This window comes from Oncorhynchus mykiss, chromosome 27, assembly GCF_057628025.1.
Source record: "Oncorhynchus mykiss isolate SJ-2025 chromosome 27, ASM5762802v1, whole genome shotgun sequence".
In the NCBI taxonomy this organism is placed as follows: domain Eukaryota; kingdom Metazoa; phylum Chordata; class Actinopteri; order Salmoniformes; family Salmonidae; genus Oncorhynchus; species Oncorhynchus mykiss.
This window is the reverse complement of record NC_143048.1, coordinates 29,576,091-29,720,269: the sequence shown is the minus strand read 5'-3', so window position 1 is coordinate 29,720,269 and position 144,179 is coordinate 29,576,091. Positions and strand designations below refer to the sequence as shown.

General features: G+C 43.4%; 4 protein-coding genes and 1 pseudogene across 8 annotated transcripts in view; 2 read left to right on the top strand and 3 right to left on the bottom strand.

Moving 5' to 3' along the window:
- The window catches only part of LOC110507906 (sialate:O-sulfotransferase 1), a 9,669-nt gene extending 7,270 nt beyond the window's left edge, over nt 1-2,399 (bottom strand). The window contains exon 1 of one of the 2 annotated variants that reach the window (XM_021588324.3): nt 1,723-2,399. The gene's annotated coding sequence lies outside the window, so the exon portion shown is untranslated. The remainder of the gene's footprint in view (nt 1-1,722) is intronic. The other variant, XM_021588325.3, reaches the window with a different exon arrangement.
- Nucleotides 2,400-14,664: 12,265 nt separating this feature from the next.
- On the bottom strand, nt 14,665-16,170 carry LOC149971293 (class A basic helix-loop-helix protein 9-like; annotated as a pseudogene).
- A 7,657-nt stretch (nt 16,171-23,827) lies between these two features.
- Nucleotides 23,828-27,247, top strand: LOC110507905 (E3 ubiquitin-protein ligase TRIM35). 4 transcript variants are annotated; one of them, XM_021588321.3, is made up of 6 exons: nt 23,828-24,675; nt 24,903-24,998; nt 25,173-25,403; nt 25,830-25,852; nt 25,936-26,054; nt 26,279-27,247. In XM_021588321.3, the coding sequence occupies exons 1-6, from the start codon at nt 24,271-24,273 to the stop codon at nt 26,815-26,817; spliced, it is 1,413 nt and encodes a 470-aa protein (XP_021443996.2). In that variant the 5' UTR covers nt 23,828-24,270; the 3' UTR covers nt 26,818-27,247. The 4 variants fall into 4 exon arrangements, 2 of the variants coding, with proteins under 2 accessions (XP_021443996.2, XP_021443997.1); XM_021588322.3 differs by having other exon boundaries at nt 26,260-27,247; XR_005039953.2 differs by lacking the exon at nt 25,830-25,852 and having other exon boundaries at nt 25,893-26,054.
- Nucleotides 27,248-27,778: 531 nt separating this feature from the next.
- Nucleotides 27,779-33,481, bottom strand: LOC110507904 (nuclear FMR1 interacting protein 2). The gene is given in 6 exon segments (XM_021588316.3): nt 27,779-29,890; nt 30,009-30,041; nt 30,193-31,763; nt 31,765-31,809; nt 31,811-31,847; nt 33,215-33,481. Coding segments are annotated over 6 exon segments (1,878 nt in total). The 5' UTR covers nt 33,351-33,481; the 3' UTR covers nt 27,779-29,834.
- A 17,510-nt stretch (nt 33,482-50,991) lies between these two features.
- LOC110507903 (serine/threonine-protein kinase NLK) lies at nt 50,992-142,292 on the top strand. Its single transcript, XM_036964616.2, has 11 exons — nt 50,992-52,657; nt 88,594-88,723; nt 88,926-88,981; nt 111,361-111,467; nt 111,645-111,730; nt 114,872-115,081; nt 115,737-115,838; nt 132,786-132,872; nt 135,626-135,824; nt 138,720-138,813; nt 139,389-142,292. Exons 1-11 carry the CDS (start codon nt 52,203-52,205, stop codon nt 139,441-139,443), a joined length of 1,581 nt encoding a protein of 526 aa, XP_036820511.1. The 5' UTR covers nt 50,992-52,202; the 3' UTR covers nt 139,444-142,292.
- Nucleotides 142,293-144,179: the final 1,887 nt, after the last annotated feature.

Below are 144,179 nucleotides of genomic sequence, written 5' to 3'. Positions count from 1 at the left end.
AGTTTGAATTTATTTTTTTCCAATAAATAAACCTTACTGTGGCATTTCTGCAAATTATTTTATTTTTGTGACCAAATGTATATAAATGTATTTGTTTTTATAAGACAGGAGCATCAGTCCAAGAGAATCAGTTATTTGTATGTATATATTTCTGTAAATTCTGACCCAGATTTTAGGGTATGAGCCGAGACTATGCTAAGCCAAGGACAGCCTCTGCATTCGTGACCTGTGTGGAATACACTCAGCCACTCCTGAGAGTGGTCCAGGGTCGGCACTTACCAATCCTTTAAAAGCTAGCCAGCAAGGGATATATATGTAGTGCTGCATTAATATTTTGTTAGTAAATGGAACATCTTGGGTTATTTACACTTTGTTTTTTATTTCCATTTGCAGATTGATGGGCCAAGCCATAACCAAGCCACAGTCACTAAAAACCACTCAATAAATGGCTGCAAAAATTATTGCAAATGCCACATCCTGAACACTTTTTTATTGACTACTGAAATAAAATGGATCCATGTGTAAAGAATGAGTATCTGCACCAAGCTCTGCTGCAACGAGACTTGTAGTGTATTTATTGAAGAACACATGGTTATACCTGCAAGTGTGTTTAGCAGAAAGCTTTAACTGCAGTTACAGAATGTTCTGTTGTAATATTTTGCTTCATCTGTCTATAGCTGATGTTGGAAATGGTATGAATCCCCTACTGGGTCTTCTATTGAATTTGTATTGAAGATGAGTATTTTTGTAAATCTATGATCCAACATAGCACAAAGTTGTTGTTTTTTCCTTCATCCTTTATATAGCCAGTTATGGCTTTGAGGAGGACATGTTTGTCTTCTGTCTACTCCACATGTGACTGTGATCAGGTAATATGCTGGCATAATACCTGATCCTCTGACACATTCATTTCCACCTCCATTTTCCCAACCCTGACAACTAGTCTCCAACCATTCTCCCTTGCAACCTTCCACCATTCCCCTTTTCCTACCATGGCCCCAGCTGCTGAACCCAAATGCCCAGGAGGCTGTAGCTTGTGATCCACCCTGGAACACAAATCAGCTCACACAAACAGCCCACTGAATACCCCATTCAATACTAGATTGGATGGAGAGGGGTGGTGTGTGTGTGTGTGTGTGTGTGTGTGTGTGTGTGTGTGTGTGTGTGTGTGTGTGTACAAGAGGGGGGGGGGGGGTCTTTCTCTTGGTCTTTGTGGAAAGAAAACAGAGGGAGACATTCTCCACTGAGGGCTATGTAATGATCTGCTGTGTCTTGGGCATCAACCTAGCACCAATAAGGACTCACACTTCGATGTTGTATCATATTTAAATTGGTTTTGAATTGAGACTATGTGGTAGAGCCCTTTCTAAATGCCATTATAAGTTGGGGAAAAGTGGGAAAGATTTGCCAAAAAATCATAGGTTAAATTTCAACTGATCAAAAACAATCTACTATCTATAATTCCACTTGTTTGCATCATGTAGATTTTCGCATGGCCTCGATGCATTATTTATGCATCACATCAATTTACAATAACCTACAACTACCCTTTTAAATCCCCAAAGTCACATTTGAGGCTATGTTTTCAATTGCCGTTCGGTAGTCTAAAAAGTTCACGGGTTAGACCATGCACAAATGACTTATTAACACGTTAGAACATCAACATATAATAATTCCTAAATCAATACAGCTCCACAATTACAAACATACTATAGGTCTTACCATAACGCCAGTATCTCGATAGTAGGCTAGGCTAAAACAAACGAACGAAAAACGAATCATTAACAAAAGCTACATATGTTAAACAAATTCTGCACATCCTTCATAAATGGCATCCGAGTGTTCAGTCCTTCAGTGTTTCTGAGTCGAATTGGCGCTCATCATTGTATGTGGCGATGTTTATGTCTCTTCGTCGGCCTCATCTCATTCTTTTTATTTTCACATGTAATGCCTTCTAACGCGAAGTCATTATAAAAACATTAATCCCAATATGTTAATCCTCGCCATGTCGCCTCGGTCACACACACAGCAGAGCAGCATCACGTTTGTCTCTATTCGCGCACAGACCCAACTGTTTAACCGGACAGAGATAGGGATACAGCGCGCATGCTCTTCAAGGATACTCCTCACAGCTCACTGCGGGTTCGATGTGCACTGTGCACGTTTTCCACATTGTCTGCCTAATACAGCGTAATCCTTCATTCTATTACATTGGATAATATTTACATTATTTGTAAGAATCATATAAAATATAAAAAAAACAAGTATATTTACTTTCTGTCATCACATTCATTGTGATATCAATTAGGCTCCATCATGGAACATTGTCATTCATTTGTTTAAATACTGTGATTCTAGATAGGTGCCCCTGGTTTTACAGACACCTATTATTAATGTCTGTGAAATATCGGTGAAAATAGAGATTGTCTTCTGATCTTTTTTTGCTGTAGGCTGGAAGCTTCCGATGGCAAGGGAATATGTGTGGCTTGAATTTGAAATATGAGACTCCAACAGCTGCATCGGTGTTATGACATCGATGGATCAATGAGATCAGCGCTAGCCTAAAATTACAAACGGAGTGGAAGGGGTGCAGCTGTGGATGCTACATTGTCAGTTTGTAGTGCTAGTCTATTAGGCTAGGTTCAGGCCAATTCTGATATTTTTTCTCACTAATTGGTCTATTGGCCAATCAGATCAGCTCTGAAAAAGATTGGATGTGATTGGTCAAAATACCAATTAGTGGGAAACATATCAGAATTGGGCTGCCTGTGTAAATACAGCCTGACTGACCTGTTAATGAGAATGGTTAGGACATAGGAGACGGAAGACTTTCTGCTGGCTTCGCTTGTTTACCTGAAAAACAGAGGAGAAAAAAATACAATTATTTTTCTCTCTCTCTACACACACACACACACACACACACACACACACACACACACACACACACACACACACACACACACACACACACACACACACACACACACACACACACACACACACACACACACCAGATGATTGTTTAACTGAATTCTACAGTGGGCTTGGTGCTAATCAATAGGCTTGGTTTTACTGTTGATGGAGAATATAGTGACTGGAGAAGGAACAGGTCTTAGCGCAATTAGAAATGGATAGTCATAGTACTGATCAGATAGAGCATCACACTGCAGCTCTGGCCATTGCTCCGTCTCCCCTGCTAGATGGAACTAGTTCATCCCTGTGTGGTTGGGTCGTAATGAACACACTGATTACTTTTCCTAATTAGAAACAGACACACGGAAAGGGTCTCTGTATAGAACAGCAGGTGAAGTCTTACTGTAAAACATCTCATCCGTCACAGATCGTCACTGCAGTGCAAACTCCCACACACCTCTCCCATGGGTATATGAGCTTCATGCTGTATGACCTTCATGCTATCTTGAGCCTTTGGAGAAGCTCTCGTATTTACACTTACATTTCACACTGTACAGTCATTCTGCTCATATCGACAAAAAAAGCTCATTTATTACCCAGAGTGCCTTGTGTCAATGTGCACAACACCATGCAAACTACAAGTACTGTAATTACAGCTGACGCTGCCTGGCACCGACCACAGCCTTGACAGAGGTATGCAGTCATTTAAAACCTAATTAATATCAGATGCTAATGGATGCCTCTGCTTTGCCCTTGATGCAGATGAGAAACCCCTATAACTGTCGCAGGGACAGAGAATTAGCATAGCTCCTGATGTACCCCAGGCTGGAATGAACTCTCCAGAACTCTAAGGGTTCTAATTAAATCAAGAGGCAGAGATCTGTTCCCAGGTTTTCTAAAGTTATCTAACTGGATTTTGCCTATCGAATAGGATTAAATGCATAGAAATAGAACAAATAGAATGGGAGTCCCCATTCAATTCCATGATTCATCTGTTCTATTCATTCTATTTCTATGCATTCAATCCTTTCCGATGGGTGAAATTCAGATAGATACATTTAGAAAAACTGAAAGAGGATTAATGTTAGGAGTCCTCTGTAAAGTAGACTATACCTCACCCTAGGTCTGGATTAACACCTTCTATACACTACAGGTTACCATCCATGCATGCAGGCTGCATATATAACACGGATATAAGACACAAAGGCTTATAGCATGACATCCCTGTGTCCTTTCCGTGGCTTTATATTACCGTCTATAAGCAAATAGAGTACAATGCATCTGACTCTAGTCTGTACACGGACTGCCTGCCAGTGACAGATATATTCATCAGTTTGCCGTGCAGTAATGTCCAAGATAATGTGTTTGTCATCTGGTCCGGACATACAAATCAGCTTATCCCCAGGGGCTAAACTGAACGAAGCAATGCATATTAGTAATGAATGAATCCAGGGCTGACTCAGTTCAACATTGACCTCCTTTACTATATGAAATGTCAGGAGTTGACATATCGTGGCAGTTCGGAGTTACAGGATGTGTTTTTATTCTGTTTGTTTTTAGCCTCCCCCCCCCCCCCCCACCCTTCTCACTCAACCTCCATGTTTGTTAGCATCCATCGGCTATTTCTCTCTGCCCTTTCCCCTTTCTTTGTTTGCATTCAGTCAGAGTACATTCACACGCCAGGAATGAAAGGGAGGGAGAGTTTTTGCCCTCTAGTTACCTGCAGGGATGGACTGAAACAGTGCCGCTTGAGTTGGCCTTTTATCATTCAATGAGCCAAGAGCGATATGTCTGTCTATTGGTGCCAAGGGCGAAGGGGGAACTGAACTTTAAAGTCAGCTTTCCACACTCACTTGACCATAGAGCAGTCACTTGGACGGAGCTGAGTGATTGGATGCTTGAAAAATGCAGCCTCAGTCCATGCTCTAATTTTGCCATTTAGACTCTTTCCTTCTCAGACTCCGTTTCATCACTGCCTGCCTGGCCTGCACTCTTAGTGTAATGTTTTGTTTAGCATAATCTAAAATGTAAAAGGGATGGGTGCATTGCAAATAATGTTTTTGTTGTTGCTTGATGACTATCATTTGTAAACTCTGGCATGCGGGCCAGAGATGCAATTTGTTTTATGGTGCCTTGTTACTTAGTTTTACATTTTTTGCTGGTAAACACATTAGTTGCAATGAGATGAAATGACATTGCTAAAATTGCTATTACAGGTACCTCTCAGTAGTGGGGGAGATGAATGCTGCTTTTAGTGGAGCTGGCTTAGTCTGATAGATGTGTCCATGTTGTTGATCCAGCATTAATGAAGTTATTAGTATGGACACTGGTAATGCAGGCTAATGTCTATTTCTACTGTGACATAATGGATTTGTGGCTCTGGATCAAGAAACTATAACGAATCTGATTGTGTCACAATTATTTTGATGAAGATATGCTGAGATAATGAAGACATCATTCAGCTCCCTGAAATCACTCAGAGCTTAGTTCAAATACTCATCCCCCTTTCAACCCCAAAATTGCTTTGATTCTAGATTATACAGAGATTTATGGTTATAGAGACATTCAGATGGAGCCCTTTCATAGACCGGCTGACTCATAGAGACAGAGAGAGGAAAGAGAGCTGTGGGACTCCGTCGGGATGTGAGGGTTGTGCTTGGTTAGGGAAAAGCCTGAGCTGTCACCTCCTCCACTGACATGGTCTCAGGGCAGCAGGGCAGGACTCAGAGCTGGCTGACTGGCTCGAAGTTGGCTGACTGGCTCAGAGCTCAGAGGGTGCGGGGGGGTGGAACCAACAGACCCCGATCTGAACGTCCGCGGGCAGCCAGCAGGTTATCCAGCCGGATCGACAGGTCCACTAGCTGGTCGAACGTGAGGGTGGTGTCTCTGCAGGCCAACTCCTGTCGGACGTCCTCGCGCAGACTGCAGCGATAATGGTCGATCAGGGCCCTGTCGTTTCATCCCGCGCCGGCAGCCAGTGTCCGAAACTCCAGGGCGAACTCCTGGGCGCTCCTCGTCCCCTGCCTCAGATGGAATAGGCGTTCCTCAAACTCCTCAAACTGGTCCAACGCCCCATCTCCCTCTCTTCACATGGCGTTGGCCCACTCCAGGGCTTTCCCAGTGAGGCACGAGACGAGGGCGGACACCCTCTCACGGTCCGAAGGAGCCGGGTGGACGGTTGCCAGGTACAAGTCCAGCTGCAAGAGGAACCCCTGGTAGTTCGCAGCCGTCCCATCGTATTCCTGGGGAAGGGAGAGACAAATCCCACTGGGACCAGGAGAAGGAGGGGCGCGTAGTGGAGACCCCAGCTGTGCTGATGGAGGCGCTGGGAGAACTCCCTGTCTCTCCCAGCGGTCCATTGTCTGGACAACGCGGTCCATGGCGGTGCCAAGATGGTGGAGCATTGCTGCGTGCTCCCGGACGCACTCCTCCACCCCTATACCCGGGGTACCTGCTCCTGCTGACTCCATAAGTTGGGTCCGGTATTCTGTAAGGGGTGCGTACTGTCGGCAGAGGTGTCAGACGCAGGAGAGCAAAAACTGTATTTCCAGTTCCAGAACAATCAATAAATGGGTACATAACCCAACGTACACCAGACATAACGTGCACAAGCACTTACAATAAACAATACCAGACAATAACATGGGGGGAACAGAGGGTTAAATACACAACATGTAATTGATGGATTTGAAACCTGGTGTGTGGGAAGACAAGACAAAACAAATGGAAAATGAAAAGTGGATCGGCGATGGCTAGAAGACTGGTGACGTCGACCGCAGAACGTCGCCCGAACAAGGAGAGGGACCGACTTCGGAGGAAGTCGTGACAGGCTCAGAGCTAGCTGACTGGCTCAGAGCTCCACACTCGCTGACAACTGACACTCTCACTTCACTGGCTCACTCAAGCAGTGAGACATGGCAGGGAGACATGGCAGAGAGAGAGAGAGAGAGAGAGAGAGAAGGCTGTGGGGGGATACCCTGAGAGACTATGATGGAAAAGGTCCAGGAGTCATCACATGACCAGGGTTGCTTTCTTCCTGTCATGAAAGGTAGCTGCTACCTCTGGAAAAAGAGAAAAAACTTGAAATGCGTATATATCTTGTGGATTGTCATGAATAAAATAAATGTCCACCTTGCCCTAGCTGTTTCCAACACTACTGTGTCCATCCTGCCAGCTCTACTTTGGTTCTCTTTGCTGAGTTGGACACCGTCATGGGAATTGTTCTGCTTGTTAGATCCACTTAAGAAAAAGCCTGGGGATTCATTTATCAATATTGTGTAGAAACTATTCAAAAATACTACTGACCAATGGAATTTAGAATGTTCGCAAGCATAGAAAAAGTGTGATTTATCAATCCTATGAGTGTCATGCGTACAGCGATAGGAGATAATTGTTGATAAATACCAATTGTTCTCAGCCTCAGTGCTCATGCACAACCGTGGCTATTTGTATTTGAAATGTCTGTAATTAACCACATGTCACGCCCTGACCTTAGAGAGACTTTTTATTTCTCTATTTGGTTAGGTCGAGGTGTAATTTGGGTGGGCATTCTAGTTTTTCTATTACTTTGTTGGCCGGGTATGGTTCCCAATCAGAGGCAGCTGTCTATCGTTGTCTCTGATTGGGGATCATACTTAGGCAGCCCTTTTTCCCACCTTAGATTGTGGGATCTTGATTTTGTACAGGTGCTGTGTAGCCTGCGGAACTTTACGTTTGTTTTGTATTCTGTTGTTGTTTTTCGGTGTTCATTTTAAATAACGTAAGATGTTCGCCTACCACGCTGCACCTTGGTCTAATGATCGTAACACCATATATGATCAAAATCATCCCTTTAAACCTGTGGAGAACATACAACGCCGTATCATGAAATACCCTACAACGGTGCAACCCCCAAAAAAGTTGAAAAATAAACATTTTCCGAGATTGAAATAGAGGTGCTAGTGTCAGAGATTGAATACAACCAAAAGACTGAAATAGACTGAAATAGAGGTGCTAGTGTCAAATCACATTATATTTACAGTAGCTTTGATTGGACTGATCATGTCAACATCATACATTCAAAATCTTAGCTAGCAGTCATTCTCATTAATCAAGTCGACGATCTACTGGCAAATCCTTTTTAATCCTTGTCACATGATGAAATTATAGATAAAACGTATCGGTGCTCATCGGCCATTGGACATAAACATTACACAAGTTGGAATTCACAAATTCAACAATGAGTGGTTTGGAAGGAATCAGTGTGGCTAACTGCAAGTATTGCAAAGCAATCATTAGCCTGCTATTCAGTGGAGTGGCTGTGTGGTCCCAAGTCTAAGATTAGGGGTCTCTTATCCTAGTTTAAAATTATAAACATAAAAAATTGGCCATGCTGTCAATAAAGCATGATTTGTGCCGCGCTCAAAACAACTGTTAACTCGGAACTGCAAAATCGGACTTTAGTGAGTTCAAGACAACTGGGACCTCAGGAAAAACGAGCTACAACTGGGAAAATACGTTTTGAGCTTTCATCCAACTAGGAATTGTAAATGTGGAACTCGGGCCTCTTTCTAGAGCTACAACCTGAAGATCACTGACGTCAACATGATTCAACCTTTTTTTCCCCCCGAGTTCCCGGTTCAAATCAAATCAAATCAAATGTATTTATATAGCCCTTCGTACATCAGCTGATATCTAAAAGTGTTGTACAGAAACCCAGCCTAAAACCCCAAACAGCAAGCAATGCAGGTGTATAAGCACGGTGGCTAGGAAAAACTCCCTAGAAAGGCCAAAACCTAGGAAGAAACGTGGAGATTATAACAGAACATGGCCAAGATGTTCAAATGTTCATAAATGACCAGCATGGTCGAATAATAATAAGGCAGAACAGTTGAAACTGGAGCAGCAGCACGGCCAGGTGGACTGGGGACAGCAAGGAGTCATCATGTCAGGTAGTCCTGGGGCATGATCCTAGGGCTCAGGTCCTCTGAGAGAGAGAAAGAAAGAGAGAAAGAGAGAATTAGAGAGAGCACACTTAAATTCACACAGGACACCGAATAGGACAGGAGAAGTACTCCAGATATAACAAACTGACCCTAGCCCCCAGACACATAAACTACTGCAGCATAAATACTGGAGGCTGAGACAGGAGGGGTCAGGAGACACTGTGGCCCCATCCGAGGACACCCCCGGACAGGGCCAAACAGGAAGGATATAACCCCACCCACTTTGCCAAAGCACAGCCCCCACACCACTAGAGGGATATCTTCAACCACCAACTTACCATCCAGAGACAAGGCTGAGTATAGCCCACAAAGATCTCCGCCACGGCACAACCCAAGGGGGGGGTGCCAACCCAGACAGGATGACCACATCAGTGAATCAACCCACTCAGGTGACGCACCCCTTCCAGGGACGGTATGAGAGAGCCCCAGTAAGCCAGTGACTCAGCCCCTGTAATAGGGTTAGAGGCAGAGAATCCCAGTGGAAAGAGAGGAACCGGCCAGGCAGAGACAGCAAGTGTGGTTCGTTGCTCCAGAGCCTTTCCGTTCACCTTCCCACTCCTGGGCCAGACTACACTCAATCATATGACCCACTGAAGAGATGAGTCTTCAGTAAAGACTTAAACGTTGAGACCGAGTTTCCGTCTCTGACATGGGTAGGCAGACCGTTCCATAAAAATGGAGCTCTATAGGAGAAAGCCCTGCCTCCAGCTGTTTGCTTATAAATTCTAGGGACAATTAGGAGGCCTGCGTCTTGTGACCGTAACGTACGTGTAGGTATGTACGGCAGGACCAAATCAGAGAGATAGGTAGGAGCAAGCCCATTTAATGCTTTGTAGGTTAGCAGTAAAACCTTGAAATCAGCCCTTGCTTTGACGGTTGTTTTGAAAGCACCCTAAATCCAGAGAATGCCAGACTTTGATGACAAAGTTTGATGACAACATTTCCCCATGAAGGACCAAGGCGCCACCTTCCTGTTCAAGTGAGCACAGTACAACAAGGTGAGTCCAAAAATGTATTGTATGTTGCCGCATAAATGATGTCATGTGAGAAAGGGGTGAATACCTAGTCAGTTGTACAACTGAAATGGGTCTTCAACATTTAACACAACCCCTCTGAATCAGAGAAGTGCGGGGGGCTGCCATAATCAACATCCACGTTTTCGGCACATGGGTAGAACAACAGATTTTTACCTTGTCAGCTCAGGGATTCGATCCAGCAACCTTCAGTTACTGGCCCAACACTCTAACCACTAAGCTACCTGCTATCTGTCATTCATCATTTGTTCAGATATACTTCGATGTTTAGTGTCAGCAGTTGTTGCTGGCATCTCATGCCTAAACTTGCTAATCTTGCCAATTAAACAATTATTAAAGTAGTTGACAATATCAGTCGGTTTTGTAGTGAATGAGCCACCTGATTCAATGAATGATGGAGCTGAGTTTGCCTTTTTTTCCAACATTTCATTGAAGGTGATCCATAGCTTTTTACTATTATTCTTTATGTAATTTATCTTTGTTTAATAGTGTATTTTATTCTTCTTTTTATTAATTTTAGTCACGTGATTTCTCAATTTGCAGTACTTTTGCCAATCGGTTGTGCAGCCAGACTTATTTGCCATTGCTTTTGCCTCATCCCTATCAACCATACAATTTTTTCAATTCTTCATCAATCCACTGGGATTTAACAGTTTTTACAGTTGTTTTCTTAATGGGTGCGTGCTTATTGGTAACTGGGATAAGCAATTTCATAAATGCGTCAAGTGCAGCGTCTGTTTGCTCCTCATTACACATCACAGACCAGCAAATATTCTTCACATCAACAACATATGAATCACTACAAAACTTATTGTATGACCTCTTATACACTATATTAGGCCCAACCTTTGAAACGTTGGTTTTCCTAGATATGGCTACTATATTGTGATCACTACATCCGATGGATCTTGATACTACTTTCAAGCACATTTCTGCAGCATGAGTAAAGATGTGATCAATACATGTTGATTTCATTCCTGTGCTGTTTGTAACTAGTTTGACTGATAACCTGAACCAGGTTGCAGGCACTGGTTACAGTTTGCAGCTTTTTCTTGAGTGGGCAGCTTATTAATAGCCAGTCAATATTTAAATCACCCAGAAAATATACCTCTCTGTTAATATCACATACATTATCAAGCATTTCACACGTTTTCCAGAAACTGACTGTTAGCACTTGGTGGTCTATAGCAGCTTCCCATAAGAATGGCAGAAGAACCTGTAGCCATATTACTTTTACAGTATTTAACATGATATCCTCTCTAATCTTTACAGGAATGTGGTTCTGAATATTTCTGTCTTTTCTGTAACTGTTATAACATTGTATTGCTACCACTGTATCATCAAAGGTATTGTATAAGTGAGTTTCAGAGAGTCAGAATATGAATGTCATCTGTTACTAAAAAGTTGTTAATTTATTCAAAAGTTATTCATTTCATTAACCTTGTAATTTAAACTAGAGGTGTTTTGTTTCGAAAAGGTATCGAAATTGTCTGTCACGACTTCCGCTGAAGTCGGTACCTCTCCTTGTTCGGGCGGCGGTCGGAGTCACCGGCCATCTAGCCATCGTCGATCCACCTTTCATTTTCCATTTGTTTTATCTTGTCTTCCCACACACCTGGTTCCAATTCGATAATTACATGTTTGTGTATTTAACCTCTGTTTCCCCCATGTCCTTGTCCGGAAATGTTTATTGTAAGTGTATGTGCACATTATTGCTGGCGTGCGAAGGGGTTTTGTCCCACTGTATCTATTGTTTTTGTTCACAGTGATTTTTTATTATTAAACTGAGCCGTTGTAACACAGTCTTTACTCTCCTGCGCCTGACTTCTCTGCCGCGAGTACGCACTCCTTACAGTTACACTCAATGCCACGATTCAGAGAGGGCGCAGGGCCAGATATGATGGGTCTTTTGTTACTGTCTAGCAGAGAGTCAATCAGCTCTTTGAAATGCAGTTTCAGCTGTTCAGAGCTGCCCTTCATGATGTCATTAAAACCCACATGGACTACAATAGAATCGATGTCCATGTTCTGGCATAGTACATTCGGGAGCAGCTTAGTTATGTTTTTTACTCGAGCTCCGGGATCAGAAATTGTTTTTGCCCCAGGAACACTTACATTTCTTACCATGATGCTGCCCAAGGACGAAAACATCCACCCACTTCCACGTTTCATAACATGGTGCAGGCCTCCGACAGACAGAGAAACCCGCTCGATCCAGAGCAGGGACAGAAGGTTGCTGACGTTGTAGGGGAAGGAGTAGGCTCAATGGCCGCAGACACAGGTATCCAGAGCCACGAAGGTGCAGGAAGGCTCCAGGGCATTGTTATTCACAATACCAGGATATGTATATTTATATTAGGTTCAGTATGAGCTGACAGCACTACTAAAGCTGTGTGAGGTGAGGCTCTGAGAGGGGGCATGGCATTATGGCTGTGTCTGAGGGCCACGGGCCGATGGGTTCGTTGGGCGGCCTCAACTTTATGCTGTAATTTTATCACAGGTGAAGGATTCAGAACGGGAGAGAGGGAGTGAGTGGCCGTCCGGCAGGCAGACAGGTAGGAGCTGGAAGGCACAGTGAAAAACCGCTTCCCGTCTCCCACTTGTCAGGACTGGACTAGCGAGCCAGTGGAGAGCTGGCAGCGGAGAGGAGAGAATGAGACAATCGTCTAGGACGGGTGTTTTTTCTGCACTCCTTTTCCCAAGTGTAACTGCCACACTCCACAGCATTAATCAGGATTGGGGTGACAGTGACAGGGAGCCAGCCAGCACAACTGCTGATCTGTCACTGCGGAGAGGCAAATGACAGTGGTGACTTTGAGCATCCTGCAGGAAGGACAGACACAGACACTCTACACACCATTCTAGTGTTAAAAAGGACATTCCCTCCCCTCTGAAGGCTCTCACTCTGACTGCATAACAGAAGAGATGGGAAGTACCATGGACATTGTGTCTCTCAACCTGGAATTCACATTAAGCAACATTCACATTTGACCAAAATGACTCCATATGAAGGAGTACTTCAAATGTAGTTATTTTGGTTTGTCAATATTTCAGTTTTAAATCTGAAATGAAATACCCCCCCCCCCCCCCATTCAACACAAGGCCTGTTTTTTCCCTGTGGCACTGTTGTGTCTGCTTTCTTACCTGAGGTGTGTTCAACAAGGGAAATAGTTTGCGAACGTTGGGCAACGTTAGCTTACATATTCCATTTGTTTTGTGTTAGCCACGATCGTTCGAGAAGATAGTGTGTTTCTGATCTAAGCTGCCGCTAAAAATGATCAAGTGGCCATGTAGACTTTATACTATATTTAGTTGGAATAGCTAAGTCGTTTTCAGTTTTAATACTGTTGCTAAAAAGCCACAGTAATCCTTACAAAAAGTAGATGTTTGATGTTTCACTGTAACATTTTGGAACGTTGATTCAAATTGTTACTCTGGTAACATGTTCGCTGCAAACAGGTTTGTTGCAAAATATCTGTAGGTATGAGTGTTCATAGCCTTACAGGTATGGGGTTGCTTGGGCAACAGTCATTTTGCAGGGTCACCCTTCCAAAACGTGTGTTGTTGATATGAGTGAAGCCTTGGTGGGTGGCCGAGGAAAGGGCAACACCAATGTAGATCTGTAAAAGTAAACCAACTGATCAGATTACTCAAAATCACCATCGTAATAGTAACAGTGAAACCGCATCCTCCATATCTGTATCTATAACGCTACACAACATTTTCAGGATTCAGACTTATACGAACTGTACAGTAGTAGGTATGAATGATGTGACTGCCCTCTGGGAGGCACTAACAGTAAAAACTAAATGGTTGATCAGGTTTTTGTACTAGAGATGATGTAAGTGTCCATGCTTGTCAAGTCATGTTATGGAGACATACTAAATTACAGCTCATATATAAAAGGGCACACAAGTTCACAGTTTAGGTCTGCCTGTCTGTTTGGGTAATACAGTGTTTCACATCCCTAGGAAACGGGAGGGTGAGAAGGGGGGAGAGGAGGGAACTAGGAAGGGAGTACGGCCCTTGGCCCTAGTAGACTAAAGCCCTTTGCCTCTGTTCCTCTTCCTACTCGATTTGCTTCCTGATTTGTCTTGCTTTTACTGGAATCAGTTTGCTATGATCCTGACCACAACCTACTGTATACCTGCCCCTGATCACTTCTCTCCTGCAGCCCGTTTCCTCTGTTTGCACACCTCAGGCATTCATTCACCAGTGAGTTTCCTTGCTTTGTGACAAGAGAAGGCATGCTGCCAATTGCTCATCCACTCATAAACACTTAGAGGTCAGAGACTTTACGGCACAGGCCTTCCTGAATCAGGGATGTAAAGGACCTGTATAGCTGTACCATAAACACCTCAAATCAAATGGGGGCATTTGATTTGCTCAAAACAGCTTAGTTCATGGTAAATTACATTGCAAGGATGTCTACATCCATAATTACTTCATTCATATCATTTCAAGTTGAATGACAGTCCTTGACCGAAAAGGAATGTGGTTGGCAATGCTAATTATAGGATGAGAGACAGAGTGTGACATTCAATGTCTCGGAGAAGAGCCAACGAGGTGTATTGTAACCTACTCATTTCAAAGGAGAGAAGCAGGGGTAAAAAACAACCATGCAAATAATTATCAAGAAGTTCCAACTGCATAAGTAATCATGGAAAATAACTATCTTATGTTAGAAATATTGATTGCAATGCCTCTATTCATTTTCAAAGAAGTATGGGGGATTCATAATGTTCCGAACATGATTTATTCCCTTTAATATTACATAATTATCTTTCAACTCTTACAAAAATACAAATTGCATAGGCACAATTCTGACACTTGAGAACACAGTCATCTTTCTCATGCTCTGTTTTAAGACTAAACTCATACAGCTCATTCAGTAGCTATTTTTATTACATTATATTGTGAATTACAAACACATGTTGAAATGTTAAACACATTCCTTTCACTTTTAGAGACTATTGGATGTAAAACGTATACTGTATTCTACAAAGCTCTGCTGTAACATTTCATTTCAACAACACTTTTGTCAATCTGTTTAAACAAGTGTAAGACATTACTAAGAAATCCACTTGCAAAGCCAAATAGCCTAAGCCATCATTGCAATCCCATACATACAGTACATATATAGACATATACACACATCAGCTTCACTCTGTTTGACATCATTGTAGACATTAACGTTGGTGCCCTCCAGTAGAGCTCATGTCTTGGGTTCACCCAGAGTCAGTACATTGTAAGGAACTGTTGGTAGCCAGCTGAGCCTTGCAGGTAACCCGGCTGCCACTTGAAGGGCACGGCAGGATAGGAGTCTGAGAAGCTGTCAGTGTGGTACGGATGACAGGTGGCCCTCATTCCAAATGGGTACCCTGACCCCCATCTCCACTCACAGCTGCTGAAGTACAGGGGGCTGCTCAAGTCCTCTTGAGGGTGTGAGGGTGTGTAGAGCTGGGTCCCAGTGGAGGAGAAGTGGGCATAGGATGGGGAGGGCAAGCACGATGGGCTGGGGTGTCCCCCTCCTGAGGTGTCTGTATAGAGCTGGAGCTCTGGAAGCAGAGTGATGGGAGACTTGTGGGCACCGTGATCCAGCCGGGACTGCTGGTGGTGTTGAGGCTTACACTGCAGACAGTAGGTCTCCACCGGGGTCTGGAGGCCCCTGTCTCTCTCCCTGTCCTTCCCCAGGTCCAGCATGGCCTCTCCAATCCGAGCCGAGGGCTGCTCTCTGAGGCATTCTGTGTGGGTGCAGGGTGTCTGTCCTCCTGGCAGGGTGCTAGGGCTGGGGTGGGAGAGCAGGAAGCCTGTCAGCGAAGAGATGTGATTGATGGCATGCCTCAGTGGCAATCTTGGACAGCCGTTTGCCATTGAGGTCATGTTTGAGCACAATGAGCAGCGCATTGAATGACTGGTTGTGGTCCAGGATGCAGTTATGCTCACGAACATTGGCGTCCACAAGGCGGGACGGGACTTGGAGCGACTGGGTCTCTTCTCATCCTGGCAGCTGCCGGCCGTGCCCCCCTCGCTCTCTGGAGAAGACTTCTTTGAAACAGTCTCACTGTCCTCGCTGCCACTGTCCTCCTCTTCCTCCTCCAAACCCAGCAGACTCCCCTCTTGCTTCCTCCTCAGAGGACTGTGACTGTAAGAATGGCGTGGCTGCTCATGGCTGGCCTGGTGCCCCCACTCCCCCTGTGTACTGTACTCTGAGAAGACAGGCTCAGGTCTGTCACTGGTGCCTCCAAGCTGAAGTAAAACTAGTGAAGTTCCAAGTTCCTGTCCTATTCTACGTGACTCCAATGCTCGGCAGACTTTCTACTGTCTCTTAGCTCCTTTCAGTGACTCAGTCCATACCTCTGGCTGGCTCTGACAGGCAAGAGGAGCTTTTAAAGACTTGTCTTTTTGTATGTGTCACATTGTAGGAAGGTCTGCCTAAAAGCAAAGTTGTATTCTGTTTACAAGGGCCCTGGAGGCAAACAGGAGAAAGATTAGTCAACTGCTCCCCCCCCCCTCCCCACATCCCCTCCCCTCTCCAGTCATGCAGGATCTCCTCCGCTTCTAAGGTGCATTATTAGCATGATCAGTGTCATAATGGAACATGAACATGTGATGATAAGTGGCAGTATTACAACATTGTGAAAAAAACATGGTATGTTGGTGGATGGAAGCCATTTGTGACATTTCTGGAATATTTCAGTAGAAATACTTTCTTAAATGTTATCTTAAAAATAATGAGTACCCCAAAAATAATGTTGCGTAGAAGACATTTGTGAAATTTCTGTAGGCTAATGTTTGAGTTTGAAGGTCTTGACAGATAGGAATGCTATCTTAAAAACAACGAGTCATGTTTTAGGTCTCAGGAATATTATTTTTTTAGGACTGAGAATGCATTGCAGAAGTAGCCATTGTGATTCATTAAGTCTCGCCTGCCAGGAATCTCAAACACACAGTTGTTGAAAGAGATTAACATACAATTCCTCTTTACACCTTATAGCTGAAAAAAGAGAGTAAAAACACTTATCATCACGTTTAAGCTATATCTACGGCAACAATTAGCCTATTATTAACATTATTATTATAATTAGTTCTAATGAGTGATTCTTACCTTGCCATGGCTGGACTAAGGTACAGTGTAATTTGGATGCCTAGGTTGGGTGTTGGGTCATTGTTCTGTTGAAAAACAAAAGACAGTCCCACTAAGCGCAAACCAGATGGGATGGCGTATCGCTGCAGAATGCTGTGGTAGCTATGCTGGTTACGTGTGCCTTCAATTCTAAACAAATCACAGTCAGCTCCGGTTAAACTGACATGGTGAGAGCAATGTGTTTTCCCCGTTGCAACTCAATAGTAAAAGGCTGATAGTTATTGTTGGTGGAAAAAAAAGTTGTTTAGGTGAGAATTATAACATCACCCTTCCTTTTCTTGTTCTGCAATTAATGCATAATGTATAGGTTTCTTAAACACAGGGTCTGCACACTCTTGCATGGTGTGCTCTCTATAATTTGAAATTAGTTGTAAAAGCAATAACTTTCCATGCTAATCATAGGTTGGGTTTTGAAAATGTGGGAGGGTCACAACTTCACAATTCCAGTCAGAGTTTTCCCTAAAGACTGTTATGCCCATGTCTTCATATCTTATCAATGTTTACCCATAACAATATGACCTTCTCAGTCACAATGACGTCAGTGTTAGACTTTACCCTCTCTTTTCCCTGATTCCTATTACTCACATTTCTTTCTTTGGCCCCTTGGTTTGATTGCAGATGAGGATCCTCGCAAAATGGTCCTCGTCTGAGATCTGAAGGGGGGGGGGGGGGGGGGGGGGGGGAATAAAAAACATATGAAACATTCCACAATCATCTTTGTAAATAAAACTTTCCATCTGCTGCCATAATTATCTTTTTTATCAACGTTATTTTAATCCATCATTCTCCCTCACTTTTTACGTCATCAGCTCTATTCTTAGTGTATGAGACAACAACTATTTTAAATAATAAACTGTGAGGCTAGTGTAGGCATAGTGGCCTAGGCTTTGACCAAAATCTACCTTTGGTCAAGAGGTACCTTTGAGCAAGACACTTCACCTTAATTGTTCCACCTTAAATCATAGCATTATTTACGCCCTCTAAACCAACTGAGATTGCCAGTTCAAGTGGACTCAAATCAAATTATGATCAATCGATTGTTTCATTTTTCACAAGGGGTTAGAAAGAGTAATGTCAGCAGAGTTACTGGAGCTGCTGTCCCAAGCCGTCTTAAATTATGAGGACAGACTCTGGGAGATGAGAAGCAAGTACAGGGAGTGAATATTTAATAAATAATGGACAGGAACAAAACAAGGACAGCGTCTGGACAGCGGAAACAAAACATAATTAATGCAGAAACGTGGAAGAAACTGAGGAAGTGACAGATATAGGGGAGGCAATCAATAAAGTAATAGAGTCCAGGTGAGTCCCATGAAGCACTGATGCGCGTAACGATGGTGACAGGTGTGCATAATGATGGGCTGCCTGGCGCCCTTGACTGCCAGAGAGGGGGAGCAGGAGCAGGCGTGACAGTATCCTCCCCATCTAGGGGCGCCACCCGGCGTCCCACCTGGGTGAGCCGGACGAGTCAGCTGAGGCGTGGAAGCTCGATGAGCCGGCTGAAGCGTGGAAGCCCGATGTCATGACTGTCCTGATCAAGTCAGGTTACAGGAGACCACAACCCTACAGATTATTTCTCAAACCCAACAGAGGAGTAGAGATCTAGGAGTCTGAAGATGTGAGGGTTTTATGACCCCTAACGCCACTGGTAAATCTTAGGCCACAGACAAATTCCTATTGTCCTGTTACTATGGAGAACCAGCCTCAGAACATTAAACATGAAATAAAGGGACTTTGGAACAATGGTTTCCGTCAGCCACAATGGTGGTCATGACGATAGATGGATTATGAAAATGTATGTCATGTTTGTTTTGTTATTAAAGGTTAATAGATGACGTTATTAAGAAAACATTGTAACGTCAACAGTTTACCTAGTATATGTTTGATGTTTATACATTGTACGTTGTATGGAAAATGTCCAAAAATGTTTTGGTAAAGATGAAATGTGAAGTTAGTTGTCTAAAATTGAATTTGAATAAAATTTAGACCTTGCCTCTTAACGAGGTATGCCCAGAGAATTGCCCTAAATGCGGTTAAGCCCACTTCTGACACGAGGGTATAAAACCTGTGAGTAAAGAATTTACAGATGAGACTAAGTGACCCAAGCTGCAGCCACTGTTTCATTCCTACGCTGTGAGCTCTGAGCTACAGAGCTGTCTGTCCTCAGAAGAGCCCTTCCAGAACAAGGGCGAGGGAACAGACTCCTAAGCCAAAAGGACACTGACATCGTGAGGATGACCAGAGAGGTGCGCTGGAGAAGTGTGTCATTGAGCAGCCTGAACGGTCCACGCGGAGAATCCACAGACACCTTCCCCACGTAATTACATCATTATATTCTGACCCATAAGAGCGGCAGTTTGGGGCAAGGCTAGGGTTAGAACAAGCATAGCTGACAAATTCACTCAAATGTATATTTCTCTCGTGTACTTTCTCTTTTTCTCTCTCTTTTAAATCCCCATTTTGGGTAACACGTGCCATAGTGTGTTGGCCCGTTATACTAATTCTAATCAATAGCCTATAATGTGTTTTTGTGTATGTGTATCTTTTATCATCATTTCAGCTTTCTAGTAAATAAATACTCAACTAAGGTTGGTGTGGTACGAACTCATTGGTGGGAAACAGGGTCCGTGCAGATTCCCGGATTATGCGACATTCAGAACGAGACTGTAGAGGTAACTGGTTAATTAGCGGCTGTTGTAAAATCAATATTCTGATATTCTTTGAGTTAATTTGGGAAATAGAAACTTAATAAAACAAATTTTCCCATGGTGCCCCAGGTTAATGAGTTAATCATTGTTTGATTCAGTTAATCACGCAATTAGAAACCTTTAATCATTCAATGAGCAACAGTCGTCACATTAACTAATACAACGTCACGACACCGACGAGCCGGCTGAAGCGTAGAAGCCTGACGAGCCGGGATGGGAGCCTGATGAGCTGGCTGAGGTGTGGGAGCCCCACGATCCGGCTGAGACAAATGTCAGCAGACTTACTGGAGCTGTTGCCCCAAGCGATCTTAAATGTCAGCAGATTTACTGGAGCTGCTGCCCCAAGCCATCTTAAATGTTAGCGGGTTACTGGAGCTGCTGCCCCAAGCCATCTTAAATGTTAGCGGAGTTACTGGAGCAGCTGCCCCAAGCCATCTTAAATGTCAGCAGATTTACTGGAGCTGCTGCCCCAAGCCATCTTAAATGTTAGCGGGTTACTGGAGCTGCTGCCCCAAGCCATCTTAAATGTTAGCGGAGTTACTGGAGCTGCTGCCCCAAGCCATCTTAAATGTTAGCGGGGTTACTGGAGCTGCTGCCCCAAGCCATCTTAAATGTCAGCGGGGTTACTGGAGCTGCTGCCCCAAGCCATCTTAAATGTCAGCGGGGTTACTGGAGCTGCTGCCCCAAGCCATCTTAAATGTCAGCGGGGTTACTGGAGCTGCTGCCCCAAGCCATCTTAAATGTTAGCGGGGTTACTGGAGCTGCTGCCACAAGCCATCTTAAATGTTAGCAGATTTACTGGAGCTGCTGCCCCAAGCCATCTTAAATGTCAACAGAGTTACTGGAGCTGCTGCCCCAAGCCGTCTTAAATGTCAGTGGGGTTACTGGAGCTGCTGCCCCAAGCCATCTTAAATGTCAGTGGGGTTACTGGAGCTGCTGCCCCAAGCCATCTTAAATGTCAGCGGGGTTACTGGAGTTGCTGCCACAAGCCATCTTAAATGTCAGCAGATTTACTGGAGCTGCTGCCCCAAGCCATCTTAAATGTCAAGAGAGTTACTGGAGCAGCTGCCCCAAGCCATCTTAAATGTCAACAGAGTTACTGGAGCAGCTGCCCCAAGCCATCTTAAATGTCAGCAGAGTTACTGGAGCTGCTGCCCCAATCCATCTTAAATGTCAACAGAGTTACTGGAGCTGCTGCCCCAAGCCATCTTATTTGTAAGGAAACTGACATACAGAGCCAGTGGATTATGGTCTGCACTAATAGCTCCGTTCTCTCCTCCACTTGTGGGGTGGTAATTTACTCCGTGAGAAATCTGAAGCGTCTGATCCCCTCTGTCAGCGTGTCACACTTTGTGTTTGTAATTACAGCACCAGGTAGTCCGGCACTGTCTTTGATTAATTTGTAACGGAAAGGATTTGGGGCTAGCACAGCACAGTGTGCTGAGTCATGTAGCCTATAGTCCTACATATGTATGATCTTAATTTGAGCCAGTTTGCTACAGCAGGAGAATAATCCTGCAGCAACAGGAAGTGTGAATTAATATGTGGATTTTAATTCATGGACATTTTTGTAGGGGTTAATACAATTTTCGTAAGGGAAAATCAAGTCGAACATTTCTATGTGGAAATAAACCTTTTTAAAAGCCTTTTTAAACCTCAAATACACTACATGTTTTAAGATCCTACATCCGTATAGTGCACAAATAGGCTTCCTCAGAGGCCTGGGATTTATGGCAGAGCTTGACAGATTTATGGTCCGAACACAAAAAGCTTTGACTGTAGTTTGAAACAACCCTTGGCCCAGTGTTTCTGACAGATGACAAGACACAACCAGCAATTATCTCTCGCCATAAATAACATATATTTCTTTACCAATACATATTTACACAGAGGTAATTTGAGATAATAAGAAAGGAGGAAGACTTGTGTTCCAGTATATTGACTGAATGGTGACGGAATTTTCATAAGAACAGATTTTTTATAATCTATTTGTAATCTAGCAAAGGAAGAAAAACAGTTTCCAGTGAAGAGGTGCATTATTGATAGTATTGTTTTAATTCATGTGTCAAACCAATGAAAACATGATTGTGCTTGTCACGTCCTGACCTTAGTTCCTTTTTTATGTCTCTGTTTTAGTTTGGTCAGGGCGTGAGTTGGGGTGGGCATTCTATGTTTTGTATTCTAGGTTTTGTATTTCTGTGTTTGGCTGGGTATGGTTCCCAATCAGAGGCAGCTGTCATTAGTTGTCTCTGGTTGAGAACCATACTTAGGCAACCTGTTTTCCCACTATGGGTTGTGGGTAGTTGTTTTCTGTGTCTGTGTTTTACCATACAGAACTGTTTCTGTTTTCATTTATTTATCTTGTTCTTTTGTATTCAGAGTGTTCAGTTAAATTTCATTAAAATATGGACACTTACCACGCTGCGCATTGGTCCGATCTTTCCTACTCCTCCTCAGAAGAGGAGGAAAACCGTTACAGTGTTCTTCAACAACAACAGAAAAATGGAGGTAGACAGCGTAATGGGCATAATGTATCTGGGAAGTGAGATGTTATTTTACACTTTGTAATTCAATGCGCTTCACAAGATCTCATTAAATAGAGGGAGTCTGTCTGGGTGTGATAAAGTCAGTATAGCAGCCAGGTATTATTTTTCCCTGCAGCTGTAAACGTGTAAAGGTGGAGGACACTGCTGGTCCAAGCTCTCCCCATCCAGCTCCAACCCTCTGCCTTCATACACTGGCAGAGCTGCTTGACCTTTAGGAGGACAGTGATGTCATATTTCAACAGGATCTTTACCCTGTGGAGGGAGCAGGTGGAGGTGGATCCCCTCTTCTAACGCCCCTCCCTCCCTGTCCCGCCTCTTCAACCAGACTGACACACCCACAAGGGTCTGTCTGCATGCAGGGCTCTACCTGTGGAAAGAGAGAGTGACCCAATGGCACATGGCTGAGTCACAAACACACACACACAGCTTTTCACTCAAGGACAATATTAGAACCCTGGTAAGTGATAAGTTATGCTTTCACTGACACCATGGCAAAAGCTTCTTTGTCGGGACTACAGTAAGATGTTCTGATCTGATCACAAGACAAGTCCTGTAGTTTATCCCTGTAGTGGTGCAGGAATCTTACCCTCTCTGCCCCTATCCATGTGTAAAGGCACTGGCCACCAAACAGCACCTTGAGCATAGAGGCTCTGAGGAAGTCAGAAACCAAGTTATATTTTATCAGAAGTTGAGGCAATTAAGGCTCACAAATATTCATGTTCACAATTAATATAATCAACCATTTAGTGACAGTTCTGTGTTCAGAGCTTAATCTACTGTATGATAAATATTCAAAATGTATAAATATTATTGTTATGACAATGGTTTGAGGTACGACAATGGTATGATATTTTATTGTTTTATTGTTTCTTCAAATGAAAGATGTACACCTTAACACTGCTTCTACATGCATTACAGACCTGCCTATTTGGGAAAAAGGATAACACAAATAAATATGAAATAGATATTTTCACAAATCCTCCACCCTCAACATGACAAGAGTAGGGAGATGCTTTGGAAGTCCCATGCCAGCCTGCCTCACACCATAATTACACACAGTAGTCATTATGGCCTCAAACACTTACACGGTGGTCAAGGTTAAAGGGCCAGGACCTTGTCCTCTTCCCACACAGAAACATGGTAAAGACCCTCTGTCCATCTGACGGTGGTAATAGGGAGACAATGGGTCAACCCTGAGACAATAGATGTAGTTGACATCCTGCAATTAAAACAATAAAAACAATTGACCTCTGAACAACCTAACCTCCAATCAAATTGCTAGAATTACATGATGCAAAAATAAAAATCTGCTCTAGAGAAAAAAAGTTGTATTTTCATTCATAGATTCCTTTCCAGATGATTTGAATGAATTAAGTTATTGTACACAAAAAGCGCTATAAGGTAAATTATTCATTGTAAAGTCTTCAAAGCTCTGTGAAACCTTGACTGCCCTCCAGCGGTTAACTTGGAAATAAACAAGGAACTTGAGGCCTTCACACACAAACCCTCAACATCTACCACTAACATAATTTAGGGGGTAGTCAGCCCCTCTTCACAATAACTTGAAGCAAGAAACATTAACAAATTAGTTTCTTTGCTATGATATATTATGTACAGACTTTTGCGTATGTGTGTGTAGCTGCGAAGCTCCTCCCCTCATACACATGTATGATTGTATCAATACACAGATTGCAGGAAGTATTTTTTACAGGAAGTAAACACAGCACTCTTTGACAGAACTTTATTTATTTGCCTGTTTTGTACAACAAAGGGCAATGTACATGATACAGGACCTTTCAGATCACTTACTGGAGGAGATGAGGACATCCTTTAGTTTATAGTCTTATAGTATATGCCTGCTACCAAACAACGGTGAGTCTTTAAAAGTGAAAGTTAACTTATTCCTAACAGTGGGGCATTACGAGTGTGACTGAGAAAATGGCCTCCCGACGGTCTCTCCCAGAAGACGATCTCTCCTGTCCTGTGTGCTTAAACATCTTCAGTGATCCTGTCCTCCTATCATGTAGCCACAGCTTCTGTAAAGCCTGTCTACAGGAGTACTGGAGCCTGAGAGGATTTCAGGAATGTCCCGTTTGTAGGGAAGTAATTTCAATGGGTAATCCACTCTGTAACCGGGCTCTAAAGAACCTGTGTGAGGCTGTCTTAAAGGAAAGGAGTCAGAACGTTTCAGACGGGTCTGAGGTGCTCTGCAGTCTGCATGGTGAGAAACTCAAGCTCTTCTGTATGGAGGATCAAGAGCCCATTTGTGTGGTGTGTCGTGATTCAAGGAAACATAAAAAGCATGACTGCATCCCCATACAGGAAGCTGTACAGGAACATAAGGTAGGATTATTTGGTAGTGGGAAAAAAATACCTTGCAGTAGTTTGTAGTAGTTGTTTCTATTTTGATTATTTTTTAACATGTAGCACTATTTTGTGGTACTTTACAATAGTTGGTGCTAAGATACAGCTTGTGAAATCTGTTTGTTTTTTACTCTTAACCAAATGTCTTTCCTACACAGCAATTTCACATAGAGTAACACCTTTGTGAATCCCATGTTTAATTTCAGGTGAAACTCAAGACTGTATTGAACCCCCTAAAAGATAAACTGAGGCTCCTTAATGAAATCAAACTCACCTGTTATAAAACAGCAAAACATATCAAGGTATGACATTTCAGTATTGATGCAACAACATTGTACTCATTTTGGCTAGTTGTCAACTCCGTTCTAGATCATCATCATACTGTAACAGAAGACTGAGGTGAAGCAATTTTGATTGGATGCCGTCAGCGGTGGGGGGATACAGTATGTCTTAGATTTTCCTCTCACTGTATCCAGATCCAAGCCCAGTACACAGAGAGGCAGATTAAGGAGCAGTTTAAGGAGCTGTACCAGTTTCTGCGAGAGGAAGAGGCCACCAGGATAGATGCAGTGAGGATGGAAGAGGTGCGGAAGAGTCACGGGATGAAGAACAAGATAATAGAGATGAACAGAAAAATATCATCACTTTCAGACACAATCAAAGCCATCGAACAACAGCTGAGAGTTGAAGACGTCTCATTCTTGCAGGTAAACAGCTGATTTTATGAGTCGATATTGTATATTGTAGCAATCCTTCCTAAATGAGCCACGTTACTATTCCCACCAGGTGGGTTAACTCTATTGGTGCAATGTGTAGAGTGTTTGCCTTTTATGTCAGAGACCCGGGTTCACTTCTCTGTGCCCCCATTCACTACATTGGTGTCAGAAGTGGGAATGCACAGCCCAGAAAGTGTGAGGGGACTAAGTAGTCAATGCATGTTCCTTCCTGTTTGGAGGGGGCAATATAGCAATCCTCACTCTATGAGCCAATTTACAATTCCTACCAAGTAGGAATGCATAGGTGCCTTTCACGCCGGTGACCTGAGTTTGCTTCCCTGCTGTTCTCTACAGTATTATTTACTGTTTATTGATAACACTGATTTGCATCTCACCTGCTTTCTTGTTCCTCTTCAGAACTACAAGGCCTCTGTGAAAAGGTAAGTGATCTTAATCCTGTATCTCCTCTCTGTGGTTCAGAACCCATCATCAGAGCAGTATTGAACACTAAACGTTCTTCCAGAGCCCAGCACCCACTGCCGGATGCAGAGAGGGTTTCCGGAGCACTGATAGAAGTGGCCAAACACTTGGGCAACCTGCAGTTCAGAGTCTGGGTGAAGATGCAAGGGATTGTTCATTACAGTGAGTGTTTTACAGCAACAACAAAAACAGTTTTAGTCTGCGCCTTGTTCTTAGTCCTAGAACAGTATCAGTCAAAGAAATGTAAAAGGCAAATTCAGATGAAATCCAGTAGTGTTCTGAATAATAATAAAAACAATGTTATTCTTTCTATTGCAATGCTCATATTTAGATGTTAGTCTCAATTAAATTTGTGGGTAATTTTCAGAGTTAAAATCTCTCATCAGCTCCTGTAATCCTGGACCCCAATACTGCAGGCACATGTCTCATTCTGTCTGAGGACTTGACCAGCTTAAGGGATGCTGATAGAGCACTACAGCTTCCTGACAACCCAGAGAGGATTGATGGATGTGTCCTAGGCTCTGAGGGTTTTAACTCAGGAACACACAGCTGGGATATTGAGAATTTGGATGGTCACTATTGGGCTGTAGGTGTGACCACTATGCATGCCAGCAGGCCTAATAATTGTAGCGGTATGCCAAATGAATCCTGGGGTGTTTGGACTACTTGTGGTGTATACCTAGAAATGTCCCCACAGCCAAATCTCCATAACCTCACAGTAGATCACTTTCCCCAAAAGATGAGAGTGCATCTGGACTGGGCCAAGGGAAAGCTGTCATTCTTTGACCTTGATAAAAACACACACATACACACAATCACACACACTTTCACAAAGACAGTCTACCCTATATTTCGTCATGATAAAACATTGAGGATCTTACCAGTGAAGACCAGTGTGACAACAGTTAAATACAACACAAACTGATGTAATAGTTTAACTGCCACAACACTGTTTCTTATCACTCTACTCATAGTCCTTAGTGTTGGAGAGGTGTGCATTGGTCTTTTCTCCACTATCTCTGAGACACACACTCGGCTCTATAACAATGGATTCTGACCCTGGTCTTATCAACAGGTGAAGCAATGAAATTGTTCATGTATCACACTCTTTATGTAGCCTAATGTTGATATTTTGTATTGATTGATCCAGTAAAAGCATTTTGATTGCTGTGGATGTTTTTCTATTGTCAGAATGCTGTGTGTAATCTGTATTCTTGCTCTTTGTCTAGTCATTGTCACATCTGTGATGTTGATCTTCATTCATTATCAGTAAACTATATTTTACTTCCTTACCAAAAGCATGTCTAACTGCATACAAATGTCCACAAGGTTTTATTAATACAATGTGAAACAAATTGTGTTTCCCTTGTTTATCTCCTGTTAAGTTTCACCATTTCCGGCATGTTAGTCTCCAAACATCACATCTAACAGGAGGCACCGACTGCAAGAGAAAACAGAACTGGTCTCTGTTAAAGTACCTCCATTTTCAGATGTCTGTCCTCTTTCTCACTGACACACTCATGCCATTGGTAAAGGGGGGTGTTGAGCTATGACTCAAACATCCTTGTTTAACCACTGTAGTGGAACATGCCCAACATGTTTATACCACTCAAACTCAACTCTAAACCTCAACATCAGTTCCACTGGGGAAACCGCTGTGGAACTGGCTTCAAGGTCCAGAGTTGATAAAAAGTTGAATACCCCTGCTCTATACCTTCCTGGCTTTGTGCGAGTCTCTCTTAATCCATTCAAACCTCAGATCTTGAGTCAAGGAAAAACAACTAATGTATGGAAATTAATGGGACTGATTTCATTAAGGGGTAGTTATTGTAAATAGACTTGAGTGTGTAGCTGTAAGTCATTTAAAATAACAAGAATACAGGAAGTTTCAGCTAATCACATTTTTAATAGATTTAGAAACTGACAACTTTTGTTAATCCTTAGCATAACTACAGCAGGAAAAGAAAAGTGAGCAACAATTAACGTAACTTAATACATGACAGTATGAACAGTCGACAACATGGCACAACTTCTAAATACACTGTACTGTAGTATAATTTTAATACCAAATGCAAACGTCAGAGCTATTACATTTTTCTAATATTTGAATTGCGATTTAGAGGGACACAAACTAAAGGAATTAAGATGCCATAAATGAACCATTCAGTCAAATACAGACTTATATTTTCACATTAACCCTGACAATTAAAACACTGACCTAAAAAGCATGACCCAGTCTGAGAAACCAACCTAAAGAAAATTAGTTATAATTCTCAAAACTGATCGCAGCCTGACAATCCACAGAAGTGAAATTAAGAGTAAGTAAAGATCTAAATTAAAACCCAAGGATAGACAAACAGAATGTTCAAAGATGTACTCTGGCTTAGTTTGGCATGGTTGATTATTAACATGGACAAAACGCTTTGTCAATAACTATATTACATCATAAACAGACTGTCCTACTTACAAAAGGTGCTGTAATTGTTAGGGGCCAAAGAGTTGGCTGGTATCAATAGAGATTTAATTTAGTTATGTAGATTTATCTATTTAATTAGTCAAATTTAGTTTTAAAGTGGTGATCAGTTATCATAATGTAGGCTGAATAAATTCACGTATGGGGACTTGGGAGAGAACTCAACTAACAGTCTCAGAAAGGACTGTTTCTTTCCCTATGAATAAGAAATACTAACAATTCTCCTCTGAAGGTGAAACAGACTTGAGAAATGGGTCCTAAATTTACGCTAAATCCTGCATTGATGTCAATAGGAGATTTGTAACACGGACATTTGCATAGTTCTGGTTAAAATACTGCCCTGTATGAATCTCTAGAGAGTTCCTACAGTACAAAACAGTGGTCACTGCCTAAGTGCCAATCCTGTGCAAAATCCAATGAGAAAGACTCCCTAGAACTTCAAAAACTAAATGTTAAAAGAAAATGTACACAAATATGGGGCACTCATTGGAGCATTGAGATGGTACGTAGATGTAGCACGTTAAGCATAACCTGGATTTATAAACTGGATGATTAACAGAAAATATAAAAATGAAAAAGTATAGCCTCTGCACAGTGTTGGTAACCACCACCACACATCCTGAGAAAAACATCCCAAAAAAACAGTCCGGTATTAACAGAGCCCAAAGAATTTTGAGCAAAGAACCTAGGCCTCAATGGGAGAGGGATGCATATTCTCATAATTTGAACAAGTTCCATCTACCCACCCAATGACCTGGGATTTCAAATTAGTGTAAATCTGTTAAAAGGGAAAAATAACATGTTAATCAAAAGTTCCAAAAATATATATGTTTTGCAGGGGCTTACAAAAGCCTTCCCCATGATATTTGGTTGCTTGCATCTAACCTAGAATACAAGCAGAAAACCCCAACTTGTTTTCACCTTGCAGCACACGGTTTACACATCTAGAAGGCAACCATTCTAAAACGTTAAAACCTTTCCCATTTAATTCAGTCTGAATTCAAAATTACGCACCTGTGATAACTTATAGGTCAAATATGAACATTTTGAATTCCTAAAGATATCAAAATGTTTCATCTTCCAAGACAGGCTGAGAGTATCCTGTGATTCCAAAGATGTGGCGGGAATGCCGGGGTGGTGATTGACTGTCTGAGCATCCCACGTCACTTAATGTCCTCAACAAGCCTCTCTCTGAACATGGGAATTGAGGGCGAAATGTATGAGTCACTCTTGCTGACACGTTTCCTGTCAAACAGTTTTGTTCCCCCACTGTTCAACCAACCTGTAATCTCCCGAATGACAGCATCCCTGTAAGAGGCTCATTGTGGTCTCTGTCGCTGCTATACTGTGCCTGACCCCCCCTCTCTACAGCACAAGCTGCTCACATCAAGTTAGTCCTGCACATGAGTCTCAGAAAGGAGAGGGAACCAATTCATGAGGCAGCGGCCAGGAGAGGGCGTAGCACTCAGTCATGACTTAACAGGCCCATCCTTGGACTGCTCATAGAACACAACTCCTTTTGAATCTAGACGGAGGGAAGTAGGACACGTCAGATTTACTTAGCTCAGACATACAATACCAATAAGGCTTTTCGGGTTCTTGAAAATCTCTCCACAATCATACAGCAGGAATTACAAGCTTACCTTGTTTTTGTAAATTCTGAATATATTCAATCTCTGTAAAAATATAAAAACAATGTTTAGTACAGTGTGAGAGATTGATAATACAGTAGTTATACATGCACCATTCTCTTTCTGTTCTAAGGACCAGCCATAGCAGGACAATTTTTTAACTTTGAATGATCAGAGGCAACAGCTACCTACCTACCTTTAGTGTGATAGATAACAGCAGCTTTTAGATCAAACGCCCCCCAAGATCTTGAGTCACAACCTTTGTGGTGGCTGTGCTCCTTCACCAGAGCAGACACAGGATGAGCAGGGGAGGCAAGAGGCAACTCAGCACCAGGGTCCTTAGAAGAGGACACTACGGCACATCTACTCCCAGCCTCACCAATCAGAGTGTCTGTGCCAGGGGCTTGGCCTCCCAGCGCAGCATCAGGGCCAGGAGCCAAGTGAGGGCCTGATTTCCCAACACTGCTATGGACTTGGGACATAGTTTGTTTGTCCTGCTTGTAAGCTCTTGGGAAGAGGGGCTTGTCAGGTCTCAGAGAGGTGGTGGCAGAGACCTGCAGAGGCAAAGCTGTAGGGCCACCTCCCTGAAAGGTGATCTCCACGATCTGGCCTTTCAAGGCTGGCTTCCCCACTGCCGGCCACACCTCGGGCCCTGCACTGGGCTCGTTGATGAACGACAGCCCCCACTGGTTCTGGAAAATGTCCACCAGAGCTTTGGGATTTGTCTTAGAGGCAGGTGAGTCCACTTGGTGGGCGCTGGGGAGGGCTGGTTGCATATTTGAAGTGGCCAGGGGGTAAACAAGGATACTGGGCTTTCTCAGTTCTCTGGTAGTAACGGAGGGGGTGCCCGACATATTAGTGCCGTTGCTGGACAAGGATGATTCGTTCTCCCACTTGCTGGCAGGGGAGACATGCATTGCTCCAGTGCAAACAGTAGTGGTGAAAAGTGGCGCAGGGAGGGGGCAGCTATTCCCCTCTCCAGATAGGAGTCCATTGGTGAAGCTAGGGGAGGTGATGGTTTTGACAGCAGACATGGGGACTTGGGAGAGTCTGGTGGGCACCTGGGACTGGGGAGGGGAGGTGTCACCTGCTTTGTTTAGATTCTCTTTCACTTTACTTGCATAACTGACCTTGGGCACTGTTTTGGCACTACTATTGTCCACAGGAAAGACAGGGGGTGGTTTAAAGAGGGTCCATGAATCCTTTTTTGTGGAGGTAAGCTTAGCTTTGCTTAGTCTGTCTTCCAGCTTTTTAACAGAGCCTGCAGCAGCCTTGCCGTCAGAGTTGTTACAGTGTAGTTCACCAACCTGAACCACAGTGGCCTGAGCCACAGGTGGGACACTTGTGATGGAAATGGGAGACTGTGAGCCTGCTGCTGTATCGGCAGCCTCTGGAGTGTGAGGCTCCGTGTCATGTTTGTTAGTGACCATAACTGCCTGAAGCGTAGCCTTCTCCTGCCGAGCAGTCACACTCTCCTCTGCCATTGCACTCCGCTGAGCCCAGCGTTTCTTGGGAGTGATGTATCCACTCTCAGAACCACTGCCACCGCTGTCTGGTCCAGGCATGCTGGGGTAGCCGTTAGCATACAGGTCAGGTTTGAGGAGCACAACGCCATTTGTTAAAGCAATGGACTCGCTCTTGCCATCACGTGTTTTCAACTCTGAAGGCGTGTCATTTTTGCAATTCATACTGTTCTTAAAATGGCTATTGCTACTGCCTTTTGTGTGAGTGGCGAGGAGCTTCCAGGGAGGTTTGGGTTTCAAGTTGTTTGCTGCTTGAGTAATGAAGGGCATCCACAGGAACAGAAGGGGTGTTCTCTCTCCAATGGGCTTCCATTTATTTTTCCATTACCTGATGACATGACAAGAAAATACACAATAACAATCAAATATACTGTACTTGCATAGAGTAGACCTACATTTGTTAAACTATCTTCACCCAAAAGAATACGTCTGTTTTGTCTATGTCCACAACAATACAGGCTATCCAATGAAGTCGTACAGGTAAACTGATGCCACATTTCCTGCAGACAATTCAAAATCTGATATTGAAAGTGTTAATGAATTAGTATTTTTTAAAATTTATATTAAACATGAATACATTTGAAAGAAAGTCAAGCCCGCTCACATGACTTGATACATGTCATAGCCAATACTAGCCAGCAGATCTGATCTGGCTTACAGTGGCACTAGGGTCAGACAGCATTCCTCTGTATATTAGGAAAAGTTACCTCAATCTAAGGATGAAAAATGCTTTGTACTCCAAAGTCGCATTATCCCAACTGCTACACCAAGAAGATTGGACAGCTAGTTTAGTAGCAGTCATTCAATCTTCTCGTGGAACAGTTGGGATAATGGGACAATTCTGAGTACAATGCAATTATCATCCCTGGATTGAGGTACGTTTTCTGAGCTATATATATATATATATCTTCAGCGGCTCCTTGGGGTCTTAATATGCACAGGAATACCGTCCGACCATAGACATAGTACAGCTGTAAGCAAGTGGGTCGGATCTACTGGCTGTGCCAATGATGCCAGAGAAGATCAAGTGACAAGAGCAACAGGCCCCAAAATAACGATAGCTACTAGCTAGCTACGAAAAGACTTGAAAAACAGCTGATCAAACACATTTACCATTGATGCCAACACTCAGACCATAACTCTTACAATTACATGAACGTAGGAAAAAGTTACTGTTTACCGTAGCTAGCTAATAATAATAGCCAATGTTACTTAATTAGCAAATGTTAACGGAACATTCCAGAGAAGCCGGTTCGTGTTGCAATGACGTTAGATAACGCATTATCTACATTCCCAAAAGTGACACTCAGCTGACTAACGTTAGAATCAGGTAATTACATCGGATTTGTTCGCTGGCACATTTCTTAAATCATTTCTGGCTTACAATGCTGCTAACTAACGTTAGCTAGTTAACTACATTAGCTGTCCGGTTATTAGACGGTGCACAAGGTCAATGTCCAGCGAACTGTCGTTAGCTAGCCAACGTTCACTAATTTAGTTGACCGTACCAATCTAGATAACTAACTAAACACTCACTAACAGCGTTCTCTAAAAAAAAAAAACGAATTAGCCAACGGGCTAGCTCATGTTTTATATAATAGCTAGCTGTGTAGTTAGCTAGCTGCAAGCTGGCTAGTGACGGCTCAAAAGTTTGTTGCTACAGTACTGTAGTAGATTATGGAGGGACATTCGGACCCGTTTTCTCCGTCTGCTCTTCCTCGTACTGGTGCTGTTGATCATTTTCTACCCATGCGTTCGGTGGACCGGGGTGACTCTCGTCTACATGCTTCAAACATCCCTCAGATAACCATCCATCGGTCCGGTCCTCCATTGAAGTGCAAATTAAATGCAAATCCACGAAGGCTGCTTCCCCTGTTAAACTAGCTAGCTAGCCAGTAGCATAGCCAAAACATTCCCAATCAACGCCCATGACTTCATTTCTGAGCTACGTTTGGGCGTGTACAAGCGGATCATTTGTATCAAGTCGGTGACCTTTCAGTGTGTTGCATTATGGGGTTTAACAATTGTCCGGCTTGCGCATACATTTTTTGTTACAAAAATTGTGTTGTAAAAAACATTGAGTTTTGACTGCAAGTTTTTACAGTTTCTCTTTACCAACTTAATTCTACAGCCATTGCCTGCATTGTGGGAGGCTCCATTGCCATTCAATCATTAGGATGTTTTTGTTTGACCCACGCGAACGTGACTGAAACAGGAACCAACTTTGCTGCGATTCATGTATACAGTGGACACGGACAAATACATGTAATAGTTGATGCTCTCTCAATCACTCATTGATTGTACAATGTACACAAGTGTGACTTCAGTAGGTATAATTTCAGTTTGTGAGTGTGTGATATTGGGGTTGGAACCATTATTTAAACATTATAAAGAACAACAAGATATATTATAAATATATCAAATTTCAGCCAGACCGCCCAGCCAATCCGAGCCACCTACACGCCCGACCCCCACCAGTTTAGTCAATAACTGAACTCTCTCACAACACAAGTTCCTTCCCAAGGTATGGGAAACAAAGGTTTAATGAAAACACACAGAAATAGTACTCCCTCCATATAATTCATATCATATGACCAATAGTACTGTAGAGATCTTTTTACTTGCACACAGTATAGCTGGGTCACCCTGCCCTGCCCCTAGTGGTCCATGGCCCTGTAGTGCCCCAACCCAAACACACCCCACTCAGCTTTAGGATCTTGGTGAAACATTCATTATTGGTTTCAGGTGTGTTAGGCCAAGGCCAGAGTGACCACACAGGACAGCAGACCCGCAGGACCAGGACTGAGCAGCCCAGCGGCTAGGGATTGCCTAAATAGGTACACTACCGTTAAAAAGTTTGTGGTCACTTAGAAATGTCCATGTTTATGAAAGAAAATTATTTGTTTGTCCATTAAAATAACATACATTTGATCAGAAATACAGTTTAGACATTGTTAATGTTGTAAATGGCTATTGTAGCTGAAAACGGCAGATTTTTTATGGGATATCTACATAGGCGTACAGAGGCCCATAATCAGCAACCATCACTCTTGTGTTCCAATGGCACATTGTGTTAGCTAATCCAAGTTTATCATTTTAAAAGGCTAATTGATCATTAGAAAACCCTTTTGTTAGCACAGCTGACAACTGTGGTGCTGATTAAAGAAGCAATACAACTGGCCTCCTTTAGACTAGTTGAGTATCTGGAGCATCAGCATTTGTGGGTTCGATTACAGGCTCAAAATGGCCTGAATCAAAGACCTTTCTTCTTCACAGAACAGCACAAACGGGCTCTAAACAGAATAGAAAGAGGAGTGGCCCCGGTGCACAACTGAGCAAGAGGACAAGTACATTAGAGTGTCTAGCTTGAGAAACAGACACCTCACAAGTCCTCAACTGGCAGCGTCATTAAATAGTACCCGCACAACACCAGTCTCAACATCAACAGTGAAGAGGTGACTCCGGGATGCTGGCCTTCTAGGCAGAGTTGCAAAGAAAAAGCCATATCTCAGACTGGCCAATAAAGAGAAAAGATTAAGATGGGCAAAAGAACACAGACACTGGACAGAAGAAGATTGGGAAAAAAGTGTTATGGACAGACAAATCTAAGTTTGAGGTGTTCGGATCACAAAGAACATTCGTGAGATGCAGGAAAAGATGCTGGAGGAGTGCTTAACGCCATCTGTCAACCATGGTGGAGGCAATATTTTTATTGATTTTATTTTTATTTCACCTTTATTTAACCAGGTAGGCAAGTTGAGAACAAGTTCTCATTTACAATTGCGACCTGGCCAAGATAAAGCAAAGCAGTTCGGCCAAAGAAAGAATTGGTTTTGGGGGTGACCAGACAGATATACCTGCTGGAGCGCATGCTACAGGTGGGTGATGCTATGGTGACCAGCGAGCTGAGATAAGGGGGAACTTTACCTAGCAGGGTCTTGTAGATGACATGGAGCCAGTGGGTTTGGCGACGAGTGTGAAGCGAGGGCCAGCCAACGAGAGCGTACAGGTCGCAATGGTGGGTTGTATATGGGGCTTTGGTGACAAAACGGATTGCACTGTGATAGACTGCATCCAATTTGTTGAGTAGGGTATTGGAGGCTATTTTGTAAATGACATAGCCGAAGTCGAGGATTGGTAGGATGGTCAGTTTTACAAGGGTATGTTTGGCAGCATGAGTGAAGGATGCTTTCTTGCGAAATAGGAAGCCAATTCTAGATTTAACTTTGGATTGAAGATGTTTGATGTGGGTCTGGAAGGAGAGTTTACAGTCTAACCAGACACCTAGGTATTTGTAATTGTCCACGTATTCTAAGTCAGAGCCGTCCAGAGTAGTGATGTTGGACAGGCAGTGATCGGTTGAAGAGCATGCATTTAGTTTTACTTGTATTTTGGATTTGGATTGGAGGCCACGGAAGGAGAGTTGTATGGCATTGAAGCTTGCCTGGAGGGTTGTTAACACAGTGTCCAAAGAAGGGCCAGAAGTATACAGAATGGTGTCGTCTGCGTAGAGGTGGATCAGAGACTCACCAGCAGTAAGAGTGACATCATTGATGTATACAGAGAAGAGATTCGGTCCAAGAATTGAACCCTGTGGCACCCCCATAGAGACTGTCAGAGGTCCGGACAGCAGACCCTCCGATTTGACACACTGAACTCTATCAGAGAAGTAGTTGGTGAACCAGGCGAGGCAATCATTTGAGAAACCAATAAACCAATATGATGGTCTGGGGGTGCTTTGGTGGTTGTAAAGTGGGAGATTTGTGAAGGGTAAAAGGGATCTTGAAGAAGGAAGGCTATCACGCCATTTTGCAATGCCATGCCATGCCATACCTTGTGGACGGCGCTTAATTGGAGCCAATTTCCTCCTACAACAGGACAATGACACAAAGCACAGCTCCAAACTATGCAAGAACTATTTCGGGAACAATTCTGGTATTCTGTCTATAATGGAGTGGCCAGCACAGTCACCCTATTAAGCTGTTGTGGGTCTGCAAGGCTGCAATTGCTGCAAATGGAGGATTCTTTGACGAAAGAAAAGTGTGAAGGACACAATTACTATTTAAATTTAAAATAATTATTTATAACCTTGTCAATGTCTTGACTATATTTCCTACTTATTTTGCAACTCATTTCATGTATGTTTTCATGGAAAACAAGGACATTTCTAAATGACACTACCGTTCAAAAGTTTGGGGTATCTCCCTTGACCTCCCCTGAACTGGGAAATTTCAATACAGACTCCTTTTTTCGTACTATATTCCATATAAGGCATCCAGACCTTATGAAAGTTGCACAGTATACCCTTAATCTTAAAACAAATCTAGTGATAATGTACATAGCTTGACATTTATTACATACATTGTGGGAGGATAACCAATGAATGGCAATGCATTTATCAGCCACTATAAGTTACACAGTTTCTTCTGATAACAGTCTCCAGTATCAACATTTCCAAGCAAGCAAAAACAGGGAGAAGAGAGAATATTTAGACATGCTGAGATAAAAGAACTTACTCTTTGCCAGAATTCAGCCCGCCTTCACAAGACCACAACATATGCAAATATGTCCCCTTTTGTGCGTTACACCTCCAGCAGAATAATAACATTTCCGAGTGAATGATATTCAGTTTCACTGGAATATAAACTCAGCAAAAAAAGAAACGTTCTCTCACTGTCAACTGCGTTTATTTTCAGTAAACTTAACATGTGTAAATATTTGTATGAACATAACAAGATTCAACAACTGAGACATAAACTGAACAAGTTCCACAGACATGTGACTAACATAACTGGAATAATGTGTCCCTGAACAAAGGGGGGATCAAAATCAAAAGTAAAGGTCAGTAATCTGGTGTGGCCACCAGCTGCATTAAGTACTGCAGTACATCTCCTCCTCATGGACTGCACCAGATATGCCAGTTCTTGCTGTGAGATGTTACCCCACTCTTCCACCAAGGCACCTGCAAGTTCTCAGACATTTCTGGGGGGAATGGCCGTAGCCTTCACCCTCCGATCCAACAGGTCCCAGACATGCTCAATGGGATTGAGATCCGGGTTCTTTGCTGGCCATGGCAGAACACTGACATTCCTGTCTTGCAGGAAATCACAAACCGAATGAGCAGTATGGCTGGTGGCATTGTCATGCTGGAGGGTCATGTCAGGATGAGCCTGCAGGAAGGGTACCACATGAGGGAGGAGGATGTCTTCCCTGTAACGCACAGCGTTGAGCTTGCCTGCAATGACAACAAGCTCAGTCCGATGATGCTGTGACACACCGCCCCAGACCATGACGGACCCTCCACCTCCAAATCGATCCCACTCCAGAGTACAGGCCTCGGTGTAACGCTCATTCCTTTCGACGATAAACGCGAATCCGACCATCACCCTTGATGAGACAAGACCGAGACTCGTCAAAGAAGAGGACTTTTTGCCAGTCCTGTCTGGTCCAGTGATGGTGGGTTTGTGCCCATAGACAACGTTGTTGCCGGTGATCTCTGGTGAGGACCTGCCTTACAACAGGCATACAAGCCCTCAGTCCAGCCTCTCTGAGCCTATTGCGGACAGTCTGAGCACTGATGGAGGGATTGTGCGTTCCTGGTGTAACTCGGACAGTTGTTGTTGCCATCCTATACCTGTCCTGCAGGTGTGATGTTCGGATGTACCGATCCTGTGCAGGTGTTGTTACACGTGGTCTGCCACTGCGAGGACGATCAGCTGTCCGTCTTGTCTTCCTGTAGCGCTATCTTAGATGTCTCACAGCACAGACCTTGCAATTTATTGCCCTTGCCACATCTGCAGTCCTCTTGGCTCCTTGCAGAATGCCTAAGGCACGTTCATGCAGATTTCTTATGGTGTTTTTCAGAGTCAGTAGAAAGGCCTCTATAGTGTCCTAAGTTTTCATAACTGTGTCCTTAATTGCCTACCGTATGTAAGCTGTTAGTGTCTTAATGACCGTTCCGCTGGTGCAGGTTCATTCATTGTGTTTAAACTCTTTACAATGACGATCTGTGAAGTTATTTGGATTTTTACGAATTATCTTTAAACGACAGGGTCCTGAAAAAGGGACGTTTCTTTTTTTGCTAAGTTTAGTACGTTCTATGGATGGTCTTAAACTGCAGTTATTTATGTGTGAGATTATATGAACATGACTGAGCATTCTAACATATCTGTATCCATTGATTATCATCAATAGCTTAAATCGACTTTGGAGTTTTGTCAGACTGTCTTAAAATAGCATCTGGCTTGTCCAGTGTTTGCTGGACAAAGGGAATAGAGTGTTGTATCTGAAAAAAATCACCTCACCTCTGTCACAGACTGGTCTTGCCTGACCCTGCTGAGACCCTTGTCACTATCTGATCCTCCTAAAATTAGGCATGACAAAGAATAACCTTGGTGTACATTTATACTTTATCCTATAATGGAATCAATGGTTCAATTTTGTATCATTCACAAATATACTGAACACTTCACCTGAGCTCCGTAGACTGGTCTTCCCTGGCTGCCTGACCGTGCTGGGAATCTTCCCACTCCTAAAAGGTAGGCTATAAACATAGATCAAGAGAAAGTGCAAGTCTCTCCAACTCTGCTCTCTTCAAACTACATCTAGCATATTGGCTGATATAGCCCAGTAATACAACGTAAGGGCCATGTGAGAATCTCCGGTAAGTTGACCTATTTCTTAAGTTATTTTTTCACATTTGATATTGCCTATAGGGTGCATAATTGCTGGGACATGGCTGCCAAGTGAGCTGCGTAACATACGCCCTGTAGCGCCCCAACCCAAACACACCCCACTCAGCTTTAGGATCTTGGTGTACAATGGGGTACTGTGGTGTCAACAGCACCCCCTATATTTAAGGACAGTTTTTTTTTTTTCATTTACCTTAGTCCACTAGCTCCATTCACTTCACCAGAGAGGAAGAGGCAAAGACTTTGCCACAGAATTTGTAAACCATCTTTGAGTTGATTGGTGAAAAAAACAAACATATGACTAGACAGTGAACAGGTTACCAATCGGCTCTCTTACAATAGCAATTGACATCTTTCCCATCCAATCAAATGATTGGACACTCAAATAGGCCTACTGTGGGAAGAGAAATCTTTGCTATAGTGGGCTACATGTATGATTCAGATGATGAGCAGAAAGCATAGAGTTACAGGACTCATCTTTGTATCTGTGCCTTTATGGTGACAGCATTGGTAGCGCCATTGAGGTTATCTCCATTTTATTGTGGTCAAATTAAATGATTTCATCCATCCTCTTCAACTACACAAGTCTAATGCCGCCACTGGCGTTTGCTATGTGTTGTTTTTGTCCCAGGGACCTCATTCAGAACAAATAAAGTACTATAGATACTGGTAGGTACTTTATTTAGAGCTACCTAAATGTTGTCCCAGTAGGCATCTAATGGAACTATGGCATCACTGGCGTGCCATCCATCCCACTTCAGACACAAATGTAGTGAATTGGGACTCAAACTCGGGTCCCTGCTACTGTCCTCTCCACAAAGTTGCTAGGTGTTTCTTGTGTCGCTAATGCTAACACATGGAGCACGCCACCTGGCACAAATTTGCCATAGTTTCCGAGCTTCAATCTGACAAGTCTTTCCAGGATACACTTTTGACGGCCTCAGACACTATCCCACTTCTCACCTCAGTATTGAGAAGAGTGGAGGAGAGCAAATGTGGTAAGTGGATTCTCTGGATATTACGTACCCAGGATAATGTAATAGATGTAACCTACCGGTAGGTGGGGGAAAAGTCACTGAAACAACAGAATAGTGTAAAGCTGCCACCATCTTTCAAAAACAGGGAGCTATAGTAAAGATTTGTATAACTTAACCAAGGTAGACCACAGACTGTCATTTCAAATAGGAACAAATGAGTCATAGTGGGCAGAACAAGCAAGGAGTTGGGCAGAGGCAAGCAGGAGCCAGCAATGTCCTATTGGCATGGTCTAGCATGCATTTGCATATTTCCGTTAAGGAACGCCTCCTCTGTGAAGTGCGCGTGTGCAATAACTCAATTCGCCTTTGCACTCCTAAACAATGCAATTTTCTGAAACGTTTTCAAAGGGTAAAGTCTACAAAACTTAGTCCACTCTGTTTGTAACATATTGCAGTTTTGGGAGAAGAAAACAATATTGAGATCAAATGTTTAAGCGATGGGAAAATTAGCAGAATGTCGGCCAAAATCCATCTCGTTCGATCTTCTCCCACTCCCAGCCACTGGGCTTCCTCCTGGATACACCAAGCGTATGCTTTACATTTATACATACGGTGAAATATCTGTCTCATTGTTCTATCTGTGGTTATAGGGTGACAAGAAATTGGGAGATGAACCTATACACTACCCATAGCTCAACATGATTTATCTGGATTTACAAATGGAGACCGTCTGAAACCAGGGAATGGACTGGCAAGCTGTTCCATGATGAAGGGGCTCTGCACAGGAAAAGGCCCTGCCCTCAGCTGTGCTTTAAGATATTCTCGAGGTGACTTAGGTCAAAGTGTGGTGATTAAATCGAGCATGTTGGTTTATATTGTGTGAGCATGTCCTTGAGTAAGTGGGAGCATATACTGTAAATGTAGGCTATCCAACTTGCACATCCCACTTTTATGATAATTACTAAAGACCGATGTTTTAGAATGCTCTCAATGTTGTTATGTTAGTTATTATTATATCCACAAATAAAATATTTTGCATAAGTCTGAGACAATTAACTCACACTGTGTGTGTGTGTGTGTGTGTGTTTGTGTGTGTGTATGTGTGTGCTTGTGCTTGTTGATGTCAATATAAAATAATGTCTGTGGGTGATTTGTTAGTCAAATGAGTTTGGTGATAATATGCAAACCATTCATGCCCATAATCTGCATTTTATATGTAAATTCTTTAAAGTTTAATTTTGCAAGAAATTCTATCCTTCTTTTTCTCACAGGAGTCTGTTTTAAAACATTTTAATTCACCCGTACCTTTTAAATGCATACAAAATGTGAATTCTCTCTGAATTCAACACTCACACAAATTGTTGTTTAAGACTGTCCCTTCAAGCCTCCCCGAGTGGTGCAGCGGTCTAAGGTGTCACTACAGCCCCAGGTTCGACGCCAGGCTGTGTCACAGCTAGCCGTGACCGGGAGACCCATGAGGCAGCGCACAATTGTCCGTGTTAGCTGGATGGTGTTTCCTCCGACATGTTAGTGCGGCTGCCTTCTGTGTTAAGCGAGCAGTGTGTCAAGAAGCAGTGCGGCGTGGCAGGGTTGTGTTTCGGAGGACGCATGGCTCTTGACCTTCGCCTCTCCCGAGTCCGTAGGGGAGTTGCAGCGATGGGACAAGACTGTAACTACCAATTGGGGAGAAAAAGGGATAAAAGTTTTAAATAAAAAAATTAAAAATGACTGTCCCTTTAAAGGCCCTAACCTGATGATACTGTTCTTATTGTAAATACTAATCTTTACTTTATGCACATTGCACAAATTATGGATGTTTTTTTCCCATATTTATTTAGGAAGCTCAAGCTATCTAGTGTGATCTATCGTGGCCTCAAAATTTCTGCATCTCAAAAGAATATACCATGCCATCCCACTATAAAACATTCAGTGGCCAATGCTTGTGCTCATGCTACTACTCAGGAGAGAGTGCTCTGAAATACATTAGTGATGAATGGATCAATGTCCCAAACTCCCAGAACTTGCAACCGATATACTCTTCTCTTCTGAGAACCTTTATATGATGAAGTTTAGAGCAGTATAGATATGGACTGGAGACAGACGTCAGCAAAGCTTGTCCACATACAGTTTATAGAGTCACACTTCAGCAAAGCTTGTCCACATACAGATATGGAGTCACACCTCAGCAAAGCTTGTCCACATACCGATATGGAGTCACACCTCAGCAAAGCTTGTCCACATACAGTTTATAGAGTCACACTTCAGCAAAGCTTGTCCACATACAGATATGGAGTCACACTTCATACAGTTTATAGAGTCACACTTCAGCAAAGCTTGTCCACATACAGTTTATAGAGTCACACTTCAGCAAAGCTTGTCCACATACAGTTTATAGTCACACTTCAGCAAAGCTTGTCCACATACAGTTTATAGAGTCACACCTCAGCAAAGCTTGTCCACATTCAGATATGGAGTCACACTTCAGCAAAGCTTGTCCACATACAGTTTATAGAGTCACACTTCAGCAAAGCGTGTCCACATACAGATATGGAGTCACACTTCCGCAAAGCTTGTCCACATACAGATATGGAGTCACACCTCAGCAAAGCTTGTCCACATACCGATATGGAGTCACACCTCAGCAAAGCTTGTCCACATACCGATATGGAGTCACACCTCAGCAAAGCTTGTCCACATACAGTTTATAGAGTCACACTTCAGCAAAGCTTGTCCACATACAGTTTATAGTCACACTTCAGCAAAGCTTGTCCACATACAGATATGGAGTCACACCTCAGCAAAGCTTGTCCACATACCGATATGGAGTCACACTTCAGCAAAGCTTGTCCACATACAGTTTATAGAGTCACACCTCAGCAAAGCTTGTCCACATACAGTTTATAGAGTCACACTTCAGCAAAGCTTGTCCACATACAGTTTATAGTCACACTTCAGCAAAGCTTGTCCACATACAGTTTATAGAGTCACACTTCAGCAAAGCTTGTCCACATACCGATATGGAGTCACACCTCAGCAAAGCTTGTCCACATTCAGATATGGAGTCACACTTCAGCAAAGCTTGTCCACATACAGTTTATAGAGTCACACTTCAGCAAAGCGTGTCCACATACAGATATGGAGTCACACTTCCGCAAAGCTTGTCCGCATACAGATATGGAGTCACACCTCAGCAAAGCTTGTCCACATACCGATATGGAGTCACACCTCAGCAAAGCTTGTCCACATACAGTTTATAGAGTCACACTTCAGCAAAGCTTGTCCACATACAGATATGGAGTCACACTTCATACAGTTTATAGAGTCACACTTCAGCAAAGCTTGTCCACATACAGTTTATAGAGTCACACTTCAGCAAAGCTTGTCCACATACAGTTTAAAGTCACACTTCAGCAAAGCTTGTCCACAAACAGTTTTTAGAGTCACACTTCAGCAAAGCTTGTCCACATACCGATATGGAGTCACACCTCAGCAAAGCTTGTCCACATACAGATATGGAGTCACACCTCAGCAAAGCTTGTCCACATACAAATATGGAGTCACACCTCAGCAAAGCTTGTCCACATACAAATATGGAGTCACACCTCAGCAAAGCTTGTCCACATACAGATATGGAGTCACACCTCAGAAAACTTGTCCACATACAGATATGGAGTCACACCTCAGCAAAGCTTGTCCACATACAGATATGGAGTCACACCTCAGCAAAGCTTGTCCACATACCGATATGGAGTCACACCTCAGCAAAGCTTGTCCACATTCAGATATGGAGTCACACTTCAGCAAAGCTTGTCCACATACAGATATGGAGTCACACCTCAGCAAAGCTTGTCCACATACCGATATGGAGTCACACCTCAGCAAAGCTTGTCCACATTCAGATATGGAGTCACACTTCAGCAAAGCTTGTCCACATACAGTTTATAGAGTCACACTTCAGCAAAGCTTGTCCACATACAGTTTATAGAGTCACACCTCAGCAAAGCTTGTCCACATACAGTTTATAGAGTCACACCTCAGCAAAGCTTGTCCACATACAGTTTATAGAGTCACACTTCCGCAAAGCTTGTCCACATACAGATATGGAGTCACACCTCAGCAAAGCTTGTCCACATACCGATATGGAGTCACACCTCAGCAAAGCTTGTCCACATACAGTTTATAGAGTCACACTTCAGCAAAGCTTGTCCACATACAGATATGGAGTCACACTTCATACAGTTTATAGAGTCACACTTCAGCAAAGCTTGTCCACATACAGTTTATAGAGTCACACTTCAGCAAAGCTTGTCCACATACAGTTTAAAGTCACACTTCAGCAAAGCTTGTCCACAAACAGTTTTTAGAGTCACACTTCAGCAAAGCTTGTCCACATACAGAAATGGAGTCACACCTCAGCAAAGCTTGTCCACATACAGATATGGAGTCACACCTCAGAAAACTTGTCCACATACAGATATGGAGTCACACCTCAGCAAAGCTTGTCCAGATTCAGATATGGAGTCACACTTCAGCAAAGATTGTCCACATACAGTTTATAGAGTCACACTTCAGCAAAGCTTGTCCACATACAGTTTATAGAGTCACACCTCAGCAAAGCTTGTCCACATACCGATATGGAGTCACACCTCAGCAAAGCTTGTCCACATACAGTTTATAGAGTCACACTTCAGCAAAGCTTGTCCACATACAGTTTATAGTCACACTTCAGCAAAGCTTGTCCACATACAGTTTATAGAGTCACACTTCAGCAAAGCTTGTCCACATACCGATATGGAGTCACACCTCAGCAAAGCTTGTCCACATTCAGATATGGAGTCACACTTCAGCAAAGCTTGTCCACATACAGTTTATAGAGTCACACTTCAGCAAAGCGTGTCCACATACAGATATGGAGTCACACTTCAGCAAAGCTTGTCCACATACAGTTTATAGAGTCACACCTCAGCAAAGCTTGTCCACATACCGATATGGAGTCACACCTCAGCAAAGCTTGTCCACATACAGTTTATAGAGTCACACTTCAGCAAAGCTTGTCCACATACAGATATGGAGTCACACTTCATACAGTTTATAGAGTCACACTTCAGCAAAGCTTGTCCACATACAGTTTATAGAGTCACACTTCAGCAAAGCTTGTCCACATACAGTTTAAAGTCACACTTCAGCAAAGCTTGTCCACAAACAGTTTTTAGAGTCACACTTCAGCAAAGCTTGTCCACATACCGATATGGAGTCACACCTCACCAAAGCTTGTCCACATACCGATATGGAGTCACACCTCAGCAAAGCTTGTCCACATTCAGATACGGAGTCACACTTCAGCAAAGCTTGTCCACATACAGTTTATAGAGTCACACTTCAGCTAAGCTTGTCCACATACAGATATGGAGTCACACCTCAGCAAAGCTTGTCCACATACAAATATGGAGTCACACCTCAGCAAAGCTTGTCCACATACAGATATGGAGTCACACCTCAGAAAACTTGTCCACATACAAATATGGAGTCACACCTCAGCAAAGCTTGTCCACATACAGATATGGAGTCACACCTCAGCAAAGCTTGTCCACATACAGATATGGAGTCACACCTCAGCAAAGCTTGTCCACATACAGATATGGAGTCACACCTCAGCAAAGCTTGTCCACATACAAATATGGAGTCACACCTCAGCAAAGCTTGTCCACATACAAATATGGAGTCACACCTCAGCAAAGCTTGTCCACATACAGATATGGAGTCACACCTCAGCAAAGCTTGTCCACATACAGATATGGAGTCACACCTCAGCAAAGCTTGTCCACATACAGATATGGAGTCACACCTCAGCAAAGCTTGTCCACATACAGATAGGGAGTCACACTTCAGCAAAGGTCATCCACGTACAGGTACTGTATGGAGTCACACCTAAGCAAATCTTTTCCACATACAGCCTGCTCTTAATGAGCATCCACCATTTCCCCACTTCCCATAAAAATGCACTTTCAGTGTGGCATCGTGACTGACTCGGCTGATAAATGAAATGGGCTACGGGAGCTACTGATTTTCCAGTGTGATAGAAATTGTCATAATTTGGCCAGGTTTTACATCTCATTTCCTCTCCTGTGAAGTCTCTTAAGAAAGCGAGTTCCTAAAAACAGACTTGGACGGAAATGACCTGCTGCTTTAAATAGACCTGTCTTCCACAGAGAGAGACAGAGAGAAGACAGGGGAACAGTGAAACTCTCCCATTGTAGCTACCTCATTAACTCTGAAGGTAATGTTGGCACTAGTCTTCATGGCAATGCACATATTTTACTTTGTAGTATATAGAATTTTATAATGTTATATCTTGTTTATTGATATACACGTGTGGGATCAGCAGGTAGCCTAGCGGTTAGTAAGAGCTTTGGCCCAGGAACCGAAAGGTTTCTGGTTCGAACCCCTGGGCCGACTAGGTGAAAAATCTAAATGGATCTTAATTTGACCAGTTTCATTGCAGGAGTAAAACAAAATAAGGTGATAAATAAAAGAAGGTGCTAATTTCTAATGGGAAATTAATTTTGATAGGCTACAAGAAGCTATAGTTTGGGTGTAAGCTACGGATGCATTTCGGATACACTTGTATGTCGTAGTAGAGACCAATATATATCTTGTGTTATTAAGCTATATAAAACAACATTTCAGATACATTGTTGTACATGTGAATGTTGCAGTTGTAGGACCTACAGTAGTAGGACATTTATTCTGTATGGTGCTTTAGCATTTGAGCGAGTGAGAGAATTTATGTAAGTCACAAGGCAATTTTTTTCAGCAACAACAGAGTGATCAAATTAAGATACAGCATCTGTACAGTGCCTTTTTAGAAAGTAGAGTACATCACCACTTTTCACAATTGTAACATTTTGGCAGAGCTGTGTGTGGTAAGTCTAAATGAGAGTGGCATTACCTAATGCCCCAAGACAACACTAATATAACTGAAAGTTGATTTTTTATTTTTATTTATTGGACTGGTCAACAATGAGGTTTATTTGTGTCTCCTTTCGCCATCTTCCCCAATATAATTTTTTATCATGATGTGCGTGCTGCTGACCATCTGTTTTCTGCTCCAATTACAAACTATGGTAGCCTCCTCTCTGCCAGGCACATTCCCCCCAGCATTCCTGTGCTGTGACCCCCTCCTCTCCTCTCCTGTGCCTCCAGCAGCACTGTCCGTCCATGTTGCAAACTAATTGGATGATTGCTCCCCATTAGAGTCGCCATAGCTGGGTCACTCTGCTGTGCTGTAGAGGACAGAGGACATCCCCACAGTAAAAATATAGCTGGAGCCAGATTTTCAATGATTATGTAATACCTTTCTCATTCAATTGAGATCTGTCCAGACTTTTGTGAGGTGAGATTTAAAAGATCAAATAATGTATATTTGAATTGGGCCCAGCCAGACATAGAGGCCCTGTATTGATGTGGGAGATACTTAACTCCTGGCCTTCATTTAGCAATATGCCTAATGACACTTTAGCCATGTAAACAAACTGAAATCTTGAGTTGTTAACTTTCCGGGTTGCTACTTTCTCGGTTTTAGATTATTTTCCCGGTGTCCATAAAATTAGGTTAATTAATAATCTGGGTGGACCATCCTTGTGGGGCCTTTTTCTGTCAGAGGGATTATCCAGTCTTGAGGGGGAGCCTATAGTAAGTCTACTCCCCAGACACAGAGAGAGAGAGAGACTATAGTAAACCGACACAGAGAGAGACTATAGTAAACATACTCCCCAGACACAGAGAGAGAGAGACTATAGTAAACATACTCCCCAGACACAGAGAGAGAGAGAGACTATAGTAAACATACTCCCCAGACACAGAGAGAGAGAGAGAGAGAGAGACTATAGTAAACATACTCCCCAGACACAGAGAGAGAGAGACTATAGTAAACATACTCCCCAGACACAGAGAGAGAGAGAGAGAGAGAGACTATAGTAAACATACTCCCCAGACACAGAGAGAGAGAGACTATAGTAAACCGACACAGAGAGAGACTATAGTAAACATACTCCCCAGACACAGAGAGAGAGAGACTATAGTAAACATACTCCCCAGACACAGAGAGAGAGAGACTATAGTAAACATACTCCCCAGACACAGAGAGAGAGAGAGAGAGAGAGACTATAGTAAACATACTCCCCAGACACAGAGAGAGAGAGACTATAGTAAACATACTCCCCAGACACAGAGAGAGACTATAGTAAACATACTCCCCAGAGACAGAGAGAGAGAGAGAGAGAGAGACTATAGTAAACATACTCCCCAGACACAGAGAGAGAGAGACTATAGTAAACATACTCCCCAGACACAGAGAGAGAGAGAGAGAGAGAGACTATAGTAAACATACTCCCCAGACACAGAGAGAGAGAGACTATAGTAAACATACTCCCCAGACACAGAGAAAGAGAGAGAGACTATAGTAAACATACTCCCCAGACACAGAGAGAGAGAGAGACTATAGTAAACATACTCCCCAGACACAGAGAGAGAGAGAGAGAGAGAGAGACTATAGTAAACATACTCCCCAGACACAGAGAGAGAGAGACTATAGTAAACATACTCCCCAGAGACAGAGAGAGAGAGAGAGAGACTATAGTAAACATACTCCCCAGACACAGAGAGAGAGAGACTATAGTAAACATACTCCCCAGACACAGAGAGAGAGAGACTATAGTAAACATACTCCCCAGACACAGAGAGAGAGAGACTATAGTAAACATACTCCCCAGACACAGAGAGAGAGAGACTATAGTAAACATACTCCCCAGACACAGAGAGAGAGAGACTATAGTAAACATACTCCCCAGACACAGAGAGAGAGAGACTATAGTAAACATACTCCCCAGACAGAGAGAGAGACTATAGTAAACATACTCCCCAGACACAGAGAGAGAGAGACTATAGTAAACATACTCCCCAGACACAGAGAGAGAGAGAGACTATAGTAAACCGACACAGAGAGAGACTATAGTAAACATACTCCCCAGACACAGAGAGAGAGAGACTATAGTAAACATACTCCCCAGACACAGAGAGAGAGAGACTATAGTAAACCGACACAGAGAGAGACTATAGTAAACATACTCCCCAGACACAGAGAGAGAGAGACTATAGTAAACATACTCCCCAGACACAGAGAGAGAGAGAGACTATAGTAAACCGACACAGAGAGAGACTATAGTAAACATACTCCCCAGACACAGAGCGAGAGAGAGACTATAGTAAACCGACACAGAGAGAGACTATAGTAAACATACTCCCCAGACAGAGAGAGAGAGAGACTATAGTAAACATACTCCCCAGACAGAGAGAGAGAGAGACTATAGTAAACATACTCCCCAGAGACAGAGAGAGAGAGACTATAGTAAACATACTCCCCAGACACAGAGAAAGAGAGAGAGACTATAGTAAACATACTCCCCAGACACAGAGAGAGAGAGACTATAGTAAACATACTCCCCAGACACAGAGAGAGAGAGACTATAGTAAACATACTCCCCAGACACAGAGAAAGAGAGAGAGACTATAGTAAACATACTCCCCAGACACAGAGAGAGAGAGACTATAGTAAACATACTCCCCAGACACAGAGAGAGAGAGACTATAGTAAACATACTCCCCAGACACAGAGAGAGACTATAGTAAACATACTCCCCAGACACAGAGCGAGAGAGAGACTATAGTAAATATACTCCCCAGAGACAGAGAGAGAGAGACTATAGTAAACATACTCCCCAGACACAGAGAGAGAGACTATAGTAAACCGACACAGAGAGAGACTATAGTAAACATACTCCCCAGACACAGAGCGAGAGAGAGACTATAGTAAACCGACACAGAGAGAGACTATAGTAAATATACTCCCCAGACACAGAGAGAGAGACTATAGTAGCGTTCTCCCCAGACACTAATTAGTGGCAATATTTAATGAGATATATTTGACATATTTACTTGGACTGCAGGTGTCTATGGCTGCCCACCTGAACTTGTCAGACCATGATGTTCAGAATCTCTCAAAGCAATGTACCTGGATCTTTCTGCAGGGATGTGATAGTTACACCACCTCAGAGAGGGGCAACAAAAATGACATTTTATTTGTTGTTATGCTATTGTCTTTTAAGAATGATTATGGTAGAACTTACACTGCATTAAGGTACCGTTTTTGATGGGCGTGTAAAAGGGTTTTCAACCTATAAGATGTTTGTAGAAAGTGAATTATTTGCCTAGTTCGTTTATAAATCTTTAATAGCCTGAACAGGCAGTCGATAACGCATTGGCTAAAGTTGTGTGACCGTGATTTTGATGGGTAACACTGTTACCAAGTGTCTATAATAACAACATGTAGGCTATACAATAAATCAATATTTTTCGGCATGTGTATAGATAGCATATAGGCTAGGCTACTGAACGCAATTTTCAAAACCCTTGCAATATATGAAGAGATGTAAGCAGTTACTGGTTACATTCTATGTCTATCACTGTGCGTAAAAGATAACGTTCTTGTTGAGCGGATAATGATTGGGTCGCGCTCCTCGTGTAATTTCTATGAGCAACTGGAGCTCGTGTTCTCCATTCGGGTTCAACTGTTCTATTCATATTTCACTGCGACCTACAAGTCTAGGTCTCCACAATGGCGGTAGTTTCAAGTGTCCACAGGCCTTGACTTTTGTGGTAAATCCTCGGTTGCTATCTGGATGCAACTGATTGGCTAAAAAACATAAAAAACGTCACAACTCGTCTTTTGATTGGAGCCACAGCCTTCCATCACTGAGTGGTTGTGTTCTCTGGCTGTGCATGTTTCCTAGGTCCTGACAGCACCATCCGGCTGGAGGGAGTCGACACTGGCTGCTTGTTTTCTAAATACAAGGGACTTTTGGATATTTTTTGTTTTTATTCATATTTTCCTTTAATGGATTTATGTGTGTACTGCGTAGGGAGATAGTGTGCGGAACAAGCTGAACACACGGGATCCAATGGGGAAAATAAGTTGACTGTGCTGTCAGAAGAATTTGTTTTCCTCGTTATCCAGAAAAAAATATAGCTAATTTTATCAACATGATTCGGATTTCTGGAGTCTGGGGTTGCGGGAATTGTGACATCTGAGGGAGGACAACGGTCCTTGGGCTATTTCTACAAGACGTCGTAAACGGCAACATTGTATCACATCTCGGTAGCGTTCTCGCTTTGCTTGGGTCTATTTGTTCTTGCAGTCAGTCTACTGCTACATAATATTGGAATTGTTGTTATATGCGGAACATTTGAAGTCTCCCATACTGTTCTTGCAACGCCTACTACAAGTGGCTATCAAGCAAACAACGGTAGCTCGACCTAAAGCCGAATAACTTCTGCAAACTGCATGCAGCACAGGCGGTGGGAACAACGGCGGTGCTGGACCAGACAATATGGCAAACTTGAGTAATGAAAGATGAATGCTGTGCTATTTCCCATGTGATACATATCGGTTTCCCTTTTAATATCAAGAAGGGGAAATTGACCGAGTTTCGCCAGTGGAGAGGGGAACGCCACTTCCAACATGAGGGAGACCTAGGGCCGTGGATAATTTATTTATTGTGGGGGGTGCGGGTTATTTTCTGTCGCATTTTTTATTTAAAAATTGAAACAAAATATACTTAATTTACATTTTAATTATTGCAATAGTTTAGTGGCCTATCTGCTATCGGTGCATGCGGAAGAAAATGTAATTACGAGAAGTAGGTCAGATCCGTGTAATGATAAAGCTTTCAGGGAGAGTGAGGTTGATCTCAGAATTATAGCTGACATGTTTATTTAATTCAAACCTTTTCAAGTTGGTTTTGTTGATTGTATGCATCGGGTCACAACCAATGACCAGTTAAACACCATCTGCCCAATCCTATAGCCTACCTTCACCTGGGATATTATTTTCGCGTAAAATAAAAGGCGCATTTTCACCTATATCCCTCCTTTCCTTTCTTTTTTATTGTTATTGAGTGAATGGCTTTGTGCGGAACAACGGCTGCCAATGCCGCAAAAATGATGGCTGCATACAACGGTGGCGCCTCGGCAGTTGCTGCCCATCACCCGCACCATCACCACCAACTACCGCATCTCCCACCTCCCCATCTCCACCACCATCACCACCCGGGCCAGCATCACTTGCAACACCCCGGCTCTGCCGCCGCTGTCCACCCTGTACAACAACACGCTTCTACAGCAGCAGCTGCAGCGGCAGCCGCGGTAATGCTGAACCCGAGCCAGCAACAACCATACTTTCCCTCGCCAGCTCCTGGACAAGCCCCCGGCCCGGCAGCGGCAGCGGCACCTGCCCAAGTTCAAGCTGCGGCTGTCAAAGCTCACCACCACCATCATCAACACTCGCACCACTTACAGCCGCAGTTGGACATAGAGCCCGACAGACCCATCGGCTATGGAGCTTTTGGGGTGGTCTGGTAAGTGTTACAAATATGTTTACCTACCTTCTGGATGAGGCAAAGAATGTGTGATGCCATGCGCTCTCTCTAAGGAGGCCGTGTGCACGTGACCTGACCTTGTGTAGTAGTAGGCTGCAAAGTTAGATATGAATCAATATGTAGGCCTATGTTGTGATTATGTCAGTAACAGTTACAGTTATTCAACATTTTGGTTCCCATTAGGTGGAATCACAGGCAAAAAAAAAAATCTTCAGAAGTGAGACTGAACTCACCTCCCCTATATCCCCCAATACTCAAAATCTAGGTATGTTTATGTACTGTTTAGTAGCTTATTAAGCATATCCAATTTCTAAGGTTGAGGTGAAAAAAATGTGAGTGTGAAGGTGGGGGGGTAAATAGCTTTTGATACACAGCTCTCTGATCCAGGGACCTGTCCTGTGGGTAACATCCCCAGATTTAACCATAAACTGTTTTTAAGACTTGGGATTAGGCTTTCATCTGTTTCTGGGCTCTCTTCAAGGGGCCAAGGCTCCCAACCTGGCCATGTTCAAGTGCCTTAGTTTTGGAAATACATTAGTTGGCCTATAGAACCACATTGCGTTCTTCGCTTCTTCAAAGTACAGAGCACATGTGGATTCCGAGGGGCCTTGATGTTGCTACCAGTGCAATAACATTGTAATTACTACTACAGTATTACTGCAGCACTGTTATCACTCAGCAAGTGTCCTGTTTGTCAGTGATCAGTCAGTCAGACTCTACCTGCCATTTTCTTTTCTCCACTCTAAAAACAACCCATTAATATACCTATGCTACTCCTACTGTACATCTCGAGGGGCCATATAGGGCGATTCCACGCCAGCGGGAGCTGAATAATTTTTTTTGTATCTGAGTTTTCGGGCAATTCTTACCTAGAAACTTTATTGGGAGGAAGTATGTTTGAAATGCTTTTTACATTTGTATCATGATGAAAGTGGGCATTTTAGGCCCTTTTTAGACCTATACACTGAGTGTACAAAACATTATGAACTAATCTTTCCATGACAGACTGACCAGGTGAATCCAGGTGAAAGCTATGATCCCTTACTGTTGTCACCTGTTAAATCCACTTCAATCAGCGTAGATGAAGGGGAGGAACAGGTTAAAGGATTTTTAATCCTTGAGACGTGGATTGCGTTTGTGTGCCATTGAAAGGGTGAATGGGCAAGACAGAAGATTTAAGTGCCTTTGAACGGGGTATGGTAGTAGAAGCCAGGAGCACCAGTTTGAGTGTGTCAAGAACTACAACACTGTTGGGTTTTTCCACACTACAGTTTCCTGTGTGAATCAAAAATGGTCCTCCAGCCAAAGGACATCCAGCCAACTTGACACAACTGTGGGAAGCATATTAGTCAACATGGGCCAGCATACCTGTGGAATGCTTTCAACACCATGTAGTGTACTTGTTCTGACTAATTGAGGCTGTTCTGAGGGCAAAGGGGGGTGCAATTCAATATTAGGAAGGTGTTTTGTACACTCAGTGTACATGCCTCCTCCTGTAAGACCTTATGATCCGTGTACCATACATGATACAGACAACATCTTGGTATATTTATTATTCTTATAGTGTGCGCTAACATAATGGAGTATGTTTAGATTCTGAAATACACATTTTCACAGTAATTTATTCAACATTAAAACAATTAATATGAGTATCTCAAATCTACCCTTTTCGAGTTTGGAACAAAATACTCTTCGAAACACATAATATTTCCAGAGTGGGCTCTGATACTTTAAATTATTTTATAGACAGAAATGGACATTATAGGTCATTAACCAATCACAGCCCTCCTTTAGGATTGAACATTCAGCAAATCACCAGCAGAGGGAGTTCCCTTTGAATCCATTTACCATTAACTGTGTTGGTGGTGCTCAATGATCAGAACTTCAGAATTAGCAAAGTCCTCTCTGGAAATGTGATGTACTTGTAGAGTATATTGTTACGAACAATATGTCTTAAAATTAACTAAACCTAAAAGGGTTGTTTTGAGATATTCATATTTTTTATGTTGAATAAATGACTGTGAAAGTGTATATTTCAGAATCTAGACATTACTCCATATGTTAAAGCACACTATAAGGAGTATAATGACACTAATATGTTGTCTGTATCATGTATGGTTCACGAATCATACAGTCTTACAGGAGGCATGTATAGGCCTAAAATGGCCACTTTCATCAGGATTTTCTCAAAAATAATTTGTGATACAAATGTAATAAGCATTTCAAACATGCTTCCTCCCAATAAAGTTTCTATGTGAGAATTGCCAGAACAATCTGAGACCCAAAATAAATTCCGCTGCCATGGAATCCCTCTATAGGTACAGTTGAAGTCGGAAGGTTACATACACCTTAGCCAAATACATTTAAACTCAGTTTTTCACCATTCCTGACATTTAATCAGAGTAAAAATTCCCTGTCTTAGGTCAGTTAGGATCACCACTTTATTTTAAGAATGTGAAATGTCAGAATAATAGTAGAGAGTGATTTATTTATCACATTCCCAGTGGGTCAGAAGTTTACATACACTCAATTAGTATTTGATAGAATTGCCTTTAAATCGTTTAACTTGGATCAAACATTTCAGGTAGCCTTCCACAAGCTTCCCACAATAAGCTGGGTGAATTTTGGCCCATTCCTCCTGACAGAGCTGGTGTAACTGAGTCAGGTTTGTTAGGCCTCCTTTCTCGCACACACTTTTTCAGTTCTGCCCACAAATATTTCTATGGGATTGAGGTCAGGGCTTTGTGATGTCAACTCTGATACATTGACTTTGTTGTCCTTAAGCCATTTTGCCACAACTTTGGAAGTATGCTTGGGGTCATTGTCCATTAGGAAGACCCATTTGTGACCCATTTAACTTCCTGACTGATGTCTTGAGATGTTGCTTCAATATATACTCATAATTTTTGTTCCTTGTGATTACATTTATTTTGTGAAGTGCACCATTCCCTCATGCAGCAAAGCACCCCCACAACATGATGCTGCCACCCCCTGTGCTTCACGGTTGGGATGGTGTTCTTCGGCTTGCATGCCTCCCCCTTTTTCCTCCAAACATAACAATGGTCAATATGGCCAAACAGTTCTATTTTTATTTAATCAGACCAGAAAAGTACAATCTTCGTCCCATGTGCAGTTGCAAACCGTAGTCTGGCTTTTTTATGGCGGTTTTGGAGCAGTGGCTTCTTCCTTGCTGAGGGGCCTTTCAGGTTATGTCTATATAGGACATGTTTTACTGTGGATATAGATACTTTTGTACCTGTTTCCTCCAGCATCTTCACAAGGTCCCTTGCTGTTGTTCTGGGATTGATTTGCACTTTTCACACAAGTACATTCATCGCTAGGAGACAGAACGCGTCTCTTGCCTGAGCGGTATGACGGCTGCGTGGTCCCATGGTGGTTATACTTGCGGACTATTGTTTGTACAGATGAATGTGGTACCTTCAGGCGTTTGGAAATTGCTCCCAAGGATCAACCAGACTTGTGGAGGTCTACAATTTAATTTCCGAGGTCTTGGCTGATTGCTTGACATTATAGAAAAATCAAAAGAAAAGAGGCACTGAGTTTGAAGGTAGGCCTTGAAATACATCCACAGGTACACCTCCAATTGACTCAAATGATGTAAATTAGCCTATCAGAAGCTTGACATAATTTTCTGGAATTTTACAAGTTGTTTAAAGGCGCTGTCAACTTAGTGTATGTAAACTTCTGACCCACTGGAATTGTGATACAGTGAATTATAAGTGAAATAATCTGTACCTTAAACAATTGTTGGAAAAATGACTTGTTATGCGCAAAGTAGATGTCCTAACCGACTTGCCAAAACTATAGTTTGTTAACAAGAAATTTGTGGAGTGGTTGAAAAACAAGTTTTAATGACTCCAACCTAAGTGTATGTAAATTTCCGACTTCAACTGTATTTAAGTAATATGTTGTTGGCCCCACCTAGTCTTCCAGTGGCATTAGAGAACATTCCACCCTATGGCTTACTCCCATCAGTTTCCATCAGATCTGAAAACAGTTAAGGGATAAAGGGTTATTTTGGGGCTGGGCATATACAGTATCTCTAGCTGGGCTTATGTTTGGAGTTGGATGGTAATGAATTCTACTTGTTGTAGTCTTTCCTGCACACACCATTGGTCAGGGTCACCGTCTTCCCCCTCCTACTTTTCCTGCTCCCCCTGTTCCGTGCATCCCCAGCAACACCAGACCGCCTCTTTAATCTTAGCCTGACCTTTCCTCAAAATCACTTTCTGTTGCTCATTGTCTGATTTTAATCTGCACCACTGCTGACCGCCTGGATATTTATAGCGCTGTACTCGCTAAAGGCACAAAGGTTTTCAGGAGCTTGCCCCTCCCTCCCAGAGACCCATCCAGCTGAGCACTCAAGGCCTCTTATTTTAAAAACAAAGTTGCACTCAGACTCAGTCCAATGTGTTTTTAATGTATTTCAGTACTAAATATTAATCTTGAAAATACAGCTTCATAATGAGGAGGGGGTTTACAAAGCTTGGTGGGAGGTTTAGTCTGATCAGGCAAACGTCAGCAATGTAAGGATTTTCTGTTGGTGAAATTCCAATGATTAATTAATAATTGGAATATGACAGTTTTCCGACCAGGTGTTCAAGGAATGGTAGTGTTTATTTATGGTTTATTTGTTCTAAAAATCGATATAAAAGCTCTATATATGGACCCTTTCTTTCTAAAATTATCTACTGAAATTGTTACAACCGCTATTACCAGCCTGTTCAACCTCTCTTTCGTGTCGTCTGAATTTCCCAAAGATTGGAAAGCAGCTGCGGTCATCCCCCTCTTCAAAGGGGGGGGACACTCTTGACCCAAACAGACCTATATCTATCCTACCCTGCCTTTCTAAGGTCTTCGAAAGCTCAGTCAACAAACATATTACCGACCATTTCGAATCTCACCATACCTTCTCCGCTATGCAATCTGGTTTCAGAGCTGGTCATGGGTGTACCTCAGCCACGCTCAAGGTCCTAAACGATATCTTAACCGCCATCGATAAGAAACAATACTGTGTAGTGGTATTCATTGACCTGGCCAAGGCTTTCGACTCTGTCAATCACCACATCCTCATCGGCAGATTCGATAGCTGTGGTTTCTCAAATGATTGTCTCGCCTGGTTCACCAACTACTTCTCTGATAGAGTTCAGTGTGTCAAATCGGAGGACCTGTTGTCCGGGCCTCTGGCAGTCTCTATGGGGGTGCCACAGGGTTCAATTCTTGGACTGACTCTCTTCTCTGTATACATCAATGATGTCGCTCTTGCTGCTGGTGAGTCTCTGATCCACCTCTACGCAGACTACACCATTCTGTATACTTCTGGCCCTTCTTTGGACACTGTGTTAACAACCCTCCGGGCAAGCTTCAATGCCATACAACTCTCCTTCTGTGGCCTCCAATTGCTCTTAAATACAAGTAAAACTAAATGCATGCTCTTCAACCGATCGCTACCAGCACCTGTCCGCCCGTCCAACATCACTACTCTGGACGGTTCTGACTTAGAAAATGTGGACAACTACAAATACCTAGGTGTCTGGTTAGACTGTAAACTCTCCTCCCAGACTCATATCAAACATCTCCAATCCAAAGTTAAATCTAGAATTTGCTTCCTACTTCGCAACAAAGCATCCTTCACTCATGCTGCCAAACATACCCTTGTAAAACTGACCATCCTACCAATCCTCGACTTCGGCGATGTCATTTACAAAATAGCCTCCAATACCCTACTCAATAAATTGGATGCAGTCTATCACAGTGCCATCCGTTTTGTCACCAAAGCCCCATATACTACCATCACATACTACCATCACTGCGACCTGTATGCTCTCGTTGGCTGGCCCTCGCTTCATACCCACTGGCTCCAGGTCATCTACAAGACCCTGCTAGGGAAAGTCCCCTCTTATCTCAGCTCGCTGGTCACCATAGCAGCACCCACCTGTAGCACGCGCTCGTGCAGGTATATCTCTCTGGTCACCCCCAAAACCAATTCTTCCTTTGGCCGCCTCTCCTTCCAGTTCTCTGCTACCAATGACTGGAACGAACTACAAAAATCTCTGAAACTGGAAACACTTATCTCCCTCACTAGCTTTAAGCACCAGCTGCCAGAGCAGCTCACAGATTACTGCACCTGTACATAGCCCATCTATAATTTAGCCCAAACAACTACCTCTCCCCCTACTGTATTTATTTATTTATTTTGCTCCTTTGCACCCCATTATTTCTATCTTTACTTTGCACTTTCTTCCAATGCAAATCTACCATTCCAGTGTTTTTACTTGCTATATTGTATTTACTTCGCCACCATGGCCTTTTTTTTGCCTTTACCTCCCTTATCTCACCTTATTTGCTCACATTGTATATAGACTTATTTTTCTACTGTATTATTTACTCCATGTGTAACTCTGTGTTGTCGTATGTGTCGAACTGCTTTGCTTTATCTTGGCCAGGTCGCAATTGTAAATGAGAATTTGTTCTCAACTTGCCTACCTGGTTAAATAAAGGTGAAATAAAATAAATAAATAAATATAAACGGATTATATAGGCTACATGTGAGCAGACCAACACCAGTGCTGGCCTGGCAGGCACATGATCAGGGATATCCCGAAGCAGTGGTGGCTACCTTCAACACCATCTAAGTTGGAGGTCTGACTCCAACTTAGATGGTGTTGAAGGTAGCCACCACTGCTTCGGGATATCCCTGATCATGTGCCTGCCAGGCCAGCACTGGTGTTGGTCTGCTCACATGTAGCCTATATAATCCGTGGAGTTAGTTAAAGCCATAAGTAACTGCATAGCTATCCGTTCCAAACCAGAGCCAAAATACGGGGCAGGAAACCTGCAGTGGGGGGCTATTAGTTATCAGTGGACCGTCTCCCTTGGAGTGCCCTCCAGTGCAGTAAATGCATCGAAGTGCTCAGTAATGCGTGCAGTGATGCGTGCAGCTGTGAAATGTGGAGTAAATTGGCTTTGCCCTGGCATAGAGAGCTTGTGTCATGTGCTCAACTGGGTACAGCCCAGATGGAATTCGGCTTCTCAGGTTAAATTTTAATTCCTTTGGCTATCTATACGCTTAAGCCAAGGGCTCTAAAACTAGCAGCACATGGCAGTGTAGCTAATCTCTTCCTATGGGAAAAGAGGATATTTTGTCTTGCATTGAGTGTTTATCCATTGATGCTCTTAGTTAGATTATTCATGTGCATTCATGCATGTTGCGACCGGACTTTTGACCGAAGAATCTTAGTTCCACAATGGTTGGGAATGATTACTTGTGGTGGGCGAAGGAGAGGTTGTTATTGTAAAGTGGGGGTGACTGGGCCGACTTCACAAAGATAATCAGTCAAATCTTTATTTAGAAATGAATGACTCTAGGAAAGGGCAAACATTTTATTTGAAGAAAATATGAATTCATATCTTCGAAATAAAAATCCCAGAAGTTATCAACCACCTTTCTTTCATCCATCCTGTGTTTTCAGATCAGTGTACCAAAGGAGATTAGGATAGGAGTCTATAAAAACAACACCTGTTGAGAAGCTGGCTCCACTCTGATTACATCTGTCTGTTTGTCTGTCTGCTCCAGGAGTGTACTGGACCCAGCTGATCTCTCTCTCTACTTCTCAACCAAACTTTACTCTAAAGTCCAACAGGTATTTGTTGTTATCAAAGCGGTTCCAAAACCAAACCATTTGCTTCTGTAACTAACACAGTTGTAAGAAGCATTAGACATGGGTAAACTGTAACATTTTGAATAGAATTATGTTTTTGTGACTGTAAACGAAGGACAGTAGAGCTTGTAGAATATGTCTGTCTTCATATTTTGTGCAGGAGGTGCTGCTTATGTTAGGAATGTACTGGGTCGTTTTAATGGCCTCTAGCTACACTGCCATGTGCTGCTAGTTTTAATCTCCTCCTATGGGAAAAGAGGATATTTTGTCTTGCATTGAGTGTTTAGCCATTGATGCTCTTAGCTAGATTATTCATGTAGATTATTCGTAGCACGCGCTCCAGCAGGTATATCTCACTGGTCACCCCCAAAGCCAATTCCTCCTTCAGCCGCTTTTCCTTCCAGTTCTCTGCTGCCAATGACTGGAACGAACTGCAAAAATCACTGAGGCTGGAGACTCATATCTCACTCACTAGCTTTAAGCACCAGCTGTCAGAGCAGCTCACTGCACCTGTACATAGCCATCTGTAAATAGCCCATCCAACTGCCTCATCACCATATTGTTATTTATTTTATTTATTTTGCTCCTTTTCACCCCAGTACCGCTACTTGCACCCTCATCTTCTGCACATCTATCACCCCAGTGTTTAATTTGCCATACTGTAATAATTTCGCCACTATGGCCTATTTATGGCCTCACCACCCTTATCCTACCTCATTTGCACACACTGTATATATCAAATCAAATGTATTTATATAGCCCTTCTTAGATCAGCTGATATCTCAAAGTGCTGTACAGAAACCCAGCCTAAAACCCCAAACAGCAAGCAATGCAGGTGTAGAAGCACGGTGGCAAGGAAAAACTCACTAGAAAGGCCAAAACCTAGGAAGAAACCTAGAGAGGAACCAGGCTATGGGTGGCCAGTCCTCTTCTGGCTGTGGTGGGTGGAGATTATAACAGAACATGGCCAAGATGTTCTTAAATGACCAGCATGGTCAAATAATAATAATCACAGTAGTTGTCGAGGGTGCAACAGGTCAGCACCTCAGGAGTAAATGTCAGTTGGCTTTTCATAGCTGATCATTGAGAGTATCTCTACCGCTCCTGCTGTCTCTAGAGAGTTGAAAACAGCAGGTCTGGGACAGGTAGCATGTCCGGTAAACAGGTCAGGGTTCCATAGCCGCAGGCAGAATAGGTGAAACTGGAGCATATATATATAAACTTTCTCTATTGTATTATTGACTGTATGTTTGTTTATTCCATGTGTAACTCTGTTGTTGTTTGTGTCGCACTGCTTTGCTTTATCTTGGCCAGGTCACAGTTGGAAATGAGAACTTGTTCTCAACTAGCCTACCTGGTTAAATAAAGGTTAGCTGTTAGCTGGGGTTTGATCCTTGTGTGGAATGTGTTTGTGTGGTCACAAAGAGATGAGTGGGGTTTGATCCTTATGTGGAATGTGTTTGTGTGGTCACAGAGAGATGAGTGGGGTTTGATCCTTGTGTGGAATGTGTTTGTGTGGTCACAGAGAGATGAGTGGGGTTTGATCCTTATGTGGAATGTGTTTGTGTGGTCACAGAGAGATGAGTGGAGTTTGATCCTTATGTGGAATGTGTTTGTGTGGTCACAGAGAGATGAGTGGGGTTTGATCCTTGTGTGGAATGTGTTTGTGTGGTCACAAAGAGATGATTGGGGTTTGATCCTTGTGTGGAATGTGTTTGTGTGGTCACAAAGAGATGATTGGGGTTTGATCCTTATGTGGAATGTGTTTGTGTGGTCACAGAGAGATGATTGGGGTTTGATCCTTGTGTGGAATGTGTTTGTGTGGTCACAAAGAGATGATTGGGGTTTGATCCTTGTGTGGAATGTGTTTGTGTGGTCACAAAGAGATGATTGGGGTTTGATCCTTATGTGGAATGTGTTTGTGTGGTCACAGAGAGATGATTGGGGTTTGATCCTTGTGTGGAATGTGTTTGTGTGGTCATAAAGAGATGAGTGGGGTTTGAGGTGTTAAGACCTGCCCCCTCCTCCTTAGCCTAATAACTCTCTCTCTCTCACTCACATACACACACACACACATCCTTCTGGTTTATTGGTTCAAAGAGGCTGCTTGTTCCCAGTTGCCATCTTCATGTTTGTAACCTGATATTCTTTATTCCAGTATTGTTTTAAAGAGTTGAGAAAGTGAGGAAAGGTTCAGACTTGTGTGTGTGTGTTTTTCTCTCTTGCCTTGCCCTGTGTCAGACTCATTGACCTGTGTGACCTGCAGTGAGATGCTGATCAAACGCTGGTCAGGTCACTCTTCCAGAAGTGTTTGCAAGGCAGGTGAAATAGATTTAGACTACAAACGCTGCTGATTGAGCTTAAGAGAAACATTAGGAGGTGAATGACAATCAATGGATTAATGATGACATCAGTTAATTTAACTGTTTAATTGTTAACCTTCATGTGCAGGTACAATACCTGGGTAAATGAGAGACTAGAAGTATATCAAAAGATTAGAACAACAAGCAAATACATTTTTGAAAACCTTACATCAGACTTTAAGAGAAAGCTAGTCTTACCCTCAGTTAAAGTTCTTTTACACTAAAGCTACCTTATTCAGGACATAATATGTAACTAGTCTCTGACTGGTCTTCTGGTAATCCACACATTATCCAATGTCGCTGATTCCAGGGCTGACATGAAGGAAGTGCTGCGTTTACAGTGACCTTTGACCCTCTGTTGCTCACAATGACCGTTGCACAGCACACCACCATACTTGCAGCTCAATACCAACTTTACAGTTCACCAACACAGCACCGTCATTGTGTGTATCGTGTCGTGTCCCAGTCAACAAAACAAAACACCCCTTTCCCCAGATTATCCATGTTAACCATTGGCTTTCCAGCCTCATTCACTGTCGTTTCTTTGTTTTTTTGGGATGATTATGAAGCCTGCAGACTGGCTGCTTGAGACTTTTAATACCCTGAGCATAAAAGGCTCTCAGACAGCCTGTTTTCTTTAAAGCAGCAGCAGCCACGTCAGTCAGAAGCAGCTCTTAAGAGGCCTGCATTTGGCAGATGCACAGACTAAGACGAGCGGCGAGCGCAGGACTTACCTTTTGAAGTACTGCTGGGGTGAAGGGAGGGAAATACTGTTATGGATATATGTCTGTTTAACCCTACAGTCACCTGCGGCTGGCAGCTTATCCCAGACCTCGTTGACCCTGTCCACAACTCCACACTTCATAACAGCAATCAACAGCTGTTTCAGAATGTTCCTAGTACGCAGAGGGGGTCCAGATTGCGGTAGTCATGTAACTGGGGGTTTTAGCTCAAATCAAATAAAAAACTATCCATGCTTGTTTGCTTAGCTTAGCTGATCTTGGCTGAGAAACTGACAAAGAAGCCTCACAATAGAGAGAACACACTGTCTGATGTCAGTTGTCGTATGTGAATGTTTTGTAATCGGCGCAATCGGTCGGCCCTAGATCGTATAAAAAAAAAGTATGCAATTGATGAGGCAGAACTCAAATGCCTGTTAAAATACTAATCAGAGAGAGTGTCTCTTTAGCTTTGCTGAAGCAGGGATGACGAATGCTTGACAGTGTCCCTCTCATCCTTAGAAAATTCAGCTGTTAATTAAAAATGCATTGCCAAAGACGACATCTTGATTTAAAGGCCTGGCACTCATGTTTATTTTTAGCTTCTCTATTAGATTGTGAGCACGTTTCCCAAAGAGAGCATTTCCCATCTGCCTCCTCAGGACTCCTATCCTGAGAATAGGGCTCTCTTTCTTTAGCTGACCTAAGATAGGAAAAATCATATGCTGTTAATTGCTAGGTTTTCCTTAACACTGGGGCAAGATGTACAAATTCAATGTTCTTACTGGTTTGTTACAGACAGAGGGTCCTCTTTGCCACATATGGCCCTCTTGAAGTCACACCAGACTCTTCCACACATAAACCTGTCTTTACATGTGACTCACATGTTACACATACAGCAAGACGTACTGCCTGTGGTCCGCCACTCGGGTGACCAGCTGGCATGACTCAGTGTTTGGTTGACGCTCGTAGGATTGCCATGGAGGAGGGCCAGGAATGCCCACGACTAATGAGCCAGCCCAGCCCAGTGCGCTCTGTGATCTGTGCGTGCTAGAGCTGAGTTAGTACTTATATCCCTGGATATTGGCTCACTGCAAGGCAAGCTGACATGGGATAACTTCAAGCTGATACTTCAGCCTCTCTCTCTCTCTCTCTCTCTCTCTCTCTCTCTCTCTCTCTCTCTCTCTCTCTCTCTCTCTCTCTCTCTCTCTCTCTCTCTCTCTCTCTCTCTCTCTCTAACCAATCTTAGTCCTCTTTAAAGTGATCTCTGGGGTAAAAAAAAAAAGCTCAATAACTCAGTTCTCTTTGTATTCACACTGCCCTTGCCTTTGAGTGAGGACTCAGCTCTCTTGCCAGTTCACGTTAACATTTTTGTTGTCCGAGTCCTCTTTCTATTACATAGTTCATGACAATCATACCATTTAGGAAGCTAGTAGATAATTATAATCCAAACATAATATTAACACGTAAATATTACTTGTAACAGGATAAATAGCAGAAGAATAACTGCAGATTGAATAATGCTTAAAAAGTATACTCAATGTAGGCTACTGACCCTTTATAAAAGCCCCCCTTTTTTCGATTTTCGCCTAAAATGACATACCCAAATCTAACTGCCTGTAGCTCAGGCCCTGAAGCAAGGATATGCATAATCTTGGTACCATTTAAAAGCGAACACTTTGAAGTTTGTGGAAATGTGAATTGAATGTAGGAGAATATAATACAATAGATCTGGTAGAAGAAAATACAAAGAAAAACAACAATTTTTTTTTCTATAACCATCTTTGAAATGCAACAACGGTCCCAGTTCTAGCCGTCACTCTGGTTGTAGTTCCGATGGTGTCGACAAGATGGCGTCGACAAGATGGCAGCAGTGTATGTGCAACGTTTCAGACGGATAACTTGAGTATGAGCGAACTGCACGACAGTTAGTGCGATGTCACCCAGGTACATTTGCGCAAATCGTGAAGGAGACATTTGCATTCATATTACATTTTTCTGCAAGAATATCATCAAATCTGTGTACTTGGACTGATTCAGCTTTTCCAGTATTAGTAGCCATATTATAAGTTCAACATTTGCAAAACAACCAGTTTTCATAACTTCATAACTTTGAATGTTCTTTAAATTTTTGTCCAAAAGGGAAAGGCATGCTGTCGCACAAGGTTAGTAGCTACATTTTACGACAGATACAGGGTTTCCGGATACTCCGGTAAAGCCCCGCTCATTGGCTATCTAGCTAGCTTTGTTTGACCCCGATTGGTGCTTATTTGACAAAGTTAGTCATTCAAGTGAAGACCGCCCGCGTCATTGGCGTGCCATGAAGGCATCGCTCTCTGACCTAATATGGTGTTCTATAGGATATACTACACCCCTAATGATAGTCTGGTTACGTTCTAGGATCTCTGAGGAATACATACAAATGTGATTTGACTTGTTGAAACAACGTTTAGGGTTACATTTTCACAGATTCCCTTCTTTGCAAATGGAACGAGTGGAAATACAAAATTAATCGTGCATGCTTTATGGACCCTTTTAAGATATGAAAAAGGATTTTATCTAACAAAACGACACTTCATGTTATCTCCGGGAACCTTTGGATGATAAAACCAGAGCAAGATTTCAGAATGTAAGTACACATTTCACCTTCAGAGGTGAATTTATCAAACCAATCGCAGTGAAAACAGTGTTTTGTTGTTAGGAGCTCTCAAACAATAGCATGGAATTTTTTCGCAGCAATAAATTCTGTAAATTGGACAGTGCTGTTATATTAACAAGAATTTAAGCTTTCAGCTGATATATGACACATATATGTACCGACATTTGTTGTTTCTCTAAAATCTGCATGCAGCGCCATGTGTTATGATCGATTTACAACTGTAACTGTCCCGTTGACGGGACGCCTATCCCTACGAAGTCTATTAGAGCTTGCATTGATTTTGTACCCTATGATGTGATTCTCACCAAATATGTTGGCATTTTCTCACATTATTCAAACCCCACAATCAAAACAATTAAGCTCTTTCGTAGCCTATAGATCACGTCACAAACAAATCATTTAAACGTGTCAGTACAAAACCTTTGGGGAATTTCCATGTATCCTTGACAATCTCTACTCAATGATCAAAAACAGCACGTTTTTTTTATGCGAACCTGCCTGTGCATCTTCTCTCATTTGTCGCACCATTGCTAAGGATTATGGGCAAGGGAACAGTGTTGCAGTAGCCTAGTGTGTGGTACTGGAATAATGACAAGCGATCCTGGAGCGCTTTGTGTTCACATTGCACTAAAAAAGGGAATCGGACCGTGGACTTCAAGCAAACCGAACTCAGTCCACCTCTCGGGAAGGTCTCAGTTCGGTTTGCATCGGGAGCTATTTTGAGGAGTCTGAGTTCTTTTCCAGTGTTCACACTGCACAAAAAAATTAAGCGAACCGCACTAAGGGTTTTGACTGTCCTCTCAGATCAGAGAGGGGAGTTGTCTATGGAGATGTTTACAGGCATGCTCATTGGAACCCCCCTAAACCCCCTGTGTGACAGCGTTTGATTGACTCTCCGTCAGGAAGCAGGAAAACCATGTGTCGTCGTCCTCCATTTACAGTTCCCATCTTCTACCACAACAGTCCCTCCATGGGTGGCACGACGCATTTGTCTAAAGCGTTATCTGGCTCCATAAGTGGCTCAATCCAGGAGACGGTGCAAATAGTCATTATTTTGACTGTGTTTTTTCATGTGCATTGAATCTGTATGAAGCTGCACCTCCAAACAATGATGCTCAATTGTTTGTAGCGAGAGGCCACATTAACTAGTGTTTGTCAATTGAGACAAACTTGCAGTTAATAGTGTCCATTGTGCTACTAGTGAAGTTCTCTTATACTTGAAATGCCAGTATTTCTTGCATAATGAGTGTATGGTCATTGAAATATGATAATAATAGGTTTTTATTGACACATGGAAATAAGAATATGTAACACTTGGGATTGAAATTGCTATTATACCTGTGAAGTAACACTGTAGTATTAACACATTGTAATTGCATTTTTGTTATAACACAAGAGGAACAGTGACTGCAACTTATCCATTTGCATAACTAAAGTTACTTTAGTTTATGTTGCGGTACGGGTCAAAAAACACTAGCATAACATTTGATAATAGAAATGCAATGATTGACTGGTGTTTGTAATATTTTGCATTACAAATTCAAGCCTCTTTATGCTCCCTTCAGTTGTTAAAGTAAATTCATTAAAATTCTATTTCTTTATGTGATTAAGGTTTAATTTTCTGACTTTAAATTGCCTGCTTGAAACTAATGGTGTTGCAGCAGGTGTTCTTAGAGAATCTGTTCAACTGTTGAATGTGTTTTGGGACCATGGCAGGATGGTCCCAGAACCAGGGGACCACGTTGGAAACAAGTGAATTTCATGTTATCCCCAGGGTAATACTCTGTGCATCTTTTTCCCTCAGAAAATCAAATCAATCATTTAGAATTTCAAACTGTAATCCTGAACCCTTTCCTCTATTGTTCATAAACCAGTGACAAACTGTCTAATGGTTTGATATAGTTTCCTTTCACCTAAGATGGTGTCATCAACAGCCAAAGGTTTTGACACCAAAGCAGCAGTTGGCTAGCGTTTACTGTGACTTGTTTTCCGTAGAGTGGGAAATATTTTTTTCTGGGTGGCTAGCCTGGGTTGTAAGGGGTGGCTAGGCTTGTGGGGTGGTAAGGGGAAGCCTTGGGTGTGTCTGTGCTGCTGTAGGCCATGTTATCTGCGTGTAAAACCTTCCTCTCTGCACAGACCAGGCTGCTACTCACTTCCTGCTGACATCAAGTGAAGGTCTGGAGAGATCACACAGAGTAAACTGCATGGCCCACTACCTCACTCTCAATTAGCAGGGCTACCTTTCAATTGGTGTGTGTCTGTGTGTGTGTTCCCTGCCCAGCTTCCTCACCCAGGTTTTTGCTGACTCTGGGCATCTGCAACAAATAAAATAATCAATCATGTCCTTTAGGGCAGCAGCTGCACTGGATGTAATTGTTCCTTTTCTGCCATTAACGTTGATTTAGTTTTCCTTGTAGTGGGTGGAGTTTTTCTTGCTGCCTAGTTTCCTTCAGCATTACTGTCAAGCTTATGTCCTTCCTAGCCAGCCAGCCAGCCAAGCACATCCCTCTCCCAATGATCCTCCGTTGTTAGGCGGAAACCATATGGTTGGCTCCCTGATCCTATTTCAAAGGGTTTACCTTGGGGGTGGCGTGCGTGTTTGTGTGTAGCTGGCTGAGAGGGCTGCTCTCTGCTAATGACCCAGACTTGCCCTTCTGCCCCTGGCTGTACTGAGCCTCTGCTGCAGCAGCATCTTCACCGTATAGGACCTAGGCTGACTAAGCCCCCTTCGTCCTTCCTAGCTAAAGAGCAGGACTGACCCCGGGGGCACATACAGCTTTGTAACTCCAACACAATACCATGCAGTACAGTTAATGGGGGCTCTTACTCCTACAGGACCAAGAGCCTCTTCTGTGTTAGAGAGCAGATAAAGAAGGCAGGAGAAGCCAGGCTGAATGTACTGTGCTGTGTGTGTAGCAGTACACTAGCTGAATGTACTGTGCTGTGTGTGTAGCAGTACACTAGCGGAATGTACTGTGCTGTGTGTGTAGCAGTACACTAGCTGAGTGTATTGTGCTGTGTGTGTAGCAGTACACTAGATGAGTGTACTGTGCTGTGTGTGTAGCAGTACACTAGATGAATGAACTGTGCTGTGTGTGTAGCAGTACACTAGGTGAGTGTACTGTGCTGTGTGTGTAGCAGTACACTAGCTGAGTGTACTGTGCTGTGTGTGTAGCAGTACACTAGCTGAGTGTACTGTGCTGTGTGTGTAGCAATACACTAGGTGAATGTACTGTGCTGTGTGTGTGTAGCAGTACACTAGCTGAATGTACTGTGCTGTGTGTGTAGCAGTACACTAGCTGAATGTACTGTGCTGTGTGTGTGTGTGTGTGTGTGTGTGTGTGTAGCAGTACACTAGCTGAATGTACTGTGCTGTGTGTGTAGCAGTACACTAGATGAATGAACTGTGCTGTGTGTGTAGCAGTACACTAGATGAATGTACTGTGCTGTGTGTGTGTGTGTGTGTGTGTGTGTAGCAGTACACTAGCTGAATGTACTGTGCTGTGTGTGTAGCAGTACACTAGATGAATGAACTGTGCTGTGTGTGTAGCAGTACACTAGGTGAATGTACTGTGCTGTGTGTGTAGCAGTACACTAGGTGAATGTACTGTGCTGTGTGTGTAGCAGTACACTAGCTGAATGTACTGTGCTGTGTGTGTAGCAGTACACTAGATGAATGAACTGTGCTGTGTGTGTAGCAGTACACTAGGTGAATGTACTGTGCTGTGTGTGTAGCAGTACACTAGCTGAATGTACTGTGCTGTGTGTGTAGCAGTACACTAGGTGAATGTACTGTGCTGTGTGTGTAGCAGTACACTAGATGAATGTACTGTGCTGTGTGTGTAGCAGTACACTAGATGAATGAACTGTGCTGTGTGTGTAGCAGTACACTAGCTGAATGTACTGTGCTGTGTGTGTAGCAGTACACTAGCTGAATGTACTGTGCTGTGTGTGTAGCAGTACACTAGATGAATGTACTGTGCTGTGTGTGTAGCAGTACACTAGGTGAATGTGCTGTGTGTGTAGCAGTACACTAGGTGAATGTACTGTGCTGTGTGTGTAGCAGTAGACTAGGTGAATGTACTGTGCTGTGTGTGTAGCAGTACACTAGCTGAATGAACTGTGCTGTGTGTGTAGCAGTACACTAGGTGAATGTACTGTGCTGTGTGTGTAGCAGTACACTAGGTGAATGTACTGTGCTGTGTGTGTAGCAGTACACTAGATGAATGTACTGTGCTGTGTGTGTAGCAGTACACTAGGTGAATGTACTGTGCTGTGTGTGTAGCAGTACACTAGGTGAATGTACTGTGCTGTGTGTGTAGCAGTACACTAGCTGAATATACTGTGCTGTGTGTGTGTGTGTGTGTGTGTGTGTGTAGCAGTACACTAGGTGAATGTACTGTGCTGTGTGTGTAGCAGTACACTAGGTGAATGTACTGTGCTGTGTGTGTAGCAGTACACTAGATGAATGTACTGTGCTGTGTGTGTAGCAATACACTAGGTGAATGTACTGTGCTGTGTGTGTAGCAGTACACTAGATGAATGTACTGTGCTGTGTGTGTAGCAGTACACTAGCTGAATGTACTGTGCTGTGTGTGTAGCAGTACACTAGGTGAATGTACTGTGCTGTGTGTGTAGCAGTACACTAGCTGAATGTACTGTGCTGTGTGTGTAGCAGTACACTAGATGAATGTACTGTGCTGTGTGTGTAGCAGTACACTAGCTGAATGTACTGTGCTGTGTGTGTAGCAGTACACTAGATGAATGTACTGTGCTGTGTGTGTAGCAGTACACTAGCTGAATGAACTGTGCTGTGTGTGTAGCAGTACACTAGGTGAATGTACTGTGCTGTGTGTGTAGCAGTACACTAGCTGAATGTACTGTGCTGTGTGTGTAGCAGTACACTAGGTGAATGTACTGTGCTGTGTGTGTAGCAGTACACTAGGTGAATGTACTGTGCTGTGTGTGTAGCAGTACACTAGATGAATGTACTGTGCTGTGTGTGTAGCAGTACACTAGATGAATGAACTGTGCTGTGTGTGTAGCAGTACACTAGGTGAATGTACTGTGCTGTGTGTGTAGCAGTACACTAGGTGAATGTACTGTGCTGTGTGTGTAGCAGTACACTAGCTGAATGTACTGTGCTGTGTGTGTAGCAGTACACTAGATGAATGAACTGTGCTGTGTGTGTAGCAGTACACTAGGTGAATGTACTGTGCTGTGTGTGTAGCAGTACACTAGATGAATGTACTGTGCTGTGTGTGTAGCAGTACACTAGATGAATGTACTGTGCTGTGTGTGTAGCAGTACACTAGATGAATGTACTGTGCTGTGTGTGTAGCAGTACACTAGCTGAATATACTGTGCTGTGTGTGTGTGTAGCAGTACACTAGATGAATGAACTGTGCTGTGTGTGTAGCAGTACACTAGGTGAATGTACTGTGCTGTGTGTGTAGCAGTACACTAGCTGAATGTACTGTGCTGTGTGTGTAGCAGTACACTAGGTGAATGTACTGTGCTGTGTGTGTAGCAGTACACTAGATGAATGTACTGTGCTGTGTGTGTAGCAGTACACTAGGTGAATGTACTGTGCTGTGTGTGTAGCAGTACACTAGATGAATGTACTGTGCTGTGTGTGTAGCAGTACACTAGATGAATGTACTGTGCTGTGTGTGTAGCAGTACACTAGCTGAATGTACTGTGCTGTGTGTGTAGCAGTACACTAGGTGAATGTACTGTGCTGTGTGTGTAGCAGTACACTAGCTGAGTGTACTGTGCTGTGTGTGTAGCAGTACACTAGATGAATGTACTGTGCTGTGTGTGTGTGTAGCAGTACACTAGGTGAATGTACTGTGCTGTGTGTGTAGCAGTACACTAGCTGAATATACTGTGCTGTGTGTGTGTGTAGCAGTACACTAGATGAATGAACTGTGCTGTGTGTGTAGCAGTACACTAGGTGAATGTACTGTGCTGTGTGTGTAGCAGTACACTAGATGAATGTACTGTGCTGTGTGTGTAGCAGTACACTAGATGAATGTACTGTGCTGTGTGTGTAGCAGTACACTAGCTGAATGTACTGTGCTGTGTGTAGCAGTACACTAGGTGAATGTACTGTGCTGTGTGTGTAGCAGTACACTAGCTGAGTGTACTGTGCTGTGTGTGTAGCAGTACACTAGATGAATGAACTGTGCTGTGTGTGTAGCAGTACACTAGGTGAATGTACTGTGCTGTGTGTGTAGCAGTACACTAGCTGAATATACTGTGCTGTGTGTGTGTGTGTGTGTGTAGCAGTACACTAGCTGAATGTACTGTGCTGTGTGTGTAGCAGTACACTAGGTGAATGTACTGTGCTGTGTGTGTAGCAGTAGACTAACAGAACAGAGGGAAGAGGCAGGCACCCAAACCTTTGGGTTGTGTCTACAGGGAACTGTAGTGTCTGTTGTGTTTTCTTCCCCTCTCGTCTCATGTACTTTGAAGAGAGATTAAGAGAGATTAAATAAAATATTTGATTTCTGTTGGAAGAGAAAATAAGCAGATATAGAGAATCATTGACTTTACAGACACACACACACACACACACACACACACACACTTTGCAGCATACAGGCAGAACAGCATTCCACTGTGTCTGTGTTTTTGACTGTGTGAGCCAGGAGGGACACAAAATAGTTGTGCTCTAAACCATTATCTGCCATCATTCCCCTGGGCCTCCACTGTCTACGGCTGATCGATCCTGACATAGCTGCTGTGATGCGCTGCGTGTGTTAACGTGTGTGTTAAAGTGTGTGTTAAAGTGTGTGTTAACGTGTGTGTTAACGTGTGTGCGCTGGTATCTGCATTTATTATTCTGTGATTCAATATTTGTGTGTCAGTGTGTGTGACTGTATAAGTAAAGTGTGTGTAATTGTGTTCAATATTGTGTGTGTGTGTGTGTGTGTGGCCCCGGTTATTTAGTATTGCTTGCCTGTGGGGGTTTGCTAATATTAGTCTGTACAATCATTAACATTTCTAATGAACACAATTCCATTATTGTTGAGATGAATGAGGGGATGATGTCACAGGCTTTTGATTTATTAGATGAGCGGGGCAACGGTGGGAGAACGGCAACAAAAACATGATTGAGTTTAGCTCACAGTCCTCTCACTTGAACATCTAATACAATTAGAGTCCATTTCAAGCCTCTCAAATTCAAGTGGCTTCTTTGGGACTGTGATAGCATGAAGACATCAATTTGTCAACGGAAATGAACTGACCTTGTTTAACACTCAGCAAATGGGAACCCAATGTGGCATAAGATGGCTGTCATATGTAATGCAAGGGGCATGGTGCTTTAAATCAATCTTCATCCAATCAACCTGGATCCAATAACTGAAAAGAGCCAGGGACCCAATCAACTGGTCAATAGATGAAACCCAGCTAACATTTATAACATGCCGCTTGTCCAAGGGAAAATAAATACCTTGAGACTGGTGTTCAAACATGTTTGTCATGAATATGGGTCATAGGTGTTGTGAGGGGAAGTCCAGTAACAAGCAGAGAGACACTGTAGAATCTACAGTGTAGATGTTGATCTAGCTGTCCATCAGAACAGCTGTCAGTATAGTTGTCCCAGCTTTGGGGAAAACAGGACATCCAATCAGTTATTTTCGGTTTTGAAACTGCGCTTGACTTCACCCCCTAACAATGTTCCCTAAAAAATGTATTGGCCTTGTGAGAGGAAACATTCTTTTGAGAGGATTCTGTGCAACTTCCAGCGTGCATTATTAACTGTGAACACTAAGGCTGTACCCAGTTTAAGTTACAGTTTCAGACAGTGGCCAATAGGCTATTGTGGCTATTTAAGCATAATGTAGGCCTATCAGAGTGACCTATCAACAAAACTAATGAAGCAAATGACATAACATTTCCACATGGATATGGCTGTTGACTATGATATCGCCTACAATAGCCAATATATGGTGTTCAATGTAGGCCTACATTCCATTTTTAACCCATAAGAGTCTAAGCCCAGTCTAAGCTGGGGAATTGTTTTAAGAAGGTCATACCAAGTATCATTTACCTACTTGATTTGGAATTTTAAGATCACTAGAAATATCCAGAAAATATACAGTACCAGTCAAAAGTTTGGACACACCTACTCATTCAAGGCTTTTCTTAATTTGTACTATTTTCTACATTGCAGAATAATAGTGAAGACATCAACGCTATGAAATAGCGAATATCGAATCATGTAGTAACCAAAAAAGTGTTAAACAAATCAAAATCTATTTATATTTTAGATTCTTCAAAGTAGCCACCACACTCTTGGCATTCTCTCAACCAGCTTCATGAGGTAGTCACCTGTAATGCATTTAAATTAACAGGTGTGGCTTGATAAAAGTTAATTTGTGGAATTTATTTCCTTCTTAATGTGTTTGAACCAATCAGTTGTGTTGTGACAAGGTATACAGAAGGGGTGGTATATTTAGTAAAATACCAAGTCCATATTATGGCAAGAACAGCTCAAATTTGCAAAGAGAAACAACAGTCCATCATTACTTTTAAGTCGTGAAGGTCAGTCAATGCAGAACATTTCAAGAACTTTTAAAGTTTCTTTAAGTGCAGCCACAAAAACCATCAAGCACTATGATGAAACTGGCTCTCATAAGGACCACCACAGGAAAGGAAGACCCGAAGTTACCTCTGCTGCAGAGGATAAGTTCATTAGAGTTACCAGTCTCAGAAATGCTTCAGAGTTCAAGTAACATATCTCAACATCAACTGTTCAGAGGAGACTGCGTGAATCAGGCCTTCATGGTCTATTTGCTGCAAAGAAACCACTACTAAAGGACACCAATAATAAGAAGAGACTTGCTTGGGCCAAGAAACACGAGCAATGGACATTAGACCGGTGGAAATCTGTCCTTTGGTCTGAAGAGTCCATATTTGAAATGTTAGACTCCAACTGCTGTGTCTTTGTGAGACGGAGAGTAGGTGAATGGATTATCTCTGCATGTTTAGAGGGAACACTGCTCCCTAGTAACGGTGGAAGATTCATATGTATGAAAACCCATTAAGAACCAGTCAGTTGTATAATTACCTCTCACGGTGATAACTGAACTATTTAATGAGAGAGATTTTTGTTCAGCTGATATTTACAGCACATGCTGTATCAACTGTACCACGTCCACTTGCAATCTCCCCGCGCCTTCTTTTTCCTCCATGCCTGCTAGGCTAGCCCAGGCCAGAGCAGCCATGTATCCTCACTGATAGAGGCAGAGCCAATATGAATTAGGCAGGGGATTGGAGGCCTTTTATAATATAAAAGTCTGGATGCCATCAACTACCCCTGATCTTCTGCCCCTGAGCAAGGCAGTTTCCTGGGCAACAAAGACTTGGATGTCAATTAAGGCAGCCCCCTGCACCTCTATGATTCAGAGGGTTGAAGGCATTCAGTCGAAGGCATTCAGTTGTACAACTGACTAGGTATCCCCCTTTCCCCATCTCCAACACTCTAGTGCTGCTAACATGCTCAAACAACCACCATAAATCTTAAAGGCTACTGCTTGGAACACAGTAATGAAGTTCTCTACGAGGCTTGACAGACACAGACCAATTCTTCTACTGACCAAACACACAAGCATGCACACACACACACATATGCTCACAGCTCTTCCTGGAATAGGGCTGTAATATGATGCTATTGCCAGTAAGACATTTTGCCTTTCAACTCTTGAAGGGAATATAATGGTATGTCTGTGTGAAGTTTTTACATGACATAAGTCCATAATGGAGAAGAATAACATCAAATCAAATCAAATGTATTTATATAGCCCTTCGTACATCAGCTGATATCTCAAAGTGCTGTACAGAAACCCAGCCTAAAACCCCAAACAGCAAGCAATGCAGGTGTATAAGCACGGTGGCTAGGAAAAACTCCCTAGAAAGGCCAAAACCTAGGAAGAAACCTAGAGAGGAACCAGGCTATGTGGGGTGGCCAGTCCTCTTCTGGCTGTGCCGGGTGGAGATTATAACAGAACATGGCCAAGATGTTCAAATGTTCATAAATGACCAGCATGGTCCAATAATAATAAGGCAGAACAGTTGAAACTGGAGCAGCAGCACGGCCAGGTGGACTGGGGACAGCAAGGAGTCATCATGTCAGGTAGTTCTGAGGCATGGTCCTAGGGCTCAGGTCCTCCGAGAGAGAGAGAGAGAGAGAGAGAGAGAGAGAGAGAGAGAGAGAGAGAGAGAAAGAGAGAATTAGAGAGAGCATACTTAAATTCACACAGGACACTGAATAGAACAGGAGAAGTGCTCCAGATATAACAAACTGACCCTAGCCCCCGACACATTAACTACTGCAGCATAAATACTGGAGGCTGAGACAGGAGGGGTCAGGAGACACTGTGGCCCCATCAGAGGACACCCCCGGACAGGGCCAAACATGTATGTAGGTTTGGAGGCATGTTCCTGCTACCGAACATCCAAACTCCATTCCATCTCATATAGCACAAGTGAACAGCAAACCTGGTTTCAAAAAACAAATAAAGGAACAACTCCCGATACAACGCCTCTCCCCCATGTGACCTACTTGTTGTGTGTATGTACTGACATGTACGTGGAACTGATAGATGCACACACACTACATGTTACTGTTTTTAAATGTATGTAAATTGTAAAGTCTTTTGTCTGTAAATTATTTTTTGTTATGTGTTGGACCCCAGTAAGACTAGCTGTCAACATTGTCATCGGCTAATGGGGATCCTAATAAATCAAATGTTATGATGGATAGGTTTTGGGGTTGTTTATTTGATGTTTAGGTTGAACCTTCTACGATATATAGTCCTTAGCTAATCCTGGGACAGAAAGCCTCCATAGGATTTATTCTCCCTGTTATTATTTCAAATCACACAGGTTTTAGTGTCTCACTGTTCCTGATGAGATAAAAAAAAAAAAAGACTACATGATACAAATGGGAATGACAAAAAAATAATCAAGACGCTCTCTTTCTCACCACAGACATTCACATCATCTTCCTATTCTCTTGCTGTCACCAAATGTATCCTCCTAATCTGATTCTCTAGCGAGATTAGATCGGAGAAAGTGTGTGCTGTGGTCCCTGTCTCTCTTTCTTAAAACCTTGTCGCGGCTATGTCACTTTGTCGCGGCTATGTCACCTTGTCGCGGCTATGTCACCTTGCGCGGCTATGTCACCTTGTCGCGGCTATGTCACCTTGTCGCGGCTATGTTACTTTTCATCCTCCATGTTCTTCTATGCCCTAGGCATGTTGGAACTGCTGCCGTTGTGCGTCTGTGACTCTAATTACACTTTTTAATTAAAGAATAACGAGGTCGTTGACACATCTGCAGTGCTTTGAAACAAGCAGAGGGACTACTATGCTCGCTGACACCATATTGTCTCTAAAGCCCTGTTTGAACAGCCGTAGGTTGTCTGACTCTAACACATGCATGGGTGCGTGTGAGCAGGACCATTCATTTTCTCTGGTGTGTTGAACCTGTTTAAGGGCTTACTATTATGTCTGTTATTACTGTTTCTGCCATTTTAGTCTTGATGTGTTCTTCCCCCATAGAGTTTTAAAAACTATTGTGATGTGAACCCGATGGGATATGTTGTACATTAAACTACTACATTCTACAATCCAGAAAGAGAATTGAAACCCAAGCTAAACTATGAAAAAGCCATCTCATAGCTGTTAAGAACTTTGAAGTAGTGCTCCTCAATAAATATCTGTTTCACACAGGTACTTTAGGGCAAATGTGAATGAAGTGTTAGAGCCCTGCTTCTCCAGTGAAGCAAATGAGATTCAGTTAGCAGGCTAAGAACGGCTGGCCATAATGTGGAGTCTCTCTCTGGTGCCATCCCTGCAGCACTCTTCTGTGCGGAACTCTTCTTCATTAGTCAGCTAATTGTTGGAGAGGTTGCTAACGGCTACAGCAGATGCTGCTGTTTGCAGCATAAGAACTGTTTCTGGGTATTCCGATTGTAGGAGGTTATTCACTCGTGACAGACTAGCTGGCCAAAGCTAGCCAGCTTTGGTTCTGGGTTCCCAGATTAATAAGAGGCACATGTGGAAGTGTGTCATGTGAAAGAAAAGGGCCTAACACGCTGTCCCCTTCACCCCTCTCTCAGCTGCCATTTCTGAGAGGGCTTTGATTCCTTATGCAAGCATATGCTAATTCTTCCCCAAACTATTGTTGTGTATAAAAATGTTTATTTTTATATGTATATGGATGTGTAGTTTACTGTGTACATTGTATGTTAATATGTATTGTTGTGCAAAACAGGGCTCATCTGGAAAAGAGACTTTGGTCTCAGCATTGACTAACTGTAAATAAATAAATAAATACAATTAATTTAACCAGATTCCTGTGCTGAGGTTTGAGCTTTTAAACATAAAAAATCCGTTCTTCTAATTAGGCTTGTGAGGAATCCAGATTGGCATACATTCATACTGACCTTGTGCCATCCCAGTATATTGTAATACTGGCACTGAAGGAGCGTTATTCTCAAACCCCACCGAGACTCTGTAATCCGAAGGTTAGCAATGCTAACAAGTACATGTAAAATCCCATAACAAATGCCAGATAAATGCTATTGAGCACATTGTGAACATTTTATACAGTCTCTGATATAAACTACAGTGCCTTGCGAAAGTATTCGGCCCCCTTGAACTTTGCGACCTTTTGCCACATTTCAGGCTTCAAACATAAAGACATAAAACTCTATTTTTTTGTGAAGAATCAACAACAAGTGGGACACAATCATGAAGTGGAACGACATTTATTGGATATTTAAAACTTTTTTAACAAATCAAAAACTGAAAAATTGGGCGTGCAAAATTATTCAGCCCCCTTAAGTTAATACTTTGTAGCGCCACCTTTTGCTGCGATTACAGCTGTAAGTCGCTTGGGGTATGTCTCTATCAGTTTTGCACATCGAGAGACTGACATTTTTTTCCCATTCCTCCTTGCAAAACAGCTTGAGCTCAGTGAGGTTGGATGGAGAGCATTTGTGAACAGCAGTTTTCAGTTCTTTCCACAGATTCTCGATTGGATTCAGGTCTGGACTTTGACTTGGCCATTCTAACACCTGGATATGTTTATTTTTGAACCATTCCATTGTAGATTTTGCTTTATGTTTTGGATCATTGTCTTGTTGGAAGACAAATCTCCGTCCCAGTCTCAGGTCTTTTGCAGACTCCATCAGGTTTTCTTCCAGAATGGTCCTGTATTTGGCTCCATCCATCTTCCCATCAATTTTAACCATCTTCCCTGTCCCTGCTGAAGAAAAGCAGGCCCAAACCATGATGCTGCCACCACCATGTTTGACAGTGGGGATGGTGTGTTCAGCTGTGTTGCTTTTACGCCAAACATAATGTTTTGCATTGTTGCCAAAAAGTTCAATTTTGGTTTCATCTGACCAGAGCACCTTCTTCCACATGTTTGGTGTGTCTCCCAGGTGGCTTGTGGCAAACTTTAAACAACACTTTTTATGGATATCTTTAAGAAATGGCTTTCTTCTTGCCACTCTTCCATAAAGGCCAGATTTGTGCAATATACGACTGATTGTTGTCCTATGGACAGAGTCTCCCACCTCAGCTGTAGATCTCTGCAGTTCATCCAGAGTGATCATGGGCCTCTTGGCTGCATCTCTGATCAGTCTTCTCCTTGTATGAGCTGAAAGTTTAGAGGGACGGCCAGGTCTTGGTAGATTTGCAGTGGTCTGATACTCCTTCCATTTCAATATTATCGCTTGCACAGTGCTCCTTGTGATGTTTAAAGCTTGGGAAATCTTTTTGTATCCAAATCCGGCTTTAAACTTCTTCACAACAGTATCTCGGACCTGCCTGGTGTGTTCCTTGTTCTTCATGATGCTCTCTGCGCTTTTAACGGACCTCTGAGACTATCACAGTGCAGGTGCATTTATACGGAGACTTGATTACACACAGGTGGATTGTATTTATCATCATTAGTCATTTAGGTCAACATTGGATCATTCAGAGATCCTCACTGAACTTCTGGAGAGAGTTTGCTGCACTGAAAGTAAAGGGGCTGAATAATTTTGCACGCCCAATTTATCAGTTTTTGATTTGTTAAAAAAGTTTGAAATATCCAATAAATGTCGTTCCACTTCATGATTGTGTCCCACTTGTTGTTGATTCTTCACAAAAAAATAGAGTTTTATGTCTTTATGTTTGAAGCCTGAAATGTGGCAAAAGGTCGCAAAGTTCAAGGGGGCCGAATACTTTCGCAAGGCACTGTATTAGCAGGACAGACATCCCCTGCTCATAAATTCATACAAGTAACTAGAAAATGCTGCTCACAGTTTGCTGCAATCACAAAACAAATATTAGACCACAAGGCTCTTGATCCAGGAGGGGATACTCTGCTGTTACCAAGATAAGCTTGATTTTGCAAGAAGCTAACCACTTAGCTAGATAACTATACTGAAAAAATCTAAACGCAACATGTAAAGTGTTGGTCCCATGTTTCATGAGCTGAAATAAAAGATCCCAGAAATGTTCCATACGCACAAAAAGCTTATTTCTCTAAAATGTTGTGCACAAATTTGTTTACATCCCTGTCAGTGAGTATTTCTCATTTGCAAAGATAAGCCATCCATCCACCTGACAGGTATAGCATATCAAGAAGCTGATTAAACAGCATGATCATTACACAGGTGCACCTTGTTTTGGGACAATAAAAGGACATTCTAAAATGTGTAGTTTTGTCACACAACACAATGCCACGGATATCTCAAGTTTTGAGGGAGTGTGCAGTTGACATGCTGACTGCAGGGATGTCCACCAGAACTGTTGCCAGATAATTTAATGTTCATTTCTATACCATAAGCCGCCTCAAACGTTGTTTTAGAGAATTAGGCAGTACTTCCAACCAGGCCTCAAAACCGCAGACCACGTGTAACCATGCCAGCCCAGGACAGTCACAATCGAGACCAGCCATCCATACAGCTGATGAAACTGAGGTGTATTTCTGTCTGTAATAAAGCCCTTTTATGGGGAAAAACTCATTCTGATTGGCTGGGCCTGGCTCCCCAATGCGTGGGCCAATGTCTTCCCAGGCCCATCCATGGCTGTGCCCCTGCCTAGTCATGTGAAATCCATAGATTAGGGCCTAATGAATTTATTTTAATTGACTGATTTCCTTATATGAACTGTACATCGGTGAAATCGTTACATGTTGTGTTTAAATTTTTGTTCAGTATATCTACTAAATTAGCAAACCAAATGCACAACTGCAGAATATTTAGAAATAATAATAATAATACAATCCCAACCAAAATCTGTGAGTTTATATGTTTTTTTGCATTGGATGCGTCTCAATCCACCACATCCGCCTATGTTCCACACCTGTGGTGAAAGGTGACAGAACTAAACTTGTATTTGTCAGACCGAGACATCCCAAAAATTGGTCTTCTCACAAAACCGTCTGTAGCGTCCAAACGGTTTGGCCCAAAACAATACAACCCTTCTATGGAAAGACAAGACTCTCACAAACATACTAGTGTTCTCCGTTGTGCTCTACGACCTCCACAGTCGTCTGAAGTAGGTACAGCCGATCTGCCAACTTCTGTCTGTAGTGTCCCAACTGTTTGTGCTACACACCTAATATGACCCGCAAATGTGAGACTCTCAACAAATACTATATTTTTCTTTTTTGGGATTCTTCAAGAGGTTTTAAAATTCAAAGTCAAATGGCTAAATGATCCTTCTTAAAAAAATTCCATATAGCTTTGTAGAACCCCCCCCCCCCCTCCCCCCTCTCGTCTTAGACAGGGCTTAGACTCTGATGGGTTAATTAGGGAAATGAAAGAGGCCGGGAAAATGGCCAATGCCAGTGCCAGCATAGTGCTGCCTCTGTGTCCACTCAGGTTTCACTTTCAAAGGGGCAGCCTGCCTTTTGTGGTCCACCTCGCTGTCCCAGGGCTACAGCTAACAGACTCCCCCAGCTCTAGCCTTGTGTTTGGTTTATGTGTTGTTTCCTATCGTTTAGGCACATACTTTTTCTTACAGAGAAGGGGGTTGTTTCAAATAAGTAGTGACTGAACTGTTCCAGGCAAAGTTAGCAGTTGCTCTGTTCGGTTTGCTTGAATAGACAGGGGGTGCCATAGCTTATACCGTGTTGTTATGCTATCTGAGTGACTCAAACATAACTCAATCAATGCCATGATATTTTAGGATTGATCTTTTCTAAATACTTTTATATCTGGTTTTAGTCGTTTAAGTTTACACTGGGAACGTTTTACCATCCAGAATATTATTTTCAGAAATGTTTGTAATTTGGAGTGGCGGCAACGATTTAGCAGCATTGAACGCAAACTTTAATATAAATATGTCAGCAATCTAAGCTACTGCCTTTATCTGAGTTGTACATTAACAAACAGGCATTTGTTTTGTGGTCATTGTGGCTATTGTGGGACTAAACTTGCTTTTCTTCTCTATAACAAAGGTTGGGTCAAACTGTTTCTGCCTGCAGAGGACGACTCACACTGTGCTGTTCTCTGTGCTGGCATTATATAGTGTTAGTTGTTGTCACAGGTGCATGTTGAGTCACCCCCACTATTTTTCCATTAGCTGCTGGAGTCTGGTCATGAGGGCATTGACCTTTTACCCACCTGTGGGGTTTCTGCAACAGTCACCCTACCATGGCTAGTAACAAGTATATGGAAAATGACAGCGGGGGGGTGGGGATTATTGGGTATATGTATGTATGTATGTATGTATGAACATGGTTTTCATCATAATGATTAAACCATGCATCTGCTAGGTGGCATGTAAGCAAGGGGCAATGCTGACGCCCCACTGTTGACTAGTGAATTACTCAACACTTCTGCTTTTGATTAATGAGGAGAATGAAACCTCCCAATGTTTGAGTGTAATGTGGAGTTACTTCTGCCTGTTCTTCTGAGCTCACAGTACCGGGGTGGAACCAGATCCAGTGTGAGTGTGATTTGTAGCTGTGGGCTGCAGTGTGGACAGTGACAGGTCAGGTCAGGCCTAATGCTGGTTTATTCAGAGGGATGTTTACCTGTCCCTCCCTCCCAGCCAGGACACACACACAGCAACTATAGTAAAAGCATTCCTGTGTTTGTGAAGAGAGAGAGAGCTACAGTGGTTATGATGAGCATGCAGGCTGGGGGAGAGGCAGGCAGGCAGCTGCTGTCTGTGCTACTTGATGGTTGAGACAGAAACCACAAAATGTTGCTGCTGGGACTGCAGATCCTTCACTAGCAGCCTGAAACACACCATGTATTAATAATAAACAGATGAGATATCTTCTGCTTCTCCCTTCTGCCTCCCCTTTTTTTGGGGTCTAAAATATGCCTTCAAATGCATTATCGATGGCGTTAACTTCGCGGTGGAAAATAAGGCTTGTTGCTGTCACGAAATTGACCAGGTCGCTGTGTGATCTCATTTGGTGTGAAGCAAGAAATATCATGATTATTGACATTTCAAACATGCCTTTGTTTGATTCATCTGAATATGACACTGTTGTTGTTTAAGTGATAATGCCCGAGAAGCCGGTGTTTGGAGGATATATTGGCACGTGTATTGTTAGGCCCGAGACAAAGTTGGAAAAACATGTGAGATAATGTCTAGATGCTTTTTATAGTGGCTGGCTGGGCTGATGAGACAGTGGATTGTGCAGTCAGATGGAACAGAGTAAATGGGCATTTTAACATCATAGATTTAGCCTGTGGCAACTTGTGGAATAGACACCAGCTGGAATGCGGTTTTAACCAATCAGCATTCAGGATTAGACCCACCTGTTGTTTAATGAAATGTAACGATGGGACAGGATGAACTGTGGCCCATTTGCAAGTACGTTCCCTGTAAAGTTGATGCTTGAAACAGCAAGCTGGCATTAAAACATATATCTCAAAATATATTTTAAACAGGAAACAGAGGAGTCTACTGATGTACTGGTTACTCCACTGAGGTGTGTATAGGTTATTCCACTGAGGTGTACAGGTTATTCCACTGAGGTGTACAGGTTATTCCACTGTTGTGTACAGGTTATTCCACTGAGATGTATAGGTTACTCCACTGAGGTGTGTATAGGTTATTCCACTGAGGTGTGTATAGGTTATTCCACTGAGGTGTGTATAGGTTACTCCACTGATGTGCGTATAGGTTACTCCACTGAGGTGTGTATAGGTTACTCCACTGAGGTGTGTATACGTTACTCCACTGAGGTGTGTATAGGTTACTCCATTGAGGCGTGTATAGGTTATTCCATTGAGGTATGTATATGTTATTCCACTGAGGTGTGTACAGGTTATTCCACTGAGGTGTGTATATGTTATTCCACTGAGGTGTGTATATGTTATTCCACTGAGGTATGTATATGTTATTCCACTGAGGTGTGTACAGGTTACTCTACTGAGGTGTACAGGTTATTCCACTGAGGTGTGTATAGGTTATTCCACTGAGGCGTGTATAGGTTATTCCACTGAGGCGTGTATAGGTTATTCCACTGAGGTGTGTATGGGTTAATCCACTGAGGTGTGTACAGGTTACTGCACTGAGGTGTGTATAGGTTACTCCACTGAGGTGTGTATAGGTTACTCCACTGAGGTGTGTATAGGTTATTCCACTGAGGTGTGTATATGTTATTCCACTGAGGTGTGTACAGGTTATTCCACTGAGGTGTGTACAGGTTACTCCACTGAGGTGTGTACAGGTTACTCCACTGAGGTGTGTACAGGTTACTCCACTGAGGTGTGTACAGGTTACTCCACTGAGGTGTGTATATGTTATTCCACTGAGGTGTGTATAGGTTATTCCACTGAGGTGTGTGTATATGTTATTCCACTGAGGTGTACAGGTTACTACATGGAGGTTGGGATATTGCATTATCAAATGTATGCAGCACAAGACCCCATCGAAAACAAGATGGTATATTTAACCTCTCTGATCTCCCCATCCCGGATCCGGTATCAGGAATACAGACTCAAGCTCATTAACATAACGCAACGTTAACTATTCATGAAAATCGCAAATGAAATGAAATAAATATGCCATCTCTCAAGCTTAGCCTTTTGTAAACAACACTGTCATCTCAGATTTTCAAAATATGCTTCTCAACCATAGGAAAACAATAATTTGTGTAAAAGTAGCTAGCTAGCGTAGCATTTAGCGTTAGCATTAGCATTAGCATCCAGCACGCAACATTTCAACAAAAACATAAAAGCCTTCAAATAAAATCTTTTACCTTTGAAGAACTTCTGATGTTTTCAATGGGGATACTCTCAGTTAGATAGCAGATGCTCAGTTTTTTCCCAAAAGATTCTTTGTGTATTAGAAATAGCTCCGTTTTATACATCACATTTGGCTACCAAAAAAAAACGAAAATTCAGTCCTCAAAACGCGAACTTTTTTCCAAATTAACTCCATAATATCGACTGAAAACATGGCAAACGTTGTTTAGAATCAATCCTCAAGGTGTTTTTCACATATCTCTTCAATGATATATCGTTCATGGAAGCATGGTTTCTCCCCTCAATCAAATGGAAAAGTACAAGCAGCTGGCAATTGCGCACCGAATTCCACGCAGGACACAAGGCGGACACTTGGAAAATGTAGTCTCTTATGGTCAATCTTCCAATGATATGCCTACAAATACGTCACAATGCTGCTAGGGGGAACGACAGAAAGTGTAGGCTCATTCCTTGCGCAATCACAGCCATATAAGGAGACAATGGAAAACAGAGCTTCAGAAATTCTGCTAATTTCCTGGTTGACGCATCATCTTGGTTTCGCCTGTAGAATGAGTTCTGGGGCACTTACAGACAATATCTTTGCAGATTCTGAAACTTCAGAGTGTTTTCTTTCAAAAACTGTCAAGAATATGCATAGTCGAGCATCTTTTCGTGACAAAATATCGCGCTTAAAACGGGAACGTTTTTTATCCAAAAATGAAATAGCGCCCCTAGAGATCAAAGAGGTTAAAACATTCGTAGGTGTTGTCTTAAAAATTCAAATTATACATCATGTTATGCTCACTTTCGTGTGCGGTATTGAATTGGATTCTTGCATGATTTGGGCAGTGGATAGCAGGCAGCACAGCACACAGGTCTCAACCACACAATTTATTGTTCTGCCAGAGATGCAGACTGTTTCAGCAGCCATTGCCACTGAGTGGAGGCAGCTGTACATTGTATTTATGACAATATCAGGTAGGCCAGGCAGGTTTCAGCCCTGAGTTCCAATGGGGGTTCCCTTGGCTCTCATCTGAACTTGTCACTGTGTGTCAGTGCGTAGTCGGTCTATCCAAAAGAAAAATGTCATCAGGACCCCCCTCCCCCTTGAATTCCCCCCACGCCTCTCCGTACTCTTTCCCAGTGATTCCTTGATCTGCAAGTACCCTGTCGGCCCATATCAGAAGACTTGCTGCATGGCAGAAGGTTTGAATCAAACCACAATCGACGGATCCATTTTTCATTCCTGGCCATTCTGGAAGAAGGAAATAATGTGTGGAACCAGCCTTTTCTTCTTAGATTAAACTCTTATGCTTTTAGGGTTTATTTTTCCTGCTCTGTTTGAAGTGGGGGATAATATTATTTTGGGAAAGCGTTTCATCTCCAAAAGGCTTGCTGATTAAAAACTGTGAGGGTCTGAGAGATCCTCAAGGTGCTGCCTCTCATCTCTCGACCTATCTGTGTGTGTGTGAGAGAGGGTTCATGGGTATATTGGTAAACGTGAGTTTGTGTGCAACTCTGTGGGGTACTGCAGTGTACGAAAGTGTGTGTGTGTGTGTGTCTGTGTGCGCGCGTGTGTGTGTGTGTGTTTGTGTCTTTGTGTGTGTTTCCTTTAAGTGAGATGTGGGTGCCAGTGGTGTCTGGCCTGTCTCACTCATGTGGCTCTCTGCTCCATCTACTTAGATCACCTGGGGAGAGGCGCTTAAACTGCAGCCCTGTGTGTGTGTGTGTGTGTGCGTGTGCGTGTGTGTGTGTGTGTGTGTCTGAAATCTGCCTGTCTGTTAATGATCCATCTGCGGCATAATTGCAGGCATGATAAATGAAACAAATATTTCATCCAGTTAACTATTTACCGTATACTCTACATCAGATCAAACTGTCTTCTCATCTCCACACTTTGTTAATAACTTTTATTACCTTTCACACATCATCTGAGTGATTATGTGGATTTATAAATACTACATTTATTCTCGTGTGTGTGTGTGTGTGTGTGTCAGGGGTTTAGGATGTTCTAGTTCGTGTTACATTAGATGCATGTTGACAAACTACACAGTGTGCCTCAATGACCTCCATCTCAGTGGAAATAAATAACCCCTATTTCACAACCTTGCTGTTTTCTGCTGATGGGAATTGTAAAGTGCTTTGCCTTAATCTCCCTCTTAAGGCTGGAGTTAGATGATTGTTATCCTTTTAAGAAAAATGTAATAAATATTGCTATTTAATGCAGGAAACCAATTGCATCCCTGCTAAGATGAGGGAACCTTTAGTAGTGTAAACCAATCGCATCCCTGCTAAGAAGATAGTACCTTTAGTAGTGTAACCAAATCGCACCCCTGCTAAGATAATAGTACCTCTAGTAGCTTAACCAAAGCAGCACCCATGCTAAGATGATAGTACCTTTAGTAGTGTAACCAAAGCAGCACCCCTGCTAAGATGATAGTACCTTTAGTAGTGTAACCAAATCGCACCCCTGCTAAGATAATAGTACCTCTAGTAGCGTAACCAAAGCAGCACCCATGCTAAGATGATAGTACCTTTAGTAGTGTAACCAAAGCAGCACCCCTGCTAAGATGATAGTACCTCTAGTAGCGTAACCAAAGCAGCACCCCTGCTAAGATGATAGTACCTTTAGTAGTGTAACCAAAGCAGCACCCCTGCTAAGATGATAGTACCTTTAGTAGTGTAAACAAATCTCATCCCTGCTAAGATGATAGTACCTTTAGTAGTGTAAACAAAACGCACCCCTGCTAAGATGATAGTACCTTTAGTAGTGTAAACAAATCGCACCCCTGCTAAGATGATAGTACCTCTAGTAGCGTAACCAAAGCAGCACCCCTGCTAAGACGATAGTACCTTTAGTAGTGTAAACAAATCGCACCCTTGCTAAGATGATAGTACCTCTAGTAGCTTAACCAAAGCAGCACCCCTGCTAAGATGAGAGTACCTTTAGTAGTGTAACCAAATCGCACCCCTGCTAAGATGATAGTACCTTTAGTAGTGTAAACAAATCTCATCCCTGCTAAGATGATAGTACCTCTAGTAGCTTAACCAAAGCAGCACCCCTGCACTTATTGCTCTCATTGCACTGTTAGTATTGATAATTTCTTAGGGACTATGCTTGTTTGTTCATGCTATTGTTTTTAATCCCTTATTGTATTCCCACTCACTCTGAATAAGGGACCGGGCAGCAACTACATGAATATGGCAGGAGCTTGCTGTGTGCTGTCTGTGAGGGTCTCATGCTCTGATCCTCTTCCTCCACTCCAGGTCAGTGACGGACCCCCGGGATGGAAAGCGCGTCGCCCTCAAAAAGATGCCCAACGTCTTCCAGAACCTCGTCTCCTGTAAGAGGGTCTTCCGCGAGCTGAAGATGCTGTGCTTCTTCAAACATGATAATGTGAGTGGGTGGACAGCCTCCCTCCTCCCACCTCAATGTCAATGCCCCTACCTCTTTTGATCCCTCCCTCTTTCCTTCTCTTCCACCTGTCACCGCCGAACCTTGTTTCTTCCTCTCTGTCCTTTCCTATTCTCTCTCTCTCTCTGATCCCTCTCACCCTCCGCTCCCTACAGACGTGCCTGACCTCCTCTCCTCTCCACAGGTGCTCTCGGCTCTCGACATCCTACAGCCTCCACACATCGACTACTTTGAGGAAATGTATCCTTAGACTGGCCACAATGTCATCGGTTATGTGGCCTGTATTCATCAAACCCCTTCCTTCCAGTCTCACAATCGTAGGAGTTTAAAACAACCTCTTGCACATATTACATGCAATTTTTTTAAGCAGCTTTGTTAGCTATCAGTGAATCTCCCAGGATGCTGGTTCTTTCCACAGATTAAAGCGGACAGACTTGTTTGCTGTAGATTAAATCTGACCTTGTTGCATTGTTTAGATGGGATGTCTTGTGTTGTGTCATTGCTGCTAAATTGGCTCAGCCCGGATGGAGTCAGTCCAGATCCAGTCTGAGACCTGCTGGAGATTGTAGACTCTCTCTCTCTATCACCTATTCCCAGTGAAGTCTATGTCTGCTGGGGTTGTTAAAATGGTGAGATTTTACTGAGCTGTCTCATTGACGTTATTTTGCCTCCCGGAGTGACAGTTGGGGCGTGGGAGGAGACCGGAGGCAAGGAGCTGTGCTTGCTGATTCAGTGGGAGATAGATAGGGATGATCTACTAGCAGGTAGCATCTACCTCCTTTTCACTCTTACAGGTGGTTGGGGGGTGGTAGTTTGGCTGTTTGTTTACCCACCGCTATCCCCCATATTGGTGCTCATCAGTCGACAGCACTATCAGTTGGAATCAGGTGACTGACTAACTGACTATGGTAGCCTTGGAAAAACGAGTTGAGCCTGCTCCCATTCTGCATGTTCAGGGTGAAGGGAAAGGCACAAGCCTGTCACCGACACCTTTAGTTATCTTTTCCTTGGCGTCCCGGCACTTAACTGCCTAATGGTTTATTCTGGGTGGAGGAGGATGAGGAGGGCGGATGGAGGGAAGGAGTGTAAAACGTTGACACGTCCCATTTAGTTTCCTTTCGTATTTCTAATATTTCCTTGATGGGCTGGAATTGGAGGAATGAGATTTGAGGCTTTCCGAGCTTTCTCGGTAATCTAGCATATAATTTAATCATACAAATTACACGCTGCTCCCCCGTATTGAACTGGCTCCCGGTCACTCCATATGCTCTTATAAGCCCTTCCCTATTTTAGATCTCTCTAAACCAAGTGGCCTTTCTTTGGTTCTGTCTTGGCAGTCTTTCTAGTGAATTATGAGAGAAAGAATAGAAACAAAACCCTCTTTGTCTTTATTAGCTGAGAGATTTATTTACCTCTGTATTTTTTTTGACGTTACTCATTCATCATAGTGATTATTAGCTTTGCTCTTAAATGTGTGACATTCTGCTGCTTTTGGACTCACTTTAAAGCACACAATGGAAGCCCCTAAATAGTGTACGGTATAGCAGCGTTTCTCTGTGTGCTTTTTGATACTAGAATATACAACAACAAGAACGACTGGGATATATGCTGTGCTCTCGCGTGCAACTTCTGCCTTTGAGAGTGTTAGGGGGAGTGGTGTCATATTGAACTCAGGCGGTTTATTTGAAGGCAGGCAGGATCCCTATCTTTCTCTCCACTCTCTCTCTTTCTCTCTCTCCTTTTCTATCTCTCATTCTCTCTCTTTCATGGCATGTTTAGCAAAGCAAGGGAGATGAGGATGTTGGGGAGCTAGGAGGTTTTACCGGGAGTGTTGTCACACACCTTCCCTGGAAACGTTCCCATCTCCACAGAGAGCAGGCAGGCAGGCATGCAGGCAGGGCCCTTGGCAGGAGCAGCAGGACAAAGCTCTGGAGAGCCGGAAGGTAGACCAGGAATAGGCTCTGGAAACAGATATGTCATCTGGATTTTCTCTCTCTCTCTCTCTCTCTCTCTCTCTCTCTCTCTCTCTCTCTCTCTCTCTCTCTCTCTCTATCTATCTTCCTGTCTCTCTCTTTCTCTGTGTGTCTCTCTTTCTATCTATTTGCTTTGTTAAAATCAACAGCTACACTAAATGCAGCCTCAGGATATATGGTTTCCAGTTTACATAGAGTCCAGTTAAGTTCCTTGTGTTCCAGCTTGGTATCTGCTTGAGGGGGAATGTACACCGCTGTGACGATAACTGACGAGAATTCTCTTGGAAGGTAATATGGCCGGCATTTGATTGTAAAGAATTATAGGTTGGGTGAGCAGAAGGACTTGAGTTCCTGTATGTTTTTATGATTACACCATGAGTCGTTATTCATAAACACCAACGCCCTTCCTCTTCCCAGATAGGTGTTCATCTCTGTTGGCGCGATGCATGGAGAAGCACAGTGGCTGAACCGATTCTGACAACATATCCAGAGAGAGCCATGTTTCCGTAAAACAGAGAATGTTACAATCTCTGATGTCTCTCTGGAAAGCAATCCTTGCTCGAATTATGTCTACCTTGTTGTCAAGAGACTGGACATTGGTGAGTAGTATACTCGGGAGCGGTGGGCAATGTGCACGTCTACGGAGCCTGACCAGGAGGCCGCTTCATCCGCCCCTTAGATTCATTGTCCTTGGTGGTGGTTCAAACAGATGATCAGCTTCAGGAAAGTCGTATTCTTGGTCGTAATGTTGGGAAGTTGACGTTGCTCTTATATCCAATAGTTCTTCCCAGCTGTATGTAATTAGATTTAAGATTTCCTGGGGTAACAATGTAAGAAATAATACATAAAAAATGAAATACTGCAAGTTTCCTAAGGACTCGATACATGGCGACCATCTCTGTCAGCACCATCTTTTGAAGGTCAGATAGAGGAGAGGCGTCGTATTCCTGGTCGTAATGTTGGGAAGTTGACGTTGCTCTTATATCCAATAGTTCTTCCCAGCTGTATGTAATTAGATTTAAGATTTCCTGGGGTAACAATGTAAGAAATAATACATAAAAAATGAAATACTGCAAGTTTCCTAAGGACTCGATGCATGGCGACCATCTCTGTCAGCACCATCTTTTGAAGGTCAGATAGAGGAGAGGCGTCGTACTGTGAGGCGTTGTTTTATTAGTGCTTTAAAGCTTATTTTGCTGTTTGCCAGAGTAATTTCAGATGGAATCGAGTTTCATGTGAACATGGCTCTGTATAATACTGTGCGTTGCCTTGAATTTGGGGACTGTGAAGAGACTCCTGGTGCGGTAAGTATGTATTTTAGAGCTATATGTAAGTTGATTATTCAAACAATTTGGACATTTCAATACAATAATATTTCTCACAAAAACAAGAATTTGTTAGTTCTGTATGTGAAGCTAAGCGGAAAGTGTGCAGCTCTGTTTTGAGCCAGCTGCAGCTTTTTTTTTTTTATAACAGACCCTCCCCATCTTCACAACAACTTTGTCAATATGACTTGCCCATAATAATTGACCATCCATTGTTATACCTAGGATTTCAGCTTCCTCAACTTACTCAATGGTCACACCATTTCTACACAACTCCAGTTGAGGTTTAGGTCTTAGAGAATGTTTTGAACCAAATACATTGCTTTTAGATTTAATTATATTTAAGAGCAGTTCTGAAACTGACTGTAACTCCTTATTTAGAATTTCAGAGCTCACTGGCTTTGGGTGCTGACATGTAGAGTTTGGAATGATCCGCATACATAGTTATTCTACACTGAACAAAAATATAAACACAACATGCAACAATTTCAAAGATTTTATACTTTGGTATATGTTATGATAGCAACGTATGCTAAAGCTGGTATTCAACGCAGTTCCAGCCAGCACAGCTCACCGACTGTCATGGAAACCTGGCTAGCTATATAGCTAGCAGCTAGGCTAACTGCTTCACTAAGCAGCAGCTCTTCAGACTTTAGGGTTTGGCAGTATCCCAGGACAGAGAGTATTGGTCCCAGCAACTGAGCATAACCCCATCACAATATTTAAATTAAACAGGTAGGTTAGTTAATAAATGTTTTTCTCTTCAAGAAAACACTTTTCCAGAAACTTTCAAAAACAAACCAAGCTCTCTAGTTTCGCGTTCAGCATGCAGCATGCTCTGATGACGTTGTACATATGCTTAGTGACGTGGACACAAGGAACTTGAAGCTCTCGACCCACTCCACTACAGCCCTGACGATGGGGCCGTGCTCGGCCCTCCCGTTTCAGCTCCTTTGTCTTGCTGACGTTGTGGGAAAGGTTGATGTCATGGCCCCACACTGCCAGGTCACTGACCTCTTCCCTAAAGGCTGTCTCATCGTCATTGGTGATCAGGCCTACCACCGTCGTGTTGTCAGCAAACAGCAAAATATTTAGTTGCATATGCAACCAAATTAGTTGTAGTTTAGAGGCCTGTTGAGGCCTGTAGCTCTGCTAACTTGTGATAATTTCCTCTGTGGGGTTTGGTGTGCATGCTTTTTTTCTTTGTACTTTTGTGGGGGGTTAGCACCCCCTCATCTCATTCTCCAGCCTGGTTAACAAGGTTAACATGCGACCAGAATGTATTCTACCACCTACCAACACCCTTACTAATCCGGCTAAAAAGTACTTCACTCTCTCATCTCACCATTTGTGTTCAGAGGTCAACTTTATGGTCTTCCACTAAGGGTTATCTCCAGAGTTATCTGAGCCAACGTGTCTCCACTTGACCCCAGTCTTTATCTTTACCATGGCAGTCCTTGACTATGTTCATTACCTCACACACACACACACACACACACGCACACACACATACATCATGGAAGGCTAGTGAATTACTGACACAGCAACAGGCTATTTATAGACCTCAACGTGACATGGCATGGGGCTATCACAACCTGCCAAGAAACCGAGAGAGTGAGAGAGCATGTTCAAGGCAACCACATGCCTGCCTGCTTTACAGGAGTCTGTTATGGAGAGTTTCACATTGTCAGGAAACTTGGACTTGGCTATTGAATCTAATCCCCAGGCTTATGTTTGGTTGACCACTGCTGTTTCTATTTTCTAGAATTCCTAGAAATACCCCTCTGAAAATTTGTATTATCCTGCTGAAATGTCTTACTGAAATACCTAGTCTGGAAATGGGTGGCTAATCTGAATAGGCTCTGTAGCTCTGAGTAGTGTGGTGTGTTTGACTGAGGTCTGACAGCATCTATGTGTCAGATATATAGTGAGTCATTTGCTGTTCCGGAAGTGACTGTACCTATTTTCGTGTAAAGGTCTCTGCTGAAGTTGCTTGCGTGCATGTATGAATGGGAAAGAGCGAGAGGTCTGACACACCCCTTCTGTCTTTTATGTGTGCGCGTGTGTTTATTAAGCACCCACGGTAGAGTACTGTAGGCTGGTGTGGGCTCCGTCTTGGTCTGCTCTGTCAGAACAGGAATATGAATGTGATCTCCACATATCTACACGCTGGTTATTATGTAGAGGGGGTGTTTTTAATCAGGTAGCATATTAGAGTGAATACACTCTTCTATCCAAACACACAGTTAGACCTGCGTAGCCTGGTAATAATTAAACTGCTCCTGACACAGGAAGACATGATTACAGCCTGATGCACTACGCCAAGGAAGAAGGGAGGGAGGGACACTCACAGGCAATTAGATTCAATGTAAATATGGATTTAGGAAGACGTTTCAGGTGCTTCATTACATTACTTCTATTGCTCATGGTCGTTATTATGAAATGGATGGACGTGCTTGGATTTTCATCATGAAACAAAATGACTCATCCCAATGCACAGTGCCATACAATAGGAGGATGTGTCGTGTTCTGCTACAATATGACCTTTAATGGAGGGGAGTTCTCATCTTCCACTGTCATTTAAACAGGGGAAACCCGAAGAGGTCTGAAAATGTCTCATAGGTTTCCCCTTACCTCACCTTGCCAATGTGTGTTTACATTAGTACTTTGCCTCTTCCCTCCCTCTCCTCTCTTCTGTGGGTTAGTCATACAGGGAGGGGGAGGGATGACACCTTGACATACAGCAGACCCCAGGTGCCTCTCTGCCATTTCCCACTTCTCAAATGCGTTGGTTGGCATAGTAACAGGTAACCAGAGCCCTCTGGGAGTGTGTTCTGCGCCAGGTCACATGGTTAAAAGGGGAAGGATTGCTCACAGGTGGCCAAGCCAGGGATGCCATAGCCGACACAGACTAACCCAACTAGTTTATACACACAATAATACTGGAGCTTCAGTGTAGAAGTATATAACGAGCTACCTTAGTTCACAGGCATCTACCCTTTATATACAGTTGAAGTCAGAAGTTTACATACACTTAGGTTGGAGTCATTAAAACTTGTTTTTGAAATTACTCCACAAATGTCTTCTTAACAAACTATAGTATTTGCAAGTCGGTTAGGATATCTACTGTGTGCATGACACAAGTAATTTTTCCAACAATTGTTTACAGACAGAATATTTCACATATAATTCACTGTTTCACAATTCTAGTGGCTCAGAAGTTTACATACACTAAGTTGACTGTCCCTTTTAACAGTTTGGAAAATTCATGGCTTTAGAAGCTTCTGATAGGCTAATTGACATAATTTGAGTCAATTGGAGGTGTACCTGTGGATGTATTTAAAGGCCTACCTTCAAACTCAGTGCCTCTTTGCTTGACATCATGGGAAAATCAAAAGAAATCAGCCAAGACCTCAGAAAATAAATTGTAGACCTCCACAAGTCTGGTTCATCCTTGGGAGCAATTTCCAAACACCTGAAGGTACCACGTTCATCTGTACAAACAATAGTACGCAAGTATAAACTAGAGGTCGACCGATTATGATTTTTCAACACCGATACCGATTATTGGAGGACCAAAAAAGCCAATGACGATTTTTTTTTTATTTTTATTTGTAATAATGACAATTACGACAATACTGAATGAACACTTATTTTAATTTAATATAATACATCAATAAAATCAATTTAGCCTCAAGTAAACAATGAAACATGTTCAATTTGGTTTAAATAATGCAAAAATAAAGTGTTGGAGAAGAAAGTAAAAGTGCAATATGTGCTATGTAAGAAAGCTAACGTTTCAGTTCCTTGCTCAGAACATGAGAACATATGAAAGCTGGTGGTTCCTTTTAACATGAGTCTTCAATATTCCCAGGTAAGAATATTTTAGGTTGTAGTTATTATAGGAATTATAGGACTATTTCCCTCTATACCATTTGTATTTAATTAACATTTGACTATTGGTTGTTCTTATAGGCACTTTAGTATTGCCAGTGTAACAGTATAGCTTCCGTCCCTCTCCTCGCTCCTCCCTGGGCTTGAACCAGCAACACAACGACAACAGCCTCCATCGAAGCAGCGTTACCCATGCAGAGCAAGGGGAACAACTACTAGAAGGCTCAGAGCGAGTGACGTTTGAAACGCTATTAACGCGCGCTAACTAGCTAGCCATTTCACTTCGGTTACACCAGCCTCATCTCGGGAGTTGATAAGCTTGAAGTCATAAACAGCGCAATGGTTGAAGCACAACGAAGAGCTGCTGGCAAACGCACAAAAGTGCTGTTTGAATGAATGTGTAAGTGTCTGCTTCTGCCTACCACCGGTCAGTCAGATACTTAGATACTTGTATGCTTGTATGCTCAGTCAGATTATATGCAACGCAGGACACGCTAGATAATATCTAGTAATATCATCAACCATGTGTAGTTAACTAGTGAACATGATTGATTGTTTTTTCTAAGATATGTTTAATGCTAGCTAGCAACTTACCTTGGCTTACTGCATTCTCGTAACAGGCAGTCTCCTTGTGGAGTGCAACGAGAGAGAGGCAGGTCGTTATTGCGTTGGACTAGTTAACAGTAAGGTTGCAAGATTGGATCCCCCGAGCTAACAAGGTGAAAATATGTCGTTCTGCCCCTGAACGAGGCAGTTAACCCACCGTTCCTAGGCCGTCATTGAAAATAAGAATGTGTTCTTAACTGACTTGCCTAGTTAAATAAAGGTATAAAAAAATACAAATTTGAAAATCGGCGCCCAAAAATACAAATTTCCGATTGTTATGAAATCCGCCTTAATTAATTGGCCATTCCGATTAATCTGTCGACCTCTAGTATAAACACCATGGGACCACGCAGCCGTCATACCGCTCAGGAAGGAGACGCGTTCTGTCTCCTAGAGATGAATGTACTTTGGTGCGAAAAGTGCAAATCAATCCCAGAACAACAGCAAAGGACCTTGTGAAGATGCTGGTGGAAACGGGTACAAAAGTATCTATATCCACAGTAAAACGAGTCCTATATCGACATAACCTGAAAGGCCGCTCAGCAAGGAAGAAACCACTGCTCCAAAACCGCCTTAAAAAATGCAACTACACATAGGGACAAGGATTATACTTTTTGGAGAAATATCCTCTGGTCTGATGAAACAAAAATAGAACTGTTTGGCCATAATGACCATCGTTATGTTTGGAGGAAAAAGGGGGAGGCTTGCAAACCAAAGAACACTATCCCAACCTTAAAGCACGGGGGTGGCAGCATCATGTTGTGGGGTGCTTTGCTGCAGGAGGGACTGGTGCACTTCACAAAATAGATGGCATCATGAGGGAGTAAAATTATGTGTATATTTTGAAGCAACAATTCAAAATATCAGTCAGGAAGTTAAAGCTTGGTTGCAAATGGGTCTTCCAAAAGACCCCAAGCATACTTCCAAAGTTGTGGCAAAATGTCTTAAGGACAACAAAGTCAAGGTAATGGAGTGGCCATCACAAAGCCTGACCTCAATCCTATAGAAAATCTGTGGGCAGAACTGAAAAAATGTGTGCGAGCAAGGAGGCCTACAATCCTGACTCAGTTACACCAGCTCTGTCAGGAGGAATGGGCCAAGATTCACCCAACTTATTGTGGGAAGCTTGTGGAAGGCTACCCAAAACGTTTGACCCAAGTTAAGCAATTTTAAAGCAATGCCACCAAATACTAATTGAGTGTATGTAAACTTCTGACCGACTGGGAATGTGATGAAAGAAATAAAAGCTGAAATAAATAATTATCTCTACTATTATTCTGACATTTCACATCCTTAAAATAAAGTGGTGATCCTAACTGACCTAATCTGGCATTTTACTAGAATTAAATGTCAGGAATTGTGAAAAACTGAGTTTAAATGTACACTGCTCAAAAAAATAAAGGGAACACTTAACCAACACAATGTAACTCCAAGTCAATCACACTTCTGTGAAATCAAACTGTCCACTTAGGAAGCAACACTGATTGACAATAAATTGCACATGCTGTTGTGCAAATGGAATAGACAACAGGTGGAAATTATAGGCAATTAGCAAGACACCCCCAATAAAGGAGTGGTTCTGCAGGTGGTGACCACAGACCACTTCTCAGTTCCTATGCTTCCTGGCTGATGTTTTGGTCACTTTTGAATGCTGGCGGTGCTTTCACTCTAGTGGCAGCATGAGACGGAGTCTACAACCCACACAAGTGGCTCAGGAAGTGCAGCTCTTCCAGGATGGCACATCAATGCGAGCTGTGGAAAGAAGGTATGCTGTGTCTGTCAGCGTAGTGTCCAAAGCATGGAAGCGCTACTAGGAGACAGGCCAGTACATCAGGAGATGTGGAGGAGGCCGTAGGAGGGCAACAACCCAGCAGCAGGACCGCTACCTCCACTTTTGTGCAAGGAGGAGCACTGCCAGAGCCCTGCAAAATGAACTCCAGCAGGCCACAAATGTCCATGTGTCTGCTCAAACGGTCAGAAACAGACTCCATGAGGGTGGTATGAGGGCCCAACGTCCACAGGTGGGGGTTTTGCTACCAGCCCAACACCGTGCAGGACGTTTGGCATTTGCCAGAGAACACCAAGATTGGCAAATTCGCCACTGGCGCCCTGTGCTCTTCACAGATGAAAGCAGGTTCACACTGAGCACATGTGACAGATGTGACAGAGTCTGGAGACACTGTGGAGAACGTTCTGCTGCCTGCAACATCCTCCAGCATGACCGGTTTGGTGGGTCAGTCATGGTGTGGGGTGGCATTTCCTTGGGGGGGGCCGCACAGCCCTCCATGTGCTCGCCAGAGGTAGCCTGACTGCCATTAGGTACCGAGATGAGATCCTCAGACCCCTTGTGAGACCATATGCTGGTGTGGTTGGCCCTGGGTTCCTCCTAATGCAAGACAATGCTAGACTTCATGTTGCTGGAGTGTGTCAGCAGTTCCTGCAAGAGGAAGGCATTGATGCTATGGACTGGCCCGCCCGTTCCCCAGACCTGAATCAAATTGAGCACATCTGGGTCATCATGTCTCGCTCCATCCACCAACGTTACGTTGCACCACAGACTGTCCAGGAGTTGGCGGATGCTTTAGTCCAGGTCTGGGAGGAGATCCCTCAGGAGACCATCCGCCACCTCATCAGGAGCATACCCAGGCGTTGTAGGGAGGTCATACAGGCACATGGAGGCCACACACACTACTGAGGCTCATTTTCACTTATTTTAAGGACATTACATCAAAGTTGGATCAGCCTGTAGTGAGGTTTTCCACTTTAATTTTGAGTGTGACTCCAAATCCAGACCTCCATGGGTTGATAAATTTGATTTCCATTGATAATTTTTGTGTGATTTTGTTGTCAGCACATTCAACTATGTAAAGAAAAAAGTATTTAATAAGAATATTTCAGTCATTCAGATCTAGGATGTGTTATTTTAGTGTTCCCTTTATTTTTTGAGCAGTGTATTTGGCTAAGGTGTATGTAAACTTCTGATTTCAACTGTATGTTGCCCTCTCCATGTAAGGAGTGACGCTGGAGAGGAGAAGCAGGTACAGGGAGTCAATCATTTAATAGGGAACAGACATGGAACAAGACAGGAACAGCAGCAGAACACGGGTAACACGGGTAACGGGTAATATGACAATCAATCCCGAAGCAAGGAACAGAGCTTGGGAACAGACAGATATAGGGAAAGTCATGGCACATCTAATTGAGTCCACGTGAGTCCAATGATCGCTGATGCGTGTGACGGGGGTAGGCAGGTGTGCGTACTGATGGTGACTTGAGTGCGTAATGCTGGGGATCCTGGCGCCCTCGAGCACCAGGGGGAGGAAGAGCAGGAGCAGGCGTGACACTCCATTCTTGTTGTAAAATGGAGTAGCAGAAACTGATCCCCAGTTTCTCATCCATTCCTCTCCTCATACTGTAGGTTACTCTGCTCCATCCCCATCACTCCTCTGAATGACTAGAGGTGTCCAGAGCCCCAGTGGCTGGTGTTCTGTCTCTCTCTCTCACTATCAATCAGGGCATGCCTTTGTACCCGGAAAGAGAGAGAGCCTTGTTATTGTCACCACAGCAGCACAGCAGAGAGAGAGTCAACCACCACCAAGCGAACATGGGCCACAGAGGAAAGAGTGTAGTTTGCATTTCAGCGGAGCAATCAAGCATGCAGATGATTTGCATGAGGATAATTGTACAGTATTAGAGACAGGACAAAAGTAATCTGTTCCCTGCCCTGTCACTGATACAATTGAGGGAATTTTTCATCTGTGCATTGTTGGCAATGATGAGTTGGTTCATACATGAATTGTCAGACTACTTTACCTGTTGCGTGGTATTTAAAAACTATTATTGAAAATATATGTTGTCATTATTAGCCATTGTCACTTTGAGATGACATGGATGCATAGCTAAATATAATTTGCTCCCACAGGGGTTGTCCTTCCCCCGTGGTGTGTCATGGCATGGCTCTAAATTTAGACCACTTTAACAAAATATGAATGATTAATAAATGTTTAAGGCTATACCCTGCATGTCTCTTGCTGGAGAAGCAATACACTATTTATAATGGAGAGTGAGAGTATATACTGTTGGTGAGACGCAGGGTGGCAATTAAGCATTTAGTTTTATCAAGCAGAAAGGAAGCATCTGGAGCCGTGCCCAGGCCAGATAGATGGATCCTTGGCCCCTGGGCCTCATGTTCTCCAATGTGGTGTGGCAGGTTGGCACTTCTCTTCTCCATGTGTCAGAGACGCTAGCAGAGAGGGGATAGGGTAGAAGTTTGCAAGGGAGAGGCCTTGTGATAGAGAGGGAGTGTGTGAGGCAAGGGAGAGGCCTTGTGATAGAGAGAGGGAGGGAGTGTTAGGAAGAGGTGTTACTGTTAAAGGAAGGAGTGTTTAAGTGAGAGCCTTGTGATGGCGGGAGTGTGTGAGGCAAGTGATAAAATACAGAGGGAGCGAGGGGTGAAGAGTAAAGGCACATACAGTTGAAGTCAGAAGTTTACATACACTTATGTTGGAATCATTAAAGCTAGTTTTTCAACCACTTTTTCAACTTCTTGTTAACAAACTATAGTTTTGGTTAGGGCATCTACTTTGTGCATGACACAAGTAATTTTTCCAACAATTGTTTGCAGACAGATTATTTCACGTATAATTGACTGTATCACAATTCCAGTGGGTCCAAAGTTTACATACACTAAGTTGACAGTGCCTTTAAACAGCTTGGAAAAGTCCAGAAAATGATGTCATGGCTTTAGAAGCTTCTGATTGGTTAATTTACATCATTTGAGTCAATTGTAGGTGTACCTGTGGATGTATTTCAAGGCCTACCTTCAAACTCAGTGCCTCAACAATAGTACACAAGTAGAAACACCATAAGACCACACAGACGTCATACCGCTCAAGAAGGAGACACGTTCAGTCTCTTAGAGATGAACGTACTTTGGTGCAATCCCATAACAACAGGAAAGGACCTTCTGAAGATGCTGGAGGAAACCGATGCAAAAGTATCTATATCTACAGTAAAACGAGTCCTATATCAACAAGGATGAAGCTACTGCTCCAAACCGCCTTAAAAAAAAGTATTCGAAAGCCAAGTCGACAAACAGATTACCAACCATTTCGAATCCCACCATACCTTATCCGCTATGCAATCTGGTTTCAGAGCTGGTCATGGGTGCACCTCAGCCACGCTCAAGGTCCTAAACGATATCTTAACCGCCATCGATAAGAAACAATACTATGCAGCCCTATTCATTGACCTGGCCAAAGCTTTCGACTCTGTCAATCACCACATCCTCATCGGCAGACTCGATAACCTTGGTTTCTCAAATTATTGTCTCGCCTGGTTCACCAACTACTTCTCTGACAGAGTTCAGTGTGTCAAATCGGAGGACCTGTTGTCTGGGCCTCTGGCAGTCTCTATGGGGGTGCCACAGGGTTCAATTCTTGGACCGACTCTCTTCTCTGTATACATCAATGATGCCGCTCTTGCTGCTGGTGAGTCTCTGATCCACCTCTACGCAGACAACACCATTCTGTATACTTCTGGCCCTTCTTTGGACACTGTGTTAACAACCCTCCAGGCAAGCTTCAATGCCATACAACTCTCCTTCTGTGGCCTCCAATTGCTCTTAAATACAAGTAAAACTAAATGCATGCTCTTCAACCGATCGCTGCCTGCACCTGCCAGCCCGTCCAGCATCACTACTCTGGACGGATCTGACTTAGTATATGTGGACAACTACAAATACCTAGGTGTCTGGTTAGACTGTAAACTCTCCTTCCAGACTCACATCAAACATGTCCAATCCAAAGTTAAATCTAGAATTGGCCTCCTATTTGGCAAAAAGCATCCTTCACTCATGCTTCCATTGTAAAACTGACCATCCTACCGATCCTCGACTTTGGCGATGTAATTTACAAAATAGCCTCCAATACCCTACTCAATAAATTGGATGCAGTCTATCACAGTGCCATCCGTTTTGTTACCAAAGCCCCATATACTACCCACCACTGCGACCTGTACTCTCTCGTTGGCTGGCCCTCGCTTCATACTCGTCGCCAAACCCACTGGCTCCAGGTCATCTACAAGACCCTGCTAGGTAAATTCCCCCCTTATCTCAGCTCACTGGTCACCATAGCAGCACCCACCTGTAGCACGCGCTCCAGTAGGTATATCTCTCTGGTCACCCCCAAAACCAATTCTTCCTTTGGCCGCCTCTCCTTCCAGTTCTCTGCTGCCAATGACTGCAACGAACTACAAAAATCTCTGAAACTGGAAACACTTCTCCCTCACTAGCTTTAAGCAATCTCTGAAACTGGAAACACTTCTCCCTCACTAGCTTTAAGCACCAGGTGTCAGAGCAGCTCACAGATTACTGTACCTGTACATAGCCCATCTCTATAATTTAGCCCAAACAACTACCTCTCCCCCTACTGTATTTATTTATTTATTTAGCTCATTTGCACCCCATTATTTCTACCATTCCAGTGTTTTACTTGCTATATTGTATTTACATCGCCACCATGGCCTTTTTTTGCCTTTACCTCCCTTATCTCACCTCATTTGCTCACATTGTATATAGACTTACTTTTCTACTGTATTATTGACCGTATGTTTATTTTACTCCATGTGTAACTCTGTGTTGTTGTATGTGTCGAACTGCTTTGCTTTATCTTTGCCAGGTCGCAAATGGATATGAGAACTTGTTCTCAACTTGCCTACCTGGTTAAATAAAGGTGAAATAAATCAAATTTAAGATGTGGAATTACATGCACGCTGCACCTTGGCTCATTTATGACAGGGAGTTTGAAGACAGCGGACCTGACAGGAGGAGGCTTGCAAGCTGAAGAACACCATCTCAACCTTGAAGCACGGGGGGTGGCAGCATCATGTTGTGGGGGTGCTTTGCTGCAGGAGGGACTGTTGCACTTCACAAAATAGATTGCATCATGAGGAGGAAAATTATGTGGATATATTGAAGCAACATCTCAAGACATCAGTCAGGAAGTTGAAGCGTGGTCTCAAATGGGTCTTCCAAATGGACAATGACCCCAAGCATACTTTGAAAGTTGTGGCAAAATGGCTTAAGGACAACAAATTCAATGTATTGGAGTGGCCATCACAAAGCCCTGACCTCAAGCCTATAGAAAAACTGTGGGCAGAACTGAAAAAGCATGTGTGAGCAAGGAGGCCTACAAACCTGACTCAGTTACACCAGCTCTGTCAGGAGGAATGGGCCAAAATTCACCCAACTTATTGTGGAAAGCCACCCAAAACGTTTGACCCAAGTTAAACAATTTAAAGGCAATGTTACCAAATAGTCATTGAGTGTAAGTAAACATCTGACCCACTGGGAATGTGATGAAAGAAACAAAAGCTGAAATAAATAATTATTTCTACTATTATTCCAACATTTCACATTCTTAAAATAAAGTGGTGATCCTAAGCGACCTAAGACAGGGAATTTTTATGAGGATTAAATGTCAGGAATTGAGTTTACATGTATTTGGGTAACGTGTATGTAGTCTACCGATTTCAACTGTATATCTAGTAATGTGTGTGTGTGTGTGTGTGTGTGTGTGTGTGTGTGTGTGTGTGTGTGTGTGTGTGTGTACATCTGTAATGTCTATGTTAATGTTTTTAAATGTATGTAAATTGTGAAGTATTTTTGTCTGTAATGTCTTGTTCATTATGTCGGTTCCCAGGAAGACACGCTGTCGCTTTTGCCATTGGTTAATAAAAAATAAAAAAGGGCTGTTATAGAGGGGGAGTTGTTGAGCAGCTGACATGGGGGGGGGGTATTTGCAGGGAGGCAAGGACCCAACGGAGCACAAGGCACCCAGTGTCCTCAGCCCCCTCCAGCTGGCTGTGGCTGTGTGTGAGTGTGTGTGGCCTCAACCTTTCTCCACTGGTGTGATGTGGCCTCAACCTTCTTCCACTGGTGTGGTGTGGCCTAAACCTTGTTCTATTTGTATGGTGTGGTGTGGCATTCCTCCACTAGTGTGCTGTGGCGGTAACCTTCCTCCATTAGTGTGGTGTGGCCTCGGTGTGGTGTGGCCTCAACCTTCCTCCACTGGTGTGGTGTGGTCTCAACCATCTTCAACTGGTGTGGTGTGGTCTCAACCATCTTCAACTGGTGTGGTGTGGTCTCAACCTTTTTCCACTGGTGTGGTGTGGTCTCAACCTTCCTCCACTGGTGTGGTTTGGCTTCAACCTTCCTCCACTAGTGTGGTGTGGTGTCAACTTTCATCAACTTGTGTGGTGTGGCGTCAACCTTCCTCCAATGGTGTGGTGTGACCTCAACCTTCCTCCACTGGTGTGGTGTGGCCTCATCCTTCCTCCACTGGTGTGGTGTGGCCTCAACCTTCCTCCACTGGTGTGGTGTGGTCTCAACCTTCCTCCACTGTTGTGTTGTGACCTCAAACTTCCTCAACTTGTGTGTTGTGACCTCAACCTTCCTCAACTTGTGTGGTGTGACCTCAACCTTCCTCCACTGGTGTGGTGTGGCCTCAACCTTCCTCCACTGGTGTGGTGTGGTGTGGCCTCAACCTTCCTCCACTGGTGTGGTGTGGCCTCAACCTTCCTCCACTGGTGTGGTGTGGCCTCAGCTTTCCTCCACAGGTGTTGGATGGTCTCAACCTTCCTCCACTGGTGTGTTGTGACCTCAACCTTCCCCAACTTGTGTGGTGTGACCTCAACCTTCCTCCACTGGTGTGGTGTGGCCTCAACCTTCCTCCACTGGTGTGGTGTGGTGTGGCCTCAACCTTCCTCCACTGGTGTGGTGTGGCCTCAACCTTCCTCCACTGGTGTGGTATGGCCTCAACATTCCTCCACTGGTGTGGTGTGGCCTCAACATTCCTCCACTGGTGTGGTGTGGCCTCAACATTCCTCCACTGGTGTGGCCTCAACATTCCTCCACTGGTGTGGTGTGGCCTCAACCTTCCTCCACTGGTGTGGTGTGGCCTCAACCTTCCTCCACTGGTGTGGTATGGCCTCAACCTTCCTCCACTGGTGTGGTGTGGCCTCAACTTTCCTCTGCTGGTTTGGTGTGGTGTGGTCTCAACCTTCCTCCACTGGTGTTGTGTGACCTCAACCTTCTTCCACTGATGTGTTGTGACCTCAACCTTCCTCCACTGGTGTGGTGTGACCTCAACCTTCCTCCACTGGTGTGGTGTGGCCTCAACCTTTCTCCACTGGTGTGGTGTGGTCCCAACCTTCCTCCACTGGTGTGGTATGGCCTCATCCTTCCTCCACTGGTGTGGTGTGGTCTCAACCTTCCTCCACTGGTGTGGTGTGGCCTCAACCTTCCTCCACTGGTGTGGTGTGGCCTCAACTTTCCTCCACTGGTGTGGTGTGGCCTCAACCTTCCTCCACTGGTGTGGTGTGGTTTCAACCTTCCTCCACTGGTGTGGTATGGCCTCATCCTTCCTCCACTGGTGTGGTGTGGTCTCAACCTTCCTCCACTGGTGTGGTGTGGCCTCAACCTTCCTCCACTGGTGTGGTGTGGCCTCAACCTTCCTCCACTGGTGTGGTGTGGCCTCAACTTTCCTCCACTGGTGTGGTGTGGCCTCAACCTTCCTCCACTGGTGTGGTGTGGTCTCAACCTTCCTCCACTGGTGTGGTGTGGCCTCAACCTTCCTCCACTGGTGTGGTGTGGCCTCAACCTTCCTCCACTGGTGTGGTATGGCCTCATCCTTCCTCCACTGGTGTGGTATGGCCTCAACCTTCCTCCACTGGTGTGGTGTGGCCTCAACCTTCCTCCACTGGTGTGGTGTGGTCTCAACCTTCCTCCACTGGTGTGGTGTGGTCTCAACCTTCCTCCACTGGTGTGGTGTGGTCTCATCCTTCCTCCACTGGTGTGGTGTGGTCTCAACCTTCCTCCACTGGTGTGGTGTGGTCTCATCCTTCCTCCACTGGTGTGGTGTGGTCTCAACCTTCCTCCACTGGTGTGGTGTGGCCTCAACCTTCCTCCACTGGTGTGGTGTGGCGTCAACCTTCCTCCACTGGTGTTGTGACCTCAACCTTCTTCCACTGATGTGTTGTGACCTCAACCTTCCTCCACTGGTGTGGTGTGACCTCAACCTTCCTCCACTGGTGTGGTGTGGCCTCAACCTTTCTCCACTGGTGTGGTGTGGTCCCAACCTTCCTCCACTGGTGTGGTATGGCCTCATCCTTCCTCCACTGGTGTGGTGTGGTCTCAACCTTCCTCCACTGGTGTGGTGTGGCCTCATCCTTCCTCCACTGGTGTGGTGTGGCCTCAACTTTCCTCCACTGGTGTGGTGTGGCCTCAACCTTCCTCCACTGGTGTGGTATGGTTTCAACCTTCCTCCACTGGTGTGGTATGGCCTCATCCTTCCTCCACTGGTGTGGTGTGGTCTCAACCTTCCTCCACTGGTGTGGTGTGGCCTCAACCTTCCTCCACTGGTGTGGTGTGGCCTCAACTTTCCTCCACTGGTGTGGTGTGGTCTCAACCTTCCTCCACTGGTGTGGTGTGGCCTCAACCTTCCTCCACTGGTGTGGTGTGGCCTCAACTTTCCTCCACTGGTGTGGTGTGGCCTCAACCTTCCTCCACTGGTGTGGCCTCAACTTTCCTCCACTGGTGTGGTGTGGCCTCAACCTTCCTCCACTGGTGTGGTGTTGTTTCAACTTTCCTCCACTGGTGTGGTGTGGCCTCAACTTTCCTCCACTGGTGTGGTGTGGTCTCAAACTTCCTCCACTCGTGTGGTGTGGTCTCAACCTTCCTCCACTGGTGTGGTGTGGTCTCAACCTTCCTCCACTGGTGTGGTATGGCCTCAACCTTCCTCCACTGGTGTGGTGTGGCCTCAACCTTCCTCCACTGGTGTGGAGTGGCCTCAACCTTTCTCCACTGGTGTGGTATGGCCTCATCCTTCCTCCACTGGTGTGGTATGGCCTCATCCTTCCTCCACTGGTGTGGTGTGGTCTCAACCTTCCTCCACTGGTGTGGTATGGCCTCAACCTTCCTCCACTGGTGTGGTATGGCCTCATCCTTCCTCCACTGGTGTGGTATGGCCTCAACCTTCCTCCACTGGTGTGGTGTGGTCTCAACCTTCCTCCACTGGTGTGGTATGGCCTCATCCTTCCTCCACTGGTGTGGTATGGCCTCATCCTTCCTCCACTGGTGTGGTGTGGCCTCAACCTTCCTCCACTGGTGTGGTATGGCCTCATCCTTCCTCCACTGGTGTGGTATGGTCTCAACCTTCCTCCACTGGTGTGGTGTGGCCTCAACCTTCCTCCACTGGTGTGGTGTGGCGTCAACCTTCCTCCACTGGTGTTGTGACCTCAACCTTCTTCCACTGATGTGTTGTGACCTCAACCTTCCTCCACTGGTGTGGTGTGACCTCAACCTTCCTCCACTGGTGTGGTGTGGCCTCAACCTTTCTCCACTGGTGTGGTGTGGTCCCAACCTTCCTCCACTGGTGTGGTATGGCCTCATCCTTCCTCCACTGGTGTGGTGTGGTCTCAACCTTCCTCCACTGGTGTGGTGTGGCCTCAACCTTCCTCCACTGGTGTGGTGTGGTCTCAACTTTCCTCCACTGGTGTGGTGTGGCCTCAACCTTCCTCCACTGGTGTGGTGTGGTTTCAACCTTCCTCCACTGGTGTGGTATGGCCTCATCCTTCCTCCACTGGTGTGGTGTGGTCTCAACCTTCCTCCACTGGTGTGGTGTGGCCTCAACCTTCCTCCACTGGTGTGGTGTGGCCTCAACTTTCCTCCACTGGTGTGGTGTGGCCTCAACCTTCCTCCACTGGTGTGGTGTTTCAACTTTCCTCCACTGGTGTGGTGTGGCCTCAACTTTCCTCCACTGGTGTGGTGTGGTCTCAACCTTCCTCCACTGGTGTGGTGTGGTTTCAACTTTCCTCCGCTGGTTTGGTGTGGTGTGGTCTCAACCTTCCTCCACTGGTGTGGTATGGCCTCATCCTTCCTCCACTGGTGTGGTGTGGTCTCAACCTTCCTCCACTGGTGTGGTGTGGTCTCAACCTTCCTCCACTGGTGTGGTATGGCCTCAACCTTCCTCCACTGGTGTGGTGTGGCCTCAACCTTCCTCCACTGGTGTGGAGTGGCCTCAACCTTTCTCCACTGGTGTGGTATGGCCTCATCCTTCCTCCACTGGTGTGGTATGGCCTCATCCTTCCTCCACTGGTGTGGTCTCAACCTTCCTCCACTGGTGTGGTATGGCCTCAACCTTCCTCCACTGGTGTGGTATGGCCTCATCCTTCCTCCACTTGTGTGGTTTGGCTTCAACCTTCCTCCACTGGTGTGGTGCGGTCTCAACCTTCCTCCACTGGTGTGGTGTGACCTCAACCTTCCTCCACTGGTGTGGTGTGGTCTCAACCTTCCTCCACTGGTTTGGTGTGGTCTCATCCTTCCTCCACTGGTATGGTGTGCTCTGCCTTTTCTTTTCCTTTTCTGGGTTCAGGCCTCAAGTAGCTACATTCCATCTTTATTGGTGGTGTTGTTTGTATGTGTGGGTGTGCGTGCGTGCGTGTGTGTGGGTGTGCGTGTATGTGTGTGTGTGTGTGTGCGTGTGCTTTTGTCAGAGGTGGCTGGCTTAGCTGTGGAGGGTTGATGAGGCAATGCTGCACGCTAAGCTCTAATAACTCTTTTCCTCTCTCTCTCTCTCTCTCTCTCTTTCTGTCTAGCTCTCTCTCTCTCTCTCTGTCTCTCTCTCTTTCTGTCTAGCTCTCTCTATCTCTCTCTCTGTGTCTCTCTCCTCTCTCTCTGTTTATCTTTCTGTCTGTCACTCTCTCTCTCTGTCACTCTCTCTCTCTCTGTCTCTCTCTCTTTCTGTCTAGCTCTCTCTCTGTCTCTCTCTCTCTTTCTGTCTAGCTCTCTCTATCTCTGTCTCTCTGTCTCTCTCCTCTCTCTCTGTTTATCTTTCTGTCTGTCACTCTCTCTCTCTGTCACTCTCTCTCTCTCTGTCTCTCTCTCTTTCTGTCTAGCTCTCTATCTCTCTTTGTCTGTGTCTCTCTCTCTCTCTGTCACTCTCTCTCTGTCTGTCACTCTCTCTCTCTGTCTCTCTCTCTTTCTCTCTGTCTCTCTCTGTCTCTCTTTGTCTGTCTGTCTCTCCTCTCTCTCTGTCTAGCTCTCTATCTCTATCGCTCTGTCTTTCTCTCTGTCTGTCTCTCTATCGCTCTGTCTTTCTCTCTGTCTCTCTCTCTCTCTCTCTCTCTGTCTCGCTCTCTCTGTCTAGCTCTCTCTGTCGGTCTCTTTCGGTTTCTCTCTCTGTCGGTCTCTCTCTTTCTCTGTCTCTCTCTGTATCTGTTTCTCTATTTGTCTGTCTATCTCTGTCTCTCTCTGTCTAGCTCTCTTTCTCTATCTCTATTGCTCTGTCTGTCTCTCTCTCTGTCTTGCTCCCTCTCCCTCCCTATCACTCTGTCTGTCTCTCTCTGTCTAGCTCTGTCTCTTTCTCTGGTTAAAATACAAAAGGGAAAAATAAACAAGCATGAATATGGGTTGTGTATACAGTAGTGTTTGTTCTTCACTGGTTGTCCTTTTCTTGTGGCAACAGGTCACAAATCTTGCTGCTGTGATGGCACACTGGTATTTCACCCAGTAGATATGGGAGTTTATCAAAATCGGGTTTGTTTTCAAATTCTTTGTTGTTCTGTGTAATATGAGGGAAATATGTGTCTTTAATATGGTCATACATTTGTCAGGAGGTTTGGAAGTGCAGCTCAGTTTCCAACTCATTTTGTGGGCAGTGTGCACACAGCCTGTCTTCTCTTGAGAGCCAGGTCTGCCTACGGCGGCCTTTCTCAATAGCAAGGCTATGCTCACTGAGTCTGTACATAGTCAAAGCTTTCCTTAAGTTTGGGTCAGTCACAGTCGTCAGGTATTCTGCCGCTGTGTACTCTGTTTAGAGCCAAATAGCATTCTAGTTTGCTCTGTTTTTTTGTTAATTCTTTCCAATGTGTCAAGTAATTATCTTTTTGTTTTCTCATGATTTGGTTGGGTCTAATTGTGATGTTGTCCTGGGGCTCTGTGGGGTCTGTGTTTGTGAACAGAGCCCCAGGAACAGCTTGCTTAGGGGACTCTTCTCCAGGTTCATCTCTCTGTAGGTGATGGCTTTGTTATGGAAGGTTTGGGAATCGCTTCCTTTTAAGTGGTTGTAGAATTTAACGGCTCTTTTCTGGATTTTGATCATAAGTGGGTATCGGCCTAATTCTGCTCTGCATGCATTATTTGGTGTTTTACGTTGTACATTGAGGATATTTTTGCAGAAATCTCTCTCTCTGTCACTATCTCTCGCTCTCACACACACACACAATTGGGCTGGGCTGGGATGCCTGTGTGCTCTGGGAGTTGGCCTGCCTGCTGACAGTGCTAGATGGCAGGATTAGGTTGTTTCTATCAGAGAGGCGTTTCTATGTACTGTGGTTCAGGTATGCCACATGTATTATGTATCTGCACTGCCTGGATGACGGAGGAGGGAGAGCAAAACGGGTCTGCCTGAGTGTCATCCCCAGGAGAGTGTGAGAGAGGCAGAAAGTGAGCAAGAAAGAAAGAAGGAAATAAATAGAGGCACCGTGGAGGTCTATTAAAACTCACAGCAGGAGCTCTTTGTGACAACGGATCGAGTCCGTACTGCTGCTCCTTGCAGAGGAATTGGAAGAACCTCTGTCAGTAACATCCATTTTTTTTAGGTTAGAATGTAACAGAACAGACACTGTAGATTAGTCTTTCCTCTGCCCATTCCCACTTATTTCCATTTACTCCCTCCCCTCCTCTCTCCACTAACTAGCTCTTCTCTGCAGAATATTTGTGTAGTCTTTGTGGTGTTGTTTTCCTTGACCACTCCTTGTCCAGCTATGTGGTGACAGAACTGATGCAGAGTGACCTCCATAAGATCATCGTGTCACCTCAGCCCCTCAGCTCAGACCACGTCAAAGTGTTTCTCTATCAGATCCTCCGAGGTAAGACCTCTCCAACACGCTCTGACACTCCCAGATTACATTACAAACAATTAAACAGGATTTTCTCACAAATATCAGTTTCAATCGTCATTGATATAAAATGGGGTGCAACCTTCGCATGAGAAACTGTTTGAAAACCGTTCAACTGAATCCTTCCTGGCATGTGTTTTTTTGCAGGACTGAAGTACCTGCACTCAGCTGGCATCCTACATCGAGACATCAAACCTGGCAACCTCCTGGTCAACAGCAACTGTGTGCTTAAGGTTGATCTACTGTCCTCTACTATCTAACATTTCCATCCTCATGTGATGATGACATGTATTAGTCAACTGAGATGTACAGTGTTATTTTTATGAGGTCAAGTTGGGGTTCGATTCTGCTCTGTGGAAGTACAGTATCTGAAATACACACTTGCACTCCTGACTCCTGCCCTCAGTAGCAGTCTGGCGTGGTGAGTCTCTGTAGCCTGTGTTACCGGGGGTCTGATGCCCCAGTGGGATTTCTACAGTACATGATGCTGGGCTCCTGACATAAATCTTCATCCTGGGGCTTGGTAATGGAGGCCCTGCCTTGGTTTATGCTACCCTTAGCTCCCCCTCCTCCCCCCACAGACACTGGAGCGGTGCTAGTCCACGGGTGGGGGAGAGGGAAGAGAGAGAGAAAGGAAGGAGGGAAAGGGGAGAGAACAGAGTGATTCAGTGTGTTCTCTGGCTGACTCTGGAGAACAGATTGTCTTTAGCAGACATTTACTCATTTAGCTCCTAATTCTCATTTCCCAAACGGGAAACCCTCTCCTCTGTGCTATTTTCAGTGGAGCCCATCCCTATCTGCTTCTGTGATTCTCCCTGCCTGCCTGTGATTGTGTGCTATCTGCCCATGATATCAATGTGTATGCCATTATTTTAGAGCGAGGCACTCCTCATTTAATTTCTGATGATGAACATAATGATGATGATGAACATCCCCTTCCAAAAATCTCCTCCCTCAGCAGCATCAGCTACTCAAGCAGTTTGATTCAGTTGTGTACAAGCAGTAATCGTCTGGAGTAACGTGACATGGCCCGTAGCGGTGCAACACTAATGTGGCTCCCCCAATCTTTCACTTCCTGTCATTCTGTCCAGAATTTATATATAGTTAACATAGCAAAAACAAGAAATGGGAAAAAACAGCTGTTATTTAGCACGTAGCTGTCATAAGAGACCGAGCTGGAAGTGTGTCCCTGTATTGACATCGTAGAAGAGGTTGATGATTAACTTCATTGAGTGTTTTCATTGGACATTTAATTAGTGACGCTTTTCTGATATACAGTGGCTTGTGAAAGTATTCACCCCCCTTGACATTTTTCCTATTTTGTTGCCTTACTACCTGGAATTAAAATAGATTTTTGTGGGGTTTGTATCATTTGATTTATGCAACATGCAAGATGCTAAATATTTTTTAATTTGAAACAAACAAGAAATAAGACAAAAAAAACAGAAAACTTGAAAGTCAATACTTTGTAGAGACAAGACACCTTTTGAACACCTTTTGAAGCAATTACAGCTGCAAGTCTCTTGGGGTATGTCTCTATAAGCTTGGCACATCTAGCCACTGGGATTTTTGAAGGACAAACTTCTCCAGGTCCTTCAAGTTGGATAGGTTCCGCTGGTGTACAGCAATTTTTTTATTTTTTACCTTCATTTTACTAGGCAAGTCAGTTAAGAACAAATTCTTATTTTCAATGACGGCCTAGGAACAGTGCCTGTTCAGGGGCAGAATGACAGATTTGAATGACAGATTTGTACCTTGTCAGCTCGGGGATTCGAACTTGCAAACTTTCGGTTACTAGTCCAACGTTCTAACCACTAGGCTACCCTGCCGCCCCCAATCTTTAAGTCATTCCACAGATTCTCATTTGGATTGAGGTCTGTTTCCCCTTAAACCACTTAAGTGTTGCTTTAATGATGTATGCTTAGGGTCATTGTCCTGCTGGAAGGTAAAACCTCCTTCCCAGTCTCAAATCTCTGGAAGACTGAAACAGGTTTCCCCCAAGAATTTCCCTGTATCAATTCCTACAGGTTTCCCAGTCCCTGCCGATGAAAAACATCCCCACAGCATGATGCTGCCGCTACCATGCTTCACTGTGGGGATGGTGTTCTCTGGATGATGGGAGGTGTTGGGTTTGCGCCAGACATAGCGTTTTCCTTGATGGTCAAAAATCTCAATTCTAGTCTTATCTGACCAGAGTACCCCTTCATCCATATGTTTCTGGAATCTCCCACATGCCTTTTGGCGAACACCAAACATGTTAGCTTATTTTTTTTAATTGTATACAGGCCACTCTTCCGTAAAGCCCAGCTCTGTTGAGTGTACAGCTAAAAGTGGTCCTATGGACAGATACTCCAGTCCCCGCTGTGGAGCTTTGCAGCTCCTTCAGGGTTATCTTTGGTCTGTTCCCTCTCTGATTAATGCCCTCCTCACCTGGTCCTTGAGTTTTGGTGGGCAGCCCTCTCTTGGCAGGTTTGTTGTGGTGCCATATTCTTTAATTGTTTTAATAATGGATTTAATTGTGCTCCGTGGAATGTTCAAAGTTTCTGATATATTTTTATAACCCAACCCTGATCTGTACTTCTCCACAACTTTGTCCCTGACCTGTTTGGAGAGCTCTTTGGTGTTCATGGTGCTGCTTGCTTGGTGGTGCCCCTTGCTTAGTGGTGTTGCAGACTCTGGGGCCTTTCAGAACAGGTGTATATATACTGAGATCATGTGACAGCTCATGTGACTCTTAGATTGCACACAGGTGGACTTTTTAAAATTAATTTATGTGACTTCTGAAGGTAATTGGTTGCAACAGATCTTTTTTATGGGCTTCATAGCAGAGGGGGTGAATACATATGCACGCACCGCTTTTCAGTTTATTTTTTAATATATCATTTTCTGAAACAAGTAATTTTTTAAATTTCACTTCACTGATTTGGACTATTTTGTGTATGTCCATTACATGAAATCTAAATAAAAATCCATTTAAATTACAGGTTTTAATGCAACAAAATAGGAAAATTACCAAGGGGGATGAATACTTTGGCAAGGCACTGTAACGGCTCATTCCTTGAAGAGCTTGGGGGAAGTGAGATATGAGTCAACAAAGAATTTCGGAGCAGCTCGTTAGTCCATTTATGAACGATCCAAATATTCCATTCTTTTGTGTCTTTAGAGGAATCAGACAATGTTCTTATTCAGTTATTTAACAATTGACACTGGCCAGTGCCACTGGTAAGCTACCAAATAATAAATGGTGTATCTTGTAAGAAGCTGCATGCATCTAAACCTTGGGTTAGGTTGGGTTGGGAGGACTAGTCTATTTGTGTATTGGTATTGATAGATGTAATAATGTGAACATGTTCTCTGCCTTCATACCTCTTCAGATCTGTGACTTTGGGCTGGCGCGGTTGGAGGAGCTGGACGAGTCTCGTCACATGACTCAGGAGGTGGTGACACAGTATTACCGTGCGCCAGAAATCCTAATGGGCAGCCACCATTACTCCAACGCCATCGACATCTGGTCTGTAGGATGCATCTTTGCCGAGCTACTGGGCCGACGCATCCTGTTCCAGGCACAAAGTCCCATCCAGCAGGTAACCAATACTGTAAACACTGGGGACATGTTGATCTGACATGGGATACTTGCTGATCTAATATTCAGTGTAGAGCATTTCCTTGCTTACTTTATAAGAAAAAAAGTTATTGGCTATTCTTGGTTGTGTTTGTTAGTCAGTAGACTTCACTGAGGTGTGTTATTTCAGCTTGGTTTGAGCTTTCAGAGATAAAGTCTGTATTTGAAAACAGGACAGAGCTTCCTTGACCCCTTAATGTCCATGTCTCTCCAAACCTTGGGCTCTGGTCCTGCCTCCTTTACCTCCCTTTCAGAGATGACATGTTGAGTTAGATGGGGAGGAAAGCAGTCTTATGTCTCAATAAACACTACTCCCTTTCACTTCTGATATTGACACAAATAGCTCATGTCTAAATTGACTTGTTAACAGACACTGTAAGTTTACAATGGACTGAAACATTGCATTCTGGAGCAATAAGTCAATACGCAGTGTAGCTCCCTGGAGTCCTTAACTTGGCCTGCCTCTCTCAAATCCCTCGCCTTACTGCATATGTGCCATAGCGTGTGTGTGTGTGTGTGTGAGCATGTGTGGGTTTGTGTGTTTGTTCGTGCATGCGTGTGTCAAGTACAGTAACATATGCTGCATGATGTTCTTCTGTGTGTGTTCTGTGTTGTAGCTGGATCTGATCACGGACCTGCTGGGCACTCCCTCTCTGGAGGCCATGAGGACGGCGTGTGAGGGGGCCAGGGCCCACATCCTCAGAGGACCACACAAACAGGTAGGGACATGGATGAGCAGTGTGTGTTCTCTGGTGCAGGACAGAACATTTGTCTCCTGAGCTAGGTTTTCATAAGTCCTATAAATCAAATATATTTTCGGTAATCATGGCTGGATGGGAATATGTATCTGTGACATATTTGTTTCCACACATGGTTACAGGAGTCAGACACATCAGTGATGAGTGGTCCTCTTGGACAGCAAAATGGTGTCTTAGTGTTGTTGATGTTGTTTGTTTCATTGACTTTTGAGCCATATTAAGCCAGAAGGGATCCTACTTCCTGCCACCAGTGCAGTCCCAGGACACATCATGGGGGTGAAGGGGGAGGCAGGGGGGCTTGATGGTGGTCTGAAAAAATTTATGACACTTGCAGAAATGCAGTGGTAGGAAATATACATTTGTGGTTAATCTTTTCATCACAAAACCGACAGATTTTGCCAACTACATTTCATTGGCAAGATTAGAAAATCTAGGCATGACAAGCCAGCAGCACACACTGACACTACACATCCAAGTATTTTTTATTTCTTCTTATAATAAAAAATAAAAAAAGCTTTACAGCGAAAGCACACCATGCGAGGACATGAAAGCATTACATACATTTTCCAACCAAGCAGAGGCATCACGAAAGTCAGAAATAGCGATAAAATAAATCACTTACCTTTGAATATCTTCATTTGGTTGCAATCACAAGGGTCCCAGCTACATAACAAATTGTCCTTTTGTTCGATAAAGTCCTTCTTTATATCCCCAAAAGGTCTGTTTCATTGGCGTGCTAAACTCAGTAATCCACCAGTTTCCCTCGTTCAAAATGCATACAAATGAATCCCATAAGTTACCAATAAACTTCTTCCAAACATATCATACAATGTTCCTAATCAATCCTCAGGTACCCTAATATGTAAATAAACAATCAAATTTAAGACGGAGAATACCGGAGACCATTACCCGGAGATAAATAACGAAGTACGCGCACTCAACGGGACGCGCAACAAACACTACAGCCAAAATGGGAGCCACTTACTAAAACTACAAATTCTAGCTCATTTTTCAAAAAACATGCCCAAAACTCTTTCTAAAGACTGTTGTCATCTAGTGGAAGCCCTAGGAACTGCAATCTGGGAGGTCTTCCTATTATATTTGCATTGACAGCCATAGTAATCAAGGTTGAGCTGAATTTTTGTTTTCTGGATGGATTGTCCTCGGGTTTATGCTAGCCATATCACTTCTGTTATACTCACAGACATTATTTTAACAGTTTTGGAAACTTTAGAGTGTCTATCCAATACTACCAATTATATGCATATCCTAGCTTCTGGGCCTGAGTAACAGGCAGTTTACTTTGGGCACCTCATTCATCCAAACTTCCAAATACTGCCCCCTAGCCCGAGATAAGAACAAACATTGAACAAACATTGAACATTATTTTCAATGACGGCCTAGGAACAGTGGGTTAACTACCTTGTTCAGAGGCAGAACTACAGATTTTTACCTCAGGGACTCAATCTTGCAACCTTTCGGTTACTAGTCCAATGCTCTAACCACTAGGCTACCTGCCTCCCACTTGTATATCCAGTAAATCTGACCAAATTATCAAAGACAATTATTGTAATTTTGAATTCTGTAAATTGAGTGTGGAATAGGTGAATAATGATTGTTGCCTATCAGCAATGACAAGCCACCGGGGTCTGACAACTTGGATAGAAAATTACTGAGGATATTAGCAGACAATATTGGCACTCATATTTGCCATATTTTACATTTAAGCCTGCTAGAAAGTGTGTGCCCTCAGGCCTGGAAGAAAGCAAATGTAATTCCTCGACCTAAGAATAGTAAAGCTCCCTTTACTGGCTCAATTAGCCGACCAATTGGCCTGTTACCAACCCTTAGTAAACTTTTGGAAAAAATTGTGTTTGACCAGACACAATGCTATTTTACAGTAAACAAATTGATAAGACTTCCAGCACGCTTATAGGGAAGGACATTCAACAAGCACAGCACTTACACAAATGACTGATGACTGGCTGACAGAAATTGCTAATAAAAAGATTGTAGGGGCTGTTTTGTTAGACTTCCGTGCGGCTTTTGATATTATCAATCATAGTCTTCTGCTGGAAAAATATGTGTTATGGCTTTACACCCCCTGCTATATTGTGGATAAAGAGTTACCTGTCTAACAACACACAGAGTGTGTTCTTTATTGAAAGCCTCTCCAACACAATCCAGGTAGAATCAGGAATACCCCAGGGCAGCTGTCTAGGCCACTTAATTTTTTCAATATCCTGCCTTGGCAAATTGTGCTGTTAAGACACCCTTTGCAACCACGTACCAATGTGAGAGTTGATTCTCGGCCCTCACTAGCATGAAAACTAAATACAGGCACAGACTATGTGTGGAAAATTATTTAAGACTGAGACTCTCTCTAATACAACCCAACATTGCAGAGTTATGTGCATCCTTTCAAGCACACCCTTCTCATTAGTTAGTTATTCACTATTTTTGTTGAACAAATAAGGTTTTAAATGTAAGATGGTTAAATAAAGAGCAAAATTATTGATTATTATATTATTATTATTTATGGCCTGGTCCTATAAGAGCTCTTTGTCATTTCCCACGAGCCGGTTTGTAACAAAAACAGTAATTCTTATGTTTAATAAATATATTGTATAGTGTGTGTGTGGCAGGCTTACAATGATGGCTAAAACAACATTAGAGTTGGCTGACCCTGGGGCTAGAGATTGGAGGTTGAATGTTTGAAGGGGTACGTGACTATAAAAACCACTGCACTAACCTAATGTAGCTCTCTCCTTGTCACTACTCTAATGTAGATTCCTCTCCTCTCCTTCTCACTACTCTAATGTAACTTCCTCTCTGTGACACTACTCTAATGTAGCTTCCTCTCCTTGTCACTACTCTAATGTAGCTTCCTCTCCTTCTCACTACTCTAATGGAGCTTCCTCTCCTCTCCTTCTCACTACTCTAATGTAGCTTCCTCTCCTTGTCACTACTCTAATGTAGCTTCCTCTCCTCTCCTTCTCACTACTCTAATGTAGCTTCCTCTACTCCTTCTTACTAATCTAATGGAGCTTCCTCTCCTCTCCTTCTCACTACTCTAATGGAGCTTCATCTCCTCTCCTTCTCACTACTCTAATGTAGCTTCCTCTCCTCCTTCTTACTACTCTAATGGAGCTTCATCTCCTCTCCTTCTCACTACTCTAATGTAGCTTCCTCTCCTCCTTCTCACTACTCTAATGGAGCTTCCTCTCCTCTCCTTCTCACTACTCTAATGGAGCTTCCTCCTATCCTTCTCACTACTTTAATGGAGCTTCCTCTCCTCTCCTTGTCATTACCCTAATGTAGCTTCCTCTCCTTCTCACTACTGTAATATAGCTTCCTCTCCTTCTCACTACTCTAATGTAGCTTCATCTCCTCTCCTTCTCACTACTCTAATGTAGCTTCCTCTCCTCTCCTTCTCACTACTCTAATGGAGCTTCCTCCTATCCTTCTCACTACTTTAATGGAGCTTCCTCTCCTCTCCTTGTCATTACCCTAATGTAGCTTCCTCTCCTTCTCACTACTGTAATATAGCTTCCTCTCCTTCTCACTACTCTAATGTAGCTTCCTCTCCTCTCCTTCTTACTACTCTAATGTAGCTTCCTCTCCTCTCCTTCTCACTACTCTAATGTAGCTTCCTCTCCTTCTCACTACTCTAATGGAGCTTCCTCTCCTCTCCTTCTCACTACATTAATGGAGCTTCCTCTCCTTGTCACTACTCTAATGTAGCTTCCTCTCCTTGTCACTACTCTAATGGAGCTTCCTCTCCTATCCTTCTCACTACTTTAATGGAGCTTCCTCTCCTCTCCTTGTCATTACCCTAATGTAGCTTCCTCTCCTTCTCACTACTGTAATATAGCTTTCTCTCCTCTCCTTCTCACTACTCTAATGTAGCTTCCTCTCCTCTCCTTCTTACTACTCTAATGTAGCTTCCTCTCCTTCTCACTACTCTAATGGAGCTTCCTCTCCTCTCCTTCTCACTACATTAATGGAGCTTCCACTCCTCTCCTTGTCACTATTTGAATGGAGCTTCCTCTCCTCTCCTTCACACTACTCTAATGTAGCTTCCTCTCCCCTCCTTGTCACTACATTAATGGAGCTTTCTCTCCTCTCCTTGTCACTATTTGAATGGAGCTTCCTCTCCTCTCCTTCTCACTACTCTAATGTAGCTTCCTCTCCCCTCCTTGTCACTAGTCTAATGGAGCTTCCTCTCCACTCCTTCTCACTACTCTAATGTAGCTTCCTCTCCCCTCCTTGTCACTAGTCTAATGTAGCTTCCTCTCCCCTCCTTGTCACTAGTCTAATGTAGCTTCCTCTCCTCTCCTTCTCACTACTGTAATGATGTTTTGAGGGGAAATAGAACACATCAGGGTGCTGATTCTCTCTGTGCTTTCTAAATAAATCTATGTGAGGATGGCCAGTGAAATGAAAGCCATTGGTCTCTACTGTAGCCAGCGTTAGGAAACTAGCCCCCACCTACCCTGCTCTAGAGGCTTAGGCAGGTCAATACCCCAAGCCAAATGAGTTTAGAAATCAGAGAAGGGCTTGAAAGCTGCTAAGCACCCCCTCTCTCCACATGCACGCACACACTCTGTGTATGCATCACTCCCTATCTTTCACTCTCTCTCTCATGCACACACAAACACACACGCACGCACACCTCAACCACTTTGCTCTACCCTCGAACCACGGCGAAGATAAGTGCAGCCTTTTCTGCTGAAACAGGAAGCCTCACTACCAATCTGTTGTCACCTGAGCTGTCTGTCTGGGTAGAGTAGTTACCAGAGGCTGCTACTCGCACGCTTCACTATGCTGCTGGAGCACACATCACTTAGCCTCAGTGTGCGTGCGCACGCACACACACACAAAATCCAAATTAACCTGTCTTCCCCTTCCTCCACATCTTTGTACAGAACAGTCTGGCGTTGACACGCTGGTTGTGTTGGAACTCTCGTCTCTGCTAGTTTGTTCTAGTAATTACCTGCATGTTTATTGGCTCATCCTTCACCAGTTAGCATTAGTAGAAGTTTTGCATGAGTAAACACATCTACTTGTCCACACCACCTTAAATCCCCCAGTTGCAACTCTTCCTTTCACAGTGCCCTGTTGTACCTGGCGCTGAGGCTGTGTCCTGGGAAGGCTTTGTTATTGTCTGGCAGAGTGATGTACAGCTTGTTTGTCTTACTCTGGGCGGGGGGGATGAGGGTGGAGAGAGATGGACGATGTTGGAGGGTGTGGGTGGGAGAGGCAGGCAGGCAGCTCGTACCGGTTGGCCCTGGTGTAGGGCCTCCCTCGGCAGGGCTAGGTCAGACCTGATGTTCCCTTATATTTTAATAATAATACTAATAATTATATACATTATTTGTAAAGCACATTTCATACAATGTTTTGCAGCCCAAAGTGCATGTTGAGACAGAAACAAATATTTCTATCTTAGAAGAAAGTTAAATGTGGGGCTGTGGCGTTCGTTACATTTTGTCAGCCGGTGATTATCAAGCAAATAACTGCCGGTCTCATTGTAATTGACCGTTAATTAACATAAACACATTTAGCATCTTCTGGCTTCCACACACAGCCTACAAGCCACTGATGCAGACCTTTGGAACATCTACATTTTAAAAAGTCTAATAAATCCTTTTAATATAGCCTACACCATCACAATAAATCCATTCTTTTCGACAGGTCTGAAGAAACATGATATGATGAAAATGTAGTCTATTTCAGAAGAACAGAATAGCATACTCTGACATTATGTTAGGCCATGATCTGGCTATGCCATATGGCTGTGGGATACACTCATTAATTTAGCAGAAAATATTTGCTTAGAATCCTATGGCATTATTTAATAGTATGAAGAATACAATTGAACAAAGCTGAATAAGATAGAAATGATATTGAGCGGTTAGTAAAGACACAGGTCCTCCTATATGCTTCAATTGGAGTTATTTATGCAACTTTACTTGTGATACAAACTTTTTTTTATACATTCCAGGGCTGCATGATGCAACTCTAATAAGGATTTGAAAAAAAGTCACATAAAAGACAGATGCTGGCTCTAAGACCGCACTCAGTCAGATGTATAAGGAAATAAGCAAACAGGAAACCACTCACCCAGAGGCGGCGCTCCTAGTGGCCGGAGACTTTAAAGCAGGGAAACTCAAATCAGTTCTACCAAATTTCTATCAACATGTTAAATGTGCAACCAGAGGGCAAAAAATTCTAGATCACCTGTACTCCACATACAGAGATGCGTACAAAGCTTTCCCTCACCCTCCATTTGGTAAATCCGACCACAACTCTATCCTCCTGATTCCTGCTTACAAGCGAAAATTAAAGCAAGAAGCACCAGTGACTCAGTCTATAAAAAAGTGGTCAGATGAAGCGGATGATAAACTACAGGACTTTTTTACTATCACAGACTGGAACATGTTCCGGGATTCTTCTGATGACATTGAGGAGTACACCACATCAGTCACTGGCTTTATCAATAAGTGCATCGAGGACGTCGTCGCCACAGTGACTGTACGTACATACCCCAAACAGAAGCCATGGATTACAGGCAACATTTGCACTGAGCTAAAGGGTAGAGCTGCCGCTTTCAAGGTGCGGGACACTAACCCGGAAGCTTACAAGAAATCCTGCTATGCCCTGCAGTCCTAAGATTGAATCATACTACACCGGCTCTGACGCTCATCTTATGTTGCTAAATCACTTCTATGCTCGCTTCGAGGCAAGCAACATGTCCATGATTGAGTCTGTAATACCAACATGTTTCATGCAGACCACCATAGTCCCTGTGCCCAAGAACACAGAGGCAACCTGACTAAATGAGTACAGACCTGTAGCACTCACGTCCATAGCCATGAAGTGCTTTGAAAGAATGGTAATGGCTCACATCAACACCATTATCCCAGAAACCCTAGACCCACTCCAATTTGCATACCGCCCAAACAGATCCACAGATGATGCAATCTCTATTGCACTCCACATGCCCTTTCCCACCTGGACAAAAGGAACACTTATGTGAGAATGCTATTCATTGACTACAGCTCATCGTTTAACACCATAGTACCCTCAAAGCTCATCACTAAGCTAAGGACCCTGGGACTAAACACCTCCCTCTGCAACTGGATCCTGGACTTCCTGATGGGCTGCCCCCAGGTGGTGAGGGTATGTAGCGACACATCTGCCACGCTTATCCTCAACACTGGAGCCCCCCAGGGGTGCGTGCTCAGTCCCCTCCTGTACTCCCTGTTCACCCATGACTGCATGGCCAGGCACAACTCCAATACCATCAATATGTTTGCAGATGACACAACACCAACAACGACGAGACAGCCTATAGGGAGGAGGTCAGAGACCTGGCCAGGTGGTGCCAGAATAACAACCTATCCCTCAACGTAACCAAGACTAAGGAGATGATTGTGGACTACAGGAAAATGAGGACCGAGCACGCCCCCATTCTCATCGACGGGGCTGTAGTGGAGCAGGTTGGTACGGCAACTGCCTGGTACGGCAATTGCTTGGCCTCCGACCGCAAGGCACTACAGAGGGTAGTGCGTACGGCCCAGCACATCACTGGGGCTAAGCTGCCTGCCATCCAGGACCTCTACACCAGGCAGTGTCAGAGGAAGGCTTAAAAAATTGTCAAAGACCCCAGCCACCCCAGTCATAGACTGTTCTCTCTACTACCACATGGCAAGCGGTTCCGGAGTGCCAATTCTAGGACAAAAAGGCTTCTCAACAGTTTTTACCCCCAAGCCATAAGACTCCTGAACAGGTAATCAAATGGCTACCCGGACTATTTGCATTGTGCGCCCCCCCCCCCCCCCCCCCAACCTCTCTTTTATGCTGCTGCTACTCTCTGTTTATCATATATGCATAGTCACTTTGTACATACTACCTCAATTGGCCCGACCAACCAGTGCTCTCGCACATTGGCTAACCGGGCTATCTGCATTGTCTCCCGCCACCCACCGCCCGCCAACCCCTCTTTATGCTACTGCTACTCTCTGTTCATCATATATGCATAGTCACTTTAACCATATCTACATGTACATACTACCTCAATCAGCCTGACTAACCGGTGTCTCTATGTAGCCTCACTACTTTTATAGCCTTGCTACTTTTATAGCCTCGCTACTGTTATAGCCTCGCTACTGTATATAGACTCGCTACTGTTATAGACTCGCTACTGTATATAGCCTCGCTACTGTTATAGCCTTGCTACTGTATATAGCCTCGCTACTTTTTTAGCCTCCCTACTTTTATAGCCTCTCTACTGTATATAGCCTCGCTACTGTTATAGCCTCGCTACTGTATATAGCCTCGCTACTGTTATAGCCTCGCTACTTTTATAGCCTCTCTACTGTATATAGCCTCGCTACTGTTAAAGCCTCGCTACTGTATATAGCCTCGCTACTGTTATAGTCTCGCTACTGTTATAGTCTCGCTACTGTATATAGCCTCGCTACTGTATATAGCCTCGCTACTGTATATAGCCTCGCTACTGTTATAGTCTCGCTACTGTATATAGCCTCGCTACTGTTATAGCCTTGCTACTGTATATAGCCTCGCTACTTTTTTAGCCTCGCTACTTTTATAGCCTCGCTACTGTATATAGCCTCGCTACTGTATATAGCCTCGCTACTGTTATAGCCTCGCTACTGTATATAGCCTCGCTACTTTTTTAGCCTCGCTACTTTTATAGCCTCTCTACTGTATATAGCCTCGCTACTGTATATAGTCTCGCTACTGTTATAGCCTTGCTACTGTATATAGCCTTGCTACTTTTTTAGCCTCGCTACTTTTATAGCCTCTCTACTGTTATAGTCTCGCTACTGTATATAGCCTCGCTACTGTTATAGCCTCGCTACTGTTATAGCCTCACTACTGTATATAGCCTCGATACTGTATATAGCCTTGCTACTGTATATAGCCTCGCTACTGTTATAGCCTCGCTACTGTATATAGCCTCGCTACCGTTATAGCCTCGCTACTGTTATAGCCTCGCTACTGTTATAGCCTCGCTACTGTTATAGCCTCGCTACTGTTATTACCTCGCTACCGTTATAGCCTCGCTACCGTTATAGCCTCGCTACTGTTATAGCCTCGCTACCGTTATAGCCTCGCTACTGTTATAGCCTCGCTACTGTATATAGCCTCGCTACTGTTATAGCCTCGCTACTGTTATAGCCTCGCTACTGTATATAGCCTCGCTACTGTATATAGCCTTGCTACTGTATATAGCCTCGCTACCGTTATAGCCTCGCTACTGTTATAGCCTCGCTACTGTATATAGCCTCGCTACTGTTATAGCCTCGCTACTGTATATAGCCTGTCTTTCTTCTGTTGTTTTATGTCTTTACCTACCTATTGTTCACATAATACCTTTTTTGCACTATTGGTTAGAGCCTGTAAGTAAGCAATTCACTGTAAAAGACTGTTGTATTCGGCGCACGTGACAAATAAACTTTGATTTTATTTAAAAGGCATGAGCTCTGGACCCAACTGTGCGTGTCCGTATCCAATTCCCAGGTGCATATTGAAGATGTTAGAATCAAATCAAATCAAATCACATTTGTTTATTTAGCCCTTCGTACATCAGCTGATATCTCAAAGTGCTGTACAGAAACCCAGCCTTAAACCCCAAACAGCAAGCAATGCAGGTGTAGAAGCACGGTGGCTAGGAAAAACTCCCTAGAAAGGCCAAAACCTAGGAAGAAAGAGAGGAACCAGGCTATGTGAGAGGAACCAGGCTATGTGGGGTGGCCAGTCCTCTTCTGGCTGTGCCGGGTGGAGATTATAACAGAACATGGCCAAGATGTTCAAATGTTCATAAATGACCAGCATGGTCGAATAATAATAAGGCAGAACAGTTGAAACTGGAGCAGCAGCACGGTCAGGTGGACTGGGGACAGCAAGGAGTCATCATGTCAGGTATTCCTGGGGCATGGTCCTAGGGCTCAGGTCCTCCGAGAGAGAGAAAGAAAGAATTAGAGAGAGCATATGTGGGATGGCCAGTCCTCTTCTGGCTGTGCCGGGTGGAGATTATAACAGAACATAAACTTTTCGTCAGCCAACAAGATGAGTAGATGATTGGCCTAACAAACAGCAACAGCACTAGCCCATGTCAATCTACTATACCGCATAGTACAAAAGTTGACCTATTCTATTGGTCAACTTGTCCTTCTGTGTGAGAAATAAATATTCCAAACATACTCTTGGACAGTTGTGGGATGCGATAGATCCCAAATTAATACAACCACTCACATCAAAACACCTTTTAAAAACAATGAGGCTGATGCAACAGACCAGAACATTTAGCTTAAAATGTTGATAAGCTATTAGGCTTTTTCATCACATTATAAGTGCAGCAATGCACACACGGCAGTAGGCTATAAAGTGTGTATGTTCCAAAATGCAATCAATTAGTGGGGAAACACCATTCTCAAAAGTGACCGCAAATGTGAATTATGCATGTAGTGCTTTATTATAAAGGTGTATTTTTATGGTGAAAATGATCTTCCCCAAACTTGAAACTCACACGCAGCCTTCTGCATGTAAAGCGGATTCATTTGGCTACATGAGGTGTGTAGCAAAAGAAGGCATGCGCTGTTTCTTGCCTTACTGCACACGTTGAGCATCAAGTGATAATACATCATTCACAAGTGATAATACATCATTCACAAGTGATAATACATAATTCACAAGTGATAATACATCATTCACAAGTGATAATACATCATTCACAAGTGATAATACATCATTCACAAGTGATAATACATCATTCACAAGTGATAATATTGTCACCCATCAGACTATTCTTAATTCAATTTTGTCTTTGCATAAACTAAATAATATATGTGTGACATTTGTTTGGGAGAAGACTTGGAGAATACTAGTTGCCGTGACTAAACAATTACATGGAATTTGACTGAAGTCAGGACTCATGACCACCAGTGTGGCGTTAATAAGGTCACCATAACTGCCCTAGTCACATGTACTCTGGTATTTGGCCTTAAAAAGTTTGTTACATGCTTCAGTCATTTAGACACATGCTAAATGAAGCATCAAGTGTTGTGAAAAGTTTAGGCTACACTGTGTGTTGTCTTTACAGTTCAGTAGACTCTGTACCTTTTGTTTGTCACTTTGAATGTCAAGTATCTGTATGTATCAACACAGTCAGTAATGTTTGTTCAAAGATCACCACGCTCATTTAGTGACAAATATTTGTCACAGTGTAAAGAAGGCCATAGAATGCCATAGCATAGTTTCTAGATCCAGAAATGCAACATTGCGAGACTTCCGGAAACAGACCACAGACCAGGCCAGGGTTTGGGGTTTTAGAAGTCAATGAGAGAAGTGCATTTTTTTCTCCTGAGTTGTTAAAGGCACAACCTAGATTCGAGCCAATGTCTTACGTAGTTGAACATGTTTAATACTCCAACCTCGTGAAAGTGACAAACTGACACGTTTTCATTTTCGTTAAAACAACTTTATATCGAAGGAGTGCCTTTGATTTGACGGTGTGCCCATGCGCAGTTTGGCGTTAGATGACCGTTAGACCCGATGCTGCGTTTCTACGCATCGTTGGCTAGGTTAGCTAGCCGTCGTGCCATGACACTGCCTACAAGTGTGATCAGGGATTTCTCAAGAAGAAATCGTTTTAGCCAATCTTCATACTGTACTGTCTTTCGGCATAGTGTGTGCTGTTTGTGTGTTGGGGCAGTTGAGGAGGGGATGGAATGCAGGGGGGGGATCACATGGGTTTCACCACACAGGAAGCTCATCTGTGTCCCGCTGAGTAAAGTCCCCAGAGCTATGGCTAGAAAAGAGAGCAGCGCCAAACCAACCTGTAACCTCGCTCTCGCTCTTCTCGTACATCAGAACGGGAGCGTTGGCCAACTGCTCCCCTAACACTGTGGCTTTGTGTCTGTCTGGGCTGTGGGTTCCTTTGTCGAACTGAAACATGCAAAACTCTGCGATGTGCAGTCTAATGGGGACATATCGAATGATTAAACCCTTGAGTCAGTAGCAAGTTGTTCTGTAACAATGCAAGTTGTTTGATCAGGCATAATTCATGCCCTAACATACCTAATATTTAGGGTTGCACTAGCAGGTTGTAAAGTGTTTATGACAGGGATATTACATTGTTATATAAACCTCGACAGGTTGATCGCCTCAGCTATCTTATGAAGCACTTGCTTTGTTCACTGTGACATAATCAATCGTCTTTCTTAGAGAGATCAACACAACACAAAGTGTGCAAGATAGATAGATACATACCCAGTAAGGAGATACATAGATAGCCTGTTAGGAGATACAGTTGAAGTCGGAAGTTTACATACACTTAGGTTGGAGTCATTAAAACTAGTTTTTCAACCGCTCCACAAATTTCTTGTTAACAAACTATAATATAAACCACCCTGCATACCACTGCTGGCTTGCTTCTAAAGCTAAGCAGCGTTGGTCCTGGTCAGTCCCTGGATGGGAGACCAGATGCTGCTGGAAGTGGTGTTGGAAGGCCAGTAGGAGGCACTCTTTCCTCTGGTCTAAAGAATATCCCACTGCCCTGTGTAGGGTGCTGTCTTTCGGATGGGACGTTAAACAGATGTCCTGACTCTCTGAGTACATTAAAGATCCCATGGCACTTCTTGTAAGAGTAGGGGTGTTAACCCCGGTGTCCTGGCTAAATTCCCAATCTGGCCCTCAAACCATCATGGTTACCTAATAATCCCCAGTTTATAATTGGCTCATTCATCCCCATCCTCTCCCCTGTAACTATTCCCCAGGTCGTTGCTGTAAATGAGAACGTGTTCTCGGTCAACTTACCTGGTAAAATAACGGTAAAATAAACAAATAATTTTGTCAAGTCGGTTAGGACATCTACTGTTTTCCAACAATTGTTTACAGACAGGTTATTTCACTTATAATTCACTGTTTCACAATTCCAGTGGATCAGAAGTTTACTAAGTTGACTGTGCCTTTAAATAGCTTGGAAAATTCCTGAAAATTATATCATGGCTTTAGAAGCTTCTGATATGCTAATTAACATAATTTGAGTCAATTGAAGGTGTACCTGTGGATGTATTTCAAGGCCTACCTTCAAACTCTGTGCCTCTTTGCTTGACATCATGGGAAAATCAAAAGAAATCAGCCAAGACCTAGGACAAAACAATTGTTGACCTCCACATGTCTGGTTCATCCTTGGGAGCAATTTCCAAATGCCTGAAGGTACCATGTTCATCTGTACAAACAATAGTATGCAAGTATAAACCCCATGGGACCACACAGCCGTCATACCGCTCAGGAAGGAAACGCGTTCTGTCTCCTAGAGATGAACGTACTTTGGTGCAAAAAGTGCAAATCAATCCCAGAACAACAGCAAAGGACCTTGTGAAGTTACTGAAGGAAACAGGTACAAAAGTATCTATATCCACGGTAAAGCGAGTCCTAAATCGACATAACCTGAAAGGCCGCTCAGCAAGGAAGAAGCCACTCCTCCAAAACCGTCGTAAAAAAATGCCAGACTACGGTTTTCAACTGCACTTGGGGACAAAGATCGTACTTTTTGGAGAAATGTCCTCTGGTCTGATGAAACAAAAATAGTACTGTTTGGCCATAATGACCATCGTTATGTTTAGTGGAAAAGGGGGAGGCTTGCAAGCCGAAGAACACCATCCCAACCGTGAAGCACGGGGGTGGCAGCGGGTGCTTTGCTGCAGGAGGGACTGGTGCAATTCACAAAATAGATGGCATCATGAGGGAGTAAAATTATGTGGATATATTGAAGCAACATCTCAAGACATCAGTCAGGAAGTTAAAGCTTGGTCGCAAATGGGTCTTCCAAATGGACAATGACCCCAAGCATGCTTCCAAAGTTGCGGCAAAATGGCTAAAGGACAACAAAGTCAAGGTATTGGAGTGGCCATCACAAAGCCCTGACCTCAATCCTTTAGAAAATTTGTGGGCAGAACTGAAAAAGCTTGTGCGAGCAACGAGGCCTACAAACCTGACTCAGTTTCACCAGCTCTGTCAGGAGGAATGGGCCAAGATTCACCCAACTTATTGTGGGAATCTTGTGGAAGGCTACACAAAGTGTTTGACCGAAGTTAAACAATTTAAAGGCAATGCTACCAAATACTAATTGAGTATATGTTAACTTCTGACCCACTGGGAATGTGATGAAAGAAATAAAAGCTGAACTAAATAATTCTCTCTACTATTATTCTGACATTTCACCTTCTTAAAATAAAGTGGTGATCCTAACTGACCTAAGACAGGGAATTTTTACTAGGATGAAATGTCAGGAATTGCGAAAAACTGAGTTTAAATGTATTTGGCTAAGGTGTATGTAACCTTCCGACTTCGACTCTAGATAGTCAAAACATGGTGGTGGCAGCATCATGGTTTGGGCCTGCTTTTCTTCAGCAGGGACAGGGAAGATGGTTAAAATTGATGGGAAGATGGATGGAGCCAAATACAGGACCATTCTGGAAGAAAACCTGATGGAGTCTGCAAAAGACCTGAGACTGGGACGGAGATTTGTCTTCCAACAAGACAATGATCCAAAACATAAAGCAAAATCTACAATGGAATGGTTCAAAAATAAACATATCCAGGTGTTAGAATGGCCAAGTCAAAGGTGGCGCTACAAAGTATTAACTTAAGGGGGCTGAATAATTTTGCACGCCCAATTTTTCAGTTTTTGATTTGTTAAAAAAGTTTGAAATATCCAATAAATGTCGTTCTACTTCATGATTGTGTCCCACTTGTTGTTGATTCTTCACAAAAAAATACAGTTTTATATCTTTATGTTTGAAGCCTGAAATGTGGCAAAAGGTCGCAAAGTTCAAGGGGGCCAAATACTTTCGCAAGGCACTGTACGTAGATAGATACGTAGATATGGATGGATGGATGGATGGATGGATGGATGGATGGATGGATACGTAGATAGATAGCCTGTTAGGAGATAGAGCCAAGCCCTGTAAATACACCTCTCTAGCTCGTGGCTCTGTGCTCCTTGAGCTCTGGCTAGCTGAGAGAGAAAAAACCCTGACTCTACTCTGGCTAGGTAAGAGAAAGCCCTGACCTGGCTCAGACTGCTTACAACAAGGCCTTGAGGCACTGTGACATCACACCACCAATCCAGCTGTCCAGTCAATTGCCATGCAGGAAAAAGCTCAAAATTAAATGTTGAAATACTCCCTCAGCCCAGTTACCAGAACTACTGCTGATGGCTGCACAGTGCACACACCGGGCAATGTACCCCTTTTTGCTTAGCCTGAGGGGTTTGGAGTGGGCTGGTTGACCACTTGCCCTAGTTTGAGAGGAGATGCCTCTGTTCTCCGGCTAGAGACAGAGATTAGCTGCTGTTATTACCGCATCTGTGTGTTGTCTTTAAAGAGAACCTTCAGCTGCTCTCAGACAGTCTCTTCCTTCACAGGGTTTGACAGTGTGTGTTTCTGAGTGATGTCTAGTCTGAAACAGCGTCATGGCCATTATGACACCAGTCAGCCTCTCTTCCTGAGTCATCATTTGTTTAAATTGGCTGTGTCCCGGGCGGCATCATGGGGCCGGGACAGGGGTCCAGTCCAGCCTCTACTCCCTCTCTCTCCTTCCCTCCTCCCCCTTCATCTGTCTGGAACTCCATCCCCTGCTAATCCCAGGCTAATGCCTACTAATACTACTGTGCACCGCAACGCTCTTTCTCCCTCTCTCTATCTCTCTCTCCGTGCCCCATCACACTGCCACCATGGCAACACACACACACACTGATGTAACACACACACAAAGCAGTCTCCTCTGCTCTCTTCTCCTTCTCCTCTCCTCTGCTCTCTTCTCCCCCTCTCCTCTCCTCTGCTCTCCTCTCCCTCTCCTCTCCTCCTCTCCTCTGCTCTCGTCCCCCTCTCCTCTTCTCTCTTCTCCCCCTCTCCTCTGCTTCCCCTCTCATCTCCTCTCATCTCCTTCACCTCTCATCTGCTCTCTTCTCCCCCTCTCCTCTGCTCTTCTCTCCTCGCCCTCTCCTCTCCTCTGCTCTCTTCTCCCCCTCTAAGCTCCTTCCCCTCACCTGCTCTCTTCTCCCCCTCTCCTCTCCTCTCCCTCTCGTCCCCCTCTCCTCTGCTCTCGTCCCACTCTCCTCTCCTTGGTGATTGTGCTGGGTGAAACACAGCGGAGGGAATAATGTGTGAGTGACAGAAAGTCATATCCTGATGAGCGTGAATCACCAGTCGGGGCTTGCATCTGCTCGTACCGGCAAAACCTAATCAGGGAAAACAAGTGATTAACGGTGTGCTTTTTCAATCAACTTTGTTGAGTTTGATAGAGAGAGAGAGGGAGGGAGAGAGGGAGAGAGAGAGAGAGAGGGAGAGGGAGCAGGGGATGGATGGGGGCAGGGAAAATAATTAGAGTGTAAAAATAACTTGCTCATTGTTCTTCTGGGCCCACCTCCTCGTAGAGATAAGCACACGGCTATCATTTGAAGGATCCCTTTGGCAGCAGCGTGGAAGACGTGTGGAAGTGAAGGAGAGATTTGTAAAATCATTGGCTGTGGTTGGCTTTGATGCCACAGATAAGATCTAGGACTCAATTCAATTGAATCCACATTGCAATATGCACGCAGTAGCCCTTGACTTTTTTCCATTGTCACATAACATCACGTCATGTTTTTTGGTGCTGTACAAAATTAGTACTACCAGGTAGATGTTTCTTCTGAGTGTCAAAACTGTCATGTTGAATGTACAATTCATGATATCATTATCCAAGGTGTTTTCACAGTTCTTAAAATCCCAATGTAATAAAAACAAGGCCAGCATTGAAAAGCTTTATTTGGTGAAGTTGACTGTCCGTGTGACTATTTGACTGACTGTATGACATTTCCTGTCTCTGCAGCCATCTCTTCCTGTCCTGTACACCCTGTCCAGCCAGGCCACCCACGAAGCTGTCCACCTCCTGTGCAGGATGCTTGTGTTCGATCCGGTGAGTTGTGTGTGTGTGTGTGTGTGTGTGTGTGTGTGTGTGTGTGTGTGTGTGTGTGTGTGTGTGTGTGTGTGTGTGTGTGTGTGTGTGTGTGTGTGTGTGTGTGTGTGTGTGTGTGTGTGTGTGTGTGTGTGTGTGTTCCTGCGTGCGCCCGACTGCCTGTTGGGAAACAGACCATTATACTCCACAGTAATAGGATGCAATTTCTGCCTAACCAAAGAAAATAATCTCCTCATTACAAGTAATGGCTAAATGGCCTGCAGATTGGACACCATATGTAGAGATGTAAAAAGAAGCTTTCTGGCTGAATAATTATTTTCCTAAAACGTATGAGTATACCTTATGTTACACAGATAGTTTTTGCATCACTTCTGTACAGTACAGTACAGTCAACTACAATACACATATGAATTCAACATCCTAGGGTGTCGATTCTGAACGAAGGGAACATGGGGAAGGTGGTGGTAACCCTAGACACTATTGTCACTGAATGTAGTCAACAATCCAACTTTGGATTGAATTAAATGTCCTTCAATGGCAGGCTTTCACCTCTGGCCAGTGGCCAATCCAGGGTGATGGACAGCCAGCATGTAAGACTGTTCCCCCAGTGCAAATGTCTCCAAGTCCAACCCCTATGCTGACCCATTGACGCTTATTCACTGTCTTATAAACAAAGGGAGGTTGATTCACTTTGCCGCCTTCTCTCCCCCAACCCACATATTTATTTATTCATTCACTTAGGAGATTATTAAAAACATTAATGTGTGTGCGCGTGCGTGCGTGCGCAGAAACCCTACTAGAAGCTAGAGTTGACAGATCACACACGGTGGTGTTTAATGGCATCTTCTGACTGCTTGGGAAAATAAGAAGAAGCTCTGTCACTAACAGATTAATAGGAGTCTGACACATGGTAATAATGGGGGCCAAAAACATTGAGTTATCAGGGACTACTGATTACAGGGTTGTCTCGTGGATATCTGTAATGTGGAAATAAGCAGACCTTTCTTTTCGGACATCTTTATCCAGACCAGTTTTTCTCCCCCTTCGTTTCAAAGTCTGGCACCTGTCAGTGGGATATTGCTGACTAGTCAGTTGGTTATTCAGTTGAGGCTGATTTGATTTGATTCCAAGGTCTAGTTTTAATGTGGGGTGTCCTCAACATGTGCAGTAGCCTGTTGTTTATGAGAGACTGCAAACACTTTATTAAACAGACCATTTGATTTGGAGGGATTTCATAGTCCTGTATGTATACATCAGTGTGTGTAGTCTGTATACATCAGTGTGTGTAGTCTGTATACATCAGTGTGTGTAGTCTGTGTACATCAGTGTGTGTAGTCTGTGTACATCAGTGTGTGTAGTCTGTGTACATCAGTGTGTGTAGTCTGTGTACATCAGTGTGTGTAGTCTGTGTACATCAGTGTGTGTAGTCTGTGTACATCAGTGTGTGTAGTCTGTGTACATCAGTGTGTGTAGTCTGTGTACATCAGTGTGTGTAGTCTGTGTACATCAGTGTGTGTAGTCTGTGTACATCAGTGTGTGTAGTCTGTGTACATCAGTGTGTGTAGTCTGTGTACATCAGTGTGTGTAGTCTGTGTACATCAGTGTGTGTAGTCTGTGTACATCAGTGTGTGTAGTCTGTGTACATCAGTGTGTGTAGTCTGTGTACATCAGTGTGTGTAGTCTGTATACATCAGTGTGTGTAGTCTGTGTACATCAGTGTGTGTAGTCTGTGTACATCAGTGTGTGTAGTCTGTGTACATCAGTGTGTGTAGTCTGTGTACATCAGTGTGTGTAGTCTGTGTACATCAGTGTGTGTAGTCTGTGTACATCAGTGTGTGTAGTCTGTGTACATCAGTGTGTGTAGTCTGTGTACATCAGTGTGTGTAGTCTGTGTACATCAGTGTGTGTAGTCTGTGTACATCAGTGTGTGTAGTCTGTGTACATCAGTGTGTGTAGTCTGTATACATCAGTGTGTGTAGTCTGTGTACATCAGTGTGTGTAGTCTGTGTACATCAGTGTGTGTAGTCTGTGTACATCAGTGTGTGTAGTCTGTGTACATCAGTGTGTGTAGTCTGTGTACATCAGTGTGTGTAGTCTGTGTACATCAGTGTGTGTAGTCTGTGTACATCAGTGTGTGTAGTCTGTGTACATCAGTGTGTGTAGTCTGTGTACATCAGTGTGTGTAGTCTGTGTACATCAGTGTGTGTAGTCTGTGTACATCAGTGTGTGTAGTCTGTATACATCAGTGTGTGTAGTCTGTGTACATCAGTGTGTGTAGTCTGTGTACATCAGTGTGTGTAGTCTGTATACATCAGTGTGTGTAGTCTGTGTACATTAGTGTGTGTAGTCTGTATACATAAGTGTGTGTAGTCTGTGTACATCAGTGTGTGTGTAGTCTGTGTACATCAGTGTGTGTAGTCTGTGTACATCAGTGTGTGTAGTCTGTATACATCAGTGCGTGTAGTCTGTGTACATCAATGTGTGTAGTCTGTATACATAAGTGTGTGTAGTCTGTGTACATCAGTGTGTGTAGTCTGTATACATCAGTGTGTGTAGTCTGTATACATCAGTGTGTGTAGTCTGTATACATCAGTGTGTGTAGTCTGTGTACATCAGTGTGTGTAGTCTGTGTACATCAGTGTGTGTAGTCTGTATACATCAGTGTCTGTAGTCTGTATACATCAGTGCGTGTAGTCTGTGTACATCAGTGTGTGTAGTCTGTATACATCAGTGTGTGTTTGGCCCTCCCCCAGTCGAAGCGGATTTCAGCGAAGGATGCCCTGGCCCATCCCTACCTGGACGAGGGCAGACTGAGGTACCACACCTGTATGTGTAAGTGCTGCTACACCACCTCCTCTGGTCGCGTCTACACCAGCGACTTCGAGCCCGTCACCACACCCAAGTTCGACGATGGCTTTGAGAAGAATCTGACCTCCGTCAGACAGGTCAAAGGTGAGTCTGTCCACCAACCAGCAGAGTGCAGAGTTTTGCTGTGGGAATTAGCCCTTTCAAGTTTTGTTTTTATTGTTTTATCCTGTGTTTCAGCCTGTGTTTCAGCCTATCTAGCTGATCCATTGTTATTCCCTTCATGTTACCGGGTTATGTTTTTCCACTGGGTTTACAAAGAGAGGCAGCTTTAGCTAAAGCTAATGGGTTCAATGGGTGATAAATAGACATTCATCCATTGCTTACATGGTGAAAGTCTTATCCCAACTTAACCTCGTACCACAATTATTGTGAAACTGGAATCTTTACAGACACCTGAGGTCCTAATTTAATCCAATCAGCCCTGAGACCATGTGCAGATCATGCCTCTGTATGTTAAGGCGTCCTCATGCTTCCCAGCCGAAACAGTTCGGAAGAGTTTGTGCATATATTATAATAACATAAGTCTGTAGCCGAAGTCTACGCCCCTTTGTCAGTGATTGGTCAACAGTAGGGATTCTTCAATAGTCTTTGTTGTCATACAATGAGAGACGACTTGTTTTGATGCCTATCTTTTAAGTGAGAAATACTGCACCAAACATCTTAGTTAGATGTAAAATTGCGCATCTAAAATCTTGTCGTGTCTTTGGCTATGCCGGATTAATTGCTATGACATGCTATTCTATAAAATAATTTCTCTGTAATTAATATCACCTGATTGAGCTAATCATGTAAATGTAATTAACTAGAGAGTCTGGCGCCTCAAAATAATATTTATAGAGCTGTTATCTTCCGAATAAACTCTTAAAGATTTAACAATATTTTACATCAATAGCAGTCAACATTAATCGTCATCCTACTTCAGTCTCATATTCTGAAAGTTGTAAATTCTTGGTTATCTGCAAGAATCCTGGCTAACAAGTTGAATCAGCGATACAAAATTGGGTTTAATTTTTTATTTACTAAATACCTAACTAATCACACAGAATTACATATACAAAGAATTAATTATACCTGGATAATTCTTTACGTCATAGGAAACGTCCCTAGCGGGCGGAACAGATATGACAGCTTGTTACACAAAAGAAAAGGGGCTGGGTTTGAGTGAAAGAGCGGGAAGACTGAGGAACAAAGGGAAGAAGCTGTGCTATCGTAAATACAGTATTCTATGCACTCTAAATTACCACCCATTTGGAAAAGGAAAATGCAATAAATATTTACTCTGAGCTGCGCTTCAGTAGGTTGGTGGTAGATGGAAGGCCGTGTTGCCAAACCGAGTCCTTTGTCCTTTGAAGCATGTCTCTGGTGGTCACTTGAATAAGTTGTAGTAACGTCGTTGTGTGGTAGATGGGATACTCTGTCTGTTCCTTCCTAACCTGCGTTTGCAGCTGCGGTCGCTAACTCAACGGCTAGGAGGTATCACTTCTGTCGTGAATAAGAGTTCAAAGTTCATACCGTTCGCAACCAAAGCTCATGCTGATGTTGGCTTCGTTCTGTAGTTTTTTCTGAACCATTCTGACATGGGATCGTCATCTCACATCCGCGGAACAGATAGTTATGTTGTAGTCAAGAACTTATATAGGAAGGAAGAGGAGGGTGTGTTTGAAAAGTTTTACAGCCTTTGTCCCTTCACAGGGGAGGGCCACTGATTGAGCTGAAAATCCAAATCTCACATTTTAGAAGCTAAAATCACATTTCATCCCATCACAAATAATTTCATATTCAAACATTTAAATTGAACAACAATTCCATGTGAATCTGATAACTCTGATGTATAGACTTTCCATTGTGGAGTTTATGTCATCTTATCATTGATGAGAATGTCTCAGATGACAACCGAACTGACATCATATTCATTAAGTACCACTGCATATGTTCAATTGTTCGGATTACCAGAATATAGTTCATTTCCCAACACATACTAATGTTCCCAGAATCTCTATGTTAACCAAGGGGTTTTTAAATGTAACCTCAGTAGGTTAGAGAAGAGAAAAGGGGGGAAGAGGTATTTATGACGGTCATAAACCTATCCCCCAGGCCAACGTCATGACAATCTCCTCTGCAAAAACGTCAAAATTAATGACAGATTTCTTGAGTTATCCTACATTAATACGGACTATTCTGAGGAAGTGTATACTAGCATCTCAAAATGGATAAACAATACTATTGCCTATTTTTTCTATTTTTTCAAGTGAAGGTCTTTTAAGGGAGTATGCGAGCACACTTGTTCGGTACACTTGCAGAGTTCGGCTAGGTGCCAGTTAAACTGAAGCTTGCTGACGCCTTTAGTCACATCCCTAGAAGCACTCCCTCTCGTTTAGATGTTTGTTCTCTCTCAGCCTCTCTCTTCCTCACCCACCCTCCCTCCTCTCTCTCTCTGCGGTGAGAGCCAGATCAGTGGTGGCCTGTTCTGTCAGCAGGTATTAGTGAGGATGTCTTCTAAACGCAGGCTTACTCTGGTGGATGGTCGAAATAAACCTGGCCTTCCTCCCTCCTCCTTCTCCCTCATCCTACTTCTCCCTCCCTTTCCTCTTCCTTCCTGTCTGGTACTTATTTCAACTATTTACCTGGTCCTAATTCGTAGCTAGGCAACAAAGCTTGTTTTAATGAATCCCAATGAAGCTAAGTAATCAGTAGATCATTGTAATGCAACTAAAAGGGAAAGGGGGATACCTAGTCAGTTGTAAAGGGGGATACCTCGTCAGTTGTACAACTACCATTTTACCATGGGATTTCAAAATAAATACCCTGGTTATTTCTAAGTGAAGATCCACACTTTGAAATAGATCTAATTTCAAACAAGCAGTAAATACCGTATGATACAATAAGTCAACCCCAGTTAAAAACCTTACTGTGAAACTCAGTGTAACTGTAAAGAGTGTGTTGGGTTCGTCTCCCTGAGCCTGTCTCTGTCTTCCACAGAGATCATTCACCAGTTCATCCTGGAGCAGCAGAAGGGGAACAGAGTGCCGCTCTGCATCAACCCCCAGTCGGCCGCTTTCAAAAGCTTTATCAGGTAAAACTAGAGGCCTCTGCCGGTGGATACCACCGGATTCCTCATTGTTTGTATTTTTGTAATTGAGCTAGTTTGAAAGCTAACCACTTCTTAGAAACTTGATAGCTTGTTAGATGACATTTACCCGACTTGACCTGGTCCTGTGAGCATGTCAGCTTCCTTTCTCTTACCTGATCTGCTTGCCACACCTTGGTACCTGTGTCCTCCTGTGTCACAACGAGAACAGTAACAGTCCATTCCATTGGCCAGCTTTCCTTATTGGCAGCCAATAAAGTGTCTTTCTCCTTGCAGTTTGTTATTACCCTGCTTAAAATATCTGATTTGTGAGTTTCGCTCCTGCCTCCAGCCAGCCAACATCCTGAGAGTTATTGTTAAGGATTTTGTGCATTAGTTAATTGCTTTTTCCTCTGCAGTAGATGCATGCTGCTCACTAAACAGAAAGTGGTGCTGCGGCAGTGCCAGTGACTGACCATATCTTTCCATCTCTCCCTGTCCCCTCATCTCTCTGTGTCCTCTTTTGTTCTTTCTTTTGCTCATCTCCCTCGCTGTCTCTCTCTCTCATCTCTCCCTGACAGTTCCACTGTGGCCCAGCCCTCTGAGATGCCCCCGTCCCCCCTGGTGTGGGAATAGCTGCTGTCTGGGCCACGACCCTGCCCATGGCCCGCGCTGGACTACTGAGGACAAGAAGAAGAAACCCCCACCCTGCGTAGCATTTCACTGGATTCTAGGACTAGCAATGTCCACTGTGTGTGTACTGTAATACTAACTATGAAGTTTTAAAATGAACCCAACCAACCACTGCTGACTGGGTTATGGAGGGACTTTTAGAGTGTGCTATGTATACAAGTGTATACCCACACTGTTCTGTAGATGCAAACCCACTAATGAATGCGCACACACATGTGCATACAAACATTGTGCAGAGGTGGTATAAGGGCCACCCTCGTGGGCTTGAAAGTGTGTGTAAAGCCAGGGATGAGACAGAGGTAGTATGCTACAGAGTCCTCGTAGTCTCTGCCTGCAGTCCCAGAGGGCAACGCACAGCTCCCATCCACTTCCATACATAGTCATCACTTATTTATTAAAGGAGGGAGACGGGGTCCGGTATGGGTGTTGTTTTTAAATATAGAACGAGATTTAAGACTGTACCTACTCACGCTAGCTAATCCCCCCGAGAAATCATAGCTTTCAATTAGAGATAAAGCTTTTTATTTATTTGTAGTGTACTGTTAAACAGTATAGTCAGAGGGTTTCATTGTCTGTTTTTTTGTTACATTTTTTTCTGCTCCATTGCTGTTTGTTCTATGCCTGCTGTCCCCCGGGTTAGAAGTCAGTATTTGTGAAGAGGTGTGCTCTGCATGCCACTTGGTTGCGATACATATGGCGAGAACCCCTCACACGGCACACCCACTCACACACCTAACCCAAATGTGGGCATGTGGAAGTATGGCACTGTGTCAGTATTAGCTGGGTAAAATGAGGTAACCCTGGAATGTGGTTGCTTCAAAGAATAGACTATTAGTGCGAAGAGCCACTGAGAACTGAAGTACTGTAGCATGACGGGGGACAGAGAGGCAGTAGTTTAGGGTACATATTAATATTGTGGTATTCTGCACAGGTTTTGTGCTACAGTAACAAGAAGGCCATGTTGGGGTGCTACTTGGTCGTTACATTTTCTCTCTGGAGACTCTGAGAGACCGAATTCAAGTAATCTGCTGTTAGACATACTGTACCATATGAACAGGCATATTAAGAGTATAAAGGATACAGACATTCACGGGTTCCCCTACCATGTCTGCTGAATCTATAGTCCTACCATACACTGTATATCCATGTTCTGTCAATACATACCTAGTTGAAGACAGACAAGCTAAATAATACGAAGATCAGCCAAACCAAAATAATGAAATGATTCTATAGAGAAAGCGAAACCAAGATTTAAAAAATAGATGTTTGATGATACGAGGGGATGTTGCCATTCCTTGAAGACATTCAATCATTTCCGTAGGGTTCCAACAAGAGGGGTGTGTGCGTGTTGCTTATACGTGTGTCCTGTCACATGCGAATGAGAAAGTTTAACTAACTACAGTGAGTTGCTTTGGTGAGGGTTTGTCACCTTGACACCATTCCCTTGATAAATAGATATATTAGGTCTACTTTAAGCCTCACTCCCCAAAGCAATGTTTCATGTTAACCACACCTGTACCTACGCCAATAAAATAAACTCTCAGAAGAAAACTATTTAATATATTTTTTGATTATTATTTTTTAGTTTTCAATCAACATTCTATTGAATGCTTTCTCATGATTCACAGAATATGATATGTAAATACATAAAAAAACGAATAGATTTAAAACTAAATCTACAATGGAGGAGAAAAAAAACAAAGAAATGAAAACTCAAAACAATACTGCTGTATAGAAGGTGTATTAGCCTGCACATTTTTAGGGCTGTGCATTTTATTTTATTTTTGAGACTTGCATATAAATGTATATATTTTATTTGGTCTTTCATTTGTTTTCCCCTGTACTAGAGTGTGTAGAAGACAAAAATAATCCAAAACAAAAATTATTCAGAAAACAAATGAAAAAACACATAACCAATTATGTTAATTGTGTCTTGTGTGTACTGCAGAGCTGTGGATATATTGAAGTAGAAGGCTTTTTCTTCTTATTATTATTATTATACTACTATTATTATTATTATATTATTATTTCTTTTACCTTAGAGAAACACTTTACTATTGTGTTTATATGTATATAAAGGAATCACAATGTTGGTCTCTACCTCTTGAGCTCAATTACTTAGTTTGTCTACCTCCACAAGTTTATCATTTCATGTGGAGAATTACAAATAAAACTTGAATGTCCCTTCCAGCTTTTATATTGAAATAAATAAAAAACGCGCAAGTTTCTTCTTCACTCATTTGAAAAACTCTTTAAAATCTGCCAGAGGTGGGATCCATCCTATCATGTCATTGTATTAAAAGGCCCTATCAATAGCCAAGCAATTGCAGACTGTTAGTTGACATTGAGTCATATATTTGATAGGCTATGACCCCCCCACCCCTATTTCCCTGTGTAATATGTATGTGAAGATGCTAGTATCTTTTCTTCAAGAGATTTTGTGTTGAAATGAAGTACAAAAACCCACTGATGCTAATTTTAAATGTGTACAAAAAAATAACGCAGACTAACTTGAACTCTGCAACTGATATTTGGGCAAAATTTGGATAGATGTGCTGTCACATTTTATAAGACATTTGAAGTTTATACTCAGAGGTAATGTAATTTGAATACAATTTACGATAAATATATCTATAAAGCTCTGCTTACAAGGACCTTAAAGCCAATGTGAAGTTGAGACCGGAATTGACTCCTCGGATGTGCTCACGTGTGTGTTGGGAAAAATGGCTGGTTTCTAAAAGTGTAGATTTGAAGTACAGTGGTGAAACTCATTAAATGTGACATTTAAAGAACGTCAGTGCTGTGGCTTTTATTTTTCTTCCTGCTTCATTATAGACCTAGACTGTCACGTAGAGTATGTAGATCATGTATTATACATAATGTCTGATTTCATCCTGGTTGAATGGGTGGTCCCGTGTGGCTCAGTTGGTAGAGCGTGGAGCTTGCAATGCCAGGGTTGTGGGTTTGACTTACAACTTACTGTAAATCGCTCTGGATAAGAGCATCTGCTAAATGACTAAAATGTAAAATTGTGTGATTATTTCATGACTTTTACTGCCACCCAGTGGAGGACATTATCTTTAACAGTCTAAGCATTTCCAAAAAATGCGAGCACGTGATATACAATCAAATCGCATTGCTTTCACATTGGATTTTACCATGGTATATTCCACTGAGGGCAAGTGTACAGAATCTGTTCAAAAGGTGCCCTATGCAACAAGTCCAACGACAACAGCCCTTAATGTTGATGATAGATCTATAACAGTAAATTAATACAATTCCTTAAGAAAAATAAAGAATGTTGAACATTGTTTGAAGCTATAGTTGCTTATTCATTGAGTAGGTCTGGAGGATACAAGACCATAATATAATTTTTATAGCTCAAATGATGAACCCTCCCTAAAGGGGCAAATAAATCCACGAGTAGGAGGTTTTTACATTCTAGGCTATGATATTGGTCAAACTGGTCACCAGCTTCCTTCCGTTGGTCAAATTGTTTTTTCCAACTGTGTTGGAAAGAGAAAAGTAATGGAACTTAGGAATGTAAGACTTGATGAGTGAGTGTTATGATATACAGTGCCTTTGGAAAGTATTCAGACCCCTTCACTTTTTCCACATTTTGTTACGTTACAGCCTTATTTTAAAATATTCCTGCTCAGTCTACACACAATACCCCATAATGACAAGTGGAAACAGGTTATTATACATTTTTGCAAAAATGTTTTGGGCTGAAATACGTTATTTACATAAGTATTCAGACCCTTTGCTCCAGTGCATCCTGTTTCCATTGATCATCTTTGAGATGTTTCTACAACTTGATTGGAGTCCACCTGTGGTAAATTCAAATGATTGGACATGATTTGAAAAGGCACACACCTGTCTATATAAGGTCCCACAGTTGACAGTGCATGTCAGAGCAAAAACCAAGCATTGAGGTCGAAGGAATTGACCATAGAGCTCCGAGACAGGATTTTGTTGAGGTACAGATCTGGGGAAGGTTACCAAAAAAGATTCCGCAGCATTGAAGGTCCCCATGAACAGTGGCCTCCATCATTCGTAAAATGGGGGAAGTTTGGAACCACTGGCCAAACTCAGCAATTGGGGGAGAAGGGCCCCTTGGTCAAGGAGATAACCCAATGGTCACTCTGTGACAGAGGTCCAGAGTTCCTCTGTGGAAATTGAAGAATCTTCTAGAAGGACAACCATCTCTGCATCACTCCACCAATCAGGCCTTTATGGCAGAGTGGCCAGGCGGAAGCCACTTCTCAGTAAAAGGCACATGACAGCCCGCTTGAAGTTTGCCAAAAGGCACCTAAAGGACTCTCGGACCATGAGAAACAAGATTCTCTGGCCTGAATGTTAAGCTTCACGTCTGGTGGAAACCTGGCACCATCCCTACGGTGACGCATGGTGGTGGCAGTATCATGCTGTGGGGATGTTTTTCAGCGGCAGACACTAGTCAGCATCGAGGGAAAGATGAACGGAGCAAAGTACAGAGAGATCCTTGATGAAAACCTGTCCCAGAGCACTCAGGACCTCAGACTGGGGTGACGGTTCACCTTTCAACAGGACAACAACCCTAAGCACACAGCCAAGACAACCCAGGAGTGGCTTTGGGACAAGTCTCTGAATATCATGGAATGGCCCAGCCAGAGCCCGGACCTTAACCTTATCAAACC

Coding starts and splice junctions, on each gene's coding strand:
- LOC110507905 (XM_021588321.3), top strand. CDS start 24,271: ATGGCCTCCCGACGGTCTCTCCCAGAAGACGATCTCTCCTGTCCTGTG. Junction 24,999..25,172: donor AAACAGCAAAACATATCAAG/GTATGACATTTC, acceptor CACTGTATCCAG/ATCCAAGCCCAGTACACAGA. Junction 25,853..25,935: donor TACAAGGCCTCTGTGAAAAG/GTAAGTGATCTT, acceptor ACGTTCTTCCAG/AGCCCAGCACCCACTGCCGG.
- LOC110507903 (XM_036964616.2), top strand. CDS start 52,203: ATGGCTTTGTGCGGAACAACGGCTGCCAATGCCGCAAAAATGATGGCT. Junction 88,982..111,360: donor ATCGACTACTTTGAGGAAAT/GTATCCTTAGAC, acceptor CTCCTTGTCCAG/CTATGTGGTGACAGAACTGA. Junction 138,814..139,388: donor GCTTTCAAAAGCTTTATCAG/GTAAAACTAGAG, acceptor TCTCCCTGACAG/TTCCACTGTGGCCCAGCCCT.